Genomic DNA, 128,164 nt, shown 5'->3' with positions numbered 1-128,164 from the left:
CTTATAACATTAATGATTTTCACTTTGTTGTGTACTGGCACCCAAATTTTTCCTTTTGGTTTTTTTTTTTTTTTTTTTTTTTTTTTTTTTTTTTTTTTTTTTTTTTTTTTTTTTCCATAACAAAACACATTATGTTCTTCTCAACACAAAGTTCATAAATGTTGTAATAGACTTTCAGGCTGTGTCTAGTTAATTTGTTTGATAAAACTGGAAATGAAGTGAGTTAGAAAACCATTAGATAGCCATAAATATATATAATTGGCTGCATGGCCATATTAAATGTCCCAAAGGATGCTTCAATTGCCCACAATGTAATGACAGACAGCAGCAATCAAAAATTTGATTATGTCAGCAATACTATCAGACATATGATAAAGCACAATTATTTACTAAATGCACCACTGATTATTATTAAAGTGCAGACTGCAGAAGAGTCACATGTGTAAATTTAAAAACCAGAAAGTACCTAATGGAGTATAATGTATATAAAAATACGTGTGAGGTTCTGTGCACAGTGATATAGCATTTATCGTCAACAAATACTCATGAATCTGGAACCAGTGCAACAATTTACCAATCTCTGTACAACAGGACCATATAAAATCTACCAGTGTTTAAACTTGGGTGCCTGATATACAATGTTAAGTTACAAACAGACACCGTAACAAGTAAGCAGCTTGTACTCTCCAGTACACTATTTCTGAAGCAGAACATGTGGCAACCACAAAATAAATTTAAGAAAAATGAACTGCTGCCTCATACAGAATGAGTACTCTTCCTCAAGATCCTCATAACAGCATGGAGTAAAAGAAAAACCCAGACAAATCACCAAATTTATTGGGACAACAGATCCAATTTCCTATAATTCACACTTCAGGGAATAATTAGTGAGGAAGGTGAGGAGGTTACCTTAAACATGACTTTACAATATCAATGAAAAAGATTACATTTTTACAGAGAAGTAAAATAATATGAGTATAATTAACAGAGAGCTTAAGAGTTAACAAGTTGCAATTAACTGATATTTTCAAATCTGTTCTGTCAGAAAATATCTTGTGCTTGTCTTTATATGTCAAATGAAAAGAGGAATTGAAAAGGGTCAGAAGCTTATGTACACTGGTCTCATGTCTTCTTGTTGTTGTTGTTGTAGTTGTATTTTTCAGTCCAAAGACTGGTTGATGCAGTTCTCAAGGCTACTCTATCCTATGCAAGCCTCTTCATCTCCTAGTAACTACTGCAACCTACATCCCTATGATTCTGCTTACTGTAGGAATTCCTTGGTCTCCCTCTACAATTTTTACCTTCTACACATCCCTCCAGTACTAAACTGGCAATCCCTTGATGCCTCAAAATGTGTTCAACCAACAAATCCCTTCTTTTAGTTAGGTCGTACCATAAATTTCTCTTCTCCTCAATCCTCTTCAGTACCTTCTCATTAGTTACATGATATACCCATCTAATTTTAGCATTTTTCTGTAGCACCACACTTCAAAAACGTCTATTCTCTTTTTGTCTAAACTGTTTATGTGCACATTTCACATCCATACAGGGCTACGCTTCATACAAATACTTTCAGAAAGGACTTCCTGACAATTAAATGAATACTTAGTGTTAACTAATTTCTCTTCTTCAGAAACGCTTTTCTTGGCATTGCCAGTCTACATTTTATATCCTCCCTAGTTAGACCATCATCTGTTATTTTGCTTCCCAAACAGTAACACTCATTTACTACTTTAAGTGTCTCATTTTCTAATGTAATTCCCACAGCATCACCTGATTTAATGCGACAACATTCCATTTTCCTCGTTTCGCTTTTGTTGACGTCTATCTTACATCCTCCTTTCAAGACGCTGTCCATTCCATTCAGCTGCTCTTCCAAGTCCTTTGCTGTCTCTGACAGAATGCCAATGTCACCTCAAAGGTTTCATTTCTTCTCATTGGTCTTTAATTCCTACTTCAAAATTTTCTTTTGTTTTATTTACTGGTTGCTCAATATACAGATGGAATAACATCAGAGATAGGCTACAATTCTGTCTCACTCCCTTCTCAACCACTGCTTCCCTTTCATGCCCCTTGACTCTTATAATTGCCATTCGGTTTCTGTATAAATTGGGAATACCTTTTGCTCCCTGTATTTTACCCCTGCCACCTTTAGTATTTGAAAGACTGCATTCCAATCAACATCGACAACAGCTTTCTCTACAAATGCTATAAATGAAGGTTTCCCTTTCCTTAACCTACCTTATATGAGAAGTTGTAGGGTCAGTACTGCCTTGCGTGTTCCATATCTCTCTGGAATCCAAACTGATCTTCCCCGAGGTCAGCTTCTACCAGTTTTTCCATTCTTCTGTAAACGATTCATGTTAGTATTTTGCAGCTGAGACACTTTGGTAATTTTCACACTTGTTAGCACCTGCTTTCTTTGGAACTGAGATTATTACACTCCTCTTGAAGTCTGAGGGTATTCCACCTGTCTCACCAGATGGAAGAGATTTCTCATGGCTGGTTCTCCCAAGGGTATCAGTTGCTCTAATGGAATGTTCTCTACTCCCAGGGCCTTGTTTCGAATTGAGTCTTTCTGTGTTTTGTCGAATTCTTCATGCAGTATCATATTCCCTTTCATTTTTCTCTACGTCCTCCCATTTCCACATTATTGCCCTCAAGTGCATCTCCTTTGTGTATAACCTCTATATACTCCTTCCACCTTTCTGCTTTCACTTCTTTGCTTAGGACTGGTTTTCCACCTGAGCTCTTGATATTCATATAGGTGGTTGTCTTTTCTACAGAGGTCTCTTCAATTTTCCTGTAGGCAGTATCCAACTTACCCCTAGTAATATATGCTTCTACATCCTTACATTTCTCCTCTAGCCATTCCCACTTAGCCATTTTGCACTTCCTGTTGATCCCATTTTTTACACATTTGTATTCCCTTTCACTGGCTTCATTTATTGTATTTTTATACATGATAAATAAACTGAAGGCATGGAATAAAAGAAAGGGGTTCAAATAAGAAGGTAGTAGAGACTATGAAAATAAGGTCGGAAACATGGAATGCGCGTACGCACGTACATAGGCAGAAGCGCTGCTTCATCGACAGGTACACAAATAAGATGTGCAGCACTTTGCTTTACTAGCTTTTGGAATGAAATTCCTTTCTCAAGGTTGTAGAAGAAAAACACACACACATGTTTGCTTGATCACTCACATGAATGCACCTGTCTCCCTATATTGTGCTCAGTCAACTGCCAGCTCTTTCCTGGCCCACGGTGAGTGTACTGGGGTGAAGTGGAGGTGCAGTGTGATGTGGGATGTGGGATAGAGAGAGGTGGGAGGCAGGGAGGGTTTGGGAAGGGGAGCATGTACTGGCTCATGAGAGAGGGGGAGCCCTCTGTGGGCTATCTAGGGGCGCAGGTAGAGGGGCAAGTGGCAGACAGCTGGGCTTTGCTGCGGCGAGGGTGCTGCTAGGGAGTGGGGATTGGGGGGAAAGAGGAACAGCAAGTTACCTTAGGTTTCGACAGGGAGGTTGTGGGAGCAAAGGATTGCTCCTATATACACAACTGAGGAAAGCTGGTGGTGATGGGGACGATCCTGATGGCACGGGATGTAAAGCATTCATTGGAATCTTGCACATACCATGCCTGCTTTCACAGGTGGCCCAGCCTCCGATGGTGTGGATTAAGCCTGTGATGGGACTGGAGTAGGAGGTGCTGGGTGGGTGGGTAGGGCAGGTCTTGCATCTGGGTCTTCCACAACGATAGGATCCCTGTGGCAGGGGACTGGGGGTGGGAGTGGCATAGGGTGGAACCTCCACAACATCCTAGTCCATCCCTAAGCCACTCCCACCCCAATCTCCTGCCACATGAGTCATACCCTTGTGGAAGACCTAGATGCAAGAACCTGACCTATCCACCCATCCAGCACCACCTACTCCAGTCCCGTCACAGACTTATCCTGTTCCATCAGACACCGGGCCACCTGTGAAAGCAGCCATGTTATATACGAGCTCTGCTGTAACCACTACACAGCATTTTACATTCATGTGACAACCAACCAGCTGTCAACCAGAATGAATGGCCACTGCCTAACTGTTGCCCAAGACAAGGTGGACCTCCCAGTGGCAAAACATGCAGCAGAGCACAGCATACAAGATTTCAATGGCTGCTTCACAACCCATGTCATCTGGATCCTCCCCACCACTACTAACCTTTCTCAGCTGCGCAGATTGGAGCTACCATTACAGCACATACTTCGCTCCCGCAACCTCCCTGGTCTAAACCTAAGGTAATTGGCTCTCCCCCTCCACCCACCTCCCACCCAGTAGTGTGTGTGTGTGTGTGTGTGTGTGTGTGTGTGTGAGAGAGAGAGAGAGAGAGAGAGAGAGATTGTTTGTAAATACACACACCATCCCCACAGTATGCCCACCCAATATGTGTCACATAGTTCTATGCTGCCATCTCATGCCCTAATATGTGAAATCACGTGCTCAGCCTTCTGCCACCTGCCCCCTCTACCTGCACCCCTAGATAGCCCACAGACAGCTCCCCACTCTCCCACGAGCCGCTGGACACTCCCCCCAACCCCCTCTCTGCCCCCTGCCTCTCTCCATGCATCACCCCACCCCATCCTGCACCCGCACCTCACTGTGGGCCAGAAAAGAGATGCCATTTGACTGAACACAATGTAGGGAGAGAGGCATGTGCATCTGTGTGTGTGTGTGTGTGTGTGTGTGTGTGTGTGTGTGTGTGTGTGTGCGTGCTGTAATAAAAGGAGTGTCAGTAACTATAGATTCAATGTAACTGTTTAGAAATAAAATCTGCATGATATCCCAAAATGTAGCAGCTGCATATGTAACTTCATGAACAAAGTCAATGTTCTGCATGTCCTTTCATCTTCTAGTTCTTTCAGAAATTTCTTTAGCTAGTTACCACCATCATATTTGTCCTTTCAGTCTCAGTCAGTATTGCTTTGTCATATCTAACATAACTGCATGAAGTATTACACCATTCTGGCTATGGATTTGTTCTAAAATGTTGCAACTTAAATTGTACAAGTAAGAAGTTCATATCATATCATTATGTCATACCTTAAATTGTACATTAGGAAGTTCATTTCATCATTATTCTGGGAAGTATATTTCCTTTGTGGTTTAGTTTCCCTTGATTGACAAATATATTTTCGAGCTTCAAACAATGAATCAGACAGCATTAATCTGAATGAAAGTGAGAAACAGCTCAAAACTTCATCTTACAATGTTATGGTCTTTCAATTTAAAGCGCTCTTCAAATTAACACTAGTGTGTACTTAGTAAACTAAAACAAAACTGGAAAGACCCAGTTTGTTATAATGATACAACATAGAAAATGTAACAAAATAATGTCTACTACAGTCTAACTACAAAAAAGGACACAGGGAAACTTAAATAAAAAACTTGATGGCATTTGATACTTTGTTGGAAGGGCTACATGTAATACCCATTATATTTTTGATAGATATTGGAAAAGGACCTACTAGAAAATCCTCAGACATTCTGGTTTAATGTAAATTTAGTGAATCATTCAAAGCTTTCATCCAAATTCTTATAGATTAGATTTGAAACTGAAGACTGCAGACAGAATGCCGAAACATTAAATTTGCATTTGAAAAGATCTTTACACATGAGGGTACTATCATACCAATGTTACACCACCACCACATATTCTCACACAAAAAATATTTTAAAATAAGCATTCCTGGTATTGGAAAACAGTTAAGACTAATCACAGTGAACAAGGCACCAAGCATCTAATGCATTTTGGACTGAATGTGCTGTGAAATTCGCTCATTTCCTAGCTTATATTAACCAAGCATTTCATGTGTGACAAACAGTCCCACATAACTGCAAAAGAGTGTACACCACTCCTGCTAACGAAAAGCATAAAAGTACATGTCCATTTGTTTCAGGGTACTAGAGCATATTTTAAGATTGAACTTTATAATGTTATTGGAGGAAATAAGCTTCCCTCAAAGAATCGGATCAGTGAATTCTCATACATTACTGGTTACAATGGACACCAAATATACCTCAGAAACAAATGTAATATCTGGTCTGCCCCAAAGGACATCACACGACCACCAGTGAGGTCAATATACATAAATGGTTTATCATATTTAGTAAACAGCATAATAACATTGTTCAATGCTGATGTCCTTATTTACATGAATGTTTTGTCATTGGATTATCGTAAGGAAATGCAGAAAGGTTTGGACAAATTTGTCACTTTATATAATGAATGATAGCTCTCTTTAAATGTTGATTAATGCAAGATAATACCCATAACAAAGGGTAAGAACTTGTTAGTACCAAATTACAAGATTAATCATGACACACACACACAGGAGACGAGGTACTGGCGGAATTAAAGCTGTGAGGATGGGGCGTGAGTCGTGCTTGGGTAGCTCAGTCGGTAGAGCACTTGCCCGCGGAAGGCAAAGGTCCCGAGTATGAGTCTCGGTCCGGCACACAGTTTTAATCTGCCAGGAAGTTTATGTCAGCGCACACTCCGCTGTAGAGTGAAAATTTCATTCTACAACCTTGTTGTTTCATATTAACCAACATTATATCTGACACATGTGCATTTACTCCACCATTTTCCATCGAATGGTTTAAATTATGACAGTGACTCATCTTGGTGATAGCTGTAAGGCTATCAGCTAAATTAACAGCAGAAGAAATAACAACATCCCATGTGCATGTCCAAAAGATAAAGGAATAACTTTATCCTTACCCTTAACTTCTTCATCTTTGAGGGTCAGACCTACAAACAAATCAGGACATCTATGTCAGCAGGGCGTCCCATTCTTTATCAGTTTTTTTTCCTTTTTTTTTCTTTTTTTTTTCATGGGCTTCACGGAAAAGCTAATTTTCAACTTCCAGAAGCTATACCACATGGATTGGTAAAGGATTTTCAGTGACATATTTGTTATCTGGCCTGATGATGAAGAAGAACTCCACCAATTTCTTCAACAGCTAAACTCCTTTTCTCTGTAATGGACTGCTTCTACAGTCTGTCATTGTGAGGTGGAGGAATGTTGCTTTTTCTCACTCAGGATGACATAGCCACCCTCCCACTCAGACATTGTGGATTCATTCAGCAGGCAAGGAAGTCAAGAGACTGTGGAAAGTGAGAGGCATTCAAGTAAGACAGACTGATTGCAGTAAAACTCTTCATGTTACATCACGCTGGAGCAGACACAGATCTTGACCCACAGCATCTTTTTACACAGTGTAGCAGAGGTGGTTGTGCCTGAAGCTCTCGCACAATGTTAGGAGGTGGTGTGGTGGTGACAGACTGCAGTGGTGGTGAGTTGGTGCATAAGCAGTGATCTCGTAGGCAGGAGCAGCTGTGGTTAGTGCAATTGGTGGGGCTTGGAAAAGGCCTGCTGCATCCATGGGATTACGTGGACCACCTGCTGGCAGGCACTGTCTGGCCCTATAAACAGGTCCATTGAGCTTTGTCACCATCTCTTTCCTGCCCAGTAGGAAATTGAGCCTCAGCAAGTTGTATTGTTGCCTGGTGGTGGAGGCACATATGGGAAATTGATACAATGCCGAGTTAACACAGGAGTCTCACTACGCATTGACTTAATGCTAGTGGCAGTTAACTGGTTGGGCATGTCATCAACCAAGTGCCTTCAGAAACAGCAACTGCATCACCATGCCACAATATTCCACGACACTCCTGTGTTCAGTAAATGCTGCAATTTCCTTTCCTCTTCAGAGAAATTCAGTTCCTGAATTTAGTGTGGTGCTTCTCTGAGGAAAGCTAGCTGTGATGATACTAGAAATAGACATTCAGTCTCACTTAAAAGCTACAACTCTCTCTCTCTCTGGTGTGCCAGTGTCATAGGCTCTTGAGTGTAAGGACAGTGGAGGTAGGATCTGAATAATTCTCTGTTTGTGGTAGCAACAGACAGTGTCTATCATTATCAAGGCGTGGTAGGTGGCTAATGTGGATTTTCCCAATCTAAGAAGTCAATACTGATATTCTCTGTGATATTGCCCTTGTCTCAATAGCTGCTCCGTTCAAGTACAATTATTCTGAGATGCTAAAGCTGATATAGAAAGACATGAAGTGTTGCTCCAACGTAGTGTTTAGGTATGTTAGGTTTTCAGTGGGGAGGATCTTGAAACAAAGGTAGGGTAGATGAATTAGGTAGTACATAGGTGGAGTCCAGTACTGCGATTCTTGTAATGGTTGCAAATACATCACAATGGGTTCCATTGATCATTAAATTCCAACCCTTTAGTTCTAGGTGGTGTGATCTGCTTAGGTGCTCCAGATCATAACAAGTGCAAATAATGATCATCAGTTCCGCTGGCAATCTGGGCTAATCTTTTGAACCCATTTTCCTTGACTAGTAAGTATTTCCAGAGGATAATCATATATGGGGTTTTATGCATCAAACAGGCTGAGCTCACATGATCATTGAGTGTTATGGATCAGTTTTGTGGAATGTAGAGTGATTTGTTTGGCTTGGTTCTGTAACAATTCTGAGGTGGTAATTAGCATGTAGTACTCTCTATCAGCAATGATAAGTAGAATGTCCTGCATCAACAAGTTTTTGGGCCCCCTCATGCTTGAAGGTAAGAGTGAATTACATAACACTTCATGTCAGTGGTATAGTAACCATAATTGTAGCCACATTTCATCTAATGTTACACTCAATTCAGCCACATGGTAGAATGATGGTTCTTACAATGTCAACAGCAACTATAGAGGGGCCATTAACCCCTCATGAACCTTTTGTAGTCCCTCAAGAAATTGCCCCAGCAGCAATAGTAATGGGATTAGGTATCCATGGGTGGTGTGAATCAGTGCTTCTAGCAGCTTGGCTCCTTCGATGTTGGCATCAGTGATATTATATGTGAAGGTTCACAGTAGCCTCTTAGTGGTCAGCTGGGTGTGAATGATTTAAATTGCATTCTGACAATGTCTAAGTCTTGGTACACCATGGCTGCTGTCTCCTGAATGTGAATCACTAATGCAGAGATTCAAGCATAGAGGTGCCTTGTGTTGTTAACTATGTACTTCTTCACATTTCCCAGTTATGTGACATGCAGTTCTATTGTTTCCCTGTTATCTCCCACGTGTGTATGCACTTGTCAGATTGTGTGCTTATTACCCTTGTATATCTTCCTTGTTGATTGTTCCAAAAACCGTTTTCACCCCTACCCCCCAGTGTCTAACTAATCTCTCTTCTGTCTTTACTAGATTTGCGGTACTAGCTCCACAGTCTGCTGGAGTTGCATCTGAAAGTGGTTGAAGGAGACCAGAACAGTTAGTACTGCACCAGAGTTTTGTTTCATACTGGTTTGCTCTAAATCATGAGCTGAAGTTTCTCTGAAGCTCAGTCTTAATGTCCATTGATGGTTAGATCATGCCCCATCCAGTTTATGGTGAATAATATTTCCCAGGTTAATTGGCATACTTTAAGGGCTCTCAGTATTTCATAGCCACTAAAAGAGGTCCAGGTTTGTTGAGATGCCCAACAGCTTCCCAATTTACCATAACTGGTATTTGGTTTTCCAGGGTACATCTACATCTACATTTATACTCCGCAAGCCACCCAACGGTGTGTGGCGGAGGGCACTTTACGTGCCACTGTCATTATCTCCCTTTCCTGCTCCAGTCGCGTATGCTTCGTGGGAAGAACGACTGCCGGAAAGCCTCTGTGCACGCTCGAATCTCTCTAATTTTTCATTTGTGATCTCCTCGGGAGATATAAGTAGGAGGAAGCAATATATTCAATACCTCATCCAGAAACACATCCTCTCGAAACCTGGACAGAAGCTACATCGCGATTTAGAGTGCCTCTCTTGCAGAGTCTGCCACTTGAGTTTACTAAACATCTCCATAACGTTATCACGCTTACCAAATAACCCTGTGACGAAACACACCGCTCTTCTTTGGATCTTCTCTATCTCCTCTGTCAACCTGACATGGTACGGATCCTACACTGATGACCAATACTCAAGTACAGGGCGAATGAGTGTTTTGTAAGCCACCTCCTTTGTTGATGGACTACATTTTCTAAAGACTCTCCCAATGAATCTCAACCTGGCACCCGCCTTACCAACAGTTAATTTTATATGATCATTCCACTTCAAATCGTTCAGCACGCATACTCCCAGATATTTTACAGAAGTAACTGCTACCAGTGTTTGTTCCGCTATCATATAATCATACAATAAAGGATCCTTCTTTCTATATATTCACAATACATTACATTTTTTTATGTTAAGGCTCAGTTGCCACTCCCTGCACCAAGTACCTATCTGCTGCAGGTCTTCCTGCATTTCACTGCAATTTTCAAATGCTGCAACTTCTCTGTATACTACAGCATCATCCGCGAAAAGCCGCATGGAACTTCCAACACTATCTACTAGGTCATTTATATATATTGTGAAAAGCAATGGTCCCATAACACTCCCCTGTGGCACGCCAGAGGTTACTTTAATGTCTGTAGACGTCTCTCCATTGAGAACAACATGCTGTGTTCTGTTTGCTAAAAACTCTTCAATCCAGCCACACAACTGGTCTGATATTCCTAGACTCTGACTTTGTTTATCAGGCAACAGTGCAGAACTGTATCGAACGCCTTCCGGAAGTCAAGGAAAATGGCATCTACCTGGGAGTCTGTATCTAACATTTTCTGGGTCTCATGAACAAATAAAGCGAGTTTGGTCTCACACGATCGGTGTTTCCAGAATCCATGTTGATTCCTACAGAGTAGATTCTGGGTTTCCAGAAATGACATGATACACGAGCAAAAAACATGTTATAAAATTCTACAACAGATCGATGTCAGAGATATAGGTCTATTGTTTCGCGCATCTGCTCGACGACCCTTGTTGAAGACTGGGACTATCTGTGCTCTTTTCCAAGGACCTTCTGTTCCTCTAGAGACTTGCGGTACACGGCTGTTAGAATTGGGGCAAGTTCTTTCGCCTACTCTGTGTAGAATCGAATTGGTATCCCATCAGGTCCAGTGGACTTTCCTCTGTTGAGTGATTTCAGTTGCTTTTCTATTCCTTGGACACTTATTTCGATGTCAGCCATTTTTTCGTTTGTGTGAGAATTTAGAGAAGGAACTGCAGTGCGGTCTTACTCTGTGAAACAGCTTTGGAAAAAGGTGTTTAGTATTTCAGCTTTACACGTGTCATCCTCTGTTTCAATGCCATCATCTTCCCAGAGTGTCTGGATATGCTGTTTCGAGCCACTTACTGATGTAACGAAAGACCAGAGCTTCCTAGGATTTTCTGTCAAGTCGGTACATAGAATTTTACTTTCAAATTCACTGAATGCTTCACGCATAGCCCTCCTTATGCTAACTTTGACATCTTTAGCTCCTGTTTGTCTGAGAGGTTTTGGCTGCGTTTAAACTTGCAATGAACCTCTCTTTGCTTTCGCAGTAGTTTCCTAACTTTGTTGTTGAACCACGGTAGGTTTTTCCCGTCCCTCACAGTTTTACTCGTCACGTACCTGTCTAAAATGCATTTTCAATTGCCTTGAACTTTTTCCATAAACACTCAACATTGTCAGTGTCGGAACAGAAATTTTTGTTTTGATCTGTTAGGGAGTCTGAAATCTACCTTCTATTACCCTTGCTAAACAGATAAACCTTCCTCCCTTTTTTACATTCCTATTTACTTCCATATTCAGGGATGCTGCAACGGCCTTATGATCACTGATTCCCTGTTCTGCGCTTACAGAGTTGAAAAGTTTGGGTCTGTTTGTTATCAGTAGGTCCAAGATGTTATCCCCATGAGTCAGTTCTCTGTTTAACTGCTCCAGGTAATTTTCGGGTAGTGCACTCAGTATAATGTCACTCGATGCTCTGTTCCTACCACTCGTTCTAAACATCTGAGTGTCCCAGTCTATATCTGGTAAATTGAAATCTCCACCTAAGACTATAACATACTGAGAAAAATTATGTGAAATGTATTCCAGGTTTTCTCTCAGTTGTTCTGCCACTAATGCTGCTGAGTCGGGAGGTCGGTAAAAGGAGCCAATTATTAACCTAGCTCGGTTGTTGAGTGTAACCTACACCCATAATAATTCACAGGAACTATCCACTTCTACTTCACTACAGGATAAACTACTACTAACAGCGACAAACAAGCCACCACTGGTTGTATGCAATCTATCCTTTCTAAACACCGTCTGTGACTTTGTAAAAATTTCGGCAGAATTTATCTCTGGCTTCAGCCAGCTTTCATACCTATAACATTTTCAGCTTCGGTGCTTTCTATCAGCGCTTGAAGTTCCAGTACTTTACCAACGCAGCTTTGACCGATTGCTGCTTGGTTCCCACATGTCCTGACTTTGCCCCGCACCCTTTGAGGTTGTTTCCCTTTCTGTACTTGCCCAAGGCCATCTAACCTAAAAAACCGCCCAGTCCACGCCACACAACCCCTGCTACCCGTATAGCCGCCTGCCATGTTTAGTGGACTCCTGACCTATCCAGCGGAACCCAAAACCCTAACACCCTATGGCGCAAGTCGAGGAATCTGCAGCCCACACGGTTGCAGAACCATCTCAGCCTCCGATTCAGACCCTCCACTTGGCTCTGTACCAAAGGTCCGCAGTCAGTCCTGTTGACGATGCTGCAGATGGTGAACTCTGCTTTCATCCCGCTAGCGAGACTGGCAGTCTTCACCAAATCAGATAGCCGCCGGAAGCCAGAGAGGATTTCCTCCGATCCATAGCGACACACATCATTGGTGCGGACATGAGCGACCACCTGCAGGTGGGTGCACCCTGTACCCTTCATGACATCCAGAAGGACCCTTTCCACATCTGGAATGACTCCCCTCGGTATACACATGGAATGCACATTGGTTTTCTTCCCCTCTCTTGCTGCCATATCCCTAAGGAGCCCCATTACGCGCCTGGCGTTGGAACTCCCAACTACCAGTAACCCCACCCTCTGCGACTGGCTGGATCTTGCAGACTGAGGGGCAACCTCTGGAACGGCCGAAGATCAGTATCAGCTAGAGACACAGCCTGAAACTGGTTCATCAAACAACTGGAGAGGCCTTCCATTCAGCCCTCCAGAATGTTTTTTGCCCCCTGCCACACCTCGAGACAACCTCCCACTCTACCACGGGTGAGGGGTCAGCCTCAATGTGGGCAGTATCCCAGGCAGCCACAGCCGTAGTCCGATCAGGGGATGTGTGGGATGAGCTGGCCGTCCCCGACAAACCCCCATCCGGACCCCCACAGTGATGCCCATTGGCAACAGCCTCAAGCTGTGTGACCGAAGCTGGGAGTGAAGGGATGCCAACTCAGCCTGTATCCGAACACAGCAGTTGCAGTCCCTATCCATGCTAAATACTGTTGTGCAAAGAACATCTGAACTAATCTACAGAGAGCACAAACAATTCGACACAAAATTTAAACGGTTATTAAAATAGAAGATTGCCTAGTAAATGCAATATTGCTGCTACTTGTGCACTGCTGACACACTGCTCGGCGGCAGGAGGAGACTACGTGATTTTACACTATTCAGGCACTAAAACGCGATGCTACAACTCTCAGATACTATAATACACCCAAAATTTATGGATTAAACAATGCAAGTACCCAAAAACACACAAAGAAATTAAGAATTAAACTATGTAACAAATAAGTGAGCTAAGAGTATACGACTTGCTGTTGGCAGCTGCTTATCCAACGGCGGCAGGGAGCACACAGTAGTGCTGCTACACGGCATTTCCCAAGTGCTGGCTTCAGGTTGTGTCTGGATCATGCACTAGGGAAAGAGGGATTTTACAATCAATATGATGACTTACATTATGTGATCAAAAGTATCCGGACACCTGGCTGAAAATGACTTACAAGTCCATGGCGCCCTCCATCAGTAATGCTGGAATTCAACATGGTGTTGGCTCACCCTTAGCCTTGATGACAGCTTCCACTCTCACAGGCATATGTTCAATCAAGTGCTGGAGGGTTTCTTCAGGAATGGCAGCCCATTCTTCACGGAGTGTTGCATTGAGGAGCTGTATCGATGTTGATCAATGAGGCCTGGCACGAAGTCTGCATTCCAAAACATCCCAAACGTGTTCTATAAGATTCAGATCAGACTCTGTGCAGGCCAGTCCATTTCAAGGATGTTATTGTCGTGTAACCACTCTGCCAAAGGCCGTGCATTATGAACAGGTGCTCGATAGTGTTGAAAGATGCAATTGCCATCCCTAAATTGCTCTTCAACAGAGGGAAGCAAGAAGGTGCTTCAAACATCAATGTAGGCCTGTGCTGTGATAGTGCCATGCAAACCAACAAGGGGTGCAAGCCCCCTCTACAAAAAACACGACCACACCATAACACCACCACCTCCGAATTTTACTGTTGGCACTACACACGCTGGCAGATGATGTTCATCGGGCATTTGCCATACCCACACCCTGCCATTGGATCACCATATTGTGTACCATGATTCATCACTCCAAACAATGTTTTTCCACTGTTCAGTCATCCAATGTTTATGCTGCTTACACCAAGCAAGGCATTGTTTGGAATTTACTGACGTGATGTTTGGCTTATGAGTGACCACTCGACCAAGAAATCCATGTTTTCTCATCTCCTGCCTAACTGTCATAGTACTTGCAGTGAATCCTGATGCAGTTAGGAATTCCTTTGTGGTGGTCTGGATAGATGTCTGCCTATTACACATTACGACCCTCTTCAAGTGTCGGCGGTCTCTGTTAGTCAACAGATGAGGTCAGCCTGTACAATTTTGTGCTGTATGTATCCCTTAACATTCCCACTTCACTATCACATCAGAAACAGTGGACCTAGGGATGTTCAGGAGTGTGGAAATCTCATGTACAGACGTATGACACAAGTGAAACCCAATCACCTGACCACGTTCGAAGTCTGTGAGATCCACGGAGCACCCCATTGTACTCTCTCACGATGTCTAATGATTGCTGAAGCCACTTATACGGAGTACCTGGCGGTAGGTGGCAGCACAATGCACCTAATATGAAAAATGTATGTGTTTTGGGATGTCTGGCTACTTTTGATCACATAGTCTATCTCATAACCTTATGGTTTACAGGTAGGTAGTGTAGCTAAGTGAAAAGTTACTCACCCTGTTGGTCTTACCTTTGACTTTTCCAGTAACAGTGGAACAATTTCTGGAGTATCTTTGAATGGATGAGCTCATTCCACAGGAACCACAGTGATGTGCATCTGGAGCTGTAACTTTACCAGAGACATCATATGATCTACATCTACACATCTACGTGGTTACTCTGCAATTCACACTTAAGTGCCTGGCTGAGGGTTCATCAAACCATTTTCAAACTACTACTCTACCATTCCACTCTCGAACGGCGCATGGGAAAAAGGAACACCTAAATATTTCCATTCAAGCTCTGATTTCTCTTATTTTATTATGATGATCATTTCTTCCTACGTAGGTGGGTGTCAACAAAATATTTTCACATTCGGAAGAGAAAGTTGGTGATTGAAATTTCGTAAATAGATCTCGCAGCAAAGAAAATGACCTTTGTTTCAGTGACTGCCACCCCAACTTGCGTATCATATCAGTGACACTCTCACCCCTACTCTGTGATAACACGAAATGAGCTTCTCTGCTTTGCACTTTTTCAATGTCTTCCGTCAATCCTACCTGGCAAGGATTCCGTACCGTGCAGCAATATTCCAGCAGAGGACAGACAGGTGTAATGTAGGCTGTCTCTTTAGTGAGTTTGTCACATCTTCTAAGTGTTCTGCCAACAGTCTTTGTTTTGCCTTCCCCACAATATTATCTATGTAGTCTTTCCAATTTAAGTTGCTCATAATTGTAATTCCTAGGTATTTAGTCGAATTGGCAGCCCTTAGATTTGTGCGATTTATCATATACCCTAAATTTATAAGATTTCTTTTGGTATCCATGTGGATGACCTTACACTTTTTGTGACCTCGCACTTTTCTTGTTTAGTGCTAATTGCCACTTTTCGCACCATACAGAAATTCTCTCTAGATCATTTTGTAATTGAATTTGATCGTCTGAAGATTTTCCAAGACAGTAAATTACAGCGTCATCTGCAAACAATCTAAGGGGACTGCTCAGATTATCACCTAGATCATTTATATAAATCAGGAACAGCAGAGGGCCTATGACACTACCTTGCGGAACGCCAGATATCACTTCTGTTCTACTCGATGATTTACCGTCTGTCACTACGAACTGTGACCTCTCTGACAGGAAATCATGAATCCAGTCACACAACTGAGCAATACTTCATACGCACACAATTTGATTAATAATTGCTTGTGAGGAACATTATCAAAAGCCTTCTGGAAATCTAGGAATATGGAATCAATCCGAGATCCCTTGTCGACAGCACTCATTACTTCATGGGAATAAAGAGGTAGCTGTGTTGCACAAGAACGATATTGTCCGAATCCGTGTTGGTTATGTAACAATAAGTCATTTTCTTCAAGGTGATACATAATGTTCGAATACAGTATATGCTCCAAAATCCTACTGCAAATTGAGGTCAATGATATGGGTCTATAATTCAATGGGTTACTCCTATTTCCCTTCTTGAATATTGGTGTGACCTGTGCTACTTTCCAGTCTTTAGGAACAGACCATTTGTCAAATGAGCAGTTGTATATGATTGCTAAGAAAGGCATTATTGTGTCTGCATACTCTGAGAGGAACCTGGTTGGTATACCATCTGGACCAGAAGGCTTGCCTTTCTTAAGTGATTTGAGTTGTTTCACAACACCAAAGATATCTTACTTTTATGTCACTCATGCTAACAGCTGTTCTGGTTTCGAATTCTGGAATATTTATTTTGTCTTCTTTCATGAAGGAATTGTGGAAAACTGTATTCAGTAACTCCGCTTTAGTGGCACCATCATCGATAACATTTCCATCGCTATCTTGCAGTGACGGTATTGACTGTTTTTTTGCCACTGATGCACTTTACATGTGACCAGAATCTCTTTTGTGTTTTCTATCATATTTTGAGGCAATATTTCGTAGTGGAAACTATTAAAAGCCTCTCACATTGACATCTACACTAAATTTAGAGCTTCCGTAAAAACTTAGCCAGTCGGGGATTTTGCGTTCTGAATTTCGCATGCTTTATTCGTTGTTTCTGCAACAGTGTTCTGACGTGTTTCGTGTACCATGGTGGATCAGTCCCGCTGCTTATTAACTTATGTGGTATGAATCTATCTATTGCTGTCAATACTGTATCTTCGAATTTGAGCCATATCTGGTCTACACTTACATAATTGGCTTGGGACAAATGGAGACTCTCTCTTAGGAAGGCATCAAGCGAATTTTTATCTGTTGTTTTAAATAGATATATTTTGCGTTTATTTTTAGTGGTTTTAGTTGACATGGTTTTGAGCCTCACTAGAAAGACCTTGTGTTCGCTAATCCCTGTATCCATCATGACACTCTCTATTAGATGGGCTTTATTTGGGGTAAAAGCTCAAGTGTGTTTTCGCAACAATTTACAATTCGTGTGGGCTCATGAACTAATTGTTCAAAGTAATTCTCCAAGAAAGCATTTAGTACAATTTTGGAAGATGTTTTCTGTCTACCACCAGCTTCGAACATGTATTTTCGCCAACAAATCAAGGGTAGATTGAAGTCTTCACCAATTATAACTGTATGAGTGGGGTACTTATCTGTAATGAGATTCAAGTTTTCTTTGAAGTGTTCAGCTATTATATCATCTGAGTCAGGGGGGCGGTAGAAGAAGCCAATTATTATTTTGGTGCAGCTGTTGAGTATAACCTCTACCCATAGTAATTCGCAGGAACTATCTATTTCAACTTCACTACAAGATAAACTACTACCAACAGACACAAACACACCACCACCTACTTTATTTAATCTATCCTTTCTGAACATGGTTTGCACCTCTGTAAAAATTTCAGCAGAGTTTATCTCCGGCTTTAGCCAGCTTTCTGTTCCTATAACGATTTCAGCTTGTAACGTCTCTTAGCAAAAGGCATATCATGTAATAAAGAGAAAACATTGTGTATCATGTTTTGTTATTGTATAAAATTATGTACTTTTTTTTATTATTTATTTTAGATAATATCTGTGTCAGTGAGTACTGAAACCGCCACAGACGATAAATATCTAACAAAGATGAGAATATGTGACTAGTATAAATAATACAGAACGAACATTAATTTCTCTGTCGTCTTCTTGGAGTTACGTGAGTAGGATAGCCTGTGACGTGATATTGTATGCTAGCGTAGCATTCTTTTGTCAAGTTTGTAAGAGGGATGCCATTAAGCAAGATTTTGAAAAGGTGTGTAATTAATCAAATTGTTTAAATGTTTTGAATAGAGTTACTTAGTGAAACCTTGCATTATGATTTATGTCAAGCTTGCCTGGTATTTTATCCCATCCCTTTAAGACATTTTCAGTTGTTTAAATATTATTCGTGGTGCAGAGCGGCGCTACGAACGAACCAGCCGCTGCCGCGGCTCATTTAAATTGCAGTAAATGAAATCTATCATACCGCAAAGAAGCGGTCAGGTAATAGTGAAGTAAAATTATTTCTTTCAGCCTTCGGAATTGCAGAGCAGAGCAGCAGATTTTATGATGTGTTTTACAGGTTGACGCGGGCTGCTGATAATATATTACTAATAGTGCAAAAAGATAATTTATTTTCATCACATAAAAGAAATCTTGCTGTGCGTAGTTCTGGTCTGGCAACCTTATAGTAAAAACATCTTTTTTCTCCAATAATAGTCTCATGTTCTCGTGTTAGCCGTGGTACTTCTTGTTGTTTTACTGTTAACAAAAATCCACTGCAAAATTATGATGTTGATCAATCATTGCGTACTGTAACATCAGTATTGATAACGACGAAATTTTCATTAACCTTTTCAATAACTATAAAGTAAGGAAGATATGTTGAACTTTATGGTGAGTTACAGTAACGAAAAAATGTTCCTTTAATAGAAAGCCAGATCCAGAACAATAAGAACACAATATATTCTGTTTTGTTGAAAATTAATGATCCAAAGAAAGGCATAGCACAGCACCACTAAAAGGTAATTCGAGTCTCTTTTCGTAGTAACATATTTCATTTAATATATGAGTTGTTACGCGAATAATAATAATAATAATAAAACAAAACAAATAGAAAAAAGAGACACGAAGCGAAAAGCTTGATTCTCGTCATTTCTTTGCCCTGTACCCTTTGAGACTGGAGCCCTTTTTGATCTCTCCCAAGACTGTCTAACCTAAAAAAACCAGTCCACGCCACACAGCCCCTGCTACCCATGTAGCCACCTCCTGTGTGTAGTGGACACCTGACCTATTTAGCGGAAGCTGAAACCCCACCACCCTATGCCACAAGTCGAGTAATCTGCAGCCTACATGGTCGCAGAACTGTCTGAGCTTCTGATTCACACCCTCCACTCGGCTCTGTACCAAAGGTCCGCGATTGGTCCTGTCGACGATGCTGCAGATAGTGAGCTCTGCCTTCATCTCGCTAGCAAGACTGGCAGTCTTCACCAACTCAGATAGCCGCCAGAAATCAGAGAGAATCTCTTCCAATCCATAGCGACACACATCATTAGTGCCGACACGAGCCACCACCTGCAGTTGGCTGCACTCTGTACCCTTCATGGTATCCTGAAGGACCCTTTCCACATCTTGGATGACTCCCCCCAGTATGCACACGGAGTGCACATTGGCTTTCTTCCCATCCTTAGCTGCCATATCCCTAAGGGGCTCCATCATCCACCTAACATTGGAGCTCCCAATGACAAGTAATTCCGCCCTCTGCGCTTGTCCAGACCTCTCAGGAAGACCGGCCACTGCCGCAACAGGTGAGGCCACCCTTGCTGGCTCAAAAGTACTTTCAGCAGTGGGCAGCACCTCACACCTGTTACAGAGGCACAAGGGTACAGCTTTGTGGCCAGCACCAACTTTCGCCTTCCGCCCAGGGATTCGTGACCCCACGACCCCACGACCAGCAGGAACGTCCGAATCCGAGGGCGTAGTGTCATCAGAGGTCTCAGGCAATGCTACAGGTTCCAGAGGTGCCAAAACGATCACCTCGGGTGTCCCAATGTCACCGCAGCCCAGGGCAACAGCCTGGAGCCTGTCGACCATGTCCAACACAGCTTCCACCTGTTTACGGACGGTGGCCAATTCCCACTGAATCCGTACACAACAGGCACAGTCCCTATCCATCCCTAACATTTTTTTCCCTCTTTTATCTCACAAGCCATTCAAAACAAACAATGACTGATGACTATGCGTATTTACACTATACGGGTACTAAAACGTGATGCTACAATTCTCAAATACTATAATATGCCCAAAATTTGTGAATTAAACTATGCAAGTGCCCAAAAACACGCAAAGAAATTAAAAATTAAACTATGAAACAAGTAAGTGAGCTCAGAGTACGCCTTGCTGCTGGCTGCTGCTTATCCAATGGTGGCAGGGAGCTCACTGGCTGTGACCAACTAACACTGGCCGTTCAAAACAAACACAGATGACTGACGTCTACACGAATTTACATTATTCAGGTACTAAAATACAATGCTAAAACTCTCAAATACTATAATACACCCAAAATTTGTGAATTAAACTATGCAAGTACCCAAAAACACGCAAAGAAAACCGAAACAAATAAGTGAGCTCATAGTACGACTTGCTGCTGGATGCTGCTTATCCAGTGGTGGCAGGGAGCTCATTCATACACCTGATAGAGCTCATTTCTGTTTAGGAGCTTAGGGGTTGGTGAGTATCAGAATGCAATTTGGTTTTCACATTTTTGTACATTTTCTTAGCATTCAATTGCTTCGGTATTTGCCTTCCACACCTGGTGCTGCATGTCTCTTAACCTTATTGCGAAACCACAGTTAGCTGACACATCCTCCCCAGACGATGGTTTACATTCTTCAAAGGAGGAAGGCATTTCCACCCAATGACAACTATATAGGACCAGAGGCCTATACTTTAATGCACCTTCAAATTTTATGCTGTTACTACATAGGGTACCAAAGTGTCCCGATTGTTATGATAACTATTTACATAGTGAGCCAAAATTGTACTTACAGTCTTGTGTACCTGCTCATGTCTCTGACTGGCTTGTGGATGCAGTGCACTTGTCCACAACTTCTGAATTTTTGTAACTGATAGAACCGCTTCATTAATTGGTTCCCTGATCAGTTATCAGTGTTTCTGGCATCCAAAACTTCAAGATCCAATAGGCAACCATTGCTTAAGTCACAGTCTCGGCTTGTTGATATGGATTGGTTACTATCATCATATCAGTGTTAGTTAAGACATACCATTTCCTTTTTGGTGGGTGAATGAAGGGTCCACTTTTAAGAGGTTGGCTGATCTCCAGTAATCTCTGCATTGGTACCTGCTGATGGCTAAGTTCTGCCATTTGTGTGCATGGTACACAGTTCTTTATGTATTGCTCCACATCCCACTTGCAGGTTCATTAGCAGTAATTTTCAGTGACACATTGTTGTAGCTCAGTGTCTCCCATGACCAGCCTGGACAGAACTGTGGATGTGCCGCCAGCATTTATCACGTAAACTCAGTGGTGTAACTACATTCTGCCCACACTGGACCTGCTTAAACAGTATCCCATCATCAGTGCTGAACCTTGTTTGTGTCACAAATTAGTTGACAATCTGGCTCAGCATTCTCCACTGCTTGCCATCACTCTGCGGAAATACGGACTTGTTCTAATATGTACACTTTCCAATTGAAAGCATCTGCATTGTAGTGGGTTTTCTTAAGATGAAGAATTATTTCAAAATTATGTTCATTCAGCCACAATGTCCAGAGGGTCAGACAGCTGGTGGGAAACTTTAGACCCATAAACCACTTTAAGGCAGTCTGACCCATTATTAACTTAAAATGTCTTCAATACAAGTAGCAATGAAAATACATTATTCTTCAGACACAGAATTCATTTTTCCATAGTGGAATAGTTCTTCTCAGTTATGTTTAATTGCCTGGAAGCACAGGCTATCATATGCTCTGCTTTATTCACCTCCTAACTCAGCATCCACCTCCTGACTCAGCACACATCTCAAGACAAGGTTACTCTCATAGCATGATAATATAAAATGTTTTTTATAGTCTGGGAAAGAAAGGACAGGGCCATTGGCCAAGAAGCCTTTTAATCATCAAAAGGCCTCTTTTCACTATGGTGTCCAGTGGAATTTTACCCCTTCTTCAAAATATGTGTGAGGGGTCTCATTATCTCCGCAAAATTAGTCACGAACTGTAGATAATAGTCAACTATACCTAAAAAGGCCTGCAGCTCCATTACCATCTCTGGGGTAGGAAATTCTCTTATGTTTTGCACGAGCTGAGGGCCAGTTTGCACTTCATCCTGGCCATTAATAAGCCTAAATAGTGAACTTCCTTTAATGCGAACAGACATTTTTCCAGTTTCAGGGTTAGCTGTGCTGCTTGTATATGACTGAATTTGTCCCATAAAAGGCTACATGTTCCTGTATGTCCTCAGAGAATACTATAATGTTATCCAAGTAAACTATGCACTTCTCAGTTTTAGGTCCCAGAACACCTCATCTTGCAAATCCTGGAATGTTTCCAGTGTGTTCTTCAATCCAAATGGCATTTTGCAGTGTTGGTAATGCTCGGAAGGAACCATGAACTCTATCTTGCGCTGATGTGCTGGTGCCACTTCTAACTGATTGTACTCACTTCATATATCCAGCTCTGCAAAATAATGGCATTGCCCTAGCTTATTCACTGTGACATTTAGCACTGGATAGGAATTTGTGACTCTGTGCTAATTTTAATAGCAACAATCATAACAGAACTTTATGCCTTACTCTACCCATTCTTCTCTTGGGTACAATTACCATGGGTGTCCCCCAAAGGGTGGTATATTCCTCCATAACTTCATTTCAGAGTTACTGATTTACTAATTCCCCCATTATAGGTTGGAGGAGTCTTAGAATTCAGTCTGGATTCTTATACACTGTAGGTTTATTCCCAGTGAGAATCCTTTGCTGTGTTACCAGAGTTACTGGCAATGGTCCAGTCAGATAAATAACTCTACATTATCTACCAGCAATTCCTCCATTTCTTCCCTATATTTCCCCTGCAAATGTGACATTTTCTCCAGCAATGCAGCTACTCTGCTTGAATAATTCAACAAATATCCTTCATACCTAAAACTCTAATTCTTCTTCCTCTAATACCTCCAGATTGGCTGTCAGTGCATCCCATGATAGACGTACTTTGATCTAAAATCATCCATGCTGATGGTTGCTACCTGAATTCTGTCCTCCTCTTGTAGACAAGATATGCTATAGCAAACCATATCTGTTCCCCATTTCTTACTAATGGCTATATCACACATACAATATTGAGTTGCACGTCTGCACCTACATCTACCCAGACTAGCTCCCCTGTACCTTGTGCTGTACTATCACACAAGCCTACTCTAAGGGACCGTCCACATAATTTAGGTGGCTTCCCCAGACCAAAAGCTGTGCCTTCTGGCAGTTTGGTTTTTCAGGTGGCAGCACCTAAATTAAATGATGTATTATCCAGTTCTTCCATGTTCCACTTCAGATCAACTTTGGCATGACACTTAACCAGAGAATCCAGCCCACAAAGCTGGAAAAAAATAGGACATCTGGAAAGAAGATGTAAATTTTCATCTGATGATGGTATATGCAACCTAGGGGATAGTAGATATATTGATAATGGTTTCAGCATCATTTGCCAACAGATGACATATTGGCATACCTACCAGAGCACCATCTTCATGTGTCCTTTACTGGGAAATGCTCACATCCAGAAAGTGCAGTGCCTGTAAAGCAAACAGGCAACCATGCCACAGACACACATTCATGATTCCTGCAATTAGCTAAGTGAGTTTGAAAGGGGTAAAATGTGTCCTTCTAAGTGGTAGTATGGTTCTTTGAGAGAACCGCCACACAAGTTGTACATGCTACACCAGTTGTGCAATGATACTGGCATCAGTGATCACATGAACATTCTCACACCTATAGATGAGGTTCTGGATGTCCACACAGCACAGATACCCACCAAGATTGTCTAATTGTAAGAGCAACAAAGGTGGATCATACGGCTGCCACAGCACAGATAAGAGAGTTTGTGAACCCAGATGTGTCCACCTGAAATTCTGTGAACCAGTTATTAACACTGGGACTACAATCATGCACACTTTGAGCCTGTTCTTCCACTCATGCCACAGCATCGACGTGCACTGCTCGAGTGGTGCCATCAGAGGATCACCTGGAAGATGGAATGATGTGCTGTGGTCTTCAGCAATGAAAGCAGATTCTTCCTGTATGCAAGTGAAGGTTGTTTGAACATACAATGTAGACCTGGTGAGCACTGTCTCATAGGGTGCATTTGCCCAAGACACACTGGCACCACTCTAGGCCTTATAGTCTTGGGTATGATAAGCTATGACTCTCGTTCACCTTTGATGGTTCTAGAGAGCATGCTAACCAGTATTCGGTGCATGCAGAATGTTGTTAGACCCATTCTTTTTCTGTTCTTGAAACAGGAAGGTGATGTGTTGTCCCACCAGGCTAATGCTTGCCCCCACACACTGCCTGGGAAACTCAGTGTGCTCTGCAAGATGGGCAGCAGCTTCCCTGGTCAGCATGATCTATGGACTTGTCTCCAATAGAGCATTTGAGGGGTATGGTGGGATGAGACGTGACTTGTGCAGCTTGTCAACCATCTTACAGAACTATGTGTATAGTTAAAGCAGATGTGGTGTAATGTATCCTAAGACAGAATTTGGCCATCCATATGATTGACTAAATGCCAAAATCAGCACCTGCCATTGCTACCCATGGAGGCTACACCATGTACTAATATGGGTGTTTCAGCATGGATCAATACCTGGTACCTCATAACTGCTTGTTCTATTGATCTGTAAGTGTATACATTTCATGACTCCATATGCATTTTTGCAAGAATAAATCTTGATTGAATTGGAAACCTCTGCAGTGCTGCACTAACTTTTTTTTTCTGGAAGTGTCGACTTGAGGAAGAAGCACTTGCATACCCAGTCGGAATGCACCACTTACTTGGAAGTTCATACATGCCGAACCAAGTGAATACTCTTTACTCCTGCTTACCCCTCTCGGACTCCACTGAATCAGTTCCAAATTCAACAACTTTAGTATCTCTTGATTTGCCATGGATACCTGAGAACGTGTATTCAGGAAAAACTGTAATGTTCTACCCTGTCTAAAGATGGTCAAACAGTAATTTGCCACCCAGGTTTCCTGTGCTTGCATTTACTGGGAACACCGCAAAGTGGCCATGGCACCCTTGTTTCCTTTTAATGACAGGGCAATAAATGCACCTTGTAACCAGCCATCTTGCTTCCACCAAAACACTTGCTCTAAGTGTTTCGCCTGTTTACACCTATTATACCACTACACCACTACTACAACAATGTTCAAAGTGACCAGGTCAGTCACACTGATAATGTTTCCCTTCTGAGCTGTCTTTGGACCAAGTTGTGGTGGCAGCACAGTTTTTTTTTTTGCCATCCTAGTAATATAGAAAGTACTCGTCTTGTGAGTTCTTCTAAAGCATGGTCTGCCCTCATGCGACATGTGATACTCCTTTCCTGAGAAAAGTTGTAAAAGATCAGCTGCACTTCACATGTTAAAAGGGTGCACAGATATTTTTAATTTCATTATACTGTTGAAATGAGTCAACTTTAACAAGTCTGGTTCTAACTACCAAATGAACAAACATACTGACATTGAAATATGTTCTGTATTGTTACTTTGTGTGCACACATCTTCTATCAAGTCTGTCTTACCATGTAGTTTCAGAAAGGAAAGAACCAAATTAAGCACTGTTTTTACTAATCCTTTCTCACTTACAGCTCTCTCTCTCTCTCTCTCTCTCTCTCTCTCCCCCTCTCTCTCTCTCTCTCTGGCATCCAGTTTAACTCACCTGTTACTGGAAGAACATGTTTTGTCGGTTAATAAACAGTTGCAAAAACACACAGTGTTTAATAGTTTTGAACACTCATTGAGATACTATGCAGATTTTACTTTTGGACTCTGCAAGTTTGTGGTTATGACTGCACAGTACACCAAATGGAATTTATACCCTCCAAAAGGAAGGCTCAATATTCACTACAAAACTGAAATCTTTGTAGATAAAAGCTACAATTGATCATAAACTTTTAATGATAAATTAAATTCTCCACGAAAACATTATTTTTATCATCATCATCTTATCTAAAATGCCTAGAGGTCCAGGCAATATGATCTTTCCTCACAATACCTGACCAGGTCTCTTTCTCAACACATGAACAAAATTCCATTCTCAGTACAAAGCACATGAAAGATCTCTCTTGTGGTTGGCTGAATAACACAGTTGCCAATCAGGTTGATATTTTGATTCACATAATCCAGTATTCTCCCTCTTTGGTCAGTCTCCATTCTGAAACTAATTTACATGAAATTGCAAACCAACACAATCCCAGTAAGCAAACAAAAGCAAATTAACCTCATATTAAATTGTCTGGACGACTGAAATAACATTTACATTTTTGCAGTATCAAAAACTAGCTTTTTTTTTACAATTATCATTTTCCCTTATGTACGTAACTCACATCAAGACTACACAATCTGATTCCCACTCACACTTAGTTATTCACAATTTCAATGATTCATACTTCACATACATGCTGCATTCATTCTCCATTCACTCAGAGATCAAAACAGATGAGAATAATATTTTCCATTATGTAAAATAATAGTAGCACCCTAAAATTGAAACTAACACACCAATTTTTAGTGTATTCATCAGAATATTGTTTACTTTGTTATTTACGGATCAGGTATTTAGTTAACATTCTTCACTGACTTCTACACAAAACTTATTAACATAAAACAGAAGTTATTTATCAAGGAAAGTCATAAACACTGTATTTTTAGGAAATGTTTTGGATACCAAAGGTTATATAACAAAAAATCTGAAATTCAATCTTTTGTTAACTATCAGCCTTACAAAGGTTTTACAATGTTTCACAACAGCTGGATTATTAGAATTGTCTTTAATGATTCATAGCAATTCACTGACAAGTGTGTGTGTGTGTATGTTTTTCTAGATATGCTTTATTTGATCTAAGTAGTATTGACATTGCACACAATCTGATCAGAAGCATCCAGACACCTATTAATGGAAATTACTGTGTGGTTTGTCCACCCTCCACCTTTAAAGATGGCTTGAGCTCTGCTAGTGATTTTTTCAATGACGGGTCTGAACATACGGGAAGGAATGGCAGGCTGATCTTCCTCAAGAGCCAAAACCAGGGTAGGTAGCAATGTAGGACGCACATGCTGGAACAAAGTCAGCATTGTAATTAACCCCAAGGTGTTCCATTGGGTTCTGGTTGGGACTCTGGGTAGGCCAGACCATTTTGGGAATATTATTGTCCACAAAACAGTGCCTTACAAATGTTGTTTTATGACAGGGTGCACTGGCATGCACATACAAACATTTCTACAACTACATCTACATCTACATCTACATCCATACTCTGCAAGCCACCTGACGGTGTCTGCTTGACTCTTCGGTGAAGGTATGTTCTTGAAACTTTAACAAAAGCCCATACCGAGCTACTGAGCGTCTCTCCTGCAGAGTCTTCCACTGGAGTTTATCTATCATCTCCGTAACGCTTTCACGATTACTAAATGATCCTGTAACGTAGCGCGCTGCTCTCCGTTGGATCTTCTCTATCTCTTCTATCAACCCTATCTGGTACGGATCCCACACTGGTGAGCAGTATTCAAGCAGTGGGCGAACAAGCGTACTGTAACCTACTTCCTTTGTTTTCGGATTGCATTTCCTTAGGATTCTTCCAATGAATTTTAGTCTGGCATCTGCTTTACCGACGATCAACTGTATATGATCATTCCATTTTAAATCACTCCTAATGCGTACTCCCAGATAATTTATGGAATTAACTGCTTCCAGTTGCTGACCTGCTATTTTGTAGCTAAATGATAAGGGATCTATCTTTCTATGTATTCGCAGCACATTACACTTGTCTACATTGAGATTCAATTGCCATTCCCTGCACCATGCGTCAATTCGCTGCAGATCCTCCTGCATTTCAGTACAATTTTCCATTGTTACAACCTCTCGATATACCACAGCATCATCTGCAAAAAGCCTCAGTGAACTTCCGATGTCATCCACAAGGTCATTTATGTATATTGTGAATAGCAACGGTCCCATGACACTCCCCTGCGGCACACCTGAAATCACTCTTACTTCGGAAGACTTCTCTCCATTGAGAATGACATGCTGCGTTCTGTTATCTAGGAACTCTTCAATCCAATCACTCAATTGGTCTGATAGTCCATATGCTCTTACTTTGTTCATTAAACGACTGTGGGGAACTGTATCAAACGCCTTGCGGAAGTCAAGAAACACGGCATCTACCTGGGAACCTGTGTCTATAGCCCTCTGAGTCTCGTGGACGAATAGCGGAAGCTGGGTTTCACACGACCGTCTTTTTCGAAACCCATGCTGATTCCTACAGAGTAGATTTCTAGTCTCCAGAAAAGTCATTATACTCGAACATAATACGTGTTCCAAAATTCTACAACTGATTGACGTTAGAGATATAGGTCAATAGTTCTGCACATCTGTTCAACGTCCCTTCATGAAAACGGTGATGACCTGTGCCCTTTTCCAATCCTTTGGAATGCTACGCTCTTCTAGAGACCTACGGTACACCGCTGCAAGAAGGGGGGCAAGTTCCTTCGCGTACTCTGTGTAAAATTGAACTGGTATCCCATCAGGTCCAGCAGCCTTTCCTCTTTTGAGCAATTTTAATTGTTTCTCTATCCCTCTGAAGTCTATTTCGATATCTACCATTTTGTCATCTGTACGACAATCTAGAGAAGGAACTACAGTGCAGTCTTCCTCTGTGAAATAGCTTTGGAAAAAGACGTTTAGTATTTCGGCCTTTAGTCTGTCATCCTCTGTTTCAGTACCATTTTGGTCACAGAGTGTCTGGACATTTTGTTTTGATCCACCTACAGCTTTGACATAAGACCAAAATTTCTTAGGATTTTCTGCCAAGTCAGTACATAGAACTTTACTTTCCAATTCATTGAACGCCTCTCGCATAGCCCACCTCACACTACATTTCGCTTCGCGTAATTTTTGTTTGTCTGCAAGGCTTTGGCTATGTTTATGTTTGCTGTGAAGTTCCCTTTGCTTCCGCAGCAATTTTCTAACTCAGTTGTTGTACCACGGTGGCTATTTTCCATCTCTTACGATCTTTCTTGGCACATACTCATCTAACGCATATTGTACGATGGTTTTGAACTTTGTCCACTGATCCTCAACACTATCTGTACTTGAGACAAAACTTTTGTGTTGAGCCGTCAGGTACTCTGTAATCTGCTTTTTGTCACTTTTGCTAAACAGAAAAATCTTCCTACCTTTTTTAATATTTCTATTTACGGCTGAAATCATCGATGCCGTAACCGCTTTATGATTGCTGATTCCCTGTTCTGCGTTAACTGTCTCAAATAGTTCGGGTCTGTTTGTCACCAGAAGGTCTAATATGTTATCGCCACTGTTATACGAACTGTCCTCTACTGTATGCAGTACACAATGCTGTAAAATGAGTTCATATTTTTCCACATTTAGCCTTTTCTTAAGCACACCCTAACCATGGAAAACACCTACTGTATTACCAGCTCCACCGTACTTCACAGCTGGCATTACACATGACAGCAGGTAACATTCTCCAGGCATTCACCAAACTCAAATCATTCCATCGATCGCCATGGGATGTAGCATCGTTCATCACTCCAAATCATTTACTTCAAGTCATCTGCTGTCCAGTGACTTTGCTCTAGACAATACATCATGCTTTAGAATGAGATTTTCACTCTGCAGCGGAGTGTGCGCTGATATGAAACTTCCTAGCAGATTAAAACTGTGTGCCCGACCGAGACTCGAACTCGGGACCTTTGCCTTTCGTGGGCAAGTGCTCTACCATCTGAGCTACCGAAGCACGACTCACGCTCGGTACTCACAGCTTTACTTCTGTCAGTACCTCGTCTCCTACCTTCCAAACTTTACAGAAGCTCTCCTGCGAACCATGCTGAACTAGCACTCCTGAAAGAAAGGATGTTGCGGAGACATGGCTTAGCCACAGCCTGGGGGATGTTTCCAGAATGAGATTTTCACTCTGCAGCGGAGTGTGCGCTGATATGAAACTTCCTGGCAGATTAAAACTGTGTGCCCGACCGAGACTCGAACTCGGGACCTTTGCCTTTCGCGAGCAAGTGCTCTACCACCTGAGCTACCGAAGCACGACTCACGCCCGGTACTCACAGCTTTACTTCTGCCAGTACCTCATCTCCTACCTTCCAAACTCTGGTAGAGCATTTGTCCACGAAAGGCAAAGGTCCCGAGTTCGAGTCTCGGTCGGGCACACAGTTTTAATCTACCAGGAAGTTTCATATCAGCGCACACTCCGCTGCAGAGAGAAAATCTCATTCTGGAAACATCCCCCAGGCTGTGGCTAAGCCATGTCTCCGCAATATCCTTTCTTTCAGGAGTGCTAGTTCTGCATGGCTCGCAGGAGAGCTTCTGTAAAGTTTGGAAGGTAGGAGACGAGGTACTGGCAGAAGTAAAGCTGTGAGTACCGGGCGTGAGTCGTGCTTCGGTAGCTCAGTTGGTAGAGCACTTGCCCGCGAAAGGCAAAGGTCCCGAGTTCGAGTCTCGGTCGGGCACACAGTTTTAATCTGCCAGGAAGTTTCACATCGTGCTTTGTTTAGCACTGGCTACAGAAATGTATGGCTTGTGAGGAGCTGCTCAACCATTGTCCCCCTTCTTTTTAGCTTCCTGGTACAGTCATCATGCTAACTGGATGCTGGCAGCATTTTGAAACTCACAAGTGATTTCTTACACAATTTCATGTAATATTTTACAGCCACCCTCTGCAATGCTGAACAGGCCCTGCATGAGTACATGTGGTCTACCTGCTCTCAATTTAGCTATGGTTGTTCCTTCACATTTCCACTTCACAATATCATCATCAACAGTCAACATGGGCAAATCGAGAAGGCTTGGAATGTCTCTGATGGATGTGTTACTTATGTGACATCCAATACTGATCTGCATTCAAAGACAAGAGCTCTCTTGACAAACCCATTCTGCTGTTACTGCTTCTCTGCTAACAAAACAATACTCCCCACATCCTTTTATGCTGATTGGTCCACCTCTCGTGATATCTAGTGGTCAATTCCACATTACACAGTGTTATCTGGATACTTTTGATCAGATAGTGCATATACCATTTTGACTGTAAATGTAATATTCACAATGTAAATGTAATATTCACTACATAATTTAATTCGATAGGTAAAAAATCTACTCACCAAGCAGCAGCAGAACACACACAAAAAACTGCCTAATTACAACCTTCTTTTATGTGTTTGTTCTGCCGCCACTTGGTGAATAGATTTTTTATCTATCCAATTAAATTATGTTGTCAAAAATTGATTGTTTTGGTTCTTATAAGATTTATTCACTGAGAGATTGAACTAAATCATGAGAGTTTTGCAAAAGCAGACATAATGTCTGATGGGATAACAGCAATCAGTGATTTTATAATTTTACTTATAATCCGTCTTGATTTCAAATTTTTTTATTCATATGACCGGTTTCGGTTCATGCAGAACCATCTTCAGATCTGATATTTCAGTTACAGGAGTAACCCATCCAAATCCAGCAAATTTCACATGCTGCGTCACATCTATTTGGGGGGTTGGACGGGTTACTCCTGTAACTGAAATATCAGATCTGAAGAGGGTTCTGAATGAACCGAAACCGGTCATATGAATAAAAAAATTTGCAATCAAGACGGATTATAAGTAACATTATAAATCATGAGAGGTTAAACACATTTTAGTACTTTTAAAAATATGTTGTACTGCAGATAAAACCATATTTTCATGTTTGTAACACGACTTTGCCATTCTCCTTGCCTCGAAATTAAAAAAAAAAAAAAAAATCCAATTACCTAAAATAAACTGAAAAAAAGATCCATGGTTCAGAGATCACTGGTCTACAGAGCTGAAACATCTGCAACATTCTCACAAGGTCACTAGAAATGGAGCACAAATTCAGATTGGTGAAAGAAATTGGCCGTGACCTTATAAAGAAACTATCTGAGCATTATCCTTATATGATTTAGGGAAACCCAGAAAAAAGTAAATCCTGTTGAGTGGAGGAGGAATTGAACTGTCATCTTCCCAGAATGACCCGTTCATACCATAAACACAAAGTATGGCTTCATCTGTGCAGTATTTGTTTTTATCCACTTATTTACACAATACAGTCATACGCTGCTCCAAAGATCTGTTAATTTCATTGAGGTTTCAGGCGTCCTCGTACACCAGAAGCAGGAATATATAAATGGTAAACTGTTGGTATCAACTGCATTCTGGAAGTCCTACCAATCAGCAAATAGAAAATTCCCACATGTTTCTTTCATTTGCCATTAGTGATCCTCCTTTGTACTAGAGTGCAAATTATAATTATGACCATTCAGTTCTCTACCCTCTTCCAGAGTTAAATCTCCAAGAATCTTGCTTAGCTCTTCGTACCCACAATTCTATATGATGCTCTTCTGATCTGTTTAATTCCCAGGTAGCCAATCAGAATCTTCTGTAGAGCTGTTTGAATCACAACCAGGCTCATTTCTTAGTCGAGACCCATACTTTCCACAACCACTATGATCTCCCACAATTTTTCACTGTGATAGTCATACTAATCTTCAGTAGATTTGAATCATTTTAGGAAAGAAATCATTCATTCTTATATAAATGAAATGGCCCCCAAATGAGGGGGGAGTCTCCAAACCAACACAGGACATCATTCACATGTGCACAAAAGTGAAATAAGTATACGTAGACCATGTAACTAGTATCAATGAAAGTATGCCAGATTAGCAATTTATATCTCAGAAAAAATATGAATATCTTTAAGATAAAGAAAATGTGCCCCATGGAAATTTTATATCGGGATCTTGGCATTTGGCAAGTGCAACAGAGTACTCAGTGCAACAACTGATGACACAACAAATCTTTAAATCTTCTTGTATCCTACTTTTGCATCTTCCAAACATGACGCATTGTTCAATGCAAGACACACAGTATTCACTTATTACTCCACTACGGATAGGACAATGTTAGCTAACATCTCATATTTGCAGATTTTTATGACTACAGCAAATAGTGTTCACCAGAAGTCTGTTTATTGTTTAAGGTAAATGGAAATGCTGTGTGGCTAGGGCCTCCTGTCAGGTAGACCATTCGCCTGGTGCAAGTCTTTCGAGTTGACGCCACTTCGGCGACTTGCATGTGGATGGGGATGAAATGATGATGATAAGGACAACACAACACCCAGTCCCTGAATGGAGAAAATCTCCGACCCAGCTGGGAATCGAACCCGGGCCGTTAGGTATGACATTCCGTCGCACTGACCACTCAGCTACCAGGAGCGAACATTGTATTAGGTGGTGTTGACAGTGCTGTTAATGGCTAAATATTCTAAACTACATATGTGATATAAATTAATAGAGGGAAACATTCCACCTGGGAAAAATATATCTAAAAACAAAGATGATGTGACTTACCAAACGAAAGCGCTGGCACGTCGATAGACACACAAACAAACACAAACATACACACAAAATTCAAGCTTTCGCAACAAACTGTTGCCTCATCAGGAAAGAGGGAAGGAGAGGGAAAGACGAAAGGATGTGGGTTTTAAGGGAGAGGGTAAGGAGTCATTCCAATCCCGGGAGCGGAAAGACTTACCTTAGGGGGAAAAAAGGACGGGTATACACTCGCGAGCACACACACACATATCCATCCACACGTATATGTGTGGATGGATATGTGTGTGTGTGCGCGAGTGTATACCCGTCCTTTTTTCCCCCTAAGGTAAGTCTTTCCGCTCCCGGGATTGGAATGACTCCTTACCCTCTCCCTTAAAACCCACATCCTTTCGTCTTTCCCTCTCCTTCCCTCTTTCCTGATGAGGCAACAGTTTGTTGCGAAAGCTTGAATTTTGTGTGTATGTTCGTGTTTGTTTGTGTGTCTATCGACATGCCAGCGCTTTCGTTTGGTAAGTCACATCATCTTTGTTTTTAGATAAACTACATATGTGTATTGATTAATTATACACTGTGACTGTCTCTACACAGATGTTTGTTACAGTACCTTATACGCAGAAAAAATGATCCTTTATTTGATTCTGATGAAGATCTTAAGTTTCAGCGTAGTGACAACAGCAGTGGTCAAAAATGGGGAAAATCAGTTAGAGAAATGGAGGCATAAAATCTGTACAAAGGCATTAGCACATAGTGGATAATACATGCTGACATAGGAACAGTCTTTTTTACTTGTACGGTGAAACAGCTATACAGATATGAAAATGTCATAACTGAAACATTGCACCAACAAATATAAGAAACAATGTCCACATTTTGTACCTAATTGGTGATAACTGTACATGTGAAAATGATATTTTAAGATTTTAGTTTCAGTTGTCTTTGGTGAAAATATAAGAACATACTATGACTACATAGTGCCTGAAGGTATCTGTTTTGGTTTATTTGGTTGATGTCTACTTGATAATGTGACATTTCAAAAGCCCCAAATAACTGGAATTCTCAAAGAAATATCCTCCACTGCTTATGGTGCACTGTACTTAGCCTGAGACTTTCACTTTAATTTTTTCAGGTTGTCATCATACACGTAGATCTAGTCGGTGTAAACAAGGGGCGTAATATGCACTGGCCATGAGCCATGGCTGTGCTCGCATATCAGTGGCTTTGTTACATGACAAGCAAGTCGGCTATTGTGTGTATGCAATAACATCAGCAACCCCCTTGTGTCTGTCTGCTGATTTAGATAAGCATAGCTTGTCTAGTAGTTTTGGAGATTAGCATGCTCAAACAGTCAAACATACAGACAAAACTGTTTTAGGTGGCACTTCAAATCACAATATTTTTTTCATTGTCATCCAATTTTGATGAAATAATGCCTATATATCACCCCAAGCTACACTAAGGTACCTGTGAAAACCCCATGAGAATTTTGAAGATCAACAAGTTCAAACTGACAGACAGACAGGTACAATGTTTTTACAATTTTATTATTAGTGTGCATCACAAACCTACACACATCAGGTAGCATTACATAACCTCTCAAGCCAAATCATCAGAATCAAGCAATTAATACACTTGTGACATGCACAATAAGAATATGTGAGCCACAGTGTTCCACTTGTGAATATGTTCTGAGAAGCAATGGATATTCCATGAAAGCATGAAAAAAGTCAACACCTGCAAAAATGACATCTTTAAAGAAGAAATTCCGGGGATGGCATTTAAACCCTACATGCCTAAAGTGGCAAACAGATTAAGCAGTATATTCCAATAACATGGCATAAGGATAATATGCAGACAGGCCAGGAAAATACGCGAGAGCATCAGATCAGCCAGAGACAAATGAGATCTCACTCACAGACTCAGCTGTGTACCTAAAACACTTATGACGAAGTGCACATAGAAATGAAAGGATGATCTGCTTAATGCCAGGTTCATCCAACATAAACAGAATGTGGCCCCTTAGGGATATGGCGGCTAAGGAAGGGAAGAAATCCAGTGTGCACTCCGTGTGCATTCCGGGTGGAGTCATTTCTGATGTGGAAAGGGTCCTTCCAGATGCCATGAAGAGCACAGGGTGCAGCCAGCTGCAGGTGGTGGCACACGTCGGCACTAATGATGTGTGTCGCTTTGGATCTGAGGAAATTCTTTCTGGATTCCACGGCTATCTGATTTGGTGAAGGCTGCCCGTCTTGCTGGTTGACGGAACTGACTGCGGACCTTTGGTGCAGAGCTGGGTGGAGGGTCTGAATCAGAGGCTCAGACGGTTTTGCGACCGTGTTGGCTGCAGATTCCTTGACTTGCGCCATGGGTGGTGGGGTTTCGGGTTCCGCTGAACAGGTCAGTTCACTACACTCAGCTGGCAGCTACACGGGTAGCGGAGGCTGTGTGGCGTGGACTGGGCAGTTTTTTAGGTTAGAAGGCCTCGGGAAAGTACGGGGTGGGCTGCAATCTCAAAGGGTGCATGGCAAATACAGGACATGCTTGGATCAAGGAACAGTCGGAATTGTAGTTGTAAATTGTTGTAGTTGTGCTGGGAAATTCAAGCGCTAATAGAAAGCACAGAAGCTGAAATCATTATAGGTACAGAAAGCTGGCTAAAGCCTGAAATAAGTTCTGCAGAAATTTTTACGAAGTCTCAGACGGTGTTCAGGAAAGATAGATTAGGCAGAATTGGTGGTGGAGTGTTTGTGTCTGTCAGTAGTGGTTTATCTTGTAGTGAAGTCGAAGTAGATACTCCGTGCGAATTGGTATGGGTGGAGGTTACACTTAACAGCCGAACTAAGTTAATAATTGGCTCCTTCTACCGACCCCGACTCCGATGATATAGTTGCTGAACAGTTCAGAGAAAATTTGAGTCTCGTAACAAATAAATACCCCACTCGTACGGTTATAGTTGGTGGGGACTTCAACCTTCCCTCGATATATTGGCAAAAATACTTGTTCAAAACCGGTGGTAGGCAGAAAACATCTTCCGAGATTGTCCTCTTCCGAGATTGTCCTAAATGCTTTCTCCGAAAATTATTTCGAGCAGTTAGTCCACGAACCTACGCGAATTGTAAATGGTTGCGAAAACACACTTGACCTCTTAGCCACAAACAATCCAGAGCTAATAGAGAGCATCATGACTGATACAGGGATTAGTGATCACAAGGTCGGTCGTTGTAGCTAGGCTCAATACCGTTTCTTCCAAATCCACCAGAAACAAACGCAAAATAATTTTATTTAAAAAAGCGGATAAAGTGTCACTAGAAGCCTTCCTAACAGACAATCTCCATTCCTTCCGAACTGACTATGCAAATGTAGACGAGATGTGGCTCAAATTCAAAGATATAGTAGCAACAGCAATTGAGAGATTCATACCTAATAAATTGGTAAGAGATGGAACTGATCCCCCATGGTACACAAAACAGGTCCGAACGCTGTTGCAGAGGCAACGGAAAAAGCATGCGAAGTTCAGAAGAACGCGAAATCCCGAACATTGGCTAAAATTTACAGACGCGCGAAATTTGGCACGGACTTCAATGCGAGATGCCTTTAATAGGTTCCACAATGAAACATTGTCTCAAAATTTGGTAGAAAATCCGAAGAAATTCTGGTCGTATGTAAAGTAAACAAGCGGCAAGACGCAGCCAATACCTTCGCTGCGCAGTGCCGATGGTACTGTTACCGATGACTGTGCCGCTAAAGCAGAGTTATTGAACGCAGTTTTCCGAAATTCCTTCACCAGGGAAGACGAATGGAATATTCCAGAATTTGAAACACGAACAGCTGCTAGCATGAGTTTCTTAGAAGTAGATACCTTAGGGGTTGCGAAGCAACTCAAATCACTTGATATGGGCAAGTCTTCAGGTCCAGATTGTATCCGATTAGGTTCCTTTCAGATTACGCTGATACAATAGCTCCCTACTTAGCAATCATATACAACTGCCCGCTAACCGATAGATCTGTACCTACAGATTGGAAAATTGCGCAGGTCACACCAGTGTTTAAGAAGGGTAGTAGGAGTAATCTATCGAACTACAGACCTATATCATTGACGTCGGTTTGCAGTAGGGTTTTGGAGCATATACTGTATTCAAACATTATGAATCACCTCAAAGGGAACAATCTATTGATACGTAATCAGCATGGTTTCAGAAAACATCGTTCTTGTGCAACGCAGCTAGCTCTTTATTCACACGAAGTAATGGCCGCTATCGACAGGGGATCTCAAGTTGATTCCGTATTTCTAGATTTCCGGAAAGCTTTTGATACCATTCCTCACAAGCGATTTCTAATCAAGCTGCGGGCCTATGGGGTATCGTCTCAGTTGTGCGACTGGATTCGTGATTTCCTGTCAGGAAGGTCGCAGTTTGTAGTAATAGACGGCAAATCATCAAGTAAAACTGAAGTGATATCAGGTGTTCCCCATGAAAGTGTCCTGGGACCTCTGCTGTTCCTGATCTATATAAATGACCTGGGTGACAATCTGAGCAGTTCTCTTAGGTTGTTCGCAGATGATGCTGTAATTTACCGTCTAGTAAGGTCATCCAAAGACCAGTATCAGTTGCAAAGCGATTTAGAAAAGATTGCTGTATGGTGTGGCAGGTGGCAGTTGACGCTAAATAACAAAAAGTGTGAGGTGATCTACATGATTTCCAAAAGAAATCCGTTGGAATTCGATTACTCGATAAATAGTACAATTCTCAAGGCTGTCAATTCAACTAAGTACCTGGGTGTAAAAATTACGAACAACTTCAGTTGGAAAGACCACATAGATAATATTGTGGGGAAGGCGAGCCAAAGGTTTCATTTCATTGGCAGGACACTTAGAAGATGCAACAAGTCCACTAAAGAGACAGCTTACACTACACTCGTTCGTCCTCTGTTAGAATACTGCTGCGCGGTGTGGTATCCTTACCATGTGGGATTGACGGAGGACATCGAAAGGGTGCAAAAAAGGGCAGCTTGTTTTGTATTATCACGTAATGGGGATGAGAGTGTAGCAGATACGCAAGTTGGGATGGAAGTCATTAAATCAAAGACTTTTTCGTCGCGGCAAGATCTATTTACAAAATTTCAGTCACCAACTTTCTCTTCCGAATGCGAAAATATTTTGTTGAGCCCAACCTACGTAGGCAGCAATGATCATCAAAATAAAATAAGAGAAATTAGAGTTCAAATAGAAAGGTTTAGGTGTTCGTTTTTCCCGCGCACTGTTCGGGAGTGGAATGGGAGGATGATAGTATGAATGTGGTTCAATGAACCCTCTGCCAAGCACTTAAATGTGAATTGCAGAGTATCATGTAGATGTAGATAGCAGGGACAGATGAAGAAACCAGCAATGGCTGAGTGTGTGTTGAGTGGTCTGCAACGTTGTACAATATTCACCAAACTTCAATTTGTGGAAAGGTGTTACATTACCCACTTATTCTGAGAAGCCATTGAGTTATATAAGCAAGGTAACACCTTTTACGAGAAAGAAGAAAACCCAAGGCTAAGCAGATGTTGGATTCCTGTCTTTCAGATATCAACAGCAGGTTGTAAATGCGAAGGCAAGCTAATAATGCCTCCAGTTCAGCCCTTTGACAACGCCACTGTAAGTATGTATAACCTCAATCCACTACTTGACATCTATTCAACAAGAGTATTGGAAGATAACTCTTTAAGAATGCTAGCACTCGAAATGCCAGATTACTAATAAAACAGCCATCAGCCAAAGACATGAAAACGGGTACCTTCAGCAATATGTCAAGAAGTGGCAGAAAAAGTCTCAGCGATTATTATTCTAAAATGCTCACCTCCTAGAATATGCTCTCGGCATATTACCTTGTAATTTGGACTTTGCACACATTGAGAAAACATAGTAAGGTAAGTGTTTATAAGATTGAAGGGAAATCTAATGCTACTGATGAAAGTCATTTGAAATTGAAGTTCTAGACTTCTTGTCGTGCTCTGAAATGAGAAACGTCCTGCCAAATATCCTTCCCACCCCTCCTACCGTGGTATTCCGACATCCACCAAACCTAAACAATACACTCATCTATCCTTACACAACCCCTGCTCCCAATCCCTTACCTCATGGCTCCTACCTCTGTAATAAATCTAGACGCAAGACCTGTCCCATACATCCTCCTACCACCACCTACTCCAGTCCGGTCACTAACATCACCTATCCCTTCAAAGACAGGGCTAACTGTGAAACCAGTCATGTGATTTACAAGCTAAGCTGTAACCTCTGTGCTGCATTCTATGTAGGCATGACAACCAACAATCTGTCTGTCTGCATGAATGGCCACCGACAAACTGTGGCCAAAAAACAAGTGGACCACCCTGCTGCTGAACATGCTGCCAAACATGATATCCCTCATCTCAATGACTGCTTCACAGCCTGTGCCATATGGATCCTTCCCACCAACACCAGCTTTTCTGAATTGCGCAGGTGGGAACTTTCCCTGCAATACATCCTACGTTCCCGTAACCCTCCTGGCCTCAATCTTCATTAGTCACTGTCCTCACCCATCCAGCCCCCTCCCTGCTCCAATTCCAGCACTACACAGCCATCATTTCACCGCCACACCCAGTCTTTTTAATTTCTCTCCTTTCCGCTATTTACCCCCTCCCCCCTCCACACCTTTTCTCCTGCCCTCCGTGTAAACTGCAACACTCTCACCATACTATCCCTCCCCCTCCCCGTCCCAGCCTCCTCCTTACCCCCACCCAGTCGCCACTCCCATCATGCACTGGTGCTGCTGTTCGCAGTGTGGTTTCAGCTCTCTGAGACTGTGACTTGTGCAAGTTGTGTGTGTGTGTGTGTGAGCTCTCTGAGACTGTGACTTGTGCAAGTTGTGTGTGTGTGTGTGTGTGTGTGTGTGTGTGTGTGTGTGTGTGTGTGTGTGTACTGCTGACAAAGGCCTTAATCGCCGAAAGCTTTAATTGTGTGAATCTTTTTGCTGTGCCTATCGTGACAGCATCTCCGCTATATGGTGAGTAGCAACTTTCCTTCTCTGGTATTGTTACATTCCATCCTGGATTTTCCATTATTGATATCAGCATTCATATGTTTCATAAGAAATGTGGGTTTACGATAAGAGGCTTCCCTACAGTCAAAATATACAATTAAGTGTGACTATCACACTGGTATGTGCAGATAATTAGGACTTTATGGGATTGGGTGTATATAAATCCTTTGCTGTGGTCGATGACACTTTACCCATAGGATACTTCACACTTTCATGAACTCAGTACATAAAGCAGGGATATTCCTTCATTGTAGCAAATTTTATTATGAAATAAGTGCACTGTTAATCAAGATGATTCCATAGTAACACAAATATAATTCTGCAAATCTGCTATTCTCTTGACACATTTAACACATCTCTCCAACTTCTAAGGCAACATGCAAATGGTACATGAAGCAATAAAATAAAGGGATTACAGAGCTTTTGGCACATTTTATTGTACATATAAATATATACCACTCATGTGTACATAATTTTTGTGTAACAACACATATCTGACTAGATCACAAGTGAATTAACATTCAAGAAAATCGATCACAAAATACAAGTCACCATCAAAAACAGACTTAATAACAGTTACATAGTACAAAAGGCAATTTCAATCAATAACCACATATCTCAAATACAGCAAGTCACAAAAATAATTTTTCTAGTGAAACTTTGTTCAGTCCCCTTGCCTGAAAGAGATTCAAACAGATTCCATACAACACCAACAATCATAAACTCTTTTCTAAAACTGTGTTATGAATAGATTTTTGTGAAACAATGACAAATATAATTACCGTACTTTATCTCAATTGTGCAAATGAAAGCACACACAAATAATTTTAATCTGTTTTCTTGGCACTTGCATAGCTCCATTTTTGTTCCTTAAAATTGATTACAACAACTGTTATATTATCCAAGGAACCTCTGTAATATGATTGCAAAGTAATGCTCTTTGCACCATAATGGGGTTCATTTAGTCTCTCCTTAATGAAGGCAACTGCCTCCTCATTTGTGAAAGTGTCCCATAATCCGTCTGAAGCTAATATTAAAAATTGTGGTTTATGGTCTGATAAATCAAATGTCAGAATGTCTGGATCAGCAATTACCAGCTTTTTATCTTTCAAAGGGTAATCACCAAGAGCTCGGGATGTAGCTAATATACCAGCCACACGCCACACTCCATTAAAAGTGACAAAACCACCAGCCTCTTTTATTCGTTTCTTTTCACGCACCTGGGAAAATAAAGAGGAAAGCATATGTGATTGAGGAATGTATGTCAATGGCAGTTGATGTGAACAGTCGAAAGAAAATGATACCAACACTTACATTAATGATAATTTCTACATCTTTTTAATAAATTCCCATTCATAACAATTACAGTTCAAGATAAATGCTTCAAAACAATATGTCACGTCTGTGAAAAAACCCTAAGTATTAGACCTATTGCACATAAAAGCTGCAACATGACTGCTTTCTAAATGGTTACAAAATTAACAGCTTTCTGCAGCTACCAGTGTGCAAAATGGATTCAGTTTAAATTCTGCTCTCAGTAAGAATTAAAATACAGCACATGGCATATAAATTATATTTTGCATAGACTGGTAGTGGCTATCTTCTATGCCAAGCAACAACATTTATCAACTTTTCAAATTAAAAGTCAAATGTGTATGAATTCCTAAGTGACCAAACTGCTGAGGTCATTGGTCCCTAGACTTACACACTACTTAAACTAACTTACGCTAAAAACACCGCGCGCGCGTGCGCGCGCGCGCCCACGCGCACACACACACACACACACACACACACACACACACACACACACACACACACACACACACGCGCGCGAGGGATATTAAAAGTCTCATCATGCAGAAAGATTACTCTTTTACAAAGTAACACTATCTTTACAATTATTTTCTAGTCCTGAATGTTAGTGTCATAGCAAATTTTCCCTTCATTTTCTAATCATCCAGAAGTAGCCTGATTGCTGAAGCAATTTATCTACAGCAAGCATATAAGGGTATTTTGATACAACATTTTGGATCATTTTCTGTCTGTCTTTGTTATTTTCTTTGTGCACTTATACCCAAGCCGCAATTATAATTAAGTGATGCTCATTTTAAAGTCCTAGAAATTCAATGTTGTCAGCTCCAAGTGTTTGTCAGATACTTTGAACTAGAATAAAATTATCATTTTTATAATTCCGATTTGAATGAAACCGGATTTCAAAGATATTTATCCTTTAAGGGAGTTTTAAATTGTAAAATATTGCTGAGGAAATAATGAATTATTTGCTGAGTGAAGGACAGGTATAGCACCCATTTCAAGAAGAATCTCAACAGCCATATAAAAGCAAGAGCAAAGAAGTAACTATGGACAAAGAGGTGGCGAGGAACTATAATCTTTTATAACACAATACATCCCAAATGTACCTGTTGCTTAAGAGAAGACACCATTAAACATGTGGAATCATAACTGTATTAGAACTCCAGCGGACAGGTCATATACATAAAGGATACTGGCAAAAATGTATTGGTGGTGAGAAGAATAGTGTTACGTGACAATTGGGTAGATATAGGTTTCAAACACATTGAGATTGTATTAATGTGTATCTGAATGACAGATAACAACATAGCAAACATCTATCCCTCTCTATCTCTCTTTTTAAGGATTCCGTGCCTCAGTCTGTAAAAACAGAACCCTTACAGGATCACTCAGTTGTCCATCTATCTGTCTGCTCACCACCAAGAACCCTTTTTCTCAGGAACAGTCCCACATATCAAGTTCAAATCCGTCACATATTAAGGTCTACGAGTCCTTTGAGAATGTAAAAATTTTAAGCTTTTAAGTCACTTCAATTGAAAATAAGGCCATTTACGTCAAATATTTTGATACTTGAAAACTCACTGATCATAACCTATAGCGTGTTTCCAATTGACTGAGAATTATGAAATTTCGCAGCAAGCAAGGCTTCACAGCACAAGTAAAGGAAAAAGTCCGAAAATCGTTAATTTTTAATTACATCACACAATTTGTTTTCTTTTTCATCGTGTGTCTCTCTGTACGTCTTTTATGATCCCTTTTTCTCTCGAACATGTTGGTGTATCAAGTTCATATTTATGTCACATAATGAAGTCTATCATTCCTTGACAGTGTAAAAAACTTAAGCTTCTAAGTCAATGGGAAAAGTTTGGTCATTTACGTCACATATTTTAATACAAACTCACTCTTGAAACACCTATAAGGTACTTCCTGTTTACATAGAATCATGAAATTCAGCAAGAAACAAGATTTCACAGTACAAGTAAAATAAAAAATCTGAAGCTTTTTAAATTACATCTTTTGCCATGTGAACACACACTACATTCAATCATCCGTCAAAAGCATAATAGACGAACATTACTGCATGTAAACATAAAATGAAAGTTGTAGTCCTGTTTCGGTAAGTAAATAAAAATGTTTTATTTAAGTCCTCTTTTTCTACAAATATGAACCCAATTACTCTACTCGCTTCTGTCTGTATGTCCAGGTTAGCCTAAGGAACTGCTGTAGAGGTTTTGATGTGCTCTTGGAATTCCCAGGACCAATATCGTGCCAGTATCGATACTGATAACAGACAAAGATCATTGATATTCTTGAGTCCCAGGATAGATGAACTATACATAAACATATTAAGTTTGTATGGAACACTCAGTGTGCGAGTCCTACTCGCACTTGGCCCATTTTTATACAACACAATGGGAATTGCAGGCAACTAAATACCTTGAGTTTGATTGTAAAATTGTTGTTTTAAATATGCTGACGTTTTCTTTAACTTAAGTCATTTAAAAGCATTTTATTGTTAAACTTCTAAGATCTGTACTGTCCCTTCAATTCATTCACACTTGAAAGAAGTGTCCAAATGCTGCCTTTAAATTTTTACAAGTGATCATACTGAGGTGCAACATTAACCATTTATTTTTTAAATCTATCATTTGGCCAAGTAGTCTGTTTACTGTGAGCATATAAAGAAATAGCATTGTAAAAAAATAAAAATTTCAAATTTAGTTTTTGATCAGATGATTTTTTTATGATTTTTATAAATATCTAACTCAATGTCAATGCCTCAAATTGCTTGGTTCAACCATATAGTGCAGACGCTGCGTTGCAGATAGGCACAACAAAAAGTCTGTTAAGACTGTTATGAATAAGCTTTTGGCCAGCAAGGCCTTCATCAGAAATAATGACACACACACACACACACATACACACACACACACACACACACACACGACTGTAGTCCCTGGCAACTGAAGTCTGGCTGAAATTTAAACTTTTTCAGCATACGGGAGAACTGCCTGATGTCTGCAACTTGCTGTCACGATATTTCAGCACAGAGTCTTTTGGTCATCTTCAGGTGAATACTGATGAAAATTAACTGAAGGAAGGAAGATTGAGTTTAACGTCCTGTTGACATCGAGGTCTTCAGAGACATTAACGTCCTGTTGACATCGAGGTCTTCAGAGACAGAGTACCAGCTTGGATTGAGGCAAGGATGGGGAAGGAAATCTGCTGTGCCCTTTGAAAAGAACCATTCTGGTGTATGCCTGAAGCGACTCAGGAAAACCTGAATCTGGATATCTGGATGCAGGTTTGAACTGACATCCTCCCAAATGTAAGTCCAGTGTGCTAACAACTGCATCACCCTGCTCGGTGAAAATGCACCGAGCTCACATATTTAAGACCCCCCACTGGCACATGCTGGCTGTATCAAGTTGGTATAGGTCATGTGTTGCTTGAGTGCATGTGCTTCTGCTCCAAGTCTGTACAATGTGCTGCGCAGCTCGCCCTCTTTGGTGAAAGCTTACCTCACCAATATCAAATCAATTGTCTTTGTACAGAGAATCACAGAACGACACTGGCTAGGCACAGCATGAAGTTTTTCTGTCATGGGATTCCACGCAAAATTTAACTGGAAACTGCCATCTCAATTTTAAATGCAGCAAGACCATCTTCATTGTCTTGGGAGTGGGTAGATGGTGTGACATGAACCAAAGCAAACTGGATTCACAACAATGCTATGAGGAGGCAGACTGCAAAGATTCTCAGACTGTCGACACAGATGTCACAGCAAGTTCCTACTCAACAATCCATTATCAACATGATGGAGAAATCTAGAGATGACGCAACTGTATCCATGTTGGCAAGAGGTCTTAATTTTGCTCCTACACCTGCTTCACCACCACTAGAGGACTTTGTCAGTGCTATCAAAGAGGCTGTATGGCATCTTGCAACAGATGCAGCTGAGGAAATTCTTCAGGAGTCATACCATGTGTTGACAAGAGCCGCACCACTGAACAGCAATATCTCACCTGCAGCAAGAGCAGCCCTCCTTAACTCATGAGCAGAAGTGGATATGGTAATCTGCAGGTCTGATAAAGGTAATGCTACTGTGGTCATGCCACAGGAGAATATATTGATAAGAGCAATGTTTTTATTGTGTGACTCCATGTATCCCAAGATCAATAACGATTCTACTGACTGACTGATGCGAAAAACAGCAGAACTTCTATAGAAAAGTTCTCTGCCAAAGGTGGTCATTAAGAGACTGAGGCCAATCAGTTCAGTTCAATCTAGGCTTTATAGACTGCCCAATGTCCACAAAGAAGAGGTGCAGTTACATCCTACAGTGAACAATATGACTTGGAAGTATTTGGTGTCTTTATTCAAACCCATCGTAGACAAATGCCCACATCATATAAGAAATTCCAGCTATTTTATCAGATGACTTCACCTACTTAAGCTGGAAAGAAATGACTTGGTCAGTTTTGATGTTATTTCACTTTTTACATACGTGCCTCTGGTGGACTCGCTACATCTCATCAGCAATAGATTTGGGGCTGAATTAAATGTTGTTCGAGCATACTCCTCCCTGACATACTTTTTATTTAACAATGAGTTTTTCTGAACAGTCTAATGAAATCGCCATGGGGTGTCCTTCATATTCCCTGGTGGCCAATCTTTTTATGGAAGATTTTGAGGAGCAAGCCGTCACCTCAGCTATTTTAGAACCAACAGTATTTTGGCAACACACTGATGACACTTTTATAGTTTGGTCTCATGGTTTGGACAGTCTCTAAGAGTTCCTTCAATGTCTGAACTCCATGCATGGAAACATAAAATTTGCTTTGGAGATGGAGAAAGATGGTTGCTTATCATTTTTATACATCTTCACATGACGTATGGGCAACTGCACACTTGGGCATTCAGTGTTTCAAAAGCCCACTCATACAGGCCTGTATTTACAAGCTACTAATTGCCACCATCTGGCACAAATGATGGGCATTCTAAAGACCATCTTGGATACCGATAACCTATAACTGGAACACCAGCAAACTGTGTTCCTGAACAGTAGATAGTCACATATCAGCAGGTACAGTGAGCACTACAGACATATAAACAACAGAACAAAGAAGAGACTGGGGCCTCCAAAGCAACTGCTTACCTACCACATATTGGAAATGTTTCAGTAAAAAAAAAGGCAGAATATTAAAAAGACAAAGCTGAAGTAATCTTTCATCCTCCTTCCAAAATCTTGGCACTATTGGTACCTGTGAAGTGAAGGATAACTTAGAGCTGCACAAGGCAGATGCCCATTGTAAAGCATTAGCGGCTTATTCACCTCCTCCAAGCCAATAAGTCAGCTATCACCAAACACTGTATCTCCGCTGGTCATTTGATGAAATACAATGAAACAAAAATTGTGGTCCACATATCAAACTTTTGGAGCTCCATCATTAATGAATCAGTGGGAAATACCACTGTTTGTATGTCTTATTAATCAAGACAGTCACTTGCAGTTAAATTCTGCAATGTGTCCTGTCACAGAAAAGCTTCATGCTCTGCATAGCTGGCATCGTTCTGCAATTTTACCAAATGAAGACAATTGATTTGACATTGCTGAGATGAGCTTTCACCATGGAGGGTGTGCAGCACAGCACGCACTTGCAGCACAAGCACATGTGCGACACCAACTGGACACACCACATGTGGCGGTGGCATCTTAAATACAGGAACTCAGTGCATTTTCACCAGTATTCACTTGAAGATGGACAGAAAACTGCAGTGAAATATAATGGCAGCAAGGTGCAGACATCTTGCAACTCTCCTGAAGTTTTATGGAACAACGGTCTGGGTATTCTAACACTGACCGAAAACAACAAAAGTGGTTCATTACTGAAGAAAATAGTCCCTTGTTTCTTTGGTTATAATGGACATGTCAAAATCATTGTTTTGTAGGATATAAAAACAGTTAATGCTGAATGGTGTACAACTACTTGTTTGCCCCAAGTTATTAACGAAATTGGAAAACACAACAAAAAATAATCGCATCTTTCTTCATCGTGTCAATGCCAGCTGTCACAGAGAATATCAAACAGTTCATTATTTGACAGAGAAAGACATGTAATTAATATTCACTGCACACACTCACATGAGTTATCACCTAACAACGTCTTTTTGTTCCCTCTTGTTAAATAAGGAATGCACAGACAGCAATTTCCATCATTGTGAGAAGAGTTATCAAACCCTTCCAAAATCATATTTTTGAGGTAACATCAGAGTGGAAAACGTTTCCAGAATTAGTTAAAAATCCATATGAGAGTGTATAAATTTTAAACGTGAATATTTTGAGAAACAATAAAATAACCTGTGTCAAATGTTTTCTTTTAATTGTTCTTGGTAAAAGTTTAAAAAGTGGCCATCACAGACAAGAAAAATGTCAAACTGTGTCGTGGTTCAGAGTGTGCCAAGCCTGTTGTGCTCAAACCAACCTTCAAGTTGAGGACAACTTTACTATTGTTCAAATTTTCACAGCATCACTTTTTTACCAATCACTTCTTATTTTAATGAAGTAAGTTTCCTTTGGTGGCAGGATAACTCAGGTGCTAATGTTCCTTGTGCTCGCAATTAAAAAAAGTAGACAACTGATTTGAAAATGCTTTTATACTTCAACGTAATGTGCACATGACAGTGGTAGAACAATTTGACCGAAAACAGGCAGTATAAAAATGGAATGCCATTGTTGGAACCCAAGCCCAAGATCCAACATCTGTGGTAATTATGGCTCATATATCATGGTAGTCATTGGAACACTGTAATGAAAGATCCGTTCTTTACATGTAGTGTTGTGGGTTCATCACTTACACCACCACAAGCATTGTATTTTTTGGTGATATATCCTCCATGTGGTACACTGAGACAGCTCATACTAGTGGTAACAGTGTGCTTGGGATTCAGTGACTGTACAACTGCCTCTGAGGCAATCTTCAGTTGCCAGGCCTATACAGTATTATCATGATTTCAATTGCCAGAAAATTGTTGACTGCAATTGTATACATGATAAAGGAAAGTCCTGGGTGGAATACAAATAATGGAAATAGTTTATTGAACCTTACTCAGCTTTCAGACAATGTGCTTCCTCAGAGCTAACTTACAAAAGCACACACACAACTACCTTGTAACAGCCAATTAAATAGTCCTGATGCTACAGTTTGACTGGGCCAAAGAGCAGTCAAGTGGATTGGGTGAGGTAAACAAAGAGGCCAGGAGGGGAAAAGATAGTGATGGCTAGGAAGAAGATACAGTATGGGATGAGGTGGCAATGAGGCAGTGATGAGCCAAATCTGGCACAGGCAAGGCAAAGTTGCATGTGGTTCTCTATAAGGTGTAGGGATAGAACAGACCACACAGGAGATTGCAGAGCCAAAGAAATGAAGTAAAGTAAATGACACAAGGACAGGGATACAGGTGGACAAAAACCACTTCCTTTCTCACCTCTCAATCATCCCCACCCCATTACAGCCTGATCTACTGTTAATGTCAATGCCACGACCCTATATGCCACCATCCTATACCACAACATCCTAATGCCCTTCAGTAGAAGACTGCACAGAGTGAATATCTGCTATTATAACTACTTGGCAGGTAGAAGACTGCAGAAAATGTGGATACGTATACCAGTAAATCTGTGGATATATGCAACAATAATTACTTTTGGATAGAAGTTCAAGGACAGTATCAGTATTATAACTTTGGTCTATTTGCGCTGTATGTAATCGTAATGCAAGGGTGTGCTGGAAAATGATTCCTCTGAATTTTTCATGTGAAAACTCTTAAAGCTTTATCTTCATTCTTCATATCTACATATTTGCAGCCCTCTAGTGCAGTGTGTAATGTAACTATGTTGGTGCATGAGAAACAGTGTGTTGTAGCCATGTTTTGAATTCAAAGAATTCATCCACACATGGAGTACCCTCTCCTTCAGCATGACAATACCAGACCACTTACGAGAGCTTAGACATCTGCACGCAATCTGACGCATTGTGTTCACTGTTATTGATCATCCTCCGTACAGTCCCTATCTGGCTCCATCCAATTTTCATCTGTTTCCAAAACTTAAAGAACATCTTCGAGACTTCACTTTGATAGTCATGAAGTTGTGCAAGCAGAGGTGAGGTTGCGACTCCAATAACAAAGTCAAACATAATACAGTGAGGGCATCAACAAACTGCTTCCTAATTGGTACAAATATGTTCATCACCAGGCTTACTACGTAGAGAAATATGTAGCAAATATGCAGACATAAAGAATAAGGATGTAGAAAGTTAATGTTCATTTTATTTAAAAACCTTTAAAAGTTCTCACATAAAAAAATCTGGAAGTGTTACTTTTCAGCACCTCCTCATAACACTTGGAGTGACACTATATTTGTTTCAATGCACAGTGTCCTAGAAAGGTTTGAGTGTTGTTGATGTATGCAAAGGCTATGGAATGCAACATGGTCTTCTTCACAGTATTATGTACAATTACACAAGCATTCTCTTCTCACTGTACCAATAATTGCCTTACGTCTGGTTAAAATTAGCTTTATGTGCCTAACCCTCCTACTTCCCTTCTCTCTCCTCAACACTCTCCAGCTACAGTTTGGTACAATACCTATTTGGGTGCCTTCCTGGCAGTGGTAGCTGGTGATATTTGAAACTGAGAGTTGCGCCAAAGCTTTCGGCGTCACATTTTCTTAAGAGAAACTTAGAGGGAAACAATTGTTTAACCCGGAACCTCACTTCACGATATGTCATCCCAATAAATTATACTTCAAAATACACCTTTCTGAGAGCTTGTGCAGATTATCAAACATAGAAACTCTAAAAATCTGACACCAAAATATAAGAAAGCAAAATGTGTGAATTCAGTTAATTCCAATATGTTGGACATGCAAAAGTCTGCCATCAGCTAGTAAGAATGCAGGAATATCTTAACTCGTACCCTGGCCTCCATGCAAGTTCCCCATCAAACTGGCACAGAAAGCAGAATAGCACATTTTTAATGGCACAGTCACATAATCTCTATTTTAATAAATATTCATTATAAATGTTGTCTTAAACTGTTGATTTCCAGTATTAAAATTTTGTACAGTATTTACATCCAGTACTTGTGCTCCAAGAGCTTTTACTGCAAGCGTTACTCTCATAAGAAATCTTGGAAAGCTCTCTAACTTGTAACTTACACTATTCATTTTCACTCACACTCTATTACACTGAGAAAGTAAGGAATTACAACTCAGAATCTATCTGATATTGCAATACCTAGAAAATTGTCTGTAACCAAAACACACAAACCATCTCCAAACACCACCAAATGCCTAATTGACAAAAATATGAAAAGACATTAAGCTGATGAGAAAACACTTCCTTTATCTGTGTATGAACCACATGTTTATGATTGTGATAAAATACCAGTGTTGGTAATGTTATGGGCAGACAGTAAAGCATAACCTAGTGGCATGGAAAGAAACTGCCATTATGAGGGTGGAGAAAGGAAGAATGAAATCATCTCTGCAGAGTTTTTCGATGCAATGACGACATTTGGAACTTGTTTTCTCAAAGGGGTTAGGAGGTGTACTACTGTATACATGGACAAGTAAGTGCAAGCATTCTACCTGCTGCTAACTACAGGATCATCAGACTCAGGCTCATCCCTGATGAAACTACACTGCAGCATTCTGTCCATTGCTGAACAGCAGTAGGAAATCTCATTCTGGAAGCAGTAGGAAAGTTTGATCTGAAGCTGATAGTTTTTATTGGTCCACTATGAACGACTGGGATACTGAGTGGTCAAAGATGGTTGATTTTAACATAGGAGGGTGTTTTGAAAAGTTCTCGGAATCACCACGAGAGGTCAGCACTAGCACAAGTTGATCACGTGATATTCATTGGACTGTTGCCTGTAAACACATGCTCTTGGAAGAGAGCTATGGCAGTGATAGGACTCTGCTGTTGTTTTCACATAGTGATTTGTGGAGAGAGAGAGAGAGAGGGGGGGGGGGGGGGAAATAGAGATTCGAGCAGTGATTAAGTACTTCGTAAAGAAAGGTATGAAAGCAAAGGACATTCATGCTGATTTCCAGAATATACTTGGGGACTCTACTCTTTCATATTCAACTGTTGCCAAGTGGACAAATGAAGTTAAATTTGGCTAGGAGAGCTTAGGTGATGATCTGCGCAGTGGTCAGCCAAGATGTGTCACTACTCCAGAAATCATTGCAAAAATGCACAAAATGGTCATGGAGGATCGCCAATTGAAAGTGCGTGAAATTGCTCACGCTTGCCAGATATCATCTGAAAGGGAATATCAGATTTTAACTGAAGAATTAGAAATGAAAAAATTATCTGCGAGATGGGTGCCGCGACTCTTGACGCTGGATCAAAAACGCAGGATAATGGACATATTGGAACAATGTTTGGCCCATTTTAGGGGAAACAAACAAGATTTTTTGCACCAGTTTGTGACCACAGATGGAACTTGGGTGAACTAGTGTACCCCAGAGACAAAACAACAGTCAAAGCAGTGAAAATATGCTGATTCTCTGCCACCAAAAAAAGCAACGACAATATCTTCAGCGGGAAAGGTCATGGCATCACTGTTCTGGAATGCGAAGGGGATTCTGTTTGTAGATTATCTCCCCACTGGGCAAACAATTATCAGTGAATACTATGCCAACCTTCTGGAAAAATTGCAACAAAAAAAAAATGCAAAAAAAGGCCAGGTTTAGCAAGGAAGAAAGTTACCTTCCATCAAGACAATGCATGCCCACACACGTGCTGTCGCCATGGCCAAATTACACAAACAAAGGTATGAAATGTCACCACACCCAACTTATTCATCTGTCCAACTTCTACCTTTTCCCAAAACTGAAAATTTTCCTTGGTGGACGAAGATTAACTTCAAATGACAACTATTTCGCAAGCCTGGAGGAAACTCATTTTCGAGATGCGATCAAGGCACTGGAAAACCACTGGACCAAGTGCATTAATCTACAAGGAGACTACATTGAAAAATAAAAAAGTTTCAGTGATGTATTTTTTTTCTTTTTTTTCTTCCTATTCTGTTCCGAGAACTTTTCAAACCACCCTCATATTTTAGAGGATATGTTGGGTTTATTAAATTAAAACATTAGAAGAAAAGGCAGCAAGTGACTGGACAATTTTAAGAGTTGTGCAATGCTGCAATAACTCATCAGTCTCTACATTTCCATTCTCCTTTCATCAAAATCTATTGGAAAACAAAAGCTATCTTTTCTTATTGCTCTACAACAATGTTGTTCCACTTCTTTCATGAGGGTTAAAAGTAAAATAGTCAATCTGAAAGCTGATTTCAACATCTCAGCTGAGCCCTTCGCTAAGTAAGATACTATCAGAGGTACACAATTTCGTTTCCACCAACATGTTCCACCAACCATTAATACAAGGTCCTGTAGCTTAATATGGAATCTTAACAGTGGTGTAAATTTAATTTCATACACTTAAAACAATGCTTGAGGTAAGAGTCAAATTAGCTGTCTGAATAAATCCTAGGACCTACTAGGCAACGAATCCAGCACCAATAGTTTGAAACTTGACACCTACCAGTGGGTAAGTATTATTTTAAAAAAATGCCTAACTATATAGTTCATCACTGCTATTTTCTGCACACTGTTTAATTTTCCCAATGTAAATTTCAAACTGTTATAATCATCCAATCTTATTTGCATTATAAACATTGCATCCCTATTTTACTGATTTGTTTGGGATATTTAGGAACACAATGTAGTGCTTTACTTGAAATGATGTGTCTGAATGCTACACTTGACCATTTAATTTAGTGTCATATACACTGACGAGTCGAAATATAACTAGTGGCCACTGTGAGATTGAATGCAACCTGATGGCACTACAGGCACATATGCAGTAGGAAAAGTATATAAGCAACACAGAGATGAACAAGAAATCACTCTAGTGACAATATAGGTTGCAAATAACTTTAGTGACGTAAGCTACTCTGACATAAGGAAGATCGTTATGGCCTAGCATCTCTGAATGAATGTCTTGAAAATGGTGAAGGTGGTCTGCCGTTCAGGCATTACTGTTATGAGCATCTATAGAAAGTGACTTAAGTATTGTGAAACCACAGGTAGGGGACTGTGACTGGGGCATTCATGCCTCACCACAGAACATTGAGGTCGAAAGCTTGCCTGCTCTGTAAAGCAGGGAAGGCAGTGATCTGTGGCAGATCTGAAGACTAAATACAATGCTGGTGCAGGTACAAGTGTTTCAGAGCTCACATTGCTGATGACCCCTGTGATCTGTTGATCTGATAACATCATTGATTAAAACTGCAGTGCGGACAGGATTGTCAAGATTGTACAGTGCATCAATGGAAATGTGTTGTCTGATTAGATGATTAAAATTCCTAGTTACACCAGGTTGAGAGTCATGTTCGTCCAGATACACCACCATCCAGACCAAAAGTACTCGAGACACATAGCATGCCATGGTCACGTGCCATTATGGACAGTACAGCTATGGAGGCCATGCATATGAACTTCTATGGGTAATTGAAGACACCATAACAGATGGAACACATTTGTATGCACAAACAGTTCGCCCATAATTTACGGGACTGTGTGACCTATGGTTAGACATCTGGGGCTACATATCTCTTGAAACTACCAAGGACTTGTCAAATCCATGTCATGCAGATATGCAGCTGCACTGAATTCCAAAGGTCACTGAATACGGTAATGGTAAGTTTGTTGTGAAGTTTTGGCTCATCAGTGTGTATTCCATGGGCTACCACCATTCAATGTATATAAGTTACATATGTTACATACCATCTTTTATGACTGTAATAAAAGTCTTATTATGGCCAAACATGTTTTGCTTTATTTTAAAACAACTTCAGTGGTCACTGTAACAATCCTCATAATTTTGTTTGCTAGGATCAGAACAGTTCTTGAGCTTTAACTTTCTACTATAAGCAGTACTAATTATTATCGTTACTAACTTGTTTGCTTCTTACATCATTCTTCCTCTTCTTCTAAATATATGAGAGACAATGTCAGCTTGCCATTTAGTGCACTTTGTTTGCTATTGAAGCACGTGTTGTTTCGTTCATCCTGTATCATTTCAGTAACACTCTCTCCCGTATTTCGCGATAATACAAAATGTGCTGCCTTTCTTTTAACTTTTTCAATGTACACTGTCAGTCCTATCTGGTAAGGAACCCACAATGTGCAGCAATATTCTAAAAGAGGATGGACAAGCTTAGGGTAGGCAGTCTCCTTAGTAGTTCTGTTACATTTTCTAAGTGTCCTGCCAATAAAACACAGTCTTTGGTTTGCCTACCCCACAACATTTTCTGTGTGTTCCTTCCAGTTTAAGTTGTTCGTAATTATAATACCTAGGTATTTAGTTAAATTTACGGCTTTTAAATTAGACTGATTTATCGTGTAACCAAAGTTTAACGAATTCCTTTCAGCACTCGTGCGCATGACCTCACACTTTTCATTATTTAGGGTCAACTGCCAATTTTCGCACCATTCAGATGTTTTTCCTAAATCATTTTGCAATTTGTATTGATCTTCTGATGACTTTATTAGTCGATAAACGACAGCGTCATCTGCAAACAACCTAAGACGGCTGCTCAGATTGTCTCCCAAATTGTTTATATAGATAAGGAACAGCAAAGGGCCTATAACACTGCCTTGGGGAATGCCAGAAATCATTTCTATTATTTATATTATTTTCTATGACTTTCCATCAGTTACTACAAACTGTGACCTCTCCGACAGGAAATCACAAATCCAGTCACATAACTGAGATGATATTCCATAACCACACAATTTCACTGCACACCGCTTATGTGGTACAGTGTCAAAAGCCATCCAGAAATACAGAATCTATCTGAAATCTCTTGTCAATAGAACTCAACATTTCATGTGAACGATATTTTCTAAACTCATGTTGACTGTGTGTCAATTGACTTTTCTTCAAGGTAATTCACAATGTTTGAACACAATATACGTTCCAGAATCCTGCTGCATATCGACGTTAACGATATGGGCATGTAATTTACTGGATTACTCCTGCTACCTTTCTTGAATATTGGTGTGACCTGTGCAACTTTCCAGTCTTTGGGTACGTATCTTTCATCGAGCACACAGTTGTATATGATTGTTAAGTCTGGAGCTAATACAACAGCATACTCCGAAAGGAACCTAATTAGTATACAGTCTGGACCGAAGACTTGCTTTTATTACGTGATTCAAGTTGCTTCACTACTCCAAGGATATTTACTTCTACGTTACTCATGTTGGCAACTGTTCTCAATTCGAATTCTGGAATATTTACTTCGTCTTCTTCTGTGAAGGCATTGCAGAAAGCTGTGTTTAGTAACTCTGCTTTGGCAGCACTGTCTTCGATAGTATTTCCATTGCTATTGTGCAGAGAAGGCATTGATCGTTTTTTGCCGCTAACATACTTCACATACGACCGGAATCTCTTTGGATTTTCTGTCAGGTTTTGAGACAAAGTTTCATTGTGGAAACTGTTGTAAGCATCTCGTATTGAAGTCTGCACTAAATGAATAATATATTAATATTGTTTATAGTAGTAAGTTAAAGCTGAGAACTATTCACGATCCTAGAAAACAAAACTGCAAAAAAAAAAAAAAAAAAAAGCCATATTTAAAATAAAGTAAAACTCGTTTGTTGTAATAAGACTTTCGTTAGTCGCACAAGATGGTACTTAAGGGGGCAAACCACATTAGGAGGTTAAAAAAAATCCGATTTTTTAAAAATTATATATAACTTTAGTTTCACTATCCAAAAATACGCTGTCAAAATTTCAAAGCAAAATTCGCGTTTGTTTAAATTTTATGAGCACAGAACCGAGTGCACATCGGGTACAGGCTATAGCTACATACTATTGTATGATTTACATGGATGAAAATCCTCGACACGAGTACTGCCCAGTGGGAGAAGACGCTAGTGTGAGTGGCAGAAATGAACAGCCCTTGGAATGGAACAGGAATGGAACATGGACCGCACTCTACTCCATTGCACCCCGACATACAGAAGGAAATTTTTCCAATATATGAAGATTTATCAAGGGATGAATTACTGGAGAGATGTTTACGTGACCACACACAAAATTCGAATGAAAGTTTTAATTCCACTATTTGGCAATTAGCTCCTAAACACTTGCACTCCAGACTAAAAGTCATTGAATTGGCATCATATTTAGCAGCGGGCTTATTCAATGAAGGAAATTCATCCCTTCTGGTGGTCATGAATGAGGTAGGAATTGTAGTAGACACGCAAAGCTTTGATTATGCCAAACAAATGACTAACCAGCGTGTGAGCCAGCAGAATCAAGGTAGTTCATTGGAATCAAAGGAAAGCTCGGAAAGCACTGTTGCAAGTGTAAAACAAAGCCTACAAGGAAAAAGAAGGATTAATATTTGGTGCTGGAATCACAGATTAATCAGTAAGCATTTTACATTATTGTTAACTTCGTTGAATTTCTAGTTTCCAATAATTTATTTTTGAAATACAATTATCTCGAAATGACTTTTTTCACGTTTGTGTGAAATCTGATTCAAAAACTATATAATTGATCATTAAAATTGAAAGTGTGATTCTTTATAAAATTACGAATTATATGAACCAACTTCTGGGATAAATAACGATTTTAAGGGTATTTTTCTATGCATAATTAGAGAAAAATCGTGAAAATCAAAGTAAATTGTTCCAACGCCTGCAAAATGTTTAATTTTCACCTGCATTGAGGTTCATATTCTTAGAAAGTAAGTTATTAATGTAAAATCAAAACCTTTTTGGTTTTAGATAAAATTGGAATGGCTACATGGCACGCAATTTGAGAACTATACTCACAACCTTCAGTGGACGTCACAGTGTAACTTTGTTATTTTTGGCTGAAATTATTCCAAAAAATTCACAGAAACAGTTAGAAATATGAATGAAATGATTAAATTCTAATTAATTCTCCCCAGCACAAAAAAATAAATAAATAAATAAATAAAAAATAAAATAAAAAAATAATTTTAAAAAAATCTGTGTCAAACAGCCTCATAATGTTGTTTCCCCCCTTAACCTATATAAGATGTACGACTGCAACTGTGGAAAAATAGGCCACAAAACAAAGAAGATAACATTCAATATATAAGTTTCAATTATTTAGTAAATTATTGTGTCATGGTTACACAATGTGGCTCGTAGGGCTCCAAATGGTTTATGGGATACTAGTGGTTCCTGTATATCTGTCCAAGACAGCAGGTACCGCTTTTCAAGTGGCACTTTGTTGGCCTAGTGGCAGGTATTGAACTATTTTCAAAGTACATCAGGTTATTTGAATACTTGATACTGTGTGTGTCAGCAACCAAGGACTTTGTGCCTCTTGATGATTGTTGCATTTCAACATCTCATCTCAAGGGAGAGAAAATAATTTTTCTTCTTCCTCCCATACACATGGTGCAGAAGGAAGCTGAGTCTTGAGGTCTGCAATTTTCAAATAGAAAATTCAGTTGTGAATCTTACAATTTACAAGAAACACCTGTGTAACAGAAGCTGTTCAGCCTTTTTTAACAAATTTATTAGTATTACTCATCACAGACAAGTGTAATAGGATTGCAACAACACTATTCAGAGTATTAATCTTTCCAGGCATTTAAATGACTTTGGTTTCCTAATATTCAGATTATTAATCTTTCTAGGCATTTAAACGACTTTGGTTTCCTAACAAAGATGTACACATGGCACCAATATATCGTTTTGCAATTGTAATTCTCTTTATGAGAAGAACTAATAAAGTGAGCTTTTCTGAATACTGGTAAAAGGATTCTCTTCTTTGAAATGACATTATTTGTCAAATAATGTCCCATGATGATTATTTATTGTTGCTTTGGGTGCTACATTTTTACAATAACAATATTCCAGTTAAAGATTAAAACTTATACAAAATAAGGTCACTTGATTGGTGTCCAAGAAGGATGTCCTGTATGGTTCTCATGCCATTCCAAAAAGTCCGTACTGACCGAAGTTCCTTGTTGTTCAAATAACACTTGGTGTTCAAACAATACAAGCTATCTGAAAGAAATGTTTATGCAAGATAGCCTGCACTGGTTTATACAAGATAGCCTACACTGGTGCAAACTGTGACATAGATACCAGTAATGACTATTTGGGAAAGACAGGAAATACTGTGACAAAAATTTTCGAAGCATATTTGTGAAGAGGACAGTCATATGCAAGCCCTAATCCCTCCAGTCCTTGCAGGAAAGAGTAACAAAAGCATTTGGTACAGTTCACATGATCAGGAAAGCCAAGTCAAAACTTGAAGGCAACCTAGAAATGGGAGAAATGGAGTTTAGCTCAACAAACACTATGGTGAATATTGAATGGAATGACAAAAGAAATATAAATTTTGGACATGTGCGATATAGCCAAAATTATTTCAACTGGGGAATTGGACTAGCATATTTAATTCAATGGAATGTGCTCCCAAACTACAAAATGATACAAGAAAACTCTGTTATCCATACCTTGATACATGTGTCCTAAATTTTCAAGTCCTTTACAAGGTACATAAGAGAAATATTATCAAGAAAGAATGGCATCAGCAGGTCTCCAATCAGATGAGAAAAATCGCATTGTGACTTTCAGAAACGCACTTTCCAAGTGCTGCTGAATTTTCACTAAAACAAAATCACGCAGTAAAAAAACATGCCAGATGCAACAAGAATAAAAAGCAATAAGAATCGCCTTAGTTCTGTAAAAAAAGTGATGTTGGACAGTATGACAACACTTTTTTTTTTAAAATATGTCACTAAAGAACTGAAATGTGCTTTTTTAAAAGTTATCCAGTTCTTGGTCAGAATAACTACATAAGAGCCAGGGAAAGTAACTACCTAGTGCAGAAGATGATGCAGTCTGTAGCACGAGAATGCACTCAGAACAGTAGGCAATTACACGCAGAGTGCCAGATTACACACAACAGTGAAATTATCAAGCATCATAGTGAACAACAAATAACAACACCAAATATACAGAGTTTAAAAATGAATAATATTTTGTGTGTGCAATAGAGCTATAAATGAAAGTGATATTTTACTTAGTAAGTTCATAGTTCCACCAAGGCAACAGCCACAAAAAGTTCAAATAATGCATCAAAATGCATGTGCCACAAAATGCCACACATAAAGAAATGAAATTAAAGGTGTACTACTATGCCTACACAGTTCATTATTTGCACACTAGAGGGTGTAAAACCTGTAACCAATATTGTGACGCAACTCAGTTCTGAGAATACCATTCAATAACAGTTTCACAAAAACACTGTTGGGTTACAGAGTGTTAAAGAAAGTGTCCAAGAGTATACCCATAGGAGCAATGACATAACAATATTGTAAATAGAAGATTCCGTTCATAAACTGTTATATCCTAGCCAGTAATGCCACCCGAGACCGCTGCCAAAAGGTTGGCAGCATCAAAGTCCGGACGCCGTCCGCATAAGCAGCGCCAGCGAGACAGGAAATCGCCGCAAGTCTGCGCGCGCCACCGCTGGCTTCTGGCTTCTTAAGCGCTGGAGTCGCGAGCGCTAGGACAGTTCTGGATTCGCCGCTCAGTTGTAGACTCGCCACCGAATTGTGTACCTGCTAGTCAGTTGTGTGTTCATCGCAGCAGAGTTGTTGTTTGTCGTCAGCCCACGCTGACCTAGCCGCTCCGACTCGAACTAGACAGTTTTCTGTAGACCATGTTCACCACTGTGTTCTGTATCGTCGTTAATAAAGATAATTACCGACTTTCATTTAATCCGAGTGTTTGGGTTTTCATCCTTCTGTTCACTGTTCCAGCGGACCGGTCGGCCCGCTATTAAAAGTGTGGCGGTGACTTCGTAGGCCGTTTCTACAGCGAAGTGTTGTCACTACGAAGGCCGTCACAAAACTGGCGATGAGGACTTCCGAACTCGTGTGCAGGGCTGGTTTAACTTGTTTCTTGAGATAGAATTTTGGGGGCTGGTTTAATTTGTGTTCACTATGTCTGCCGAATTACAACAGTTGATCTTGTTACAGAGTCAGCAAATACAAAGTCTGGTGGAAGCAATCGCCAAACAAGCAGCTAATCCACCACCACACAAGGAACAAGCACAGGCAGCACCGCCTTTTCGTGCTTTTGAGGCATCACGAGAAGAATGGCAAGAATATTTCGCGCAGTTGCAGGCGCACATGTCAGTCTACAAAATCACAGGTAATGAGCGGCAGCTTTATTTAATTTCCACTGCAGGCGTGGAAGTCTATAGACTACTTTGTAAGTTGTTCCCGGAATCCAAGCCAGAAGCTTTAGACTATGACGTTGTTGTTACCAAGCTTGCTGAGTATTTCGAGTCGCGAGTTCATGTGGCAGCGGCCAGATTCAAGTTCTTCAGATTAAAGAAACTGCCACATCAATCTAATAAACAGTGGTTAACAGATTTATGGGGCCTCACCCGTCAGTGCCGATTTAATTGTGTGTGTGGAGCTTCCTACAGTGATGTCATGTTACGAGACGCTATTACTCAAAACATTGCAGATTCTCGTATTCGTGCTGCTATCTTAAAGTTGCCTGACCCGTCATTAAAGACTGTGATGAACATTATTGAAGCCCAAGATACTTTTGACTATGCTGAGTGTGAGTTAGATCAGCCATGTATTTCTCAAATTGCCTGTGCTAAGCAAGTTATGTCACGCCCGCGGCCCCACCGGCAGAGTCAGACTGTAAACACTAGCCGGCCGCGTCATGTTAAACACATTCGTCAGCCGCGTGTGCAAAATGATAGAGTTAAGTCTTGCCCTAAGTGTGTTCTTGCTCATCCTCGTGAACGTGGCCCGTTAAGAAACGCGGTTTGTCACTTTTGTCAAAGGAAAGGACACATCCAGACTGTTTGTTTGCGTAAACGCAAGAACAATTCTAGTGCTGCCCAGCCCATGGATATTCATGTTCTTCAAAGCCAGCCCGCCCAGAAGGTCGCGTTTAAAGACTCTTCCACGGTTCGGGTGGGTAATAAACTTGTTCGCAATAAGCCACCCACCCAGCCCTCTGCTATGCGACCCAAGCGTAATTGAAACGCTGTAAAAAGTAATGTACAGACTGCAAGTGAAGCGGGAGTTGTTGTTCCACCCGCCCAACCCACGAGTTGTCGTGAGCAGCGAACACGCGCTAATCGCGCTGATTTTGTGTCTTCCGCCTCCGCTGCACCGATCCAGAGACAGTGTAATAAACTATTTGTGAAGCTACGCATCCAGGATAAGACCTTCAATTTTCAATTAGACACTGGTGCGTCTGTGACTCTCATAAATAGTGCTACGTATGCGGTTATCGGCCGCCCTAAACTTTCAGCGGCAAAACATTCTTTGGCTACTTATAGTGGAGAACAAATTCCTGTGTTAGGTGTATGTAGCGTGCCAGCCACATTCCGTGGCAATACAAAAACAGTTTCATTCACTGTGCTCCGCGCTACAGACAGTGTAAACATTTTCGGATTAGACTATTTTGACTTGTTTGGCCTGTCTATCCAAGACAATGTGTTGCAACTTAATTCTGTTGTTGTTCCTCAAGACAGCATAACCGATTTGTGTAAATGATACAGTGACATATTTAAAGACGAACTCGGTTGTGCTGCGAACTTTGCCGCTCATATTACGTTAAAAGATAATGCTCAGCCTCGATTTTTTCGTGCTCGTCCAGTGCCTCACGCCCTCCGGGCACCTGTAGAAGATGAACTTCGTCGTTGGCAAAACAACGGTGTTATTCAACCCGTTTCAGCGAGCCAGTGGGCTTCTCCCTTAGTTATTATAAAGAAACCGTCTGGCAAGTTACGTTTGTGTGCTGATTTTAAGTCGACAGTTAATCCTCAGACTGTCATTGATTCTTTTCCTTTGCCTAGACCGGACGAGCTGATGGATAAGTTAGGGGAAGCTCGTTTCTTTTCCAAAATTGATCTCCGTGAAGCATATTTGCAATTGCCCCTCGACGAGCAATCACAACAGTATTTTGTCATAAACACGTCGTTGGGGTTGTTCCGTTTTCTGCGTTTGCCTTTTGGTTGTGCGTCAGCTCCAGCTGTTTTTCAGCGTTTTTTGTCACAACTTCTGGCTAATGTGCCATCGTGTTGCAACTATTTAGACGATATTGTTGTGTCCGGTCGGACGCCTGCTGAACATTTCCGTAATTTGGAGTGTTTGTTTACAGTGTTGTCTCAGGCAGGCCTACGTTGCAACATCGATAAATGTTCATTTTTCCTTACGGAGATGGAGTATCTGGGACATGTTATTAATGCTCAAGGCATTCATCCCTCCCAGTCACATTTAGCAGCTATTCGTGATTTGCCCGCCCCTCGCAATCTGCATGAATTGCAAGCAGTTCTTGGCAAATTGACATATTATATTAGGTTTATACCTAATGCATCACAGATTGCTGCACCGTTGCATCGTCTCCGCCGTAAGAATGTTCCGTTTGTGTGGTCAGCTGATTGCCAATCAGCCTTTCAGCAGCTTAAAGAGGCTTTATTGAATGATCGTTGTCTGGTCCATTACGACCCTAACAAGCCTCTGGTGTTAGCTTGTGATGCCTCTTCTTTCGGCCTCGGTGCTGTGTTGTCTCACCGAGTCGGTAACACCGAACGTCCTATTGCGTTCGCATCGAAATTGTTAAACAAAGCTCAGTGTAATTATAGCCAATTGGACAAGGAAGCGTTGGCTATTGTGTTCGGTGTCACAAAATTCCATCACTACCTCTATGGTAGACCATTCTATTTAGTCACAGATCACAAGCCCCTGACGTCGCTGTTTCATCCGTCTAAACCAGTTCCTCAGCGGACAGCTCAGAGACTACAAAGTTGGGCTATTTTGTTATCACAATACCAGTATGAGATACTGTATCGCCCTACAGCTCAGCATGCAAACGCTGACGCGCTTTCTAGATTGCCGACTGCTGCGGATGATGTCTCCGATTCCTCTGACGACTCTTGCCATCAGATTGACGCCGATGAGCATCAATCCCTCCGGGATTTTCCGATTGATTATCGTCAGGTGGCACGTGAGACAGCTACGGATCCTCATCTGAGTTTACTATTACGTTTTGTTCAACGTGGTTGGCCGTCCAAGGCAAAGGACATATCGGATCCTGTGGTTTGTCACTATTATCCGCAACGTCATCTGTTGTCCGTTTCGCACGGAGTTTTGCTGTTACGCACCGAGAATGACCAGCTTCGTGTAGTGGTTCCCCAAGTGCTCCAATCCAAGGTCCTCGACTTGTTGCATCAAGGTCATTGGGGAGTGGTCCGCACCAAGCAGCTTGCCCGCCGTCATTGTACATGGATCGGTATTGATAAGCAGATTACGCAGATGTCTACAGATTGTTCGACGTGTGCCGAACACCAAGCTGCTCCGCCTCAACGCTATTTTGAGTGGGCACGCCCTGCCGGTCCCTGGCAGCGAGTACATATTGATTTCGCTGGTCCATATCGGAATTCTCGTTGGCTCATCGTGATAGATGCATTTAGTAATTTTCCGTTTGTTGTGCCCATGCAGTCTACAACGTCTGCACAAACTATACAGGCGTTGACTTCAATTTTTTGTATTGAGGGTCTTCCAGAAGTTTTAGTGTCTGACAATGGTCCACAATTTACCTCTGCTGAATTTGAAAGTTTTTGTTCTGCCAATGGCATTCGCCATGTTCATACTCCGCCGTTCCACCCTCAATCGAATGGTGCAACGGAACGTTTTGTACGCACATTCAAGGATCATATGGACCGCCTTCGTGCTACGCACTCTCGTCAGCAGGCCCTCATCACGTTCCTGTCGTCGTACCGGACCACGCCACGCGACGGCCCTTCGCCTGCGGAGCTTCTCCACGGCAGTCGTCATCGCACCCTACTACGGTTGTTGCACCCCCCGGATCGACCCGCCGCTTCTGAGCATCGCACGCGTTTTCAGCACGACGACGCCGTTTTTTTCAGAGTTTATCATGGTCGCCGTCGTTGGGAACGTGGTACCGTGACAAGTGTCCAGGGTTGCGGTTTTTATACTGTCCAAGGTGCTACTGGGGTGCATAGGAGGCATCAGAACTAGTTGCGCCGCGCTGGCCGCCCGGATTCTGCCGCTCGTTCTTTGTCCACAGATTTGGTCCGCGGCGGGTTCCAGCCGCGCCTTCCGACTTCGCTGCCGCCCCCAGGGCAGCAGCAGCAGCCGTCGCCGCTACCACGCCGACAGCCCGTCCCGTTGATGCCTCCCGCGCAGCTTCATCCGGGAGCGCCCCAGGTGGTCGCTCCGGCGCCTGCGGTCCCTCTTCAGTTGCCACCACCTTCGGAGCTGATGGACGTCGACCCCTCAGCCGGGCCGCCTTCCCAAGCGGTGGCTGTGCAGCCTGTCCTGCAGCCGCTTTCCTTGGGCACCCCCAAGGAGTCTGACACCGCAGCGCCTTGTCCGGCGCCCCCTCAGCAGCCGTCGACGCAGCGTCAGGAGATGCTGCCTCTCTTCGTGGGTCCCGACGCCCCATCGCGTCCAGTACCAGAAGCTGCGTCCGTGGTCACAGGCGTGCACCCTGACCTCGGTTTTCAGTCGGTGTTTCCCGAGGCCCCGCGCAGCCAATGCTGGGGTGCGGACCGGGGACTGCCACCGACAACAGTCTCCGCCCCGGTCTCTTCTGCTACGCCTGCGGCCAGACCCCTCCCCCGCCGTCGACGCTCGCCACGTCATTATTCAACGACGGTGCGGCGATTTGGGGGGAGGAGTGTTATATCCTAGCCAGTAATGCCACCCGAGACCGCTGCCAAAAGGTTGGCAGCATCAAAGTCCGGACGCCGTCCGCATAAGCAGCGCCAGCGAGACAGGAAATCGCCGCAAGTCTGCGCGCGCCACCGCTGGCTTCTGGCTTCTTAAGCGCTGGAGTCGCGAGCGCTAGGACAGTTCTGGATTCGCCGCTCAGTTGTAGACTCGCCACCGAATTGTGTACCTGCTAGTCAGTTGTGTGTTCATCGCAGCAGAGTTGTTGTTTGTCGTCAGCCCACACTGACCTAGCCGCTCCGACTCGAACTAGACAGTTTTCTGTAGACCATGTTCACCACTGTGTTCTGTATCGTCGTTAATAAAGATAAGTACCGACTTTCATTTAATCCGAGTGTTTGGGTTTTCATCTTTCTGTTCGCTGTTCCAGCGGACCGGTCGGCCCGCTATTAAAAGTGTGGCGGTGACTTCGTAGGCCGTTTCTAAAGCGAAGTGTTGTCGCTACGAAGGCCGTCACAAAATAAACTATAATTTTATAACTGATACTGTAGTCCTAGAGCTTAACTATCCAAAGAACATCAGAATGTCACACTACTCCAATATTTGAGGGCAAGTCGAAAAAATCTGTACAACATTTTTCTTGTTTATTATGACGTCAGTACAACATTTACGACAACACATGCACTGCTTCCTTCACTGTTCCCTCAGAGGTGAATCAATGGGCTCTTCAACCACCTTTAAGTGAACCGAACGAATGCAAAACATCTGATAACTGACCTCAGTTACCAAGCACATCACACTAACTGCTCCAGAAGTGCCCCCTGTGTATTCCAAAAAAACAGTTAGCAGCACTTTCCTGCAGATGGTTGATTCTTTAATTTCTTTTCAGCTGCAGATTTAAGTGTTTCCATTCCATTTTTTGGCATTTGCTCTCTGGTTCAAAGAGTTGAACCCATTTTTCATCTCCAGCAATGATTAATTCATAAAACATTTCAACTTCTTCAATATGGCTGTTCAAGTAGCTGCCAACAGGTTCTCACAAGACTGTGCTTGTTCTCTTTACTGAGTTGTTCATTTGACCCATCTTGCACAGACATTATGAAAGTTGAGCCTTTTATGAATGATGTATGCACAACCATGACTAATGTATATTTGGTCTACAGCTTCATCAGCAGACACTTGTTGGTTATTCAAAATCAGGCTCCACACTTGCTCAATGTTGGCCATCCTGCTCTTTCCTTGTTCTTCACACTTGTTCAGTCACTTATCAATTGTTCAATCCACTGGGAAACACTCCAACATGGTAAAATATTGTTCTTTTATTGTGTTGAGAGTCTTATATCAATTCCAGTTCCTGGTACACTTTCAGACCGCAAAACTGATCAGATAATGCTGTTCTTCTTTGATGCAAAAGGAGAGTAGCACAGCAATGTTTACTTCACAATAGCACAAAATGAACTGGACTGACAAAGTTGGAAACTGCCACAAGGAAACAGAATGGTGCCATCTAGCAGCTGGTGAGAGCACTAAGTCATGCCGCCAATTTGAAGTAGATTAGAATGAAATCGCAGATATTTACTGACTTAACATCATACTATTACGAAGACAATTTTTTCCTGTATATTACATTATCAAATTAGTAATGATTTTCAGTATAAATACACATACGTACCTGCTGTGGTTTGTGATCAAAAGACAGTGGTATAGCATTGCCGCGGCTGTCGCACATCACTCCCCTTGAATCTCCAACATTTGCTACTACCAACTGATTGCCTTCCAACAAAGCAATCAGAGCGGTAGTACCTGTACGCAAAATTTCACTTCAGTAAGGAAAGAAAAGGAACAGGTATGGTCCAACAAACATTTTATTTTACCAAAATGACTTCTTACCACTTTGAGCGCAGACAAAAGCACAAGCAATAAAATGTTTTACACAAATACATAATCATTTAAGATATATACATAGAACTTCAATAAACTCTTCTCAGTTTACAAGTTGCACGACTTTGAACACAAGCTCAAGCTTTTGACAACTGTCTCCCCCATCACCATCAGGGATTGAATCACTCATAGTCAGGGATGGTATGATGTTATGATTTTATAGATGCAAAAGCAGCACCTGGAAATTTCCCGAGAGCCAAAGTGATGCACATGCGGAAGGCAAGTTTGGCAGCTGTTCCTTCGGCCCTCTCCGATAGGTTCCAGACACTTCTTTTGTATCTGTGTAACCAGAACAGCTTGCCAGCCCCAACAGCCAATGATTTTAACTCCTGATGATAATGGTGGAGACAGTTATTGAAAGATTGTGTGTTTCATTCAACGTGACACAGCGTGTAAACTGACAAGATTTTATTGAAACATGCCACCATGAAAGACTCAGAGGATACATACATAGAACAGTTTTGTCTAATCATTAGTTCATCCTCTTGCATGAAGAGCACTGCATCGCATAGTACTGTACTACACTGCTTAGTAAACAGAGTGCACTTCACCCAGGACAACGAAACCTGAATACTAATCATTTAATTCTATTAATGCATTTTACTATTGACAGCAGCAGTTTCAGTGATGAAAATTGGTTACTTTAATTTCATTTGTAGACAGCACAGTATGAATGATACAGGCTGTTCTAAATAATTTTTTGTTATTGGATTATGACTAGGTAATTGAAATTGGCAGTGAATACTCATCAGTGGCACTTTGTGGTTTCTAAATATGCTTTCTTCAAATATATACTGGTAAGATATACTGGTAAGTGAAAACTACGATTTAAGTGTTGACATGAGCTGTTTCCTTGCTCACAACAGATTGACTTGAAAGACAGAAGTCTAAATCTTAAGATGAATGGCACAAAAAAAGCAATATGGCTCCGCCTCTTTTTTTTTTTTAAAGGAATTGGGATCTGTGCAAATTCCAAGTACATCAATGGATACCTCAGCACAGTATGGCAAGGAAATATCTCTGTTAAATACTAACATGAGACTCAGTGACAATGAGTCCATGACAAGAGAAATTATTTTTGAAATACCTTAAGTATACTTTTCTCTATTATCTTGTTGTCAGCATTTTCCTTATGTTCTGTGGAGAACTTCCTCATTCCTTACCTTATCGCTCCCCTTAATTTTCAACATCCATCTATAGCACCACATCTCAATCACTGCCACACGGCAATGTGCTCCAAATGTAGTACATTCTCAGAAATTTATTCATCAAATTAAAATCTATTCTTGACACTAGTACACTCCTTTTGGCCAATAATGCCCTGTTTGCCTGTGCTAGTCTGCTTTTTATGTTCTATTTGCTTCACCCATCTTGTGTTATATCAAAATATGGCAAGATTTGCTCAATGAACATACTGAAGGCCAGCACTTTCTTTATCTTCTAATCATTGTATCATCTACATTTATTGAAATTTCAGACATTTCTTGTGCAATTTAAGTGGTAATCAACTATTAAACAACTTCTACAATAATAAGCAACAGCTTATTTAAAGACATTTAAGGTCAACTGGTTACTTTAAATCATCTTGAGCTGTATCGGCTCATTTTCTGAGTTGTTACTTGCTTACTGGCACAATCCGTTTCCCTATTACACCACTGGGTGGCGTTTCAGTCTTCTTGTAGTTGGCTCTCTGTTTACAAGGGGTCGGAGGCAGGTTGTTAATGGGTGGGGGCAGGGCAATGAGACAGAGAAGTATGTCATGAATAGTGAGCATGCAATCATGGGGCCTGATCAGCAGTTGCTTGTCCAAGTGAGTGGCTATTTGTACAGGGCCATGTTCGAGTGGATTTTTGGGCTCTATGCTGTTGTGACCGACTGGATTTGGGAGTGACCATCTGTTGATGTAGGGCGTCTTGATGATGCTGATTTTCTCTGGTAACCCTACCTTATTGTTGGGTAAGGCACTTCTATTTATGGATTTTGGCACATGTGCTCCGGTGCTGAACTTGCTCCCATTAGGCTAATTTGCCCACTTTTCCTCGTCACTCTGTACCATTTGTTTAGTGATCCTTGTGAGTACTGCTTGGGTGTGAAATCTTGTTGTAATAATTTCTAGGTCATCACACATACTACTGACCACTGACGTATATTGACCCTGACCCTTAACCCTTTCAGACCTGGAGGTCACAATTGTGTACATAAAGTTTATTTGCTAATATTTCGCTGACAAGAAATGTCAGGTGCATCCAAACCCACTGTGGACATTTGTGTATGTTTCTTTTAGCCATGCTCCAGCAGCTGCTGCTCTCTTGTGAGCAGTCTGTGAACCACATAGTAAAATATACTCTCTGGTGTTGTCTCTCTGTGGGAAGCCATTACTCATTGACTTTATTGCTATTATAGTCACTTTGTGGGTTTTGTCTATGAATGTTTTGTGTGGTTTCCTTCTTTTGGAAACATTAGATGTTCTTTCAGTGGAATTTTCAGCAATTCCATTCAATTCATATTTGTGTTATGTGTCAGGTAAGATTAATGTACACATTTGTGTACAACAGGTCCTTAATGGTGTAAAATAGGAACAATAACCCAAAATGTGTCTCAGCTATATTTGCATGGCTATGGTAGTTATGTGTGGTAATTTTTCCATTAATTTCAGTACCAGCAGCAAGCAGGAGAATAAGTGACCTATACATAATGATTTTATTTTATATTGCTGGCTTTTGACTTACAAATATGGATAAGGAATATCTTTCTGTGGAGATAGATTGGGACTTGACTATGGACATAATTGAAAATGGTGGCGTTTCTGACATTAGTTTGAGTGGAGATGAGGATGACAGTGTACCACTTATTGAAAGGCAAGCTCCACAAATAGTAAAACGTGTTGGAGCAAATAAAGTGGGCGTGAATGATGTGTGTAGAGACACCATATCTGAAGATGATGATGATGGAGAGGTGGTGGATGCTGAAATGAACTTTTTATGCAATGAAAACAACCCAGAATTGCATAAACTGTGTGACAACATAATGATGACACCTAAAGAATCCATGAAATGGAAATGAAAGCCTCTAAGTAACATTGCAGAAACATACAAATCTCCAAATTATGAAGAATCTCTCTTGTGTTCTCCAATGCAGTACTAAAAAAGATGTATACCAGATGATTTGTTCACTAGCATGGCAGCACACACTCATATTTATGCATTACAACGAGGAAAATCCTCATTCAAGCAGACAACTCCTCAAGCACTAGAGATGCTATTTGGTTTGCATATATTGACTGGCACCTTGAAATTTCCCAGATTATGAATGTACTGGGATACAAGCCTGAAGGTAAATGTGTTTTGGGAAAACATTCCAAGAGACAGATTTTTAGAATTATGAACAAATTTACTCTTGATGAACAATCTGGAAAAGCCACCTGAAAATAAAGATAAATTTTACAAAGTCAGGCGAATTTACTCAGCCATTTGAAAATGCTGCAGTCAACTTCCTATAGAAGAGAATGTTAGTGTCAGTGAAGGAATTATTTCTTTCACTGGGAAGTTTTCTGCAAAGCAGTATGTCAAGCAGAAACCAAGTCCATGGGGAATCAAAGTCTTCATGTGAAAAGAGTGGAATAGTGCACGAGTTTCTTTTGTATCAAGGTGCTACAACTGAACTAAATACCGCATACTGTAAAAAATTTGGGCTAGGTCCTGCTGTTGGTTAAGAATTTTCTGTTCCACTCTGAAAAAGTAAAGGTCATAAATTATACTTTGACAACTTCTTTTCACCTTATCACTTGTTTCAAGTTCTGAAATCTCAAGGCATCAGTGCAGCAGTTACTGTCCGTCAAAACAGATTTGGAAAGAACTTGCCTTTTTTAGATGATAAAACAATAATGAAACAAACCAGAGGTTACTGAGAATAATCGCTAGTGCTGATGACATTACCATGTGTAAGTGTTTAGACTATAGGACAGTTTTATTGTGTTCAAAGTTTGTTGGTATAGGCTCAGTGGATGAAATTGAGTGTTGGGACAAAAAACACCATAAATGGGTGAAAGTAGAAAGACCTGAAATATTGAGAAGATATAATCATGCAATGGATCGTGTGGAGCTATTTGATCAATTGATAAGCTACTACAGAGTTTTCATCAGATCTCGAAAATGACCTTTCCGTATGATTTTTCATGCTGTTGACTTTTCCAGCGTGCAGAGTTGGTTGGCATACAGACGAGATGCAGACAACCTGTCTATCCCAAAGAAGAAGCAAATGGACCTTCTTTCCTTTCGTATCAGGGTAGCAGATGGATTGATACTGTGCCAGAAGAAAGTGACTGAAAAGAAGAGGAGGCGTCTGTCTGATGAAGGACTGGCTTCAGACATGAGAGTCATACCAAGAAAAAGAGGAGAATTAAGACCAGCTACAGAGATACAGTTTGATTCCATTGACCATTTGCCTTTGCATGATGTAGGAGCTCCAAGTCCCTGCAAATTTCCAAAATGTACAGGGCGTTCTACAATTCAGTGCAGAAAATGTAAAGTACACTTATGTCTCCAAAAGGACAGAATTTTTTTTTACAGTTTCATACAAAACCTTAAAATCAGTGTTTTGATCATTGTTGTTTAAATAATAACTGTAATTTGGAATTATTTTTATTGTTTCTTCTGTTTTAAAGTGAAATAAAGAGTGGCATACTTGATCCACAGTGTTAACCTCCGTAATGTATGACATGAAGCTCGAGACCTGATGAACACAATTGTGTACATTAAATATCTAGAAAACTAGAGATCAAATGAAATTTTTTCTTAGAAAAATGTTGTCAGGAGACTCACCTGAATGTAAAAATGATATCAGATATTTTTTTAATAAGTAAATAAAAAATCAGGTCTGAAAGGGTTAAGGTGGCAATGCCCGACTTATGTATGAATTGTAACGTTGGGCACGGTCACGGTGAGCAAAAGCCAGTGGCCCGATGAATGTTGGCTTGTTTTCTGTACTCATGTTGGAAGGTCTCGTTGAGAACCAGCACTTCTCTTAAAAGAAGGAATTTATTGTTTATTGTTTGATATTTTATTACTACTGTGATCTCGTGCTTAGGTATTAGTGCTCAAGCATTTCTTGCTACTTTAGTTGGCTACTAAATCAAATTGTTATGTTTGGCCATTACTGTTAAATGATTAACTGGTTAATCACCTTTGTTCTAGTTGTGCAGTCACAACACTTAAGATTTTGGTTAGTGTCCGGGATGGGGTTTGCATTTGGTATTCTTGTGTTCGGTCTTGAGAATTTTCATACTTTTGATGCTCAGTCCAGGATGAATTATATGCCTGTTTGTATGCCCTCTGCTTACCGAGCTGTTTGTAGTGTTGCAACCGTTGGCCCCAGCTTGTTATCCACTACCCGCCGATTCATCAGGTATGGCTAGTCCACGTCAGCTGTGTGCTTTTGTGCAGTGTGTGTTCTGCCTTCCATTTTGCAGTAGGTACTTGCTACATCACCTTTCTATAAGTTAAGTGCTTAATCTTTATGGCATTTGGACTTAAGTTTAAATCAAAGTGTCTGCTGTCCTAAGCCATCCCAGCCAAGCCTTGGCTCCACCAGCCTTGATTTAAAGATCTTTCAATCCTATAACTGTAGATTGCTGAGTCTGTAAATTTTCAAATCTTTGTTACCTTTCTGTTCCAAAATTGCTCATGACCAAAGGGCACTCCAGATCTTTTTATTGTAGCCCTGAACCTGTAAATTTTAACATATTTTTGCCTTTCCTGTTTGCAAACTGCTTACGGCAAAGAGACTCTCCAGATTCATAAAATGCTGAAATTTTGTATCTTAAAAATTTTGTAACTGTTCCTGTTCGAGAAAGCGGTAATGCCCAAATGACTTCAAAATTGTCAAACGCTGAACTTGTAAAATTTTGACTATTGTTACCTTCCTGTTTGAAAGGTTCCTAATGTCAAAGAGCTCCTCCACTTCTGTTTCTAAATTGCTAGCGTCTTCAAGTTATTTTTAATTGTCATCCTAAACTTGTAATTTTTTTCTAAATAAGGGCCACCTTCCTTGTTTGAAGTTCACTATCTACTGAGTGGTTCTTAAATTGTTATGGTAACGCTCTTTCCATAATCTGCCTGGTCGAAATTTTATGAGTGCGCAAAGGGCTCTTGAGTTGTATTTTTATGAATGTTAGACTTGTTATTATAAAGAGGCATTACTTATCCTATTAAAAAAAAACTGCAACTCCTAAAAGAGGTATTTAAACCACCTTGTGTAACTTGTGATAACTTGCCTTAAACTTCCTATTCTGTGAAGTTTTCAGTATATCTTGTCAAATAAAGGTCACCAACTATTGTAAAACAACAAATGGCATTCCATAAAACTCAACCTGCAACTTCCTCCCACCGGTTAAGTTATTGTCGTATCCTGGGGCATCCGCTGAGATCTCCCATCTCTTCACAAATTAATCAAGTCAAACACACAGACCTGTACAGCAGACATATGTTCAATAACTCACAAAGAAGTAAAATATTTCAAATTAAATCTTTTAAGCAGAATTATGTGGAAACTTAGCTACAAACCAACAAGAAAAACAATGACCATCTACATCTACATCACTGCTTTGCAATTCACACTTAAGTGAAATTTCATGAAAAGATCTCTCTCTACAACAAAGAATGCCTTTATTTATTTATTTATTTTTAATAAATCCCACTCCAACTCGCTCATCATATCCGTGACACTCTCTCCCCTATTTCAGAATAGCACAAAATGAACTAGTGTCCTCTGGACTTTTTTGATGTCCTCCATCAATCCTATCTGATAAGGACCTCATACCACAAAGCAGTACTCTAGCAGAGGAGGGACAGGTGTAGTGTAGGCAGTCTCTTTAGAAAACTTGTTGCATCTTCTAAGTGTTCTGCCTGTAAATGGAGTATTGGGTTTGCCTTTGCCACAACATTATCTATGTGATTGATCTAATATAAGCTGTACATGACTGTAATTCCTACGTATTTAGTCGTATGGTTTAGCATGTAACTGAAATTTAACAGCTCTCTTTTCATACACATGTGGATGACTCCACACTTTTCCTTATTAGGGAGCAATGCAATCAGCAGTTTGGTCCCATAGGAATTTATCACAAATTTCCAAAGAAATTTTCCTTATTCAGAGAGAGACAACTGCCACTTTTTGTACATAGAGGTATCATGTCCAAGTCATTTTGCAACTGATTTTGATGTTCTGACAACTTTACAAGAGGCTAAATGACAGTATCATCTGAATCGGTAACACTCCCTTGGGAACGCTCGATAACACTTCTGTTCTAATCAGTGATTTTTCATCAATTACTATGTACTGTGACCTTTCTGACAGGAAATCATGAATCCAGTCACACAACTGAAGCAATACTCCATAGGCACCAAATTTGTTAGGTGTATCTTGTGAGGAACAATGTCAAAAACGTTCTGGAAATCTAGAGATAGGGAATCAATTTGAGATCCCCTGTTGATAGCACCCATTACTTCATCCAAATAAAGAGCTAGTTATGATTCACACGAAATATACTTTCTGAAACCATGCTGACTATGTATCAATACACCATTACCTTCAAGGTATTTCATAGTGTTCGAACACAGTGTATGTTCCAAAATCCTAATGAAAATTGATGTCACTTATATAGGTCCAAATTCACAAGATTACTCCTATCTCCTTTCTTGAATACTGGTGTTACCTGTGCAGCTTTCCAGTCTTTTGCTATGGATCTTATGTCGAGTGAGGGGTCATATATGATTGCTAAGTCTGGGGCTGTTGTATCAGTATACTCAGAAAGAAAACTAACTGGTATGCAAACTGGACCAGAAGACTTACTCTTATTAAGTGCTTTAAGCTGATTCGCTACACCAAAGATATCGATTTCTAAGATAGTCATGTAAGCTCTTGTTCTTGATTCTAATTCTGGAATATTCACTTTATATTCTTTGGTGAAGGAATTTCAGAAAAATGTGTGTGTGTTTGGGGGGGGGGGGGGGTGTTAAGGTTATCAGTGCCCTTATGAACTTAGTAAAAACAGATGTGGTTAAAGCACTGGAAATGTGAGAAAAGATTTAAAAGCCTATCTGAGATAAAATCACATTCACTCTCACCCATGATCACATGCACAATCATACTGGCTCACAGAAAGGAAGATGGCATTTAAAGTGTTCATATGTTCCAAAATCATCAAGTAAAACCAAGGTCAACAATAGGAAACTAAAATACACATATATTCACAGAAAACTTACAAAGAACATGGATGAGCCAGCCATCCTGATAACACATTTAAAACATTGCCCTAAAATTTTAGGGGACAAGTTGAACAATTCACAAAATTTTAAATCATAGCACATTCTTTTGACTGTCAGCTAAAATAGAGGGCAATCTAGATGATTAATGGGAAATCTCATATAAAGATGTGAAACAAATACTAACAAACTATGCCTCCATCTTTGCTACCCTCCCTGTTTATCTTTCCCCTGTTGCTTCATAACCTGGGTTGCGAGTAAATGAATCCACTTTCCCTTCTTCCCCTTTTTTCCCCTCTCTCCTCCCTGATGAAGGAACAAAGTTCCAAAAGCAAGGAACATAAATTTTCTGTTCTGTTTTGTGTATCTATTGGCTGTACTGAGTTGAGGTAAGTACTGGACAGCCCCTTTGTTAAAATAGATGGCAAGTTTGTCAGCAAATGAGCTGCCACCCTTTAGTCTGAAAATAAAACGCAGTGTAGTAAAATGTGATACACTGTGATATGTACATCACAAGTATCTCACACTGGAGGGTCATCTTGCTGGACGAAGAAGCCTTGCATCATAGGGCAGTGGCCTATGAAAAGATGAGTAAGGAGGGCCTCATTCCACCTGTGTGGCTGGAAGGAGGTATGCCATGGTCGCATTGTAGACTTTACTAAACTCCGCTTATTGTCTGTCACTTCCAGTCAATCTTCTTCCCATCAATGCATGACTCTGTGCCTCAACAGTTAGGTGAGAGCGTGCAGGAGGTTAGTACACTGAACTAACTGAGGATTATGACTTGTCTCCTTGGCTGCTACATCTGCCCTTTCATTTCCTGCAGTACCCATGTGCCATGGCACCCAGCAGAAGACACTTCCTTCCCCAGGTTTTGTAGTTCAAAGAAGTTGTCCTGGATATTCTTGACTACTTTATCTGCTTCGTACAAATGTTGTAGAAAGTGAAGAGCACTCAGAGAATCAGGACAGACAAGGAATTTAGAAACTGAAACATTTCTCCTCAGCTCCAGAGCCTGCAAGATTGCATATCATTGCATGTCAAAGATAATAAGGTCTTGAGGCAGTGGGAGCTTGAAGACACAATCAGGAGAAAACAACAGAGCACCTAACAGATCCATCCATAAATACTACTACTGGCTAGTGATGCTCAGAAAAAATGTCACAAAACTATCTATTAAAAATATATGCAGGAGTGCAATCTGTCCTGCACTGCACGATATCTAAAATCACTCTGGGCCTCTTCAGTAACCAGGGTGGCAGGTGGTTAAAAATGTAGGTTTTGGGCTGTATTTGCTCCACATCAACTGACTCCAGCACGTGCTGCATACAGAGCCCAAATGACCTTGTAGCTCGTGTATGACTGGAGAAAAGGTGTTCTAGAGATGGACGAGCAACAGTATGGTGTGTACGTGAATTCAGAGCAGCGAGGAACTTACATGCCTGATGCACCACGAGGAGCTGCCACCAGACAGTGAAAGGCGATTTCCCAGCTTAAGTACAGAGACTGGATACAGGGCTGGTCCTGTAAGCACCTGTGACCAGTCTAATCCTCATATGGCGAATAGCTCCAGTAATCTTCAGATAAGAGGGTCTCACATACCTAAATACCGTGCCCCAGTCCAGCCATGATCGCACAAAAGTCCCATAAAACTGGAGCAGATGCATCCTGTCCACTCCCCATGACCTGTGGCTACAACACTTCAAGATGTTCAGTGACTTCTGTCTTCTGGCTTTCAGTTCTTTCAGGTATGATAATCACAACAATTTGGAGTCAAAAATAAGGCCTAGAAACCTCACTGAGTCTATAAAATGAGAATGGTGTCCGTGCAAATCAGGTAAATTAACAATATGACAAAAATGATTACAATGAACACATACAAGTTTTTCTTCTATAAACTGAAAACCCATCTTAGAAGCTCAGTCCTCTAACCTCTGCACTGTAAGTTGCAAACTGATGAAGTGCAGTGACAACACTGGAGGTGGAACAAGCAACTGCACAATTGTTCACTAATAGAGAGAACTGAACAGGGCTCTTCACCGTAGATGTGGTACTGTTTATGATGGTTAACCATTCACTGTAGGGTCTTCCTTACACAGCTCGTTAAGGTGATGTTCCAGTAACTACTGCGATAAATTCAGTCCTTTCTCGGCTTGTGGAAAGGTATCGAAATGGCCTCTCTCCACTAGCTGGGAATGTGAGCTTTCTGCCATCAAATTAAAACATTCAAGGAGTATTTCCTTTGAAACTGCCTGCAATTGTTGAAGTGTGCTGGATTTGGTTGTGACTGGTTGCAGTATCGTGAGCCTGAGGCAGTGCCGTATGCAATTCCATGCGAATAAAGGGCAGTTGTAAGACTCAGAATTGTTGGATCTGAAGTCCAACTGGATCCTCTCTACAGTCGCATGGTAGCAGCGGAGTGCCAGTTCTTGGTTGGTATTTGCTGTAGTCGTTGCAAATGCTCTGCTGTTATCTGAGTGATGTATCTGGGCATCATTTAGAGACAACCTTCTTTCAGCACTGCTGCTACTGGTGAGAGGGGCGTTTGAAAAGTCCATGCAAAGTCCGAGAGATGGCACCACCAGCGCGAATCAAGGTCATGCTTAGTTAATTAGCACCTTTGGAAATAATGCACAACAAGTTTCAGCCATATTGGTCTATTTCTTTGTGTTTGGCATTTGTGTGAATCAAGGAAGTCGAGTGATTGTCAAAAAATGGACAAAAACGAATTTCGTGTGGTGATTAAACATTACTTTATGAAGGGCAAAACGACTCAGGAGACTAAACACAAGCTTGATAAACATTATGGTGACTCTGCACCTTTGATTAGAACAGTTTATAAGTGGTTTCAACATTTTCGGAGTGGCCATATGGGCACAAGTGATGCTGAACGTTCTGGACTCCCTGTGGAGGTTACGACTCCAGAAATCATTGATAAATCCATGATATGGTGATGGATGACAGAAGAGTTAAGGTGCGTGAGATTGCTAATGCTGTGGGCATCTCAAATGAATGGGTACTTTATATTTTGCATAACTGGAAAGCTATCTGCAAGATGGGTTCCGCGATTGCTCACGCCTGATCAAAAACAGAATTGTGCGAAGTGCTGCAAGGATGGTTTGCAGCTGTTCAGGAAGAATCCGCAGGACTTTAAGCATCGTTTCGTCACTATGGATGAAACATGGATACATTACTATACTCCTGAAACCAAAGAACAATCTAAACAATGGGTTAGCAAGGGAGTATCTACACCAAAAAAGGCGAAGACCATTCCTTCGGCCAGAATGGTTATGGCGATTGTCTCTAGGGACTCGCAAGAGACAATCCTCATCGACTATCTGGAAAAGGGTAAAACTATTACAGGTGCATATTATTCATCGTTATTGGACCGTTTGAAAACCGAGCTACAAGAAAAACACTGGTGTTTGGACTACAAAAAGTCCTTTTCCATCATGACAGTGCACCAGCACACACCTCAGCAGTTGTGGTCACGAAATTAATGGAAATAGGATTCCTACTCATTTCACATCCCCCCCTATTCTCCAGACTTGGCTCCCTCGGACTACTATTTGTTCCCAAATTTGAAGAAAAGGCCAGCAAGACAAAGATTTTATTCAAACGAGGAGGTGATTGCAGCAACTAATAGCTATTTTGCAGACTTGGACAATTCCTATTATTCAGAAGGGATCAATAAATTAGAACAACTTTGGATGATGTGTATAAGTCTAAAAGGAAACTATGTGAAGAATAAAAAAGGTTTACCCTAAACACGTAAGTAGTATTTATTTTTGCACGGACTTTTCAAATGCCCCTGATGACATCCCATACTATTGTAGAAAAAGTGGAATGGTTGATAGAGTCCAGGAACGCTTTCCATGACTTTTATTGCTTTCCTTAACAACACGCTGAGCTTGGCTCTTGTGACTCTAAAGGATGCAAGATGGTCTGCTGTTGGGCAGCATTTAAACTGCCATTGTGCCTCACACCTGACGCAGATTGCTGAGAAGCATTCGGCATGACAGGTCACTGGTATGATGTGGTCCACCCACAGGACACTGCCTCAGTGTTCGCAGCCAGCTGGCTGAATAGCGTCCAGTTAGTTCCACTGCCCACCCATTTTGGTGACTTCCTGTGTAGTAATACTCTATATGGTTGGGGAATTGACAGTGGGAAGTGGGCACCGGAATGAAAGTCATCAGTTGCTTCCACTCAGTAGAATCTGCAAGTGCTGGAGAGCAGCAAGAGAGGTCGATAGGTGAGGATGACCTTGTAGCCGCTAAGAAATGAGTAGGATTGCACATTTTGAGAATGCACAGCTCCTAAAACAGCTCTCCAAAACCTCCCCAGGGCGAGTTGAGTCTGAGCTCCATAACACACTACAGACATTAAAAACTCATCAAGCAGGAGAAATAGGTTGGGAGGGGGGGTGGGGGTGAGGGAAGCAGTTTTTCTATAAGATCTGTGACAGCTTCGGAGTTTATTGCATCTCGTGAAGGTAAATACAGTGAGCAAACAGTGATCCTCTGACACATACGAATTTCAATTGCAACTGCTTGCAGGTCAGTAGCCAGTGGGAAGGTAGAAGAGAGGTGGGAATTACTGACAAACACAGCAACCCCTCCCTTGGCTCTTCCCCGAGTGAGATCATCCTTATGATGGAGGGTATAGCCCCATAGTAACGAGTGCATCAGACACTTTAAAATTCATTTCCTGCAAACTCAAGTACAGGGGTTGTTCCTGTGCTAGGAGTTTCAGTTCCTCCACATGTCTCCTGAACCGATTAATGTTACACTGTAGTATGAGAGCTATTATCATGGCGGTTGAACTTCCAGCATTTCTTTTTGCTGGCAAGTAGATCCCACAATAGGTGGAGGCTCGGTCTTGGTGAGATAAATGCTCTCCGCCAACAACAAGGTCCGTCAGCTTGAAAGACAAACAATAAGAGATGTCAGGTAGAAAGAAGTTAATATTGTTGGACTGTTTACTTTCCATCTTAGTCAGTGACTGATGCTTTGCCTTTTATTTTTTGGCCGGGGAGGTTTTGGAGCCACAACTGCGGCAGTAGTAGTGGCACCACTGGATGGTGGATCAGACTGAACCTTTGGAGGGGCAGGGAGCTCAGTGACGTTTGCAACCACACCCTTTCTGATATTTTATATTCTTCAAAGTAACTGCAGCAGCACAAGTGCACTGACATAGTCAGGTACCAGTGCTGACACTAGCAACATCTGTTTGCGTAACAGCATTGCTTTTCTAAACAGGTTTTTAAAGAGCTGAAGTAAATGAGACAGCGATCACGGGGAGGGGGGGGGGGGGGGGGGGGGGCGGCGGCGGCATGACCTTATACATCTTTTTGGCCTCAACATACAGGATGCACTTTGTAGTTTTAAGCTCTTGTATCTTCTGTTCTTCAAGATATACGCTGCAGTCCCTACTCCACACAGGGTCATCTCCAGAGAAATTCACACATTTCAAAGCAGATGAATGAATAACTCCTTTGTGGGTGGCCTTACTACAATTGCCACAAGTGGCTTTTCGCTTATGGCCTAAAGTGGTGGGTTTGGGACATAGGGCCTCATGTGTAAGTGAAGCAAACCTGACTTGGCATGATCTAGGAGTTTTGTGCTACTGAACATAAAGATGGAGGAGTTGGATATTACCAGATCCCCATCCATCCTCTTCATAATGTCTTGAGCGCCATGCATCTTCCAATTCTGCTTTGGGAATGTTCACTAGATCTCTGCAAGTAACAACTCATTTGCTGCAATTCAAGGTAGTGTGTAGCTCAGTTTCAATGGCATACTCCTCAAGGCTTTTCACTTTCTGCAGGTTTGTCACTTGTTGGGAACTGGAGGTTTTGACCAACCGTGTCCCACTGTGTGACCACTTAACAGATTTTAATTTACCTGCAATACCCTCTAAACCCTTCTGAATATAGAAAGGGGAGACTTTCTTAAAACTTCCCTCTTTTTGTTTTAACTCTAAAAAACACATTCTGACCCACAGCATGCATTCTGTAACTAAAACCTGAAGTACTCAAAATCTGGAGGACTCATTACACAAGGCCTCTTGAGAGATTGTGTGCCGATACCTACCAGTGACCCATCCATTTCGTTGGAAGTTAGAGAGAAAATTTCGAGGGTTCCATCTTGGTCCTACAAACAACTAGGAAAATTAGTCCAATTGGACTGAACCCCGTTTGCTTCAGCAACCCCTATACAATGAAGGTGCGTCAGATTCCCCAATGGTTGCCCGCTAACAAACGTTTCACCTAAACAACCATGCATCTCATTAAAACACAGATACCTTAGGACTGGTTTATTTTTATTTTTAAAGAGGTTTTTACCATCCTTGCGATCAAGCCAAAGTCCCCAATCCTTGTGGCACACAACATTCCACCACTGTGCCGTATAGTTGTTGCTGAAGCATGCCCAGAGCTTACTTTGACAGAGGACTGGCAATGCTTACCAGTCTCAGCTCAGTAACCCTATGTTTGCCAAGCCTGAACCCAGAAAATGAATTCTGAGCCCCTGAGAGTCTGTGTTTAACAACTCTGCTTCACTGGCGCTGTCATTACACCTAGTAGTCATTGGTATCATGTGGTGAAAGTATTGAATGTGACTTGTAGTTTACAAATGACCAGAATCTCTATGGATTTGCTGTCAGATTTCAAGACAGATTTTCCTTGTGGAAGCTTTTAAAAGGGTCTCCCACTGAAGTCCACACTGAGGTTCAAGCATCAGTGAAATTTGCCAATCTTGGTGATTTTGTGTTCTTTTAAATTTAGCATGTTTTTACGTTACTTCTGCAACAGCATTCGGTCCTTTTTGTGAAGCATAGGCGATCAGTACCATCATTTATTAATGTATTCGGTTTAAGTCTCTCAACTGCCTAATATATTATTTCTTTGAAGTCAAGCCACATATGGTCTACACCTACATACTTAGCTGAGAGAAGTGGAGACTCTCTCTTAGGAAGGAGTCAAGCAAATTTTATCTGATTATTTTAAATAGCTATGTTTTACATTTACTTTTCGTGGATTTAAATGTTGTGGTGATCAGTCTCATTACAACAAACTTGTGGTCACTAATCCCTGTACCTGTCATGATGCTCACTATTTGTTCAGGATTATTTGTCACTAAGAGGTCAGTATGTCTTCATAACTATTCACACTTCAAGCAGGCTCCTTAACTAAATGCTCACAATAATTTTCAGAGAAAGCATTTAGTACAATTTCTGATGATGTTTTATACTTTCCACCAGCTTGGAACATGTATTTTGGCCACCACCAACTGTAATTATACAAGTGGGGGTACCTATTTGAGATGACACTCAAGTTTTCTTTGAACTGTTAAGCAACTGAATCATATGAGCTATTATTAATTCATTCCAGTTGTCAATATAACCATTACCCATACTAACCCACAGGAATTACCGACTTTGATTTCACAAGGTAAATGATCTCTAACAGCAACAAATACACTGCCTCCAATTGTATTTAATCTATTCTTTCTGAACACCATTAGGTCATTTGCGAAAATTTCAGCTGAACTTATTTCTGGCTTTAGCAAGCTTTCGGTACCTATAACAATATTAGCTTCAGTGCTTTCTGTTAGCACCTAGACTTCTGGCATTTATAAGCACTACTTTGCATCAAACACAACACATCATCTCATTGTGGCATTATTAATTATGTCATTCAATAATGTAGTTTTAATCTGATTGATTGGTGCAGATAACATATATACGATGTCTGCCTTTCAGACAGACTGTACACCATTTGTCATACTTTTCTTCATTATTGGTCTCTATAATTCTGAATTGGAGGTAGTTGGCTTTGGCCAATCGTGTTTTTTGCCCAGCCATTGTCAACCTTCCAGAACTAGCAATACCAATTTTGTATGTAGTGCTTACAGATACTTTGTTTCAAAACGAGTGATGAAACAATTCCGGGCCCAACATGGGCTGTTGTTGAAACTCCTCAGGGAGGAGATTTACAACACAAAGCACACCAGGGGTGCAGGGGTGTCCTTATGATAGTCTGTGTGTGTGGGGGGGGGGGGGGGGGCGGGAGGGGGGGGTGCTAGACCGGGGGGTACAGAATATTTTGGAAGATGGATCGTGACTTGGTAAGTAACCATAAAAAATTAGATTCTGACCCTATTAACAACCTGCATAATACCAACTTTTAAATCTTCTCATGAAATAAAAACACAGACTAAACTATAGAAACTATAGTTTTTCCTTTCCTTCAGACTGCAGGGAGGGGGATGTGCAGCCCCCCTCCCCTTTCTTGCTCCTGGGTATGGGCACCCTTGCAAAGTACAGTGTGTGTAACTTCTACATTCATATGCGCTCAGTACAAAGGTCAATGCAGATGTGTAGAACCAAAACATTCTGAGAAGGGCAGCACTTAATCCCTTCCAATGCTCACCTCTCTGCAGCATCTATTTGCTTGGCTGAGCTTCTTGAAGTTTGAGAAATAGTAATTCAAGTTTATGACAGACTTTGAACCTCCTTACAACTATATTTTCATAATTTAAATCACTGCAACAGGAGACAAAAAAATGCAGTAGAAAATAGTCTGTTTGAAATGACATTCACAGATTATGCTACCTATACCAAAAGCATGATAAGAACAGTATCTTACAGTGCTAAGTAGATCAGTACTACTTATCAACCTAGGAAATTTGTAAAAGTTACCTGCAACATCCAGACTCTTTTTTGCAGCTTCAACTAACAGATGATCAGCAGCAAGTACTTCATCTGTAAGAAGTCGTCCATAATCAATTGTACCTGAAGCATCCAGGTATCGAATTGGAGGGTTCGTAGGAGGTGGAGGAGCAGTTGAGGGTCGTGCCTCTCGTGTTATTGTTCTTGTACTGAGAGAACCGAGTCGCTGTAGCAGCTCGGGATCCGTTACCCCAGGAATGCCTCCAGCACGCTTTTTTACACAATCATCTGTTTGTGAAGCTGCTTTCCTGAAACTTTTCTTTCTGTCTACTGCTGGTGACCCCCCTGTTTTATTTGATTCTTGTGGCTTCTCTGCTTGTGTTGTGACATTTTCACATTCTCTGTATTTACCTTCTGCCTTCAATCTTTTGAGTTCAATGACTTTGTTGTACAAATTTTGAATCAGTTTGTCACGAGCATAGTTGGCAGCAAACTGAAAGAAAATAAAAGTAAGTTTATTGAAAACTGTCACAGAGAATTTCACAAATCTGTACAAAATGATTTAAAAGTAAATTACATTTTTAAAAAAATATCATGTCTCGAATTTACAGAACACTTCTTTCAAATTATCGCCGATTTAATAAATGGAATGTAACTGTAAGGAGTAAGGGCTTTATTCAAGTGGGTTGAGGCCTAGACATCATTACACAAAAGAAACATTGTGCCTATAGATGCACTGTTTACACTAGCATTGTGTTACAATGACTGCTCCAAATATTTGCAAAGTCGCTTCTCAGATATTATTACACGATTCTCCATCAGTACTTGGCAGCATGTGATATGATAATTATAATTATAATAAAATAAACAAAACTGAAGTTCCACGACAATTTTATTTATCCAGAATGATATATTCACACTGCAGTGGTGTGTGCACCGATATGAAACTTCCTGGCAGATTAAAACTGTGTGCCGGACCAAGACTCAAACTGGGGACCTTTGCCTTTCATAGACAAGTGCTCTACCGACTGAGCTACCCAAGCACGACTCACAACCCGTCCTCACAGCTTCAATTCTGCCAGTACCTTGTCTCCTACCTTCCAAAATTCACAGACGCTCTTCTGCAGTTTGAAAGGTAGAAGACGAGGTACTGGTAGAATTGAACCTGTGAGGATGGGTTGTGAGTCTTGCTTGGGTAGCTCCGTCCGTAGAGCACTTGCCCGTGAAAGGCAAAGGTCCCCAGGTTGAGTCTCAGCTGCACACAGCTTTAATCTGCCAGGAAGTTACAATTCTATTTATTTACAAACTGGTATTCAGATTTGTACCAAGGAAGAACAGAAAGTAACACACAATAGTTTTACTACCAAAAAGCATAACAGGAAACAAGACAAAAGTATCACAAATGAACTTACATCTTTTACCTACTTTTCTACATAGTCGCTAAAGTTCTCAACACACTTCTCCCATTGTGGTACCAGTTTCAATGTGCCCTGTTCATAGTAGTCCGTTTGGTTGGAGTAAAGTTATCTGTGCTATGTTGATTTCATTTCCGCATCTGGCGCAAAACATTGGCCAGCAAGGAATTTTTTCATGGGACCAAATAGATGAAAGTCCGATGGTGCAAGGTCCGGACTGTTTGGTGAATGCTGAAGCACCTTCCACCCAAATTTGATGATTTTCTCACAGACAGAAGCAGCAACACAGAGGTAAGCATTGTCTTGAAGAACTTTGACACCATCAGCATTAATGTTGTGATATTTGTCATGAAAGGTGCAACGCAGCTTAACCAAAGTTTTAATGTAGGCTGCACCATTCACTGTGGTCCCTGTTGAGCAAAGTATGCCAATAACACACCTTGCATATCTCAGAACACAGCCACAGGCACATTCCTCACAGACTGAGTCACTTTGACTTTTTTTTTTACTTGGGAACCAGCAGGTTCCCATTTCTTGGTTTCAGGTGTGCAGTGGCAAGCCCACACTTCATCACCAGTGAAGCCATGCCTTTCTGTGACGTAACATGTCATCATTCACTGGCCTTGTGGTTGCTTGTCAAGTTCTTAATCACAAAGTGAGTATTAACTTTAAAAAATTTCAACATCTCATGAATAATATCATACACCATACCACAGCAAATGTTTAACTGCTCTGGTAAGGTTCGCAGCTGCACAGACTGGTCATTCAAAACAGCTGCCTCAGTGGCTCTGACTCTCTGTGGGGTTGCAGTTGTTACCAGACACCCAGAGCATGGCAAATCACTCTGGTTCACGTAGCCTCTTGGAAGTATGTACACCCCCGGAGACATTGCTACTGTCCATACAGTCGTCCTCATATATGCATGTTCCTGTGAATTTCACTCAGTTTATGACCTTTGGCCCACAAATATCAAACTACACCTCACTGCCCACCACAAGCTGATAATAGTAACATGCCTAGAAGTTGGTCAAGGGGGAGGGGGAGGGGGCTAATTGCGAGGGGGGGGGGGGGGGGGTGGAGTTGAATATCGCTTAAGAAAAGGAGAGTTGGGGCCTGCCACCGACAAATTGGTAAAATTTGGTGTTGCTTAAAGTAGTTTTGGAGTTCAGGGTAAAAATGTGTATTAATAAACAATAAGATACCCATTTTAAGTTAAATGATAGTTATTGGTTCACATAGTAAGCTATTTGCCGCTCTTATTCTTTTGTTAAAATGTGTTTTACATACACTGCAACCTATATTGCTACATAATTATTATAAAAATAATTGAGTCTTTTGGAGTAATATATTTGCTGATTTCTGAAGTCATTTTATCCAGTGTAATATAATACCCCATTGGGGGGGGGGGGGGGGCTATAGCCCCCATACCCCCTCCCCTTGCCTTCACCTGTGTGTGTGTGTGTGTGTGTGTGTGTGTGTGTGTGTGTAAAAATCAAGGGGGTGGTCTAAGACACCCCCCACCCCTCTGAGGTGTCAGTGTTCATTAGTGAATCAGTATCTGGATGACTTGTGATGGGTCATTTACCATGACCCAATAGGTTGGTTTTTTTTTTTGTATAATATTTATTTATTGTTTTCTCAAGGTCATATAAGAAAAGGACAGGTGCTTTATTTCAGTTTCTATAATAATGCATGACATCACCAACAACTTTAATCTTTGCACAATTTAGTGCACCTTTAACCCACAGACACATACTCTGATTCATTTACTTTATGAGAATTCCTTGTCCTGAAAACCAACGGCATTGTAGACATATAGTAAGATGTACCACATTCTTTGATTCATTTACTTTACGACGATTCCTCGTCCTAAGAACCAACGGCATTGTAGACATATAGTAATATATATCATGACCTCTGTTATACACCTCACATACCTGAAATGTACGACAAGCAATACCTTCTCGGCTGTTAAAAGTCTCCAGCCCTGATACTCTCTCCACTTTAGCAACACATACTAGAGCCACAGTAACCCAACCATTACCATGTGCACTAACATTCGCATTAGTAAGTGTAAAATTCAGCATGCATCCACAAAACACTGAAGGTCCATGCAGAATAAGTTGTGCACCTACTCCATTCTTCGTACTGATAGAAATATTATCAATGTTTATATACTGTAAGGCGCAAATGCCTTCTCCTCCTAAAATAATACGGCGTAACAAATATATATATTTTTGTGTCATAGTTATGACCTATCTTGCTAGAGCTCTCTGTAGCACAAACTTCACACTACATTGTCATGAAATTTCAACATTCTAGCTGCAATACCAGGGGAGAAAAAAATTATTGTGCATTACTTTCCAATCCTACTTTGTATGTTATCTTTCAGTGACAACTACCTGTTGCAATAACAAATAAAATAACCATGGAACAGAGGTACAAAGTAATACATCACTTATGACATTTACAAATGTAAAGTTGATCTCAAATAGGTCTAAAACAAGTGGCTATATTTTAATACATAAATCTGATCTTATCATTTAATTACATAGTTTTTTCATATATGCATAAATGAAATTACTGATGAAACTTTCCCTAAAGGAGGAGACTCGAAAACTGATGGTTCTTTTAAAACTATCCTAGTCTTCTATTTTGTCTGTTTATTGATTTGTAATATTTACATCTTTCTTAGTTTGTTATATGAAGCATATGATTCATATATTACATGGATGGTTTCCATTAGGTCACATTCAGCAAATAGTGAATCAGGTTTCTGCAGTCGCCAGTCTCCCTCTGGTTTAACACCCGAATAGCTATGATTAGCCATTATTGACCTAAATAGAATTTCTCATGGTGTTACTTGATTTGCCACTAAACTATGTGTTTATTAACATAAAACAAGGGTCTTCACTTGTAGTGTTTCAACATGTTTGCAAGAATCAAAAGGTGCAACATTTTTTTATGCTTCTGTGTGGTTCGCAGTGGCCAGCGCACACAAATGCAATTTTTCATTTTCTTCTTTTAGTGCGGAGTATTATTAGAAATGTATGGACTGTACCCACTACTGAAAATGATGGGACTGATTTTCTTGTAACGCCTTTTGAAAGTATAATTTGGAGTATGCAACAAGGATGAGATGATGCATCAAAGTCACTGAAGAAATGTAAAAGCAAAGGCACATGAAGCTGACAATGTTACAACAAAACTGATTACAGATGGAAGACAAAGTGATATAAATGGGACTTTACAGAATTCCGCTTGAGTAGAGACAAGCTCCAAAACTGAAATAATACATTCCTTTTCTATTTTACCAGGAAGGAGACAGAACATTCAAAAACAACCATACACCTGCCAGTCTCCTCTCTGTGAAGAACAAAACTTTCACCCAAAAACCACGGAATTTTAAGCAAGCTCAGGAAACATTTTATGTCTTAATTCCATACATGTATGGAGTGTGGGAAGACTGACGTCCATATTTCAGCAAACAATGCGAGAACAATACTGCATACCATCCCAACATTCCATTTAAGTTCACTGATAATCTCAGTTAACCTTTTGTATGGGCTATAATAGTATTATTTACTGAATTTTTTTCTGGTCGCTGCTAGAGGAAAGAAGTGTAGTTGGGAGGGGGGACTGGAAGAGGAGACAATAGGTCCCATCCACAGACACAAATTATACAGGTAGAGAAGTGCTGCTAGGAGAAGCAGTGCCCTGCACTTTCAGTGCTGGGCAATATGTACTGAGCATCACAATAAAAATAGAGAATAATTAAACAATGGAAAAGCCAGAATGGAATGTAACAATATTATGAAAAGGAAAGTTGCCACTCACCATACAGTGAAGGTGCTGAGTCGCAGATAGGCACAACAAAAAGACTGTCACAAATAAAGCTTTCAGCCATTAAGGCCTTTGTGTGTGTGTGTGTGTGTGTGTGTGTGTGTGTGTGTGTGTGTGTGTGAGAGAGAGAGAGAGAGAGAGAGAGAGAGAGAGAGAGAGAGAGAGAGAGAGTTGCCACTCACCATACAGTGAAGGTGCTGAGTCGCAGATAAAGCTTTCAGTCATTAAGGCCGTGTGTGTGTGTGTGTGTGTGTGTTCTATTGTTGACGAAGACCTTAATGGCCAAAAGCTTTATTTGTGACAGTCATTTTGTTGTGACTATCTGCGACTCAGCACCTCCACTATATGGTGCGTAGCAACTTCCCTTTTCATAATAAAGAATAATTAAATCTTTCATGAAATTTCTTTACTGGCATGTTCATTTTTAATCTTTGTATGTATTACATAAAATTCTGTATCAATTGTCCCAAGCAGCATTCAATTAACTGTTACAATGAGCCAGATTTGTTTCGTCATATAGTTTGAAGCAAACGTATCCAACAGCGTAACGTAACATTACATGCTCTAAATACTGTAATGGCTGCTACAAGCAATACTGCTACACACAGTACTGTCTGTTATTGTTAGATATGTGTAAGACTGGCAGTAGCTGGGTGGCCCAGTTTTCCGATTACCTCCAACATTGATCTATTATGATGCTACAAGCATGAGTCTGAATTTTCTGAGTGTCAGTTGTACTTGATGTAACACAATGCACCACTTTAAAGTCTATCACAAAATTATAAACTGAGTAAAATCATCAAATTTCATGGAATTCACTGATTTTGAGAACATTCTGTCTCATATTCAATAAAACCTGTATTGATAACCCTTGAAGTATACAAGCATGGATTTGATACATGTCAGCAAACAAAAAGCATAAACATCGATCCAACAAGGTAGTGAGAAATTTAGAATTTTAGGGAATTCTGTTCTGAGATTCTGGAGTTGGCGGTCATGTGTGTGTGAGGTGTACTTGTTTGTGTGAATGAATGGTGTGTGTTTCTCTTTCTTTTGGTGATGAGGGCCATGGCTGAAAGCTTATGTGTAAGAATCTTTTAATTGTACCTTTCTGAAACTTAATGTGTCATCTTTGTGGTAAGTAGCAATCTATCTTACATTACTGATATTCCAACCTGGAGTTTCCATTGTTTGAACTGTAAGAAATATCAGGTAAGGGGATTCTGTCTCACCAAAATTATACTTAACAAACCTAGGGGAAGTTTAGGGATCTAAAACTGAGAAGAAGAAAGAATAGATGCTGATGAAACATCACAGATGAACCGTCTTATTTTCACTGATAACACTATACTGTATGCCTGTGGATAAAATAAACTTTGACAACTAATTGAAGAACTTAATACAATGAGTTTGAAAGTTGGCCTGAAAATCTTGTGTATTTACACTAAAATAAGGGACACTTAACACAAAGAATATTACACATTAATAATAAAGTCACTGAATCAGTGGGTGAGATTTTATATTTAGGGCAGTTTATGACAACTAAAGGGACAGCTGAAGAAATAAAGAGTAGTCAGAACGGTCTGGAGTGCTTTTGGTAAACTAAATAAGGTTTTCACAACAAAGACTTCAATATCTCAGAAACAAAGTTTATATCAAAATTTATCAAGTATAGCAGGATTGGAGACTGTGGCTGTTATGTGATACAAATTGTTAAATGTGTCATTGTGGGTATTAATAACTGCTTCAGCTGTATTGTTGGATCTTCAGGCGAACATCTGTATAACAATAAATCCAGAAGGAATAGCAACCGTGAAACATACGCTGGTATGGTTAATTATTTAAAGATTTTTAAAATTTGTTAAAAATATTATAAACTTTTACAAGAGAATATCAAAATGTTGGTCATCCCATGACTAAAACATTAGAGGGGAAAAGATCAGAATCTTTTTACCCAACATTCATTGTCTGTCAGAACAAAACACCACTAAAAGGCAGTATGTCACAGAAAAAAACAGCTGGATTCCAATACAGAGGATGGGTCCTAAACAAATCATACCACAGTGATTCACTGGTATGGAGAAAATAAAGGAAAACTGTTAAGACCTAATTTTGGGCCAGAATGAATTTTTAAAAGTTTAAAATGATTTATCATACTAGTGTATATCTCAGGGTTGTTATTCCTTTTGGATTTATTGTTACACAGGTGTTCACATGAAGATGTGGCTTTTAGTGCCACGAAACCAGTAGTGATCCAACAATAAAGGACTGAATACAGCTGAAGTGGTTATTAATACCCAATATGATACTCATAGCTGTGGTTGCCCTACCAACAGATTTTTCTGTTAACTGTGCACAGCAGGAAGCAGTCACAAATTGGTCCTGGTTCACTTTATTGAAAAGTACTCTTACGGGTTTTGAACGGACACAATTCATCATCAGATGACTCGCAAGCTTTCATCAAAACACTAAATTAACTAGTGGTTTGATGACAGCATGGAAGCCATGTGATGATGGACTGCATCAGTGCAAAACCAGCAACAGTCCTTTTTCAATAAAGTAAACCAAAACCAATTTGTGGCTGGTTGCTGCAGTACAGCATCATCAAGAAAGTTTATAATCAAATTTCATTACCAGTTTTGAGTGGTATGTATGGAATTTTAATGTAAAAATGACTCAAAAACTTAGGGTTGTTCAGTGAACAAAAGAGAGATGCAACTTTGAAATTATTAGGAATTATACAAATGGATCACAGAATAGATTGGAGTCAACGATGAAATTATATCTGTAATGACAGTGAAATGGAGGAGAAGATATTTAGTCAGTTGAACAGATGATAATTGATTAAGAATGCTTGGGATAAGAGAAATACTGATTTATAATTATATTCTCTCACATTCCCTTGTTTCAGGAAAAGAACTGTTTTATTCATGTAGAAAACTTTAGGTTGCCACTTTTTATAACAGCTACAAAACTCTCCAACAAGAAATTGTTCAATTTTAACCAACTCTGTTTCATGACTTATGTGAATATGTCAGTGATGTCTACTGCTTTTTTATCCCTCAGAATCTGCAGAATTTCATCAATTTCTTACTCTTGTGTGACCTTTCATCTCACTTTTTTTTGTCAATGTTCATTCTGTCTCTAAAAGATTACGTATCTCTTCCATTCTCCAAGATTTCTCTTCCTGTAGTTCTGTCTTCAAAACCTTGATAATTCCATATGTCTTCTGACATTCTATTTTGAGATTTTATTTGTTTTTCCTTACAGCTTTGTTTCTCATCTCTTCTCTCTGTGCCCATCTATGTTTCATTTCCTCCTTGATTTTTTTCCGATTTTCCTGCAATGATTCTACAGGGCGTTAAAAAAAAGTATTTAAAGCTTTGAGAGGTGGTAGTACTCATCAAAATAAGAAAAATAAGTCCAATAAACATGGGTATGAAAATGCATACTTTCTGAGGTAAGTCCAATAAACATGGCCCCAGAAATGCATACTTTCTGCAGTAATCGTGTTTACAGGAGGGGTTCATTCATTCTTTACAATGCATCCCTCTGTCTTTTGGCATAAGGAATGATGCACCGTTTGAAGTAAAACCGGTTGTTGTTGTACCTCCTGGTACACACTAGAGAGGTGAACTTATAGTGCCTGCACGCCATTGACTGGTTCAAAGGTCTATTGTAAACCCTGCCTCGGCAGTAAACAAAATCTTGGATGTGAACAGTGGATTTGCAGCACACTTCCACAACAGCCATTGACAGAACCGACGTCTGCAATGATGATCTTTTGGTCTTGGAGCCTGAACATATTGTAGATGATATTGGTACAGAAAACGTTGATGAACTACCCTCTAGATAAGAGGGTGAGACATGCCTTCTGCTACTGCTAATCGTCACACACCAGCCCCAGGGGTTTCTCCCATTAAACACAGCACACGCACCAACATGTCAGGTGTGCAGACTGTGCAGGCCCACTGCCAATCTTCTGAGGTGCATAGGCACCTGTGTCTCTCAAATGCTGGAATGGATATTTTTCAGTGCGGAGAGCATGGGCTCCCGGGCTACGTCCATTTGTCAAACTATACCAGAATATCATATCTGCCATTTCATTTGCCCAGTAGTACACTTCGATTGCTAACAAGCGATGGAAGGGAGAAAATGTAAATGTACTACATGCAATAGCAGTAAACACATAAGTGAATCTGCGTTTGGAAGAAGGTAAAATGCCATGACACATACCCACGGTTGATAGTACTGTCCAATAAGACACACAAACATGAGGAAAGCTAAAACAGCCTGCGGCACAACTCGAACCACACAACTGACTGCAGAGCACCTAATGATAGGTAGAGTATTGTGAGTTAGACAACGTAATACCTTGCTGACACAGCTGATGGAGTGCCAATGCAATGACTGTGTTAATATCTGCAACCAAGCATTGTACAGCCCTCCCTATAAACAAGTGTTTATCTCGGAATATATGCGTTTCCAGACCCATGCTTATTGGATTTATTTTTCTTGTTTCAGTGAGTACTACCACCTCTCAAGATATTCAACACTTTTTTTTAACACCTGTATATTTATAAAATTACAGAGAGAGAGAGAGAGAGAGAGAGAGAGAGAGAGAGAGAGGCTGGTCAGTACTCACATTCAATTAGCTGACAGACGTAGGTTTGGGGTCTATTAATTCACTTCTCCAAGGGGAAAAAAGGGATAGGGTGGGAAAAATTAGAAAGGACAGCAGGTTGCTCAGGCCCTAGGATGAGAGGGACCCACCTCTTGCAACAACAATGGGAAACAAAGATTCTATATTTTGGTAGAATTCGTTTGTGATCACCATCAACTTCCAGATACAGGTAATTATGTCTGGGCTTGAATCTCACTTGCACAGTGCTGCCTCAATGATATTAGTTGACCTGGAATATGCTTGATATGGCACAACAGACCATTTAAAAGTCAACAATACATTATAAATTGAGGAAAATCACCAATTTCCCTAGGATTAATAGATTCTGAGAATCTTTTGGTTTACTTTCAGCGCAATTCAATTTCTTATTCCCATGTGACCTTTCATCTTACTTCTTTTTGTTAAGGTTCTTTCTGTCTGTATTTTCAGTTGTACAAGATAAAAAAAATTATGTTTTCTGTGTGTTTTATATTTTGGGTTATTGATTTGCATTGTATTATCTTCACAACTCCCACATCATTGTGAGGTGACCTTTGGGTAAATGACAACTAAATGAAAACATACTGTCTTCTTTCAGAGCGTTCATGGATTATTTTAATAATTATCATCTCATATTGATCACAGAAACCTACCAGTCTTGTGCCCCTCTTACTCTGTTCCTGTAATCCAATGTTCCCTTTTCTTTGCCAAAACAAACCACTCTACTAATGGCATGTATAAGTTTGCACATTCATTTCTTTTTTCTTCTGGTAGCCTGGCTCTTCGTGATCATTATTTAACATTTTAGGGATGGAGCCTGAGTCTGAAGGCATGAATTTTAATTTATTACCTCCTTAATATTAACTCCATTTGCATCACATTTTGCAGGCAGTATCAGCAAATAATACTGCATGTACATGCAAAATTATATCATCACACAACACACAGTTAAGGAGATATGATGTCTCTGGCCATGGACCAGTGTCCAGGTGTGATCTGGGCCCATTTCTAAAGTGTTCATTCATTTGTAAAGTACGACTGAATGATAACCAGGTTTGTTAAGTTTCCGATGATATTCATGATATTCATCGTCGCCACAAACATGGTAACATTTGTAAATTCACTAATTTAGCATTTGTTATTACTGCAACTTCACTGTATGCAATGTGCAGTGCCTCCTATTACAGTAGACTCTTGATAGTTCAAAATGAAAGGAAACACAACCACCTTGAACTATTGAAAACTTGAACTATCAAAATTTATGTGGGGAAAGGAAAGGAAACGATGTTGAAAAGAATAAGTCACATGAACAATGCCTCACTTGCTTTGTCAAACTCCAATTTCTTTTCAAGTTTTTCGGTTAAGAGATTATTTCTTTCAAAGAAACTGTTTTAATTCAGTCAGTTTCTTAGCCAGTCACAACGTTAACTTCAATTACACTGCACTCGAGAAAAACTATTTTTACTGTTTCTCCTTTCTCAAGTAATTTCTGTGCTTCCACTTAACATTCAAAGTCACACATTAAATTTCCTTTCATTTGTTACAGCACTCATCTGTAGGTGTACAACCAAATACAGTCAACAAAGGAAACAAAACACAACAGTGTACTGTACCGACACTTTTGACAAAAGGTTTGCTTGTTTAAACAATTAAAAATAAGGAGAAGCATATGCATGGGGTGATTGACACCAACACAACTAAGAGGAGTGAGTGGTTAGACAGGTGTTTAGCTATGAGTGGGTCAGGGAAATGGATCAAGGATCGCTGCACTGTATAGTAGCTCTTTTCTTATTTTTTAGGAGGCTCATATTCATGGGAAACTCATAATTCCAGGATTCAGAATATTGAGACTCCATTGTACAGGCTTATATATTTAAATTAGGCTTTTGTAGGACCGCTGGGGTATATATGTTGTTACAGGATTTTGGTTAGAATATTATTTTTATACAGCAGCTACAGAGAAAGGAGGGGCTGGCCCATTCATGAGAAAATCACATACTTTTAAGAACAATGATAATTGTGATGTAATATAGATTTTGGTCAACATAAAGTTTTTGGAGGTATCTAATGCTGATGGTGTTAAAACATCAACAATCACATCATTTTTCATGTTAGGACAAATTATAAAAAAGAAAAAAATCAGAAAATGTGTCTACCTAACCTAATTTATATGGTAATGCAACATTGCCTTAGGGTCAATCCAAATGAAGTGGTGCAGTAAAAATTAAGTTGGTTGCTTGACCATTTTTAAATATTTTAATTTGTTTATATGTGATTACCCTATATATTAGAAGTTCAAAACAGTTTTTAAAAAAATTTTATATATCACCTTTACTGAATGGCGGACATTTTCGTTTGTAAGCGTGCGACGATGTTTCAGTTTAGAGACGTTAGCAAAAATATGAATATCTCTGCACTGGGTTAAGTTACAACATTGCAATTGACATGATTGTTTTTAGAAAAGTGTCCTCTACAACATTGTCCATTACACAAAATACCCCAAATTCAAAAATAACCAGTCAATATGACCTCCAAAATTTGGTATCCAAATTTTCAAATATCCACTTTTTAGGCCCAAAAATAACAAACAAGGAATGATTTATGAGAGTCTATTTTTTTCCTATAGTCAGATATCATACACTACTAGCCTCATATAGAGCAAGAACACTTACAAATGTTTCCTTAATTTTTTATGAATTTTTGAGATTTGAAAATTTTCATTTTTTGTCAAGTTTGGGGTTAGTTATCTCAGTTGGGACTGAATATAAAAATATGATTTTTGCACAGTTTGTACACCTATATGATAGCAACGTACTGTATTGACATCTGACTGTGAACAAAGATATGAATTTTTGAAAATTAGGAGATAATTCACATTACTCTACAACTGATCTGATGGCTGTGGCCTATTCATGTGTGATATTGGTGGGATATAAACCATTATTATTGAAGTAAGGTACTGAATTATATACAAAATGTGGAAACATCACTGAAATTAATATTTATATTATTTTGACATACTTAAAATAAATATTTACAATTAACATCCTTCGAGATGCGACTGTTCCTAAACCTGGTGGTGAATGTTAAGAATACTTATTTCTTCAGACAGTTTCTGTGATATAGAATAAGACCTCATAGTTGCTGTGGAAAGTTCAAGCACTGAAAGTTTCTTTAAAACATTTTTCATTGGTAGTCATTTCTTGAATGATGTTCTTGGGCCAGCAGGGTGGAAAAATGCACAAAAACATCACTGTTTTCCAAACTTGTTCTTTCAACCCCTGCAAGCCACCACTGTCCATCATATACACATGTCACTAAGTCATTCAATGTTAAAGAAAGAGATGTAATTTTACTAACACAATGATACTCATAAATTTTGGTTTCTGACGTTACACAGCATTGAACTAAGTTTTCTGCACTGCCAAGGAATTTGTGGAAATGTCTTGTATTCAAATCTGGTTTTAAGTGTTGTTTTCATATGCAGAACCATTTCTTATTTCTTGATCAGAAAATAGGTAATGCCTTTAATATTATCCTTGCAAAAGACATATGTCCTGTACTGTGAGAATTTGGTCTGTGGTTGGTTTTTGTAGGCTGGCATTACTTACTTCACGTTTTGTTGTACCTCCTACTCCATCACACGCATTTTTACCATGGCAAGATGCAAAAAAGTGCCATTCAGCCTCCAACCCAAAGTCTACTTTGTGGTTGCACAGATTTGAAAAATTCTTTTTGTTCTTATACTGACTACCACTTCCATCTGAAAAGTATATCAGCTTCTCAACCTTGGGAAAATTTTCTTTTATGTAATTTATTACATACTTTTGAAACATATGTACAGCCAAAGTTTTGTGCTCCAAATAGTCGTTTAGAATGCAAACTGAAGAACTGCAAACTTCATCTTTCTCATTTTTAAAGTAGAGAATAAATGGATGCACTGTTGCCTGATCATTGACCCAGTGGTACCCTTGTATTGCATCCTGAATCACAAATGTAAATTTTTGCAAAATCAGCTATCACTATGAATTCAGTTTCACGAAGTTGTGCTTTTTCGTCCTTCAAAAACTTACTTTGGATTTTAGAAACATAGTGGTGACTTTTGAGTTTTAGTAAGTTATCAATTACAGATTCCAAGTACTCTTACTGAGATTTCATCACTGTTATCATTTCTGCCCTGTCAGTTGGGACCCACTGTTTGAAAGTAATACTGTCTGACATTTCCTAATCATATTCCTGAAACAATACAATAATGGTTTCCTTACCAGGGCATTTATTACAAAAACTCATCATGCACTTGTAACTGTTAGTGTCACAGACCATTAAATCTAGTAACTCTTTGTAATTAAGATCACTGAGTTTTGCACCCGCAATCATCAGTTTGACAAACACATATGGAGTGTGTCCCTGAGGATCCAGCCAAAATACACCACTTAGGGTGGAGGTCACAAAATTTTGACCTTCCAATTTCGCATTCAGGATAAGAATTTTTGAAAGCTACATAAAATCCATTTAAACTTGACAGCACTAGTCGTTTCTGCTTTGTTACTTTAACTCCATTTATAACAACTCTTTTGCAATGTTTGCAACCTGGGCACATTCTACTGTTTTCATCATCTTCAAAAAACTGCTGGATCTTTTTAATTGTTTCTTCACTTATACCTACTCCTTTCTTCTTCCTAAAACTGGAAGAATGCCTTGCTCTTTCACTAATTTTCAGGTTAGTTTAATCAAACGACGAGAAACACTGAATTCATGAACTAGGCCTATTTGTTCTCTTGACCACGAGTCAGGGAGCAATCTTAAAATTTTAACTTTTTCCTCTTTAGATGTCACTGACTATTTAATTTTTAATTTCTCTATTAAGCTCAAATATTCAGTGTTGGATGTATCGGTATTATTAAAGTATGATTCCAAGTCTTTTCTAATTTTGTCTGAAATTTGTTGTACCTTATTTTCAATAGCTACCTTTATTTTTCTGCTACTTAATTCTATTATTTTTGAAGCAGGAGATACATCTGACTTAGAACAAGCAAAATCCAATATGCTAACAGCTTCCTCATTAGGAATATAAATGTCATTAACAAGGTTACATGATTCTGGTTCTGGATTCACAACAAATATTTTTGAGTAACAATTTGGACAGAGGGAATTTCCTGGAATCACATTATGTTTCACTTGAGAAGCTGTTTCACTCCAACATAACAAGGACAAATGTTCAAGTTTTATTTCCCTCAAACCTTTAGTAATAGGCTTTTTACGAATTGTAAGTGGATTACAGCACTTTCTTCCAAAAATGTGGTTGTACTCTTGAATATATTTCTTCTCATGATACTCACACACTGATGTTACAGAACAACTTACTCGGAATTTGAACAAAGTTTGTCTAACTTCATCAAAGTCATTGCATTTTTCAAGTTTTTTGAAACTGACACGTAAACTGTTTTGTGACACACTTCACTTGCTATCTGTCCAACAGAGCACTGTTCATTCATGTTATTGAATTCCAGTTAATCTTTCAAAATTAATTACAGATTACACCCAGAACAAAGCACGTAACACATTCTACACTCTCGATGAAGTATGTACATCCACTCTAACAGAGGTTTCAGAACAGACTGAATACAACAATGCCACACCCAGCAATAATGTAATTCTACAATGCCACACCCAACAACAATGTACTTCTTTATTGTCAATAAACCTAAATGTAAATGGGCATTTTTATTACCATAGAAAAAAAGTGAAAACTCCTATTGTTTAATATTGCATTATTAAAAATAAATGAACTAAATGAACATTGGGTGGTGGTGTTAACTAAATATATGTCACAATTAAATTTTATCACAATGAAACAATAAACCATTTAAATAGGCAACAGCCATAAGATCAGTTGTACAGTAATGTGAATTATCTCCTAATTTTCAAAAATTCATATCTTTGTTCACAGTCAGATATCAATACAGTACGCTGCTATCATATAGGTGTACAAACTGTGCAAAAATCATATTTTTATATTCAGTCCCACCTGAGATAACTAACCCCAAACTTTAAAAAAAAAAAAAAATGATAATTTTCAAATTTCTAAAATTCATAAAAAAATTAAGGAAATGTTTGTTAAGTGTTCTTGCTCTATATGAAGCTAGTATTTTATGATATCTAACAATAGGAAAAAATAGACATTCATAAATCACTCCTTGTTTGTTATTCTTGGGCCTAAAAAGTGGATATTTGAAAATTTGGATACCAAATTTTGGAGGTCGTATTGACTGGTTATTTTTGAATTTGGGGTATTTTGTGTAATGGACAATGTTGTAGAGGACACTTTTCTAAAAACAATCATGTCAATTGCAACGTTGTAACTTAACCGAGCGCACAGACATTCAAATTTTCGCTAATGTCTGCAGACTGAAAAATTGTCGCGCACCTACAAATAAAAATGGCCACAGTCCAGTAAAGGTGCAAGATAAATTATTTTAAAAAACTGTTTTGTACTTCTCAAATATAGGGTAATCAGATATAAAAAAGTTTAAAATATTTAAAAATGGTCAAGCAACCATCACTGGCCCACTTCATATGGATTGACCCTGTAACGTACTTTTTTGCATACAAGTAATGAATTAGATACAGTCACTTAGAAGTTGCTCTAATTTGAAAGTAATGAAAAATCACCCTTTATCATGAAAATGTCATGAAGAAAATCAATACTCAGTCTGAAGAAGGTGGTTCTTCGACTCATGCTCACATACATTAGGTTACTGCTGATCTGTCATGATTATCCTTATCTTGCACTCCGTTTGACACCAACTACTGCTCTTTTAATGCCTTGCTGTCATTCTGAGTAAACATCCAAGTTTGACTCTAACACATTTAGATATAAGTGGGGAACCTGAGTTCTTTGACATGTATTAACTTCCTCATTTGGAGCCCATGGAAATTACATCTTACTAGGTTTTGTTCCTGGTAATACTGGGGAGAGAGTTTTCATATTCTTGAGATGCTTAGAAGTAAGCTCCAATGCTTTGGTGAATAGCTAAATGTCAAATTTTCATGGACAACTACCAGCTCATCTATTGTCAGTTACTTAACATGTCTGTAGAACCTCCCAGCATCCTTGCAGGCAGCAATGGGGCAGGATAGGAAAGGTGGTGCCATTGAGCTTGCACTGGGGCAGGATAGGAAAGGTGGTGCCATTGAGCTTGCACTGGAGCAGGCAGAAGGTGAGTGTAACATGCAATGAAGAAGAGGATTTAATTGGGAGAGTGAGATCAATATACAGGAAGAGAGAGACTGGAGAAACGAGCCCCACTGTGGTTGCAGACAAGAGGGGGTAGAGAGGGAGGGAGAGATTGAGGGAGGGTAGAATGAAGGAGTATGGCAGCTGGGAGATGCACAAAGATAGGTAGAAATGGATGTAAACACGGCTACTGGAGTTTGAGGTTACAAGCGTTGCAAGATCAAAGGATAAGTTTCATGGGTACCATCCATCCATGTAAGTCAAAAAAGCTGGTACATCTACATCTACATCTACATTCATACTCCGCAAGCCACCCAACGGTGTGTGGCGGAGGGCACTTTACGTGCCACTGTCATTACCTCCCTTTCCTGTTCCAGTCGCGTATGGTTCGCGGGAAGAACGACTGTCTGAAAGCCTCCGTGCGCGCTCTAATCTCTCTAATTTTACATTCGTGATCTCCTCGGGAGGTATAAGTAGGGGGAAGCAATATACTCGATACCTCATCCAGAAACGCACCCTCTCAAAACCGGGCGAGCAAGCTACACCGCGATGCAGAGCGCCTCTCTTGCATAGTCTGCCACTTGAGTGTATTAAACATCTCCGTAACGCTATCACGGTTACCAAATAACCCTGTGACGAAACGCGACGCTCTTCTTTGGATCTTCTCTATCTCCTCCGTCAACCCGATCTGGTACGGATCCCACATTGATGAGCAATACTCAAGTATAGGTCGAACGAGTGTTTTGTAAGCAGGGGCAGGAGGGGCAGGGAGAGGAGGATCCACAAGACAGGGGTTCTGAAGCAGCCAAAGAGGTCAAGGGCGTTATGCTTCTATGTGCTGAACTCCACTTTTGGCACTTCAACAGGGTAGGCTGCTGGTCATTGTCGTGTCCACATGAAGGGCTATTTAAAAGTTACACCAGAACTGGAATACGACATGACTGCTTTCACAGGTGTTCCTGTCTGTGACAGGGTAGAATGTTGCTGTAATCAGACTGTAGTAAGATGTGCTGAGTGAGTGCAAAAGACAGGTCTTGCACCTGGGTCTTTCACAGGAATATGACCAATCTGGTACATAGTTTGAAGCAAGTGTGGCATAAGCGTGGACCTGAATATTTCTTGACTGTGTGAATGGCAAAATACAGCCTTGGGAGAGATGAGAAGGGTGATCCTTATTTCAGGGAATAAGGAAAGCTAATCTATGCCCTGAGGAAGACACCAGCTGGTTATGGTCCAGAGTGATATTGGGTTGTTCCTCTGCAGCTCATTCATGGGATTGGTTGAAGGAGTAAGGGCACATGATGATATGTGCAGATCTGTTTGGAGACAAGATCTGGAGGGTATTGCCTGTCACTGCAGACTTTAGAATGGTCTCCAGCATACAGGACAAGGAATTGGTCCTCCCTGCAGATGCACAATCCACAACGTGTGACAGAGACATTCTAGTATGGAAGGGATTGCGGCTATTAAAATGGAGGTCTGTTTCTGATTATATGTCTTGACAGGGACAGAGTTTTATGGAACCATCGGAGACATCATCCAAGAAAACGGCACATTGGGCTAGGGAGGACCAAGTGAAGTAGATAAGGAGAGAAGGCATTGAGACTTTGACGGGAGGAGGATAATGTCTCTTAGCCCTGCATCCATATTGTGAAGCTTGCATCAATAAACCTGAATCAGAAATGGGGTTTAGAATCTTGGTGTGGTCAGGAAGGTTTCCTTTAGACGTCCCATAAAAAGGATGGAAAAGAAAATCACGGATTTGTCAGATGACACTCAGTTTGGCCTTAGGAATAAACAGTTGTTGCTGCCACTGCTATCATCATTGAAAGTGAATGGAATGAGCAGACTAATCAGTACAGAATATGGATTGAGAGTAAAGTGAAGAAAGATGAAAGCAATGAGAAGTTGCAGAAATGAGAACAGTGAGACACTTAACATCGGAATTGGGGTCAAGTAGTACACGAAATTGAGGAATTCTGCTGCTTTGAAAGCAAAATAAACTGTGACGGACGAAGCAAGGAGGACAAAAGTAAACTAGCACAAAGAAAGAAGGCATTCCTGGCCAAAAGAAGTCTACTATCATCGAACATAGACCTTAATTTGAGGAAGAAATTTCTGAGAATGTACATTTGAAGCACAACATCGTGTGGTTGTAAATCATGTACTGTGAGGAAACCAGAAAAGAAAATAATCTAAGCATTTGAGAAGTGGTGCTACATAACAATATTTAAAATTAAGTTGACTTTAAACACACAAGAAGAAGGGATAGAACAATTGGACATGTGTTAAGATACCATAGAATAATGTCCGTGTTATTATGGGGAGCTGTAGCGAGAAGAAACTGCAGCAGAATACAGAGATTGGAATACATCCGACAAACAACTGAAAGTGTAGAAGGCAAATGCTACTATGTCTGAAGAGATTGGCACAGGAGAGGAGTTCATGGCAGGCTATATCAAACCAGCCACAAGACCGATGATTAAAAAAAAATGTTAGCACATTGGGACGCCATACAGGTTCCCACAGCTGTGTCACTGATTTGCCTGCCTCCCCCTTGCAAGAGCATAGTTATAGTTGAAGGATATAGTTTGTCAGGTGCATAATGAATGAGCTGGTGGGTTTGGAGTCTGTAAGACATTATGAGGTAAGATTCAACAGTGGCAAGAGCAAAGACATGAGGGATGATGATGTAAAAGGAGGGAGTTCAACAGTGATGAGTAGGGATCCGGGAGGTAATACGGTAGGACCAGTTGAGAGGTGATGAAGGAACTGGTTTGTGTACGTGATATGGGAATCTTAGCCAGGGGCAATTGATTGGAGGTGTTAGTAAAAAAAAGTGGAGATCCCTTCGAAGATCACACAGTAACCAGCTACAAAAGAGCTCCTTTTGCAGTCTCCCTCTTCCCATAATTCATACTGTTAACTTACGCACTAGGATAAGCAACTGCTCAAAAACTGATGTTGATATTATCTTTACAGGCAGGTCTAATTAATTATAAAACCAAGAAATAGGCAGGTCTCATTAGTTACAAAACCAATATTCAAAGGGCTCTAGCCTTATGTCTGTATTAATATTGACACTGATATAAAATCAAATCCAACTGAGGTGAAGACAACAGTTAATAAGGCAAATGATTAATACTTTAGGATACTGTTCAAAAATAAGATATAGACATAAGTTTACAGTGCTCTTGATATGAATGAAAAATATTATGTTTATTAATAATGTCCCCATTTTATAAGAAAACTGTTCACAGAATCAATACTACGAATAACAACAACCTACCTAATAACTTAAAATCATTTACTCATCCAGAAATGTATATTTTATCCAAGAATCCACATTTTTAACCACTTGCCAGCAGTCATAAAAAGTTTAACTTCTAATAAAGTACCCTAAATGATTTATTGGTGGCAAGATGATCCTACTACATTGGCAGTTTTTTAGCAAACAAACTAATGTACAGAAGATTTGTCACATAATGTGAATATTTTGTAATATGCGATTTCTCCATCTTTAGGGCCCTTGTGTGGTTAACTATGTAACAAACCAAAATTCCTGATAAAATTGAGGAATATTAGCTACTTTACAGTATTTTTTTCCCTTTAGAATATGCCTTTAAGCTGTACAAATGGCTAAACAAGTATATTGTAACACAAAATGTTTGGGTAATTCAGAAAGAGAAGTTTCTCTCTCCTTATTTACACAAATCACTTTCTTGGGCACTGTAATTTCTGGTCTTAAAGGGAACTTGCAATAGTTATAATGTAGCAGATACTGAAATTAAAACAATGTCAATGAGGCTAATTTGCAGTTAATTGATTAGTGTTCAAGCAAAAATGACCATGAACTGCCTAAAACAGGTGTGTTACGCAAAATGCTGTGAGTCACGCACCGGTGATAACGAAGGTACCTCAACTACTATCCTCTCCAATGATTTTGTCTGCTTCGCAAACTGTACGATCTATCACTGCTTGGCCTTTCAGTGGTAGGTCTATGTGGCCCTTTTCTATCCCAATCTGCATAGGCAGATCAAAATTTATGGTAATTCAGAATGGTGATAACATAGAGATCAGTAGAACGAAATAAGTGTTCTGGAGCTAAATGGCAGCAGACCTCATGAAGTGAATGAATAACCAAAATAAGTTCAGAGCATAGCAGTCATCTTAATTGTAGACAACAAGTAAGGGTGCAATCCAGATCACAAACATAACTCAGGCAAGGTCAAATGTTCAATGGATGTAACAAAGCTTCAGATACTAGCGAGACACTAGCTAACAACAGCCAGGCTGTGGCATTAAGAGGGCAGCGTTATCTCATGTGACTGCCACAGCCACTGCGCCTAATGTGGGGGCAAGCTGCAGCATTCATATGGAGCCCAACTATCTCTGACATGTTCTCCGTAATGATACTTGGACTAGGCAGAAATCCAAATAACTGTCGATACTACAGCCCCTGTGTAGTAGAGGTGAGGACCAAAGAAAACTCTGGGTATTACACAAATCTCCCTAACATTTCCTTAATTTGCCTCCCGTTGATATGGGACACAGGATTGTTCTCGGTTGGTGAAGTGCGTCTAACTGCATCATTAGAAGACGCTGATTTATGGAACCAATAAAAAAACTATGCAGCAGTGGCTGGTGTTAACTTTAAGCCATTTATCCCAGAATATAGGACCAGTATTTTTGCCACTGCCTGCAATATAATGAATGGGTTACAATGCTTACAGAAATTCACTGAGGTATGTGAAATACAGTTTTGATGCACTATTTTAGTTACTGCACAAAATTTGTAATAGTTCTGTGGTTCCGCAAAACACTATTAGTGTTTTATAAGTGATCTCCTTAACTGATGAACCACATCTTCCCAAAATTCTACCAATGAACTGAAGACGACTATCCGCCTTCCACACAACTGCCATTACATGCTTGTCCCACTTCACTTCATATCGCTCTGCAATGTTACGCCCAAATATTTAATCAACGTGACTGTGTCAAGCGCTACACTACTAATGGAGTATTCAAACATTACGGGATTCTTTTTCCTATTCATCTGCATTAATTTACATTTATCTATATTTAGAGTTAGCTGCCATTCTTTACACCAATCACAAATCCTGTCCAAGTCATCTTGTATCCTCCTACAGTCACTCAACGACGACACCTTCCCGTACACCACAGCATCATCAGCAAACAGCCGCACATTGCTATCCACCCTATCCAAAAGATCATTTATGTAGATAGAAAACAACAGCGGACCTACCACACTTCCCTGGGGCACTCCAGATGATACACTCACCATAGAGGACAACGTACTGGGTTCTATTACTTAAGAAGTCTTCGAGCCACTCACATATTTGTGAACCAATCCCATACGCTCGTACCTTAGTTATGTCTGCAGTGGGGCGAGTCAAACACTTTCCGGAAGTCAAGGAATATGGCACCCGTCTGATACCCTTCATCCATGGTTCGCAAGATATCATGTGGAAAAAGGGTGAGTTGCATTTCGCAGGAGCGATGGCTTCTAAAGGCGTACTGATGCATGGACAGCAACTTCTCTGTCTCAAGGAAATTCATCATATTCGAACTGAGAATATGTTCGAGAATCCTGCAACAAAGGATATTGGTCTGTAATTTTGAGGATCCGTCCTTCTACTCTTCTTATATAGAGGCATCACCTGCGCTTTTTTCCAGTCGCTCGGGACTTTACGTTGGGCAAGAGATTCGCGATAAATGCAAGCTAAGTAAGGAGCCAATGCAGTAGAGTACTCTCTGTAAAACCGAATTGGAATCCCATCAGGACCTGGCAATTTATTTATTTTCAACCCATTTAGCTGCTTCACAACCCCAGGGATGTCTATCACTATGTCCTCCATATGGGAATCTGTACGAAACTCAAACAGCAGTATGTTTGTATGATCCTCCTGTGTGAAAGATTTCTCAAATGCTAAATTTAAAAGTTCAGCTTTCATTTTGCTGTCTTCTGTTGCCAGGCCAGACTGATCAGTGAGTGACTGGATGGAAGCCTTCGACCCGCTTACCGATTTTACGTAAGACCAGAATTTCCTTGGGTTTTCAGCACGATCTTTAGCTAAGGTATGATGGTGGTAGTGGTTGTATTCTTCGTGCATCGCTCTTTTCACAGCAGCACGAATCTCTACTAACTTTTGCCTGTCCTCATTCTCCCGATCTCTCTTGTACCACGAGTGCAACTGTCTTTGCTTCCTGAGCATTCTCCAAATTGCACTGTTAAATCATGGTGGGTCTTTTCCGTCCATAACCCACTTTTTTGGCACATGCTTGTCCAATGCATGATTTACAATGTGTTTAAAATTTGCCCATAATCCTTCCACGTCCATCATACCTGAAGTAAATGAAGTTGATTCATTTACTAAGTGGGATGCTAACAACTGCTTATCTGCTCTTTCTAGTAAGAATACTCTCCTAGCCTTCTTGACAGACTTTTTAACTTTCGTAACCATAGTCATAATGACATCATGATCACCAATCCCTGTCTCAACACTGACACCGTCGATGATGTCTGGTCTGTTCGTGGCTACCAGATCTAAAATATTTCCATTACGCATTGGCTGTCGATTTAGCTGCTCAAGACAGTTTTTGGATAATGTGTTCAAAAGTAATTCACACGACGGCTTGTATGTACCACCTGTAATGAATCCATAGACATCCCAGTCTATACTAGGTAGGTTGAAGTCGCCTCCGACTAATATAGCATGATCCGGGTACTTCTGCGATACAGAATGTGGACTCCCTTTGAATGATTCTAGAACTGTCACGGTGGAACCTGGTGGCCAGTAATAACACCAAAAAATTAACTTTATTTCTCCTAGCCCTGTTAAACATGTCCAGATAACTTCACAATCACACTACTTTGACCTCAGTAGACACAATATTTTTGTCAACTGCAATGAAGACACCATCTCCCACGGTGTCTAATCTGTCTTTCCAATACATGTTCCAACCCTCACTAAATATTTCAGAACTTCCTATCTCAGAGTTCAGCCAGGTCTCAGTCCCGAGAATAATTTGCATGCCACACGCTTCCTGGAGGGCAGTAAATTCAGGAACTTGATTCCGAACACTCTGAAAATTTACTGCTAATCTGATGATAGCTGAAGTGTCTTTACACTCAGCATGTTCTGATTTCCTTGCATGCATGTCGAATGGTGAGTGTTCATCAGGACACCTCGCACTACTGCCTAGCCTAAAAAGCCTCCATGTGGTTGTGAGTTGACGAAGCAAAACCAAGTTCATATAACTTTGAAACCAGGTTGTGGTGACAGACTGATATGTATCTCTGGCCAAAGACTAGTTTATGTTGGAAAGTAACAGATAGCTTGTTAGTTTGCAAAGCCGACAAATGTGAAACTTAGAAAAAAATATCTGGTAGCAGTGACAAACTGATCTGTAGCAGTTTGTAAAAAATCACCATTGATATCACTTTATAGTCGCCATATTGTTTGTTGTGTTTACCAGTATCACATGTTACCTATATCACAGGTCAAAGCCGACAACTCATGCTGAATATTCCTCTTTATATGGCTATTTCTGGAAAAAACTGTTACCACAATATTTATGTTATATTCACATTCATTGAGTTTGCAACCACCCAGCCAAATTTTCATGTGCAAAACTAATCCAGACCTTGGCTTAAACTACAGATCAGTCTATCACAACAAAGAAGATTTCAGGAGGGGCAGGGGCACACAATCACACACTGACCCAGCTTTATTGACAAAGACATACACAGATACAAGATTGGATCACAAGTTCATGAAACAAGGACAATCCTGAATTACCTTTAAAGGATCCCATAACAGCTGGTTGAATCGTAAACAACAAGTTACCACACATAATAAACAGGAAAAATAATGCTCAAAAATAAACATGAAAATACATAGTCTACCTAACACCAACATCTTTAGAAACTAATTACTGGAGAAGGGAATTAAAAAAAAATTAAATACTTGTATACCGTATTTCATTGATATGTTTTCCTCCTGGAATGTTTCTGATACTGAACATTCAGTTTGTTCAAATGCTTTCACATAAATAGCAGACAGCAGAAGCAAAGATTACTAAGGAAGGTTTGTAGTAATGTCAGTTGTGATATGCTCTACAAACGCGTTTTTCCTGGTAAATATTGTTAGTAGTAACTGTGTTATGTCTGTCGGAGGTTTGCTTGTTTATATACTATGACATGTACAGTACTTACTACTTAGTAAAACTGTCAATAACAAATAACTATTACTACTGATTTCTCATAGAGGGGAGCAAACTGTGATATGTAACTCTCTTTTGGTTAACTGTATCAAGTCTCTGCCGGTATCCAAAGCTCAAGTTTGGGACAGGAAATCCACAATTTTAATATTACAGATTGATTATATCGAGCATGATACATGTTCAAACTGCAAACAGAGGTGCTGTGCTCTGCTCACTTGTATAAAGTACCCTTACAAAATCCCTAAGTAGAATTTGTGGCATCAGCAAATGGTGCTGGCGCAACTACAATTACTGACAGCACAAGTTATAATGAAAACTGTAGGAATAGTAACCTCGCCTCCGTGGCCATCGAATACTGCGTACAGCGACACTCCAGTCTTATTAATATCTTCATTCACAACAAAGCGGTCTTCCATTCGTGGCCTCCGACCTTGAACTGCATATGCCGCTATATTTCCTTCGCGCAGTTCCCAGCTCAATTTTTCTCCTCCAGTTACTGGTCCACTGACCAAATACTGTAACTTCTGCACTTGTGCAGCTGAGCGACCTAAAGCAGTATACTGTAATCTACCGAGCAGAGAACGACTCCATACATCAAGAGCTTGTACATAAATTAAGATTAAAAATAGAATTGCACTAAACAACAACACTTCTGGTTTCAAGACATATATTCGTAAGAAACGCCACATGCAGCTTATAGAATTTGTGTTCAAGGGAACGCCAACAGCAAACCGCGATATCAGTTTCATATGCGATATGTATGTTTGATACAGCACACGATCCTCCAACTCGTCCTCCATATCTCACAAACACAGATGTGCAAACAAAAACACGGTGATGCTTGTGAAGGGCGATATCACACACAGAAATTCAGAGACCTCTGTTCAAAGCTAAGTACCTGCGAAGTCGAATACAGTGTTCGTTCATAACCATCGTATGTATCTATCCATCCGAAAAAGTATGATACATGAGCTCTAAAAACAGATCTGAAGAAAGAACATCTGCTGTAAATTTATTCCAACAGTTAAAAATATGGTTCACAAATTTTTAGACGAAAATGCAGTTTTCCCTTTCTGCATCGAAGTAGCGGAATGGAACCTGATAAATCATAACCATTCAGGAATTGCAGACAAAATAAATCTTCATAAGCTGTTGTGGTCGAAACGATCATCGTCAAGCAACACAAAATTGTTTAAGCAACTTCTACAGTAAAATATCTCACTACAGTTTACTAAGGTTGCTCACTTGGATACATACATTTTATAACTGACTACAGTGACGCATTATGAACATGTATAATTTTATTTTTTGTTGTGGTCACAGTAAAAATGGTGCAATATAAGCTGCCATAACGATTTTCCATTGCTCGATGATGATCATTTCGATCGAAATTAATAGAAAAGAAAGATTTGTTTTATCAGTACCTCCTAGTGGGGCATAAATGATAGGTAATCTAAGGAAAAGTAACCTCTGGTATACATCACATCACGATTTGCAGGTACAGATGTAATAAACCTCTTTAACGTCAGAATAACATTGAAGGCTAATGAGAGCTGCTGAAAATTAAGAGAAATGATTTGTCAGAATATGTATTTGCTTGTATTTAATTATTCACACTTTTATAGTGTGAACTTATAAATTTCAGACTATCAACATAAAAAAAACTATACCTGTAAATTTGGAGTCTATAATATGTGAAGATAAAAAGCAATGTGAACTTCACACACCAAAATATCAGAGGATTAAAAAATAAAATCAATGAGTGTCTTATTTGTTTAGACGAATTGCAGCCCATAAAACATGTACATCCAATATGTATTTGTGAACACCATTTGTCTAATGAAATAACAATGCTAAACCTGCATGGATATGCCTTAGCATCCAGCAATTGCTGGCTAGCTACACTGAAAGGAGAAAAAAAAAGAAAGAGTAAGGTTTAACGTCCCATTGACAATGAGGTCATTGGAGATGGAGGTTGTTTCAGTTATGGGGAAGGAAATCGATTGGGCCCTTTCAAAATAACTATCCCAGCATTTGCCTGGAACGATTTAAGGGAATCATGCAGGGTGGCTGGACATGTATTTGAATGACGACTTCCTGAATATGGTAAAAAGGAGGAGGTATCACTTACATGTGGAAGAGGTACTGTGGCGTTCGCTAATTTATTCAGTGGTTTGGTATTTAACTAATTTGTAAATGAAAATGATAATCTTATTTTATTACATTGAGTAATTACTAAATGAATTTTCTCCCGGCTAAAGAATTGGTCAAGTTGCTAAAGAACTCCAAGTTAACGTCGTGTTAAAGTGTTGTCTGTAAGTTGTGTAAGTGTCACTAAATCACAGTTCATACAACAGATTCTATACAACTATGGATTATGATGGAAACAGTTATCTTCAGCAAAATGATCATTGAAACCACCAAATATCAGCTGCGCACAACACTGACGTATGTTACCTGAAACAATATTCTTTGCAACTCGTGCGTAATTAATTTCGGCTCCACACTTCAGCTAGAAAAGTTTGTTATAACGATCGTGCTATGAGCACTGTTTTTAAAGAACCAATCTGATTCGAATTATTTTCATTAAAATTAGTTTGGGACCACCGGTGCACATTTATTTTTACACATTTGTATTACGTTCGGCATTTATGTCTGCAGAGTTGCGTAATTTGAATTTGCCGCTGAGATAATTGATAAGATGGTGGCAGACAATTGATAGATACTTTCTATTGTTAGACTGAATAAGTAAGTATTTGAAATGCTTATTAAACTCTATAAACTCTACTTTCGTATAGTGCACTATTTAGACTTCATAAAGAAAACATTTGATTTGTTCCTAAGGAAAACACAGACAAAAACGCGATACAAATCGCTATCATCGGGATTAGTGCGGCAGGGGATACAACCCGTCGGCTTTGAACAATGACGTCACAAGTCGCCAGAGAGCATGTATTACACAGATGAAAGAGCTGAGGAGAATGTTGAGAAACAAAGGAATGCGACAGAGATAAACACTGATCTTGTCAAAAGCATAAGTGTTTTTTGACTTTTTAAAAAAAAAAATCTCACGAGATAGAATAAACTGATCCTACTTTATGAAGCAATATCTTGTCAAAAGCCGAGAAGCGATTGTTCTTAATGTTCTAGCTCCCTTCAGTACGTAATAAGTGTTTTTTGACTTAAAAAAAAAAATCTCACGAGATAGAATAAACTGATCCTACTTTATTAAAATGGCTCTGAGCACTATGGGACTCAACTGCTGAGGTCATTAGTCCCCTAGAACTTAGAACTAGTTAAACCTAACTAACCTAAGGACATCACAAACATCCATGCCCGAGGCAGGATTCGAACCTGCGACCGTAGCGGTCTTGCGGTTCCAGACTGCAGCGCCTTTAACCGCACGGCCACTTCAGCCGGCTCCTACTTTATTAAGCAGCTCCCTTCAGTACGTAATAACTGTTTTTTGCCTTTAAAAAAAAATCTCACGAGATAGAATAAACTGATCCTACATTATTAAGCAATATCTTGTCAAAAGCCGAGAAGCGATTCTTCTTAGTGTTGTAGCTCCCTTCAGTACGTAATAAGAGTTTTTTGGCTTAAAAAAAAAACTCACGAGATAGAATAAACTGCTCCTACTTTATTAAGCAATAGTGCTTTTTGGCTTTAAAAAAAATCTCACGAGATAGAATAAACTGATCCTACTTTATTAAGCAATATCTTGTCAGAAGCCGAGAAGCGATTCTTCGTAGTGTTGTAGCTGCCTTCAGTAGCTGATAAGTGTGTTTTGGCTTTAAAAAAAAATCTCACGAGATAGAATAAACTGATCCTACTTTATTAAGCAATCAGTAAAAAAACGAAATGGAAAGATAACAGCAAAAGCTGTTATGTTTTAGTTTAGTTTTTTTTATTGATTGCTGAATAAAGTAGGATCAGTTTATTCTATCTCGTGAGATTTTTTTTAAAAAAAGCCAAAAAACACAATCCACATTACCTCAATATCATTACAAAAAATATTAAGTACCGGACGAATAAAAAACAAACAATTAAGTTAATTAAGTCACACGTTTAATGATGCACCCAATATCAAGCGGTCGCTTTTAGATTAACATTCAATTATTTTAATGATAGTGCTTATTATAACACAGAACTGCTTTATTATCTATGCCTCGAAGTGAAGATATTACGATCTATGACTAAGGAATGATGTCATTGTTCAAAGCCGACGGGTTGTATCCCCTGCTGCACTAGACCCCATCATCAATGGCTGCGCTCGTTGCAGCGGAAAGAAATAATTAACACAGATAATGCTTACTGAGAGAGGACTTGAAGTTACAAATAATTATTCACTCATATTTATAATAATAATGAACTCTATTTTCAAGTAATAATTAACAAATAATTACAATTTCTTAACAGACCTCAGTTTGATATGCGTCCGCAACCTACAAAAGCCCACCAACAAAAGGTAAAAACAAAGGAAGACAAACGCAGATCATACAACGAATTTACAATTATCATTGTCTTTATATGATACACATAGATATGTCCAATTAAATCATAGAATATTATATAAATAATTAATATTTATCATCGTTTTCACTGTTTTTTCATACGTCGAATAGATAATGTTTCTAACTGTTAGAGGCATAATTTCCTCTTGTCGCACTGTAGCCAAAAATTTATCACGTGGATGTTACAGTACGAGTACAAAGACATTGATTCTCATACACTTAGCACTAACCATTCAGGTTGGGGGTCAAGTGTGGGGAAAATACTCATACCTTGAACAAAGCCAACTATCGCAAACAATTTAACAAGGAGTGACTGACTGTTCTTAAAAAGATGAATTGCGGCAAGGGAAACGAACATCGATATGCCAGTGCTTGAATCTGGAACACGGAACACATACACTCCAGCAGATAGAAGCTATGAATAGCATTGAGGAAGGGACACTAAGGTATGGAATGAGAGTTGATGCACTTCAAGAAATCAGATAGAAGGGAAGTGGTGAGATTCCTAAGCGGAAATTCTTCCTTATTTAAGAAAAGATTAAAGTAAGGGGGAACATGGAGTTGGGTTTATAGTCTCCAAGGGTACACATAGATCTGCTATTGCTTTCACTTCACATAATGAATGAATATGTACTGTGCTTAGCTAAGGCAAATTTCACATAGCGATCTCCGTGAATGTATAAGCACCAACAGAAGAATCAGATAAAGATATGGTAGATTCTTTCCCTTATCAGCTATGGAAGCTTGGGATAGTATACTTAGCTATAACTCCAAAATAGTCCTCGGTGACTATAATGCCAAACTGGGCAAGGAAGAGATTTTCAGAAATGTGTTTGGTAAGTAAAGTCTCCATGATAAAACTAGTAAAAATACTATGATGATTCACTAAATTTGACTCCACATGTAACTGTTGTGTACAACGACTGCATATTATTATAAGGAAGGATAGAAATACTGCAATCAGTTGCAATCCCAATATTTTTTTTTAAATTATTCTTCCATATCCAGATTTCAGCTATAAGTGGCCGTCTTCCATGCATTTAAGTGAATTACAGTTCAAAAATCTCCCAGCAGTGCATGTCAGCATACAACTTCATTGGTCTATAGGCAGGAGGAAATACCTGCCTGTACACCAATCAAGTTGTGTGATGATTTGTGTTGCTGGGAGTTGGTTGGATTACAACTCACTCGAATGCACTAAATAAGGCTATTTATAATAGAAATCTGGGTATGAAGGTCGCTCAGTTCGCTTCTGTGAACGTGTTAAGAACTTCAAGTACATGTTTCCCAAGAAAAAATATTTACAAAGGAAATGGAAAATACCAAGAACAAATGCACCAAGCCAAATAGACTTTATTTTTAGTATCAAAGAGGTGGAAATCTGAGGGGCTAATTCCGATATTGACCATTACCTAGTAGGAGCTAAAATGAGACAGAAACTTGCTACAGCTACCAAAGTAAATAGTACCAGAGTAAAGAAATGGAATACAGAACAAAATGTTCAAATGTGTGTGAAATCTTATGGGACTTAACTGCTAAGGTTATCAGCCCCTAAGCTTACACACTACTTAACCTAAATTATCCTAAGGACAAACACACACACCCATACCCGCGGGAGGACTCGAACCTCCGCCGGGACCAATACAGAACAACTGGAAGATATGTCTACTCTTCAAGAGTATCAGAACAGATAGAGACAGAAAAAATAAACGAAAGAGTCTGGAGACCACACAGATAAAGAATGGAACTCTATTGAAATGTCATTTTGACAACAACATATGAAATAATGGGCGAAACAGGGAGACTTAGAAGCGAAGACTGATATGATGATGGATGTAGACAAGCACTGGAACAGAAAAAGGAAGCAACTTTGAAGAGCTTACAGTGAAATACGAGATAAAATCATACATTATATAATGAAAAGAGAGCAGAGACAGCAGTGGCATGTAGGAACAAAAGGGAAGTCATAATGAGAAAGATAGAAGAATACCAAAAGAATAAGAGCAGAATATTTTATAAGCAAATTAAAAAAGGAACCCAAGAATATAAACAAAAAATAACAACATTTAAGTATAAAGAGGGAAATCTGCTGACAGACGAACAAGACTAAGACAGAGAATTCTGGAGGACTATCCAACCAGGAGTGAGCAGCCACACTATTATACAGTAGATCAAGAGACAGAAGAATCCAGAATAGAGAAAGTATGGTAAGTAGTGCAATGTCTAAAAAGCTACAAAGCACAAGAAACTGATAGAATAAATGCAGAACTGTTGAAAAATGATATACATGTCTTCAAAAGAAAGTTGCTACGAAATCAGAAAAGAATGTTGGAAGAACGAATCTTACATGAAATTTAACCAATGCATAAGAAAGGAGACAAGAAACGTTATTCGAATTACCAAGGAATTACGTTACTGAATGTAACTTATAAGATTCTCTCTAGTATTACCTACAACAGGCTAGCTCCACATGCAGAAGAGATTGTGGGAGAAAGTTAGTGTGGGTTTCAGCTTAAGTAGGTCAATAACAGATCAGATATTTGTGCCAAGGCAAATACATGACAAGGTACATTGAGTAAAATATTGAGATTCATAACCACTATGTAGACTTCAAGAAGTACTTCGATAGTCTTCATAGGTCAGAAATGCTAAATGATTTGCTATCCTTGGTGTACTATCTAAATATGTTTCTCTCACTCAAGCAACATTGGCTGGTTCCAAGGCTGCGGTGCAAGTGGATGGAGAATTGAATAAAAGGTTTATCATTGGTAAAGGAGTCAGAAAAGGGGACGCCCCTTCCTCTCTTCAATGCTTTTCAATCTGACTCTTGAAGCAGCCTCTCAAAAGCTTCAAATGTCTGGTTACATAGGCACAGAGTCAACCTAGATATGTGCATATGCTGATGATGTATGAATTATTAGTAGAAGAAGAGTTTCACTGATGAGAAAAATTAATGAGCTGAATGACGCCACACAACATAGAGGCCTTCCTATCAGTGAAATGAAGACTATGTACATGAGTTTCTCTGGGAAGGAAAATAATAACTTTGATAGTCTATCAGCATCAAGTTTCAGTTTTCAACATCTACAAAACTTTGCCTCAGTATGCTTGTAAAACATCAGTTTTTGAAAAATTTAGTGTTAGGCTATTTGCTGGGAACAATTTGTATACTTGATTAGTGACTATCGGAGTGTATACTGTGTTATGGGATTGGGCCCTTTGAGCAGAATACTTGTATCATCAACAAACATCAATATTTTTGCTCTGTTATTAACTGTAATTCGTAGATCTTTATTATAGATCGAGAAAATCAGTGGCCCAAGGATCGACCTCTGTGGAACTCTGTTTGCAGAAACCAACTTTCTGAAGCAGGAAAAAAAGGAAGACCAAGTATACCGCTGAAAATACAAAAGAAGATAATGTATTGACTAAGTTGAAAACAGTGTCTCGAAAAACATTTTTCAGTTTGTTTAAATGCCAATGATTTTTCTGGAGAGCGGTGTACATGAATAACTTCATCAATTTTCTTTATGCCAGTAAGTTTTCATGTAAAGAAATGTGGGCTAGTAGTCGTTATCATTATTATGTGCTACTAAAAAAATGATTTTCTGTGTTCTTGCGATATTTACAATATTTGGTTGTTATTTATCATCTGTTATCATTAATATAACTGAAAAACTATTTTTCAGTGTTAGTGGTAAATTTATAAGGCATTTTGTTTAGTCTGTATAAAACTTGCTACAAGACACTTATAATATCAGCGTAAAATATTATTTATAGGCAAAAATAAACTAAACTTAGTCTTCTTCTTGTCATGGTCTTACAACAATGCATAGCTCTTAGCCTCTTCAACTAGTTTCCTCCATTCTGCACTCTCCAGTACGATCTTCCACCACCATCTGACTCTAGGAGGTTTTATATCTTCTTCCAAACTGTCTACTCATGGCTTTAGCGCTCTTCTCTGCTTTCTTTCAGTTGGCGTCCATACAAAAAACTTTTTAGTTGTTCTTCCTGTATCCATCCTACGAACATGGCCCAATAAGACAACAAGCCAAAACCAGAAATTAATAAAAATCGGTAGAACAAAAAAAGTTTACTTGTTACTCAAAGTTAAATATGGAACTGTCCTACCAAGAAGTAATGGAAGAATCTATAAATAATATTATCCAGTTTTATTTAACATACAAACAAATTTATGTTCCTGATATGATATCAACAATCAGAAAATTAATGAGATCACATACGCAAAATTCCTACCTATCCAGATGGACAGTCAGTTAAGATGGACAGAGAAAATGGACTAATTTGCAAAGAAACTCAATGCAGAGACAAAGAAACAATTCTGTCCTCATATTTTGAATATTTCTATTCGGTAGTATACTGTGTTACAATCTTCCAGGGAAAATCTGCATAAGTTGAAAAGATTGTTAAACTTTAAAAAATACCTGAACTTAAAAAACGAAAAACGATATTAATACGTGCTGTTTCTAACAGAGCTGCCTGTAGGGGCCTCTTAGAGTCTCTCTGTATATTTACTATTATAAGTCAATACACTGGATTTCTCTCCATAGAATCATCAGGCGCATTTTCTCTGGTTTTTACATCATATATTTAGAATTTAGTTTTTTATGTAGATAAGTCAGCCCAAAGAAATACTGCTCATCATCTCTTTCATTTATCAACAGAAAGTGTCGGTTTGTTTCTGATTACAATCAAAATTACTCTTAAACCGGAATTGCATGCCCATTCGATTTCCCATTGGATAGAGCGCTCACAAATTAGTCTAGATCGATATTTGTTTAATCGATCAGTACCAACAAGGACAGTAAAACACTAGGAAAAATAGCATTGAGGTATACCTCGATGAAAAATAGCAATCCAGCAGCGACTCAGTAACACAGAATGCTTGGCGCTAAAACAAATGCCCTAATGTGGGACTCCTCTATTGAATGGGTAAGAAACAGACAAACATCTTCCATATACTCTGGGAGACGCAATAAAGACTTAAGAACGCTATTTTTTGGGCTAATTGCAGCTACGCAGTACAAAAACGAAACTGCAAATACCTGCTGAAACACCAGAGAAAATGCATCTGCTGATCATAGGAATGATACCTTGTATATACTCACTGATGAAGGTTGAGACTGTCACCGTTTAAGCACGTAATTATTATTCAGGAATGGTGATTTACTTAAATGTCATTGTTTGTTTACAGCATATATTTTTAAAAAATCTTGAGCATTGTGTTTAATTTTTTCCCATTATTCATATGTTACAAAGGTGACCGTAACACCACCATGACAAGAGCTTGCTGTGGCATGTGCACCTAGAGCAGTAGTTGTGGGAGCAGGTGTCAAACACACACCCGAGTGGCGTGCACTGCCGTGCAAAGCGCCGCTTGTTGCCACGTGGGAGGTGGCGGCGGCTACTGCAGTGCCTGCTCCCAAACCAACGCATACCATCTGGCGTCCTTGGGTGGTTCAGTCAAAGCAACGATCTCCCACCCCCTAGGCTGGCGATGGTGAAGGCTCCAGTATGCAGGAGCACCCTCGTTGCAGTCTGTGTGCTCCCAAAGGAGGTTGCTGCCACCGCCTCCTACTATTCACGCTGTCAGTGATGTCAGTTCCATAGTAAATTCGTTGAGTAGGTTTATTCCCTTATCACCACGTGCCAATCGTTTTTGAAGTTTTGTTCCAGATCTGCAGTAGTTAAATCCAGGAATAAGTAATGCGATAGGTAATTTGCCGAGAATACCTCCTCCTCCTCTAAATAGGTAGGTTCTAGTATTCATTCTCTGCACTTTGGAAACTGTGAATATTTCGGTTGACCAGTTTGGCATGTATGACTTCTCAAATGATGTCTTTTGTTTTTGAAATACGTACTAAATCACCTACATTAAATTGCTGTTTGCTCAGATCTACCATTTTAATGCGATTGTATACTGTATCTAGAAGTCTATTATCGCGAACATCTATTGGTCTCATTTTTATTGTGCGATGTTTGGTTTGATTATACTGAGCAATTATTTGTGGGAGAATATCAATCCATCTGTGTGAGCCATGAAGATTGAACTGCATCCATATCTGAGTTTTCACTGTTCTGTTCAAACATTCCATGACACTCGTCTTCAGGTGGGTGAACGTCGAGTAGTGATGTATTCCATACCGCTCCTTCACAGCCTTGAAATATTTATTGTAGAACCTACCGCTGTGACCTGTTTGAAGGTTTTCTGGGCTTCGATTCGTCCCCATCTGCAGGAATCCATCAAACACATGCGCGACTTCCTTCCCTTTTTTTGCTTTCACGGGTAATGCCCCGGCATGTTTAGAAGTATCAATAACCATTAAAATATATCTGAATCCGTTATTCACACGTGAATATTCCCTCATGTCGACAAGATCCGCCTGCCACAGGCCGTTCAAACTTTTAACCTCTTAATGTACCTATTTCTGACACAAAACTTTCAAAATCTTAGTTTTTTTCTACATAATTTGACACTCTCTTGAAAATGCATTCATTTTTAGGTTTATCTTGAGAAATCAAAGGAGATATTGCAGTTGGGAGTAGCTAAACAGTATTATCCTGAGATAATCCACTCCTCCCATTGTACAGTTGTAGTCAAGCATAAGCTTTGGCTTTTATTACTTTCTGCGATCTTTTCTGAGTCTCCACCATATCCATAGTGTGGGTAGTTGAAAGAAGTACCACATCCTTCATTTCCTTCCAATGTAAAACTAGTGCTTTTCTTTGTCTTTCAGCTGCAATTCCCCGTTTCGTAATTTTAGATTTTGGAGAGATTGTGGCATTTCTTTCTGGGTCACTCTTACTGTTCCTAACTATCAGTGGACTTCAAAATTAGGAAATCTGCTAACTGTGGAGATGTGTATAAGTTATCTGTCGATAGACACTAACCTTGCTTTAGGAAGTGGTTTTGCAAGTGTGAAGACAACTTGTGACAACATTGGCAAGTCAGTGAAGTCTGCATTCAGCTTTGTCCCTTTCCCCATGTAAATAATCAGGGACTGCACATATCTGCTAGCCGATTTACTCAACATGTAGAATTTTATTCATAATCTCGCCCTTTTCAGTGGGATATACTGTACCCAACTCAATCTGCCCTTTCATCCATTGTAATGTTCCGTTCAGGAATATAAGAACTTTTAAATTTATTTTCAAGTTGCTGGTAAACTGGCCAAATTTTGTTCAAATTAGGATTTGGGTGATTTGCGGCATCATATATTTAGTGGTCAGAAAAATGAAGATACTTTTTCATTTGGCAAAACATCTTGCAGGACGTTATGTCATTGAAAAATGGAGTTGATATGCTTGCCCGCCGTGACCAGTACACCTGCAGTTCAGGTTTCTGTCCAACACTTAATAAAATAATTAGAGCAGAGAAAATTCGAAGTTCTTCACATGACACGGACAAAACGTTACAGCCAGTGGTCGAAACACATTTAGCAGTTTCCACCTGTAATATTTCCAGCAAATCCCTATCAAGAAAGTGTTAAAATATTTGGAGTTGATCATCAGCAAAAGGAATCGTACAACCAGGATTAGCAGAAAACAGAAATCTTGGAGGAGCACAACCAGTATTTGGATTGACAACATGCCACACTATCACCTGAGACCAGTCTGTATCTGCGTCTTCCTCACATTATTCTTCACTTGACAAAAATTCAAAATTACCATTACCAGATTCCGAAACAGAGATGTCTTCCCAATGGTTTTCTTCCCTGGAATGATCACTATTCGTTTTACACGACTCCGAACAGGTGCAATACTGCGACAACTGCACCAAAACGCTAATAAAGGTTGCGGAATTGTTGCAACGATAATATAAACGCTACTGACGCGAGTATAACCTAGCTGGAAAATATCCCTCAACCCTCAAGCCACAGAACAAGAAAAAACCCCAAACCTCCTAAAGGCTTCAAGAGCAACACTCAGCAGCAATACACCGAAGACAAACACGAAAAACACCAACTAGCGGCAGCAGGAGGAACAACAACGACTATAACTGGTCGCTAGTGCTAACTAGCGGTAGCGGAAGGAACTATAACGAGTATAATTCGAATGAGCTGTATTACCAATTTACGAGAGACAGCTGATGCAATGAGCATTGGCGAGTTGGGGTTGTCGTAATGCCTTTACTCCGGGAGTCGATTGCTCACTATTTTACGTTGGATGTCAATACCATCACCGCTAATATTTTTTTCATCATCCAAAATAGGTCTTATAATGCATTTGTATTTCACATTGCTTCGACTTTTTGCATTCTTATACAGATCAATTAAAAGCAATATTTCACGATACATTTCCAGATCTTTAGGCGAATAATTTACAGTTTTTGTGGGTCTTAGGAAAATAAGGTTCAGTAGATCGGGTGTTCTTCGAAATTGTTTATCGCCGATCTGTATCGTTTTTTCATTTAAAGTTATAGGCCCAACATGTATGGTTTCTCACCACTAATACCGAATGTTTTGTCTATCTTAGCGTCGTTGTGACGGTTAATGAAATCGGCAATAGCGTCATCGTCGACGTTGCGGAATGTCGCTGAGAGTTCGTCGAGATATTCCGTAACTGGTGTAAAGGTTTCTCGCACTGTCTGCTTCCGCTTCAAATTTCCTAACCTCAGCAACCGTAACTTCTCGCGAACGGCCTTCCGTGCCTCTATTACTTTATGCTCAATCGACATCTCGGTGTATACTAATCGGACTTCAGTGCAGCGTGAGGTTTAATATATATCCGCTCTTCTTCATCTTATGCTGTCCCCCTTCTCAGTAACACCTATTTTCCCTTCAGTTAAGGTGCCTATTTTCTTTTCAATTGCGTTAACCTATTCGCACAATATACCGTTCTCAATGACAGCTATTCCCCGTTCAGTTAAACCGTTTACTTTCTTCTCTATTGCATTAACCCAGTCATTCAGTGTATTGTTCAATCTCATAATGTTTGACAATATGTCTCTAGTTCCTTGCGTACACCTACAACTTTATATTCGAGAGTTTGAATTTTCGCGTCCACGTAAAAGCGAATGTTTTGTCTATGTACACCCATCTTATCAAACTGAGCTCCCGTCATGCGTGCAAATTTATCCATGGTGATGCATATACTGATGTACTCACCTCTTCGCATGGCTATAGGAGCTCCTGGAAGTTATGTCAGTACACGCTATCATTCAGTTTTCTTGTTTTATCAATAACGAGAAACCCATTCTGTGATTGATTCCAGGAGTCTGCACGTATCTTTACAAAATCATTGAACGACATGTCGGGTCCTACGTGAGCCTGATAAATCTCTTTTATTTTCAGATTGTCCTGTCTGAATGCTATAATTAGATTTGCATTAGCCCTCACTAGCTGTTTTGGGATTCTGGAATATGTCTGACTCAGATAAAATACATTAACAGCCATATGGCAACCCAAACAGAAATATCGACTAATTTGATCTTGGTTTTCCACAGCAACATCATCAAATATGAGCACTGTGTTTGGCTTTACTTTTTCCGGTGGAGGAACATCGCTGCTCTCACTGAATGTCGTGCATGTCACACCATCTACAACCTGCAGAATCTCTTGTAATAGTTGGTATTTGGGCTGAAACAGTGTTTTTGAAAATACACATACATGCTCAAACAGACTCCATCGAGATGTGTTAGCAGCGACATGAGAACATTTGCCTTGCCACAGTTAGATGGTCCTACAAGTGTTGCACGTGTGTTGTCAGGAAGGAGTGCGCCATTCTTCTTCTTCCGGTCTTCTTGCACACTGTCACAGCTCCAGCCGCTTACGACGAAGTCTTGATGCTTCATCTACCTTGCCATGGTACCTACTACGCCAGATACTGGCGTGCAATGGGTTTTTACAGATACCGACCATTTCAGGTACTGGCGTGCAATGGGCTTTTATGGAGGATGTTTCTGTTGTTGCATGTTTCCAGTGAAAATACTGGGACAATAGCTTTAGTACTTGCAATATAATAAGAGGTAAGAAATAAAAAACATTTACATGGTCATAAACATTTTTTTATTCAGTAATCACACACGGGATGCAGTACATCAACTGGTTCTTTCTTTATCTTAAAGCCAGTACAGAATATAGAAAATAAAGCCTTCTTGTAAGCACAGAATTCAGCAAGTATTTCTCTCAAACTTATTGGTATTCATTAGTTTTCGCCGGCACCATGCTGACCCACTGTTCGAAGTCGTCTACAAGCACACTGTTCATACTTAGGTAGTCTGCGATGTCTCTATACACAGCTTTAACATAAGGCAGCCGTCTGTTCAGTCTCTCCAACACAATGGATAGCACCATCTGTAGATCGAAAAAGTTTTGAATGGTGGAGTCACCTGATTCCACACGGAGTGCAGAGTCATTGAACATTGTTGTAACGGATAGAGTTAGAGAAGCACGGTAAATGTCCAGAGAAGGACGGCTCGTATGATACTCGGCAGTCAACTGCTGCTTGATATACGATTTTGCACGACACAGTTCATCCCATGCCACCTCCATAAATCGCACTTTAATTCTTTTAGCTGCATTCTCGATATCTGTCACAATACGCCACTCTATGTCTATGGTTGCTTCTACACTAATATGTAAACGTTTGGAACCACTAGCGGTTAAATTATTCATTGAAGAGAAGAGTAGTGGTGCACAGGGCTCAATTGGTATCTTCTCATCCACTATATCCTCACTTTGTCCATGCACTATCACCGGAATATTCTGCAATGGCGCATATGATGGAGGCCAGAACAAACCTGCATCATGCTGATTTGGACCCCAGGTGTACTACAACGAGTCAGGGCTGGCTGGGTGTCTTCAGTCGACAATAACAGCTGATTGTCCTGCGCCATCAAGCTGACCAGGTACACGACAGGATTCCAGGATGCTGCTGCTGCTGCGGGTTCTGACAGGCTGGGACATGTCGCTGTTGCAAACCCTGTCAGGCTGGACGACGTCATATCCGCTGAAGAGCAAAGAAGAAAAACCGTTAGAAGGGATGACAGAAGCACAAATACCCTCACACGGCAGTAAACACAGACATTAAGCAGGGGGTACTTACTCTTCCGCGGCTTATTGGCATTCTATTGATGCTGTGGCTGGATGGCGCTGAACGATCTCGACTGCCGCTTCATTCTGCGTGACTGCTGCTCTCATCTTGTACTTTCCCCTCTTTGGGGAAGTGTGAGTGGGGAGTTTGTAGCCTTTCGGCTTTTACTCCCCTGTGAACGTGTGTGTGAGATTTTTCTATAGTTTTTTGGTGTCTGTGATTATGTGATGATTGTTCTGTCTGTGTCTGGTGCTTGCCTGAGGTAGGCGAGATGATTGGTGTTATTTAGGAAGGAACAGGATTAGGGATTGGGTGTTGGGATTTTCTCTTCGACTTAATCGTCGAAGATCGTCATAGGGCGTTTTTGCTTATCGCGGGACATGTCATACCGACCTAGGGAGTGGATGAGGGCGTTTCCCGATCTGGAAGAACCTTCATAGAAAGCCCTTGCCAGATCTTGGAAACGCTCTCTCAGGAGTGGGATTTCAGCTGCGGCATGCAGATCATCTATGGGGAATCCAAGGGGTAAATGCAATGCCCTCCTGAGGGCGCGGTCCTGCAGCCTCTGGAGTTTGTCCAGGTTCTGCTTCGCCGCGTATCCCCAGACCGGGCATGCATATTCCATGACTGGCCGGATCAGGGCCAGGTACACGTTTACTGCTACTGGGCATGGAAGGGAGCTGGTTGAGTTCAGGATTGGGTATACAGTGGACATTCTGGCGCAGACCTTCCTGTGGACCTCATCTATGTGGGGTTTCCACGTGAGACGAGAGTCCAAGGTTACGCCAAGGTACTTGACGGTTCTGCGCCAGGGGAGTTGGGTTCCGAGCCTGCAGGTAATCAGCATTGCCTGTGTCTTCTCAGAGTTGATGGTGATGCGCCAGCAACAGGCCCAAGTTTCTGTGTCATCTAAAACCTTTTGTAGCCTATGGATGAACAGGTCCTTGTTCGCAGGCTGTGTCGTCAGCGTACTGTGCAGTGTGCACCAGGGGGGCCGTTGGAGTGTCCGCAGTGTACAGACTGTACAAAACGGATCCCAGGACCGATCCCTGTGGCACCCCGGCACGAATATACCTTTTGGTGGAGGTGGCAGTTTCTACTTTGACAGAGAAAGTCCTATTTGTGAGATAGCTTTTGATCAGCTTGACTATGCTCCCGGGGAACCCTTGCATGTACAACTTGTAGAGTAGCCCTCTATGCCATACTGAGTCAAAGGCTTTGGCTACATCTAGTAGCACTATCCCGCGGTAGCCTCTGTGGTTGAAGCCTTCTGTGGCTGCTTCAACCACTCTCATGACCTGTTGTAGGGCAGAGTGGTTCTGCCGGAACCTAAATTGGAAATCTGGCAGGAGCTGCTCTCTGGTAATACGTTCCTGTATGGGTTTTAGCAGGAGGCGCTCATAGATCTTGCTGAGAGTTGGCAAGAGGCTAATCGACCTGTAGTGCTGCGGGAATAGAGGGTCTTTCCCTGGTTTCTGTATCGTGACCACTTCCGCATGTTTCCAGCAAGCTGGGAACTCACGGGATCGAGTAATCTCGTTGAGGACGTTCGCGAGGTGTGTGATTGCTGTGGGTGGGAGATTTTTGACTAACTGATTAGTGACACTGTCGTGCCCTGGCGCCTTTTTTGTAGGGAGGGACCTAATTACTCTTGCCACGTCCTCGGGGGCAAAAAGTATGGGTTCGTCGTCTGAGTCCTCCGGCATTGAGGAAGACAGTCATTTGTCGACTGTCTACCTCTTCATGCTCTTCATCCTGGGGTTCTGCCGCTTGGAACTGCTTCTCGAAGGAGTCGGCGAGGGCGTTGGCCTTCCCAGCATGGCTGTAGACCAGTCCCCGCTCGCCGTGCAGTGGCGGTATCCTAGCGCGTCTTTTTGTAAACTGGTTGCTTGCCATAGTGCATGATCGTCTACTTTGAGAGCTGTGATGCGGTTTTGCCATTGATGGTTTCTGTGCTCATTGAGCGATACCTTCAGTTCTCTCTGTAAACGATTGAGCAGCCTCCTGGTTGCCTGATTTCTGGTGACCTTCCACTCTTTTGCCACTCGGTTCTTATGTGGAATTTGAGCTAGAAAGTGTTCCAGGAGCTGTATTTGCGGCGGAGGGCCATCCCTTTGTGGAGGGGTGGCTTTTTCCGCTGCCTGCAAGATGGTGCCTGTTAGGCCTTGTAGCGCTTGTTCTACTGTTTCGGCAGTAGTTGGCGGAGCGCGAGCGATATCAGAGGCGACAGTTTCTTGGTATCGCTCCCAGTCTGTACGTTTGTATGACCTCTGGTACCGTGGGAGTGCTACCCATTCTCCCACATCGACCTCCAGAATCACTGGGTTGTGGTGGGAGGACATTCTGTTGATTGTCCTTGCGGCCACAAACCCTGCGATCCTCCTAGTGAGAGCTATGTCTAACAC

At 40.2% G+C, this 128,164-nt stretch overlaps 1 protein-coding gene across 1 annotated transcript; it reads right to left on the bottom strand.

Moving 5' to 3' along the window:
* Positions 1-41,197: 41,197 nt before the first annotated feature.
* Positions 41,198-111,054, bottom strand: LOC126259159 (protein phosphatase 1L). Its single transcript, XM_049955708.1, has 4 exons — positions 110,523-111,054; positions 84,816-85,278; positions 67,583-67,713; positions 41,198-42,005 (listed from the first exon to the last, which is right to left on the bottom strand). Exons 1-4 carry the CDS (start codon positions 110,988-110,990, stop codon positions 41,613-41,615), a joined length of 1,455 nt encoding a protein of 484 aa, XP_049811665.1. The 5' UTR covers positions 110,991-111,054; the 3' UTR covers positions 41,198-41,612.
* Positions 111,055-128,164: the final 17,110 nt, after the last annotated feature.

This window comes from Schistocerca nitens, chromosome 1 (assembly GCF_023898315.1).
Source record: "Schistocerca nitens isolate TAMUIC-IGC-003100 chromosome 1, iqSchNite1.1, whole genome shotgun sequence".
In the NCBI taxonomy this organism is placed as follows: Eukaryota; Metazoa; Arthropoda; class Insecta; order Orthoptera; family Acrididae; genus Schistocerca; species Schistocerca nitens.
Note: the sequence above shows the minus strand (reverse complement) of the source record. Positions and strands in the feature narration are given on the sequence as shown.

What these genes read in the sequence shown, in the direction of transcription:
- LOC126259159 (XM_049955708.1), bottom strand. Translation starts at nt 110,990, where the DNA reads ATGGAGGACGAGTTGGAGGATCGTGTGCTGTATCAAACATACATATCG. An exon ending in TCGATGGCCACGGAGGCGAG is followed by an intron (nt 85,279 to 110,522) that starts GTTACTATTCCT and finishes ATTTTCTTTCAG; the next exon opens with TTTGCTGCCAACTATGCTCG. An exon ending in TTGATCACAAACCACAGCAG is followed by an intron (nt 42,006 to 67,582) that starts GTACGTATGTGT and finishes TTATTTTCCCAG; the next exon opens with GTGCGTGAAAAGAAACGAAT.